Source organism: Lates calcarifer, linkage group LG9 (genome assembly GCF_001640805.2).
Source record: "Lates calcarifer isolate ASB-BC8 linkage group LG9, TLL_Latcal_v3, whole genome shotgun sequence".
NCBI classification, from domain to species: domain Eukaryota; kingdom Metazoa; phylum Chordata; class Actinopteri; family Centropomidae; genus Lates; species Lates calcarifer.
In genome coordinates this window covers 5,277,939-5,422,117 of record NC_066841.1, presented here as the reverse complement: position 1 = coordinate 5,422,117, position 144,179 = coordinate 5,277,939, and the positions used below count along the sequence as shown (strand labels likewise).

At 39.9% G+C, this 144,179-nt stretch overlaps 1 protein-coding gene across 1 annotated transcript; it reads right to left on the bottom strand.

Annotated features, from left to right (window-relative positions):
• Positions 1 to 29,781: 29,781 nt before the first annotated feature.
• Positions 29,782 to 127,259, bottom strand: LOC108880307 (leucine-rich repeat transmembrane neuronal protein 4). The gene is made up of 3 exons (XM_018671764.2): positions 126,480 to 127,259; positions 118,421 to 119,982; positions 29,782 to 38,766 (listed from the first exon to the last, which is right to left on the bottom strand). Exons 1-3 carry the CDS (start codon positions 126,481 to 126,483, stop codon positions 38,443 to 38,445), a joined length of 1,890 nt encoding a protein of 629 aa, XP_018527280.1. The 5' UTR covers positions 126,484 to 127,259; the 3' UTR covers positions 29,782 to 38,442.
• Positions 127,260 to 144,179: the final 16,920 nt, after the last annotated feature.

Here is a 144,179-nt window from a genome sequence, read left to right as displayed (position 1 = left end):
TATCCATTTCTTACTTTTATAGGCAATGACAGACACAAACCCTCTCCTCCCACCACTTTGAGCACCAGTATGGAATGCAATCATTCAGATCTCAAAGCGTGTTACACTGTATGGCTGTATTAGAGTTCAGCAGCCTGACCCAAACCTGATGAACCTCGATGAGTTGTGTGTTGGGTAAGGTTTGGGCCATTATATCATGTAAACCTAAGAAAATATTCTTTCGCTCTCTGGCTGCCAATCATCTACACTGATTTATGTTGGTGAATGATACATAGGGGCCATTGGGAAGTGGGAAGAGAGATAAGCCACTGCCAGTGCAGCTGACCAGAGTAGAATAGTACTAAAACCATCACGTTCTCTTCTTTCACAACTCTACTCTTTAAGGCCATTGTGATCATGTGCCTTTACAGAAACAGTCATTAATTTTAGACAATGGTGTTTGGGGAAGGCTCTTTCCTGTTTTCACATGACAAAGCCCCAATCCACAATGCCAGGCCCATAAATAAATGCTTTTATCAGTTTAGTGTGGAAGAACTTGATTGGCCTGCACAGAGTACCAACATCAGCCCCATCCAGCACTTTGGAATGAACTGGAACGCCGACTGCAGCCAGACCTCATCGCCAACAAAACTAGCCAACCCTACTAATGCTCCTGTAGCTAAATGGGAGCAAATCTCTGCAGCCAGTTTTCCCAGTCTCACAGAAAGCCTTCCCAGGACAGTGGAGGCAGTGGAGTTTCCAGAAAATCAAATTGAAAAAGCAAAGGGATGTAACAGCAGTAAAAACTTAGATAACACTGTCAAATCAATGAAATCAGTGTTTTCTGCAAAATTCAAGGCTAAGACCTTTTCTCTCTACCAAACAAGCTCAAAACTTTTATTCACTCCCCCATCACATCGCGACTGGACTCCTGCGCTGGAATCTGTTAATAAAAAAAATCTATACCTTTTACAGCTCATTCAAAATTTGGCTACCAGCTAAGACAAACAGGATCACATTGTTCTGATCCTTGCAGCCCTGCACTAGCTGCCTGTTGACTTTCAAACTGATAAAATTTTACTCATCACCATCAAAGCCCATAGGTGCCCTGCCCCATATTATGCATACCTAACCTTTTATTACACATCATGTTCTCCCTCAGTCCCTGAGATATTCCTCATATATTTCCCCTGTCATTGTTCCAAGATCTGGACTCAAGGGTTATAGTGTAGAGCAGATAGGGCTGTGGAATGACTTGTCTAAGATCAGAGCAGAAAACTCTCACTTTGTATCCCATTTCAAATGTGTTTCATAAGCTTAATGTGTTTTGTAAGTTTATTTGTAAGTCTAATTCATGTTTCCATTGTTTGAATCTCTTGTGACGTACTTTATTTAACTTATCATGATGACAGAGGTCTGGTACGCCTGCCGCTGGCATGCCCTTATGTGCTATATCTGAGAGCAGTTACTTGTTGAACAGATGGTATTCTAAGAATGTCAGCTGCAATAGAGTTGTGTCAAGCTCATTGTGTAATGTACATCATGTGTCACAATAGGAATGCATGTGCACGTTAAGAAGACATGATAGAATAATGACATGTCAGTTCCATCAGCCTCAGTCATTGTCAAGAAAACTTTGACATTATGTGTTGATATGATAATGGTAGATGTATGGTGGTTCTTTCAGGGGTAAATCATATGAAGTCACGTGTTTTATATAAATGAGCTGTCATCATCATCATCATCGTGGTACATGTAAAGAAACGTTTGGCACATATAGAAATGATAAAATTGCAGAAAAGCCAAGGAACAGACATCAGAAAGCTGAAAAATAAATAAATAAATAAAACTATTGAACTATTACCCTGTGCTTTGGTGTGCTTATTTTATTTTTTAGAAGAACCTCAAGGTCACTAAAAGTCCAGAATCTATGGATTAGTTATACAAAATTTTAGAACATTTATTTGGACAGGCCAGGTGTGAAGGCCCCTCTGCTTGGTTCACACTGCTGCTGCTTTGTTTTCCTCTCTGTCTCCAGGGCTTCTGACCAGTTGGAAGAGTAATCAGTGTCATGGGAAACACCTGGGCCCAGTGTGCCCCATAAGCCAGAGCAGCAGTTAGTCCTAGGGCAGATCTCAAGCCACACAACTCTGCAATGTGGTTCTTTGTTTCCACACCACAGCATCCACACTGCACATTTTCACTCAGCCACTCCCTGCACTATTGGCTTTACAGATTCCTCCCATTTACTTGTTTGCCTTTGGTTTTGATGATTTTGTTATACCAAAAGTCATTTATACCTGTGTGTCTCCTGTTTTTGTTGCAGTTTAAGAGCCAGGCTGGTTACAGAACAATCAGACTGGGGTTGTGGTCTCAGAATTTTGTACATTCTTGTACATTCTGTATGTCTTGACGAAAAATGACATTAACATTAGTGTTATTAGACTGCAAGTGCTACAATTAAACAACCAGAGACAGAAAAAACATCTTGTACAGTGATATTGTGGAGGTTTAATACCATGGTATTGCTTTGTAAGTTTTTAATGGACTAAATGAACTGGCAAAGTACATGGAGCAGGATACAAGCAGAACACACCATAGTTTTAACTTCTTTTCATTTCAAATTACTGTGCTAACATCCTGAGGCACATGCCTGTTTCCACAGTTACCAAATGATTTGCATTAATGTTGCTTAAAAGTTTACAGGTATTTGGTCACAAGCCAAAAATAGAATATTATAATTTATCCATATCTTTACCAAATTTCATGGCAGTCCACCAATATTTGAGATATTTTAGTCAAAATCTAAAATGTCAGCCTCGTGCTGGCACTAGGAAACTCAGGGCCACAAAACTCAAGATTAAATGCCTTGGAACTGTGAATGCCTGGAGATGTTGAGATATTACACTGGTTAAGTGAAAACTTTAACCAGCTGGTGGCACTAGATAAAAGGTCTGGGGATCACCAGAGTCCGCACTGTATGTTCATATTGACCCTCCAGACACAGTGGATTTCTGAGCCAAATTCCATGGCAATCCATGCAGTAGTTGTCGAGACATTTCACTACACCATAGACTGACATTGCTATCTTTAGGGCCTAATTAGTTGCATGGCTAAAAAGTAAAAATACATGTGACAAACACAATGTTGTAAAAGCACCTCTTGCAGACTTCATTAATTTTGATTGTTTCAGAAGCTTGTTCCCAAGTGTTGTTGGCTAAAAGTGGGGAAGATTTCATTAAACCTGTCATGCCACACTACATTTAAATAACATTTTGCTTGGGGCTGAAATTGTTATGTGCCAGACAGTGTATGTTAGTAATAACACTGACCGAAGCAAGTCTTAAAGCCTCTAATTAGTCACTCTTTTGATTCATGAGTTTCATTTTAAAATACTAAAATGTACTTTGATCTTGCGCTGAGCCTACATGTGTTTGTGTACTTGTGTGTGAAGATGGTAGGCAGTAGGAGGTTATTTAATTGCGTCAAATTATATTGAAAAACATGCAACCTTTTGCTGAGACAGTTTGTCATCATGTTGTCCACATCACAGAGCCAGATTCACCCACCAGCTCAAGCAGTCGACATGCCGGATCAGGCATGTGCAATCTGTTCATTCACTGACAAAACTGCTTGTCCTTGCAGTCGCGTCACCTTGGAATCTGACATTAAATCTGTGAAATCTGGCATTTTGTTTATGGTTATACAAGGGCCTACAGGGCATTTTTAATTGCAGCTCAGTTGGTCCCAATTAAATGACAGGATTGAAAACATTTTGTGTTGCAAATTCAGTGAAGCCTCTTTTTTTTCCCCTTTTTAATTTCAGATATTACTCTTTTATTCAGCAAGACAGAACCACATTCAACATGAATCAAGTGCTGCCAAACTCTCAAAACTTAATTATTAGTTCAACATCTTTTAAATGAAATTAAAGAGATTATTTCCCATAAGAGAAGAAGGAAACTGAACTGTCAATAGAACAGACTGTACAGACTGAAGACAGAGGAGTGAGTCAAGGTGCAGCCCACACGAAGAACTAGAAACACCGAATAGGCACCAGTATAATAAACGTATTTGCACCATACAGCTCACATCATATATATATATATATATATATATATATATATATATATATATATATATATATATGAACTTAATTAATTACTTATTAAAAACAACCAATTTGCAGAGCTTTGAAACATGTTTGCAAAGTTTGTCAAGGTTAAATGATGCTTTGATGGTGACAGTCACAGACAGAACTGTGACACTGGGGACTAGGAAATATGTCCTGCATCTGGTTAGGTTAAGGCTGTAAACGCACTGTGATGAAAGATTTGGGATGCCAAAATACATGTGTTCTGTATGAATATTTTGCACATGTTAAATCAGAGCACTTATAAAACACATTCAAATTATTAGCATATTAAAAAAAAAAAAAAAAAAAAAACTCAACCAGTCATAGACTATAACAAACTCTGGGCAGTCCAACCTCAGTATCAGATGTAATCTGAAAATAATATATTTGTAGTTAGAGAGAAGATGTGAACTGTTACTGCACCATGACTTTTCACAGCACAAACTCCCCAAAGCAGAAACAACCTAAGGCCAAAAACACGAGGTTCAGGTGTTTCAGGTGATGCCTGTAGCTAGCTGACTGACTTCCTGTTTGTGTCACCCAGTGTGACAGCATTGCAGTGGCAAAACTATAAACATAAACCTCACAAATAGAAGTGAGAAAGACCATGAAAAGTAGGTTTTTCCATTTTACTCCATCAATAGCTGACAGGGTATTGTATAATGTCATAACAATTCTTATGTCCCCTGGAGCATTAACATTTCTCTGTGATTTCATATGCAGATATTTGCTGTGCATTGCACACCTGGCAAACATACAGGCAAAAAACACAAGGCAATTTTTTTTTAAATAAAAAGTGCACTGGGACATGTACAGTGTTAGAAAACCTGTGCTTAAGCTTTTTCCACTACAAGAAAAATGCACTGAGTTTCATCTCATGTTTGCAAGAATATGATGTATACATCGGCCCGTGAGTCTATGTATTTATAAATGTATTCGTGTTTAGTTTGTGTACAATTGTTAAAAAAATAAAAATAAAACTACTGTAACATGGGTTATTGTTATTGAGACTGTTCAGAGGGGCGTAAATTCACCTCTAGTAAGAAGAGGAATTGCTCTAGATTGCATTAAATGATACAGGTGTTGTTGTTATTATGTCCAGCCCTTGTTTGTGTACCCAAATGTGCAGCGTGCATATGTATTTGTGAAAATGTGTTCATGTGTTCGCGTGAATGCAAAAGCTGTTTTGGCCTGTCAACCTACACCTTTCCCTCTCCCTGTCATCTCTTCAGGCGTGCAGGCGCTGGAGCGTGAAGGCGAGCACTGCTTCCCTCCTCATTGAGGATGCCAGTCGTCTCCTCTGGTGTCCTGCAGGCACAGCGGCAGCCGACAGATGCCAAAGAGAGGGGGACAGAGGAAGACATCGAACTTATAACAACAACAGCGGCAACAAATTTGAGAAGTGGGAGAACACATTGGCCCATCGGAATCACTCCATCACTTTAACAATGTTAAGGAGGGGGACTGTGCTTATCTGTCTGCATGGAAGGGAAAGAAAGACAGAGAAAAAACATCTGAGACAAAGAGGAAAAAAGGTGGTGGTGGGGTTCCAGTATATCCTCCCCTCCCCATCATACTACTTCCCCCTTCGAGAGTTGGAATAACTAATAAAATTAGCCATGAATCTCAGGCTGATCTATTTGGTGTGCTGAACCAGAAAAGAGAATCACAGCCGCAGTATGCACTTTGATGAGGAATCCAAAAGGAATAATGAAGTGCCAAAAATCTCCCCGCTGCATGTAGGATACTTAGCGTGTGCTGGAGACTGGGCCGGCTTTATGTAACATGACAATATACAGTAACATTTTGATCATTATGATCATGTAATTCATAGTTGATATTACTATGAAAAATACATTATTTAAAACACACATAGTAGTGCAAAACTCTGCAGGGGAAAGGCTGCAAAGTAGAGAGCAATTTATTCCCATGTTCTTCCAGCATGTACATAAAGATCTTCTGTAAGCTGAATCAGGATGTAATTTGACCCAAAAGAATCTTTGGTTCAGGTGAACTGAAAGATTTGGATAATGGCATTCTAGTACGTAAGAGTCAAACTTAGGGGAGGCATACAGGATGTGCAGAGGGAGAAGTGCCTTTTAAAACAGCATAAAGAAGAAGAGTCAAATATTATGCTTCACTCTTTCCCATTTCTACCCTCCTCTCTTCTACCCTCTTTTTTTGCCATCTGCCATAGAAGTTAGAGATAAAAGGCACTTCCCTGTCCACCAACAACAGCCAAAGGCTAATCAGATGCATGCATTATTTGGAAAGAATATGCTTTTACTCTACTCCTCCTAGCCAACATTATCTCAAGTACACACAAGCCCAGACGAAATAGCAAGGAGGGATTACATTTATTTCCCTACTGCTAGATATCCAAGAGATATTTCCCAGTAGTTCTACTCCACATCCCACTTCTCCTCTCTGAGCTCTTGGAGGGATCAGTGTAACACGCCAAAACAGTGTTTCTGCAGCGTCTTTGTTTTCTCACTCCATGCTCTCACGTCTCATTCCAAGAACTGAGAGCTTAGCACTGTGGAGGAGCTCGGGAGTGTACCTGGCACAGGACTTTAATCACTACAAAACAGATTCAGCTGAGTCCATTTGTTTGAGTCTGATTCAATCAGTCTAGCAAGTCACACCTGAAATGGTAAGAGTTGTGCCATCACTTCATGGTTTTGGCAAATTAAATGGGGTAGAAAATGCAAGCTAATGGCTAGGTGAATAGATCAATCTAGGTAAAGGCTAGGTAAATCTTAAATGAATGAAATTTTAAATTAGATTTTTATCATGGTATGAATTTATATTTAGATAGTTTATATAGACTAGATTAACAAAGCTTAAGTAAGGACATTAATCTTCAACTGTTTAGAGCTCCAAAAGGTTAATTCCAAAAATATGATTGACTCAGATGACTGAAGCTCTACCACGAAAATAAGCTTCTACAATGGTATTGCCACTGTTAGCATTATGGTAACATTGGTTTTCACCAGTAGTGGAAAGTAGGCTCAAGTGTGAATTTTGCTTTTCCACCAAAATCCAGACTTTATTGTAACCTTAAATCATCTAAAAGTCCTTTCTGTCATCATTGACTTAACATGTAATCTTAGGTGTCCAACAACTACAATCCTGAATAATCCTAAAATACATTATCATTAAAACTTTGATTAATATATGCCTTGGTGGAAAAAGCCTGTAAAGTATAATTAAAATGGCAATCCATGATGTGCCCCCCTGCGGTTTGTGCTCATTATGCTACATGAGGTGTGGCTATTTGGTTTCAAATCATCTTGTGGTTTTAGTTTTTGGTGAAATTTTAAAACACATGCTTTATCTTTAAAACACTTCAATCCCATGCCTAAGCATTTTCATATTTAGATTTCAGTATATTCCATCCCTCACCGTCTGTTTAGATATCTACAGTATTTACAGCATACATTAGATGCATGGAAGCAATCCAGCAATAACCACCAAACCATCTTGAATGTAATCCCTCATTTTATTCGAGGGGGCTTCAAAGAGTTCGTGGAAAAGAGTACATAGCTAAAAATCATATGCAGGGCATTTTGATCTCAATGCACCTGTAACTTCTGGTACTAACGTGTCATAACATGAACCCTTAAATGCATGTCGCAATGCAAAAATATAACTTACAACCGTTTTTTCCAACTGTCCTTTTTCCACGAAATTTTTGAAGCCCCCTCGTAGATAAGATGCAATCATAGTTCTACAGTAATGAGGCTGTAGGCAGGTGGATGTGCAATTGCCTTCAAAAAAGGTTAATTTCATTTATAGCATTTGTGTGTTGAAGATATTATCACCAACAGCTATATTTTGACATACAGTATCTAAATCATGAAGTACAACTCAACATAAAAGATCCATAGTTTGTGCTGTGTTGTCAGTGTTGTGGCTGACCCTTTTAGTAATTATATTTCCATTCTTTCATATTCAAAGTGCATGAGTAGAGTTACTCCAAACAATTACAAAGGCACATTTGCCATTTTAAGCTTTCTGCTCTACTCTCAATGATACTACGGAGCAATCAGCTCAGACGCTTGTTATATATTAGCGGTTTCCCAAAACCTCCACCTCCTTTTTACAATTGTTTTAAAGTTCAAACCAAAAGCTTGAAAGAGCAAAGGACTACTGCTTTTTAAAAGACATATCAAAAACAAGGGTTTAAAAAAAAATAAAAAAATAAAAATCTCAAATCATTGTTTGAAGTTACATTGGACATAATATCACGGGTTAGTTTGCATGCAGCCTTTGCAGGTTAGTCCTTCGTGACCTTCATTTTTTTTTCCACTGAGTGTTGGCCAGAGCATGTATCTCTGTGTGTGTACCTTTGTGTGTTTGTCCATGAATGTATGTTTAACATTTTTTGCCTGAGTTTCGCTCACAGAATTGCTCCCTGGGTGATTAATATTAATATTGACATTGGTGATAAAAGGATTGTTTTTCCAAGTAATTTCCATCTGCCCTTCAGCAGGCGAGACAGCAAGCAGCCAACACGCTGGCTAATCCCCCCCCCATCTCTCTGCTGAGTCCTGCTTGTTCAGGTGATGGCATTATTTAGGCCAGCTGACATGGCTTAAACAGTGTGCTTCCAGATAGTACATAATAACCAGGTCATTCCAAGGTGAGCAGTGTGATTGTGGGTGGTGTGAGAGGGCTCAGAGGGGAGGATACCACTGACCTCTGTGGCCCCATGCTGTCTCTGATTGCTACAGAGCAGCAGGGGCGTGCTCTTGCCTATTCAAACAGCGCTTCATCAAGAATGACTTCAAAGACAATGTCTGCTACTCAGATCAATAATCAATCTTAAAATTATGAACCCCAGCAAGATACACTGTTCGAGAGATAAGTCTCCCCATATGAGCAACATAAAAGGGGAAACTTAAATTGGAAGAAACCTTGGTTTGTCTAAGGTAATCTCTTATCCTGTCAAGTTGGTGTGCAGTGAGTCACAGTATTGACCTGGTTAACAGGTATAAGGGGACATTTCCTTCATGGCGGTCTAGTTGATCTGGTTTCATATTCTTGGGTTTTATGACTAAGTTTTCAATGACAAAGCTCTGAATAAAACCTACTGCACACTGCCTGCTCAGCACTAAGCAGCAGACAGACTGTTAGCAGCTAGCTGGAGAACATGGTGGAGCATTTAGCAGCAGAGCCACATAGTTCCTTCAGGACTTTGTAGACTTAGTAGGGGGTCTGGTTGGACTATTGTCAGTGAGCAGGTCAGTAATATACTGGGGGAGCCAAACCATTCAGCGCTTTATAGACCACAAGCAGAACTTTGATTAACTGTCAAAGTTAGGATCAGCATCAAGAATGACTTCATGGTTCTTGACTTGCTCACTGTATTTTAGAGCTATGGTTGTTACAACCCCCAAAAATATTCCCCACAAAAGAGATCAAACAAAAGGCTGATGGGCTGGCCAAAATTAACAAAAAGAAGAGAAGCCACTCAGACCAACCCACAAAGGGCCGTAGGATCTGGTGTCTTCCCTCTAACCCTATCACCACCATCAAAACTAACCTAACAGAAATAAAACCGCGAAAACAGGACTACCGGACCCATCAGAAAACCAGAAGAAACAACAAAAGAAAACCTGGACACAAACTGCTGCTGCAGTGGCCAGCAGGTGAAACAGAAACAGTCTAACAAGCTGCGCCCTCTTTATAGACTTCCTCTCAATCAAACCAGATCAGATACACCTGAGGGAAGACATTGTGGCACCTGAGGTAGAGATCATTTACATATCACAACCAGCAGGGAGAGAGGAGTTGTAACACCAGGGTAAAAGACAACAAATGTTTGCCTTAGATTCATAAGGTGGTCAGAGACACAACTCCAAATGAATGATGCTGATTGAATTAATGAATTCTTGTTATATCTGCAAATAAGCAACTGTTTGCAAACAAGTTTACCATATCGACTTAAAAGGTGATGATATATCAATACTGTGTTTGCAACTTGTTTCCACTGCCCCCAAGTGGCCGAAACAATTAGAAGTTGAGGGTTTATGGTGAATTATGTTTAAAGCTAATTGATTTTCACCCACCAAGAGTAGAAAAACTAAAAAAGCTGACAAACACATGGCCCCTGAGTCATTATCGCTGCTGTGTCTGTGTCTGCTGAAAGTGCCTATCCAGTACTAAATCTGACACATTGACTAAATCTATCCCTGTAGAGTGGAATTTAGTTTGAGGTCAGAGCTTGATTTACTTCAAATGTTAAAAACTACTGTTAATTTTATAGAGTTTAAAAATGTTTTGTACTTATTGCTAAGACAAATGGTATTTATTTCTGTGCAAATAATAATGAATGTCATATTAGATCAGGTTCAGTAGATGCTGGGAAACAGCATTGTGCACAAAAGCCTGGACAGTGACAATGAAATAAGAAAACAGATGAGACACAAAGCAGTGAGATGGGACTTCCAGGCCAACACTGCACCTGCATCCACCGCCAGGTACAAACATTGCATTGGACCAGCATCTGAGAGGAAGGAAAGACAAATACTCAGCCACACACACGCACACACACACAGACAGGCATGCCGACCCACACACAGAGCTGCATAAAGTAAATGTGCAGAAGCAGCGAGTAGGATCCTCCCTTTCACTGGGTCCCCAACTGCTGGGTGTTTTTCTCACTTTGTTTTTCCTAGTCCACAATCTAACCCTACACTAATTCTAGGTATTTCTGAGAGAGGAGTTATTTTTATTATTCATTTTGGTCCGCTCCCCATTTATTTTCTCTCTCTGAACATTTCAACATGGTCATGTGGGCGTTGGGGCTTTTGATGCGCTCTGCTGACCGCTCAGATTATTGCTATCCATCATTTGTTTATATTCTCATTTAGAAAAGGAGGGCACTTCCATTATTGCATTATAATTTCCTGAAAAGGTTACACAAGGCCAGTGCCAACTTTAGTGTTGCTCTTCCTCCCTACTCCCTCACACCCTGCACTGCGAGCCTCTTCTTGGAACCATAATGTTAATGCTCACATGACTCCGGTTAAAAGTCCTCCACACAATGTGAAGCGGCTCCCTCTGAGCGCTACTCACATTTCTTCTTTTCATTGCTCTGTAATGTCAGTACCACAAAAAGCCTCGCCACAGAGGCTGACAATGCAGCAGAGGCTGATGCTGCACACATGGAGACTGCTGTTAAGATTTTTGCATGTTTCTACAAAAAGCATAGCCTCTCTGAAAACCAACTGTCTTGAGTCTTTGTCCTAAGGCAGTCAGAAAAATACAAATGTAAATACTTCCTTTGAAATACCAGCGTACATAAATAGATTAATCCCAATCCATTTTGTCAGTTAGTGACATTCTTACAATTATTTCTGAAAAAAAGCGACAAAACTGCAACCTCAGAGGAGACAAAAATAAATGCAAGGCACAACATTCTGTTTATATTAGACAGTGTTTTAATATCCAACTTCAAAAGCAAAATAAAACAGAGTAATCCTAGAGTAATGTTTTGATGAGTGTTGGTTTTCCAGGTCATTTTGTTATTGACTTTATACTCTATAGTCTATTTTATTTGTTTAGCAGCTCTGCTCTCTCTTGGCACTGCTGTTTTCTCAATGTATTTATGCCAGACAGTCCATAATGATACAAAAGACACAAGAAGACATTGGTTTTCAACTGTTCTGTCCCATGCCCGGTGAGTAAAATGTGTTTTATAGTCCTTTACAAAGACCCACAAATAATATTTTATGTATAACATATTGCTTAAAGCACATATGGTTACTCAAAACTTGTCTGTTTTTTTCTAATCTCCACACACACTTTTCTATTTTGTCTGTTCAAGTGCGGCTTATCTGCTCTCTCTCCCATCATTGCTGTCACTTTCTGCTGAATGCCAAGGTTTGAAACTAATCTCTAAGAATTAAACTTTAAGGCTTTCAGTCTCACCAAATTATTTGAGTGGATTTACTTCAAGTAGTTGGTCATTATATAACAGTCCTTAATGCCCACTACATGAGTAATTCCTCTCTGACATACCATGATATGGAGATATGGATTGTCCTCAGCTAGCCACTGAATGAATTATATGTTAAGGCAAAGATATTTAAAGATTGCTTTACAGAGTCTCTCAAGCTGGAGTATATCTGTCCTCATTATTCTGATATGATATTGCCCTAAGACAGATCAGACAGCAGATGCTAACTACTCCACTAAGCTTGAGTAACCCCTAAAATCTTTGCCCAGCCTTATTTTTCATTGCTGCACTGATAATGTTTTTGCAGATATGCTTATGATGGTCTTTCTAAGTATAGAAAGTTCTCTTGGTTTGGCTAAAAGCCTAGAGGATCAACATTATCATTGTGGGCCAGAGAAGAGCTGCCCAAAGGCTCGTCCCCAGAGGGCTGCTTAATGAGAGGACGGAGAAAAGGGAAGAGGAATTGAGGCACCTGGAAGCCTGATGTTTTTAGAGTACAGCAGAAACGCCTGCAGTGAAGTGTTGACATGGCCACGGGGCCTCTCCAGACAATGTCACGACCCCGCTCTGCCTCCCGGCAAGCCGGCAACATCGTTTATCCAACACGTTAGCCCCGTAGCCGTGGTTAGGGTGACTTAACACAAGATGACTCCACAGCTAAGGCAGAATTCCCGAGGATACATGGTTCATCTGAGAGGATACTGGCCTCTTAGCATCCCATTTATTGTGTTGTTAACATGACAAGACACATAGCCACCTCCGGAATACAGCATGACAGGTGTATGATGTTATTGCTCAGTATCCAGGCTATGCACAGCATCATAATTGTGCAGCAGTAATCCTCAGGGTTGTGAGTTGGTGAGATACTCTCCTCTCTGAAAGGCCAGGAGCTAGTCTGACTAAAGTGTTTGTCTCTGGATTACTTCAAGGTACATATGTGGTGTTTAACCTAAATTTTAGTGTACAGCAGTTGCATGTCAAGCAACACACTGGTGGAATGACAAGTAATTGAAAATAAAAGTAAAAAAATTGAGGCAGACTCTGAAAAAAAAATGCATGAAAATTGTCAAATGCAGTATAACTAGGTGGAATAAACAGATATTTATTATAAAATATGCAAATGTTGTGTATGGCTATTGTCACTGCCACAGTATGCCATCTGTATATCTGACATGATCACCTCCCTCATAATTCAAGCTTTTTAAGCATATTCAAATGTGAACAATCACAGCCATCCTACAAGGTTTCATTAGGAGGTAAATGTTAACAGCCTCAGAAGACATGCAGGTAGGCAGGTACTATAGGGACTGAGATTCAGTAACTACCGAGAGGCCCTTCAGGCAAATCCTCAGCTGCACCAGCGTCCAGCATTAAAGACTGTATCAGTGCAGGGCAGCTCCCAGTGAATGTGTGTAACTGTATGAATGTTAAGCAAGGCATTGTTGAAAGCGAGCCTGCATGCTCAGCAAACCCTCCCTGTATAAATAAAGCTTAAAATAGAGAGAGGAAGACATGTGACGAAGGTCATGAGACAGATTCCATGATCTTGCAAGTTCACATTATGCACCTACGTCTGCTGAGACACCAAGGCAGCCCATTAAATAGAATTTAATATAAAGAAAGAAACAGTATTTCAGGGGCATAAGCCAAGGCTTTGGCAGGACGGAACCGCATTTCACAGAGTGCTGTGCAACTTTGTCAGGTAAACGTGACTGTTAGGGACAAGCAAAGATTGATGGAATCTTTTTTCCCCTTGGCTCAGCAGTCTTTGATTTCCACAGCACAAGGGAGGAAGAAGGGGAGAGGGAACGGAGGAGGAATGATAGATAGGAATTCATGTCATTTATATCCCTAGGTCAGTCTATCACACAAGTGACTGAGAGAGAAAGAGAGCCAGAGAGGAAGAAAGATGATGGGACGTGGATACAGTCTTGAAGTATAGAAAATGTCTGTGTTTATAGCTTCGTCCTGTGAGAATTTTCCAGTAGGGGTTCAGACGTTTCTGTGAGCATGAGTGCAGTGATTCATGCTTTCTCAATTAGCATCTGGGCACTTTTGTCTGATTGAATGAAACAACTCTTTTCCAGTCCTTGAAGCATAGCTGCATAGTGCTTTTCAATTTCCACCTTTTGCTGCCTTGCCTATCTAACATTTACTTGGAGGCAATGCATGAAGATGATTGGGATTTACAGCAGGAGTGCTTCTCCTTGTAATTGCCTCTGCGGAGACATTGATTGATATAAGCCTTCAGGGTCTCCAGGTCAGGATGAATGACGGGCTTTACAAAAAACAGGGACATGGTGGCCAGTGGAAAACATCAGTGCTTATTGCATTAGAATACATGTTTTCTTAGTTTCCACAATGAGCATTTTACTGGTAGCACTACCATTAGTCCCAGTATATAATGTGTATACACATTTAATAAACTGATCAATTAGAGCTTTTGTAGTCTTATGCTGTGCTCTCTGTGGGGTCACAACCACCCACTCCTGTCATCCTTTCTTTTGTGGCATGTATATAGTCTGTATGTCAACAGCAGCATCCTATAGTCTCACATCTAGCATGAAAAGCACTGATCAGTCTTCAATCATAAAGTATTCCATGAAGATTCATCTTTTATCAGTCAAACAAGCATTGATAATTTGGCTTTTGAAATGCAACTGCTGTTACATACATTGTAACTTGTCTTATCAAGAGCAGAATTGGTATATCATTTATCGTGATTGTAATTTTAGATGATACTTGGTAAAAGATAGAGAGTTTGCTACTACATCTTTAGTAATACATCCTTTTTCTACAAGGATGCTATTATATTTTCAGGTGTTTTTTTTAATAAACTCTGTTCAGAAGCAAACTATATTTTGCAGAATTTTTATTCCTAAAACCTGTGCATAGATCTTGAATGCGCCACCATTTTTTATTCAGAATGTTTTTGTGTTTTCTTTTAAAAACTACTGGTTATTTTAAGTCTTTAAATGGTGCAGCTATAAAGTATTTTCATTTCATTGTTACATTTTTTTTATGCTGCTGATGCTGTGCTGTAGTCTTGGTCATCCCCCTGACCCCTTCACCCACAGACTCCCCCCTTCCCCTCCATTTCTTTCTGTTCTCAGTTTTCAACCCTCTAAATTTTAACATTTTCCTTCAAAATGATTTTCCCCATTCTGCCCTTGAAGCTCCCTTACTCCAAAATCAAGTTGAGAGGAGTATCACTCAATTTTTTTCCCTCTCCCCTCTAGCCTTATTCTCACACTCTCACTTATTCTCTCTAGCTTGCTCTTCCCCTTTGTGCCCCCTCTCCTTCTCTGTGTATAAACCTGCCTGATTTTCTGTGTTGAGTGACATGCCTTTCAATCTCTGATGGATTTTCTTTGCCTTCTGTCCCTTTTATTCACTTCTTCCCTCCTCCCACACACACAGATTTTGTGTCCTAAAAGCTGCAATTGTACGTCTTACGGTAGGCAGAAATTCCATCCATCCACACTGTTACCTCTCCATCCCATTCACTGTGCAAACACAGGATATGTGCGCCACACATCCAATTAATCGTCTATTTCCTCTGTGGTTTGTTCACACAGATTTGCAGTTCAGAATGAGAACACTCAGGTTCATATTTACACAGCCAAACAATTACCACATTATGCCACAACATTACAACAGCATGTTAAATGACCTGTCATTTGTGTCTGTACAGCAAAATCCTATAGTGCCAAAGCCAGGCTAATTCTATGTAAGCTCATCAATTGGATCCTACTGAGGAGAAAAACCTGTGAGCTATTTCTGCACATGCCCATCCACAAGACACATTTCTCATTGGAGTGTTCATCCATACACTGTAGGCATCAAGCTTTCCCCATAAGTGAACAGTTTGTTCATATGCAAATGGCCCTCTTCTAATCTGCTATTATTCTGTATTTGCATGCTGTTCTGAAAATTCCTCACCCCCACCCCACCCCTACCCCCCCACCTGCCTTTCATCATACAAAACAAAGGTGTTTACACGATTCAGTGCAGCAACTGCTGCAAGATATTTGAGGCACTGCAGAGATGCAAATTAGACACCAGTAAAATTCTGTAGCCACTAATCCATTTTCTATGCATATTCACACTGTGCCATCGCTTTCATAAATCAGAATAAAATGTCAAGACATGATAGGGCCTTGACAAACTCCTATGATTGCCTTAAGCAGGACAAATGTCCATGAAAAAAACATCAAGCCATTAAATTAGCGAGTGGCGCATTATTGATAGGACATGACATGACCAAACACACACATAATTTATATTTAGACTCACATTACATTAGCTTTCACTCATCAATATAGTTACACTTATGGGAGTTGCAGTCATAGACTAATTGCAAAACGCTTACAGATAGTTCTTTCATATATGTTTATGTTCATCAAAACATCTGGAAACCTTATGCATATTAAAGGCACCCTGTTGAGTTTTTAGCCATTATCGCAATATGGAGCAATGTTTCGGTGTGGATCTACAGTGCTGAATATAAACATGCATGTGTCTATGTGAAAACTCCACAGAATACCTATTCACCTAAGTTATGAATATTTTAGGCTAAAACCACTATGTGTAAATATTTTATGTGATTACAATATATTCTAATGGCTTACTTTGAAAAGAGGGGGAAAAAAACTAAATAATCTCTAAAAATGAGAACTGACGACATGCACTGCTTTTTACCACAGTGTCTTCATTGCCACAACCAAACGAGGTAGCGCCAAAGTCAGAAATGCTCTTTCCTACATAAATTCTACACATACGGCTTTAATTTTGCATGATAGAATAACCTAGCAAAAATGAAAAGGGGAAACAATATCACATAATATTTCCAGGCATGAAAGACATGCACATGTCCCTTATCTGACTGTTTCAGTGGCTGTTTGAGGCCTTAGAAAAAATTAATCATAATGGAGAAAATTCATTGCAGCCCTGCCGGTAAGAGAATTATTTCCGTACCTGGAAAGCTACAGCCAATTTTTCCATTTTTGTCAGTATCTGAAGTACTGAGGTACTATGTCACCTGCACTGCAAGTCCCACACACAGTTGGCTGTACACTCTGTATTTCATCTGTGGAGGTATTTGCACACACATGTAAGCCTCTGCCAACAAACACACTCTTAATTAGCATAATATGGTGATTGACTGGCTTAAATTACCTTTCAATTCTACTGGTTTAGATTTGATGATGCATTTAATGGCCCTGAACAACTTGTGTAGTTATTGTGTAAGGAGAGCATTCAGCCTGTGAGTGTTGCCAGTTTAAAAGCTCTGGGACAACTTCCGACTGAATTGTATTCTCTCTTATCAGTGGCATAATGAGTGTGATGGCAGAAATTATTTCATCCAATTTTATCCAAACTGACTGAAAACTGTTGCTATGTTTATATTCTCCCCATGTCCTCCTCAGCAGGTGTTGCTCTGCGTTCGGAGCTGCAGCTTCCTGTCAGACAGCTGAAAGGAGAACACTTGACAGAAAGAAAATATTCACTCCGCCGATTTGTCATCCTTCTTGTTCCACTCATCTGGCTGGGATGAGGAAGGGACGGGGTAACAAGGAGGATATCTTTGGAATATCTGTTAAACATTCTAATTGGAAATGACAAGCGCAGTGGCGCGTTCAGCCCTGCAGGGGAGATCAAAGAGTTGGAGCTCCGTGAGATACAGCATTATGGATCGGAACCAAACCGATCCCCTCTCGCCTCGGCTAATTAACACCTGGCTCCTACTAATTAGCTAAATCCACCAGCATTCCAGAAACAGTGTTAAAAAAAGGAAGAAGAAGAAGAAGAAAACACTTTATAAGATTTACAACCCAGTGTTAGACCTCAGTTATGTCCCCAGAGTCCCTACCTGTCTGTAGGAGCAAATGTAGGAACAGGTGTTCTCCTTCCTCTGCTGTACCACACAGAGCGGAAAAGAAAATTGAAGTTAGGTGTTCGGGATCTTCAGCCAAGTGTTTTGTATTTCTAATGCGGCCTGTTAAGTGGTCCCATTGGTGTTTTACACCGCACATGATGTGTATGACAGTTCTAGTCAAAAATAATTGCTCCAGTCTCTCCTCACTTGAACACTTAACTTCATCAAAACATGTTTACATTTTCCACTTTCAGCCTTGACAAGTGAGTTCAACAAACGTGAAATTGTCAAAGGTTTCACATAAAAAAACTATTAAGTCTCAACAACAGTTTTGAGGTTATTGTTACCTTAGTAAATGAAAGCTGAGGGTTCCTTTTCACAGATTGCATTCAAAATGAGTTTACCTGCTATTGAATTTCCGTTGATAATCGAACACGGCCCGACAAAAAGCTTCAACAACATACAGTCGACAGAATGAAGACTGCTGCATTGGAAAATCATCTCAGTTTTGGCAACTAGAAAACAGTAATTATGTTAGATGATATATCCTAGCGGGGTGCTCTCTGCTGGTGCTGATAAATTTTAAGGTCGATCACCTCTCAGAAATTATTATTCCTCCATCAAGTGCTTGAATACAAGAATAAACCAGTTATTATCCAACATAGAGAGAGAAATTGCATTGAAAACTACTGCAGCTAATCTAATGACCTGTATTTTACCCCACATAAACTGGAGAAAAAAGTGGTTGCCTTCAAAGTAGAAACAGACATCACCCTGCCACAAAAGCTTCATATTAAACCCAGCAACCGCAGATTCATTTCTTAACTGGGTGAGGTACTTACTGGGTAAGTTCCTTTCACCACTCCCTGTTTAAAGTTAGAGCCAATGTTTACCCAAGTGATGGAAATTGACTTAGCTTTCATTTGGCATGTCTATAGAGGAAGACGCTGTGAAAAGTCTATTGTAACACTGATGCTTCAGGTAATGAGCGAAAGGACAGTCATTCTGTTGGCTGATTACAGACAGTAATTAAGACACTGATCCTGTAATTAAGCGGCGGCAGGTATCTTGTGCTCGGAATACATCATCTTTTTCTTCCCAGTGGTCTGTTTTTTTCCCCCTTTTTTGTCTTTGTCTTTATGTCTCATGAGGGAGATTATACCAACACTGGAATGAAGCACTTACCACAGGTTATCAACTTTGAAAACAACTCTCTTTCCCCTGTGTCAAGGCAAGATTATGAATTTTTGGCTGAGTCACTCTTTCAGTCAGTAAGCTTTCATCTGTCCCTCCATCCCTGGTCAATCTGTTGAGCTGTTGTTGTTTGTCTGTCTCAGGCTTGTCAGCCTCATTCTCCCGCTAATCCTTCTCTTTCTCCTTGTCTCTTTTCTTCTTCCTCCTCCTTGCTTTTTCTCCTCTCTGCAGTGTCCAAGACAACCTGGCATGGGCTCAGGGGGCTACGTGCAGAGGCCCTTCCTCAAGCGCAGCTCTGTATTTTAGTGCAGAGCTAATTTTTTACCCTGTCAAATATTTCAAATCATTTTCCCTGCCACCACTGCGGGGCCAGGACTTCATGCATCATGTCTCAGCTTAGTTGGAGCATATAATATGATGTGGTTAGACAAAATGTCAGTCTCAACACACTTCTCTGACAGTAGCTTTCTGAGCACTAGAAAGAAAAAAACCTTATAGATAGTTAATAGAATAGTGCAAACGCTATGATTAATAGTTTGTTTTTGAAATTATATTGTTAATTATTGTTAATTATTATATGATTTATTTCATCTAATAATGCTGTAGTCACTACAAATGGATATTGTATTGCAAGATCACATATTGTGGCAGAAAGCAAAGTGTCTGTGAACATTTTACTGACATTTTTAGTATCAACATATGTATGATAAACACATAAAATGACAACAGACCCTAATAGAAAACATCATCTGGACACATGTTTCTTATAGAATGTATTTGCTATGCAATTTAGTTGTATATAAACATATTTTCTAAGAGGCAGTAATAAAGTATGTCTACAATGAAAGAGATGCAACTAGGGTGTGAGTAGGGGTAGATTTAAAAAGGCAGCAGAGCCTGAGATATTCCAATTTTTCTGGCTCATGGCCCTAAAATACTGGATCATGTATTTTCCATTGTGCAACTCAATAACATCCTTCATTAGACCCTCCCCGCTTGATAGAGTCCCACATCTTCTTTCAAACTCGATGTCCAAAGCTATTAACAATGAGTCCAGCTAAGTACCCACATTTGCAAATAATTATATGTCATGTTTTGGGTATATGCCAACACTGCCCACTATAATGGAAAGCATGTTTACCTTTACCAGAGTGCACTGAGACACACCTGTTAAATGGTCTTTCCCCTCAAACAATAGATAGCCTCACTTAAATCAGGTGGAACTCACACAGTCAGCAGCTGAATTGAGGATAATGATAATGGAATCATTAAAGCAATCACAAATTATTCTCCATTGAAGATATAATTTGTTCTGTCTAAACTACTTAAAACACATGACCATACTATACTATAACTGCTTAGTGTGTGGATGTGAATAATGATATTCATGTTGAATCTACTATGTTGATTATTGTAGGTCCCAAAACAAGCTTAACGGAGAATTATCACCAGCAGCTGCACTAGAGTTGAACAGCAGATTGTTGTGAATTTTAGGATAGCCCTGAATACTGCTGCCCGAATACTGCACTGTGTGGCAAGTAAACTGAACTTGCTGTGTCACTTACCTTAGTGTCTGAGACTGTCAAAGCAATCTGCTTATTAATTTGTTATTGTTGTAAGCTGATTTTGTTGTTCTTATCTAAAGCAAGAGCTTGATATGTTGCCAGCATGTTGAAGTAATTCCATTGTAGTATTAATGAGTGGATAACTTCAAACAGACTAATAAATCAGAGACAGCAGGGGACTGTGTAATAATAAAAATCAACAGAATTACAGAACAGCGGGTTACACCACCAGCAGAGCATTGAATATAGACTCTTTTTATTTTGTTGTTGAGGCCTTCCATGAGAGGGTATTATGGATATGGATCTATTGTTTTGCTGGGTTCAAGTGTTGCTCAGTGAGTGGCATTACAGCTTCAGTAAATGTAACAATACACAAATGGTTCAGAAACTCCATCTACAGAGAACAAGGTTTAGTGTCTGCTTTTTCTGTGAGCTCTGTACACCATGCAGTTACAGTAATTGGAAATTCTTATACATTTGCAATGTGTGCAGTTCACAACAACCACAACAAAAACTTATTAATCAATTTAGCCTCTCTTGGGAGTGTGATATATTAAGATATTATTTGCCTTGACTTCTGAAAACTTGCGTGCAAAACTTCCATGGATTTTTAAATACATCAGAGATCCGCAGCTCGTTGCAAGTTGAGCTGTCCAAAAAAGGGCCGCTCTCTGTTTGATAACGGTGTTCAGTCTGAGCTTTGCAACAGTTTAAATGGTGAAGTGATGAGAGCTGAATTCTACTTGTTACTCTCCGGAGGCATGCTTCAGTTCTTTAGAAGTTAGCAGCCTTGATGCAAACAAGAGCTTTACCAAAAATAACATGCCACAAACTTTCAAAGGCAAAGTTTTTCTGTGTGTTTTTCAATTGAAGTTAAGATCTATTTCCTGCATTGAGCTCATACATTTTTAGAGAACCGAGTTGTTTGATGGCTAGAAAGAAGAGAGAAGAGCACTCCAGAGCTTTGTTGGCATAGACAGATTTAGGACGATAGGGGATTTGAATTCTTTTGTGCCCTTGAAGATGACCACAAATGAGTTAGAGACTGCTGTCTGGAGCCTGAAAGGAGAGATCAGATGCAGTCTATTGCTTTAGCTTTGACTTCTCTTATTTGATTTTCAACTACATGTCGATGGAACATTTCCCCACTATGAATCCTGAGCATGTAGAATTTACACATCAATGACATGTGATCTATTTCACTTGCTAAATGCTTCAAAAGACCCAGTGACACAATTTCAATCATCTATTTAAGGGAAGATTAAACATATCTAAATGCTTCACTTCCTTCCCTTCTAGAGACATACACGAAATACACTCATAGTACAAAGCAGTAAAAGTCGAAGGTATTTGTGAATATGACATCTCTCCAAGAGTCAAGAGGTAAGCAGCTGTACCTCCATCCCGCATGGTATTCCATGACATTATCCTCCCATCCGGCCATAAGACCCCCACCAGCAGAGTCACTGCCCTGCGGAGGCCAATATGCCTTGATAAATTTAGCCTATTATGTAGATAAATTAGCGGCCTGTTACAGCTCTGCATTGCAGTATTTGGCTGGTGGCTGAGAGCAAGATGCCTGTCATTACCCTGCCTAAATACAATTTTATAAGCCTATCTTCTCTTAACACAGGGAAAAAAAAAAAAATAGATGAAAATGAAAAAGCTACAGCTAAATTAGACTGACCCTCAGGATTGCATGCAGGAGAATAAGACTTTGGGTTTGACTACCTGTATAGAGGCAAATGAGTGAGAAAAGATTTGCACTTGTACGTGTTCATTACCAGACTTGGTCACAGTTTTAGAGCTCAGTGTTTCAGCTTGATTATTATTCAAGACTGCTGTGCTGTTTGTGAGATTCATTCATTCATCCTCATACTTGGCTTTTATCCAACACGTCTATCTTTATTGCCCCTTTGAGAAAAATAAGATTGTGCGATAGTGTGTGTGATAGAAATAAAACACACAGTAAATAGAGCATAAATAAGGATTTCCTGTTTTTAGTGGGGTGTTTTGCTGCTATTCAATATTCAGTATTTATCACATTATGCTTCTGAATTGCTCACATAGGGCTAGAGTGCATATTATTCCAACAGATATTATTCCTTCAGGAATGAGAAAGCTATCAACAAATAAACATTCTGGGCTCGAGGTGAAGCAAAAATTCATCTAGAATACCATTTTTGTCAGTCACAACACCATTATTTTGTACTAGTTAATTTTGTGATAAATCTGCTTGTGTGTAGGAAGGCAGAGTGGCACGGCTCAATTTGTGTTTACACAGATCAATGAAATCATTCTGGCACAAAAGTACATGAAACACAAGAGAATGGGGCAGATTTTAGATTCCCTAAACCTGTTTGTGTGCCTACAACTGACCAGACCTTAACTATAAGGTTAGCACATCATTAAACAAATTAATTTTCCACACAGTGACTTGACTTGTAACAGTTTTGGAAGACACTGACAAATCTGGCACATCAGGTGCTGTTGTAGAGGGCATGGACAAACAAAGTATTCTATTGTTTAATTTAGAGGTCTTGTCATTTGTCATGTGACTTCGAAATCCATTACAAATCCCTGTTCAGTTTTTTTGACTTATATATATAAGCACAAAAATGACTTAGTTAGATCTGAGGAAAGATAATTATGTTAAAATAACTTGGCTAAGACTGGATGAACTTTGTTGTCATGGTTACAATGATAATAAAAACAAGAAGAATAAACACATGGTTATGGTTAATGAATGATCATGGTCATGGTCAAAAGAAAGGGAACGGATGGCGATCAGTAAACATATGTTGTTTTGGGGCACTTTTTTTGGGAGAGATGATTTTTGGGAGGAACATGTTACCTCTAAAGCAAGCCAAGATGATTTGAAGTACTAAGTAGAAGGCATGATGTGTTGCCAAGCTTTTAGCCTATTAATTGCCAGAATAGGAAAGGATAGGATTAATTGCCAAGAAAGGATAAAACTGAAATCTGAATACAAACACTAAACAGGTCTGTAATTGAATTCCCACTGTGAGGACTGCAAATGAACTCTGTATTGTAGCTTTAAAATATTCACCCCTCTCTTGGGGCCTCAGAGAATTTAGTGTGATGCCAAGGTCATACATTTATCAAAAAGCCACATCTAAGTCTATCAAGTTGGGATTATGTCGGCTCTTCTTCTCTCCTCCACTCTCCTCATCTGTGACTTCAACCTTTATCATTTTATTATCTGTAATGCAAGTCAAGTACCCTAAAGACAACGTGTAACAAACAGATTGATTTCAAAGTGCTTTATAGAAGACAAGAGATAAACAGTAATACACACACACACACACACACACACACAGTATGCTCATGTTCTGGGCACTCAACCAATTCAAATGATTCTGACCGCTCTTGCCATTTGTACTTTCATAAGTTCCTTCCTTTTCTCAACTATGCTGCTTGTCCTCAACCTCTAACCAGCACAGTCTGTCTGAAAACACTGAACTGTGAAAGATTAAATAGTGGACACATAGTTAGAAACTTAACTTTATTTCTCCAAGAATTCAATTATATGCCAATACTACCAATTGGACACACCATTTCTCTCACATCAGATGGTTAAGTCTCAGCAAGTTGAAAATATATTGCTGAAAACTGAGGCTAGACAGATTATTGTGTTGAACAGCATGGTTCCAAGTGGCCCAAATGAAGAGTTAATCCTTTCAGTTTTGGGCTGTGGACTGAGTTTGGGCACTTTTATGTTGGAATTTATACTGGAAGATGTTACTGGTATTTGTATGTACAATGGGGATACTGTTATTGATTGTGTCAATGCGTTTTGTTGCAATTTTATTTTTTCATGTCATCCAAAGGCCAAACTCTGACTGGCTGGGGAACAAAGGGATTAAAGTTACTAAATTCATAATAATTTAATGAAACATTATTTACAAGAGATCAGTATGCTCTACATCAGAAAATAAGCACAGTCTGATGGTATATACCATGTTTTCACAGGGAACATGTACTGTGAAGATTTAGGTTTTCCTTATAAATGTAAAATTACCTGCTGTTTTAGAGCATCTGTAAAATCACTTATTACTATGTTCTTGTTGTAGATGTAGAGGCATTATTCTCTGACTTGCTATGCTTTGCTTTGTTTTTAAAAAAAGTCTTTTTAGTCTTGGCAGCGGTAAAGATCACTGACCAAGTGAAGTTGATTCTTGGGAGCATTACACATCCCACCTGCTGGTCATGATATGTAAATGATCTTGACTCATTTCATCTTCTCCTCTCAGGTGTATTTGATCTGATCTGATTGAGAGGAAGTCTATAAAGAGGGGGCAGGGAGTTGACCTCTGTTTCGGTTTCACCTGCTGGCCACTGCAGCAGCAGTTTGTGTCCAGGTTTTCTTTTGTTGTTTCTTCTGGTTTTCTGATGGGTCCAGTAGTCCTGTTTTCACATTTTTATTTCTGTTAGGTTAGTTTTGATGGTGGTGATAGGGTTAGAGGGAAGACACCAGATCCTATGGCCCTTTGTGGGTTGGTCTGAGTGGCATCCCGTCTTTTTGTTAATTTTGGCCAGCCCATCAGCCTTTTGTTTGATCTCTTTTGTGGGGAATATTTTTGGGGGTTGTAACAACCATAGCTCTAAAATACAGTGAGCAAGTCAAGAACTATGGAGTCATTCTTGATGCTGATCCTAACTTTGACAGTTAATCAAAGTTCTGCTTGTGATCTATAAAGCGCTGAATGGTTTGGCTCCCCCAGTATATTACTGACCTGTTTACTGACAATAGTCCAACCAGACCCCCTACTAAGTCTACAAAGTCCTGAAGAAACTATGTGGCTCTGCTGCTAAATGCTCCACCATGTCCTCCAGCTAGCTGCTAACGGTCTGTCTGCTGCTTAGTGCTGAGCAGGCAGTGTGCAGTAGGTTTTTGGAGCTTTGTCACTAAAACCCTAAAATCCCAAAAACCCAAGAACATGAAACCAGATCAACTAGACAGCCATGAAGGAAATGTCCCCTTATGTATGTGAACTAGGACAATACATACCTTTTTTTCTCAATAGAGCAGGTTTACCTTAACTTTATATCCTAGGATCTGACTAAAATTATCAGATATATTTAGAAGGTGGGGAAGAGACAAGGGCATCCCAAAAAAAAGAGCAATGTATCCTCAGTATATAAAGAAACAAAGTGCTTGGTGTTATGCATGATTGTTGGACAGCTTGGGCCAAAGGTTCAAGAGACAGAGAGCAAACAACGAATGAGAAAGAAAGTACAGATCTGGTGAACAGAACTGTTTTGAAATGGGTTTTGAGTACAGAACGTGAATCATAACAGTGAGATGATTACCAAAACCCATGTGGTGTTGTACTACCCATAGAAAATGCCACTCAAGGTGACCTCTCTGCTTCGAGAGAACAGCTATTGAAGAGTCAGTGTTATTAGAACTCAGTGTAATGAGGAAGACAGTGCACATTGTCTGAGGCAAGGTGGTTCTTGATAAAACCTGTTTTTTTTTTTAAAAATAGAGAATAATGGCTATGGTTTTTCAAAGAATAAACCTTTTGAAACTGCTGAGAGAATCATCCAGAAAGAGAAGTCCTACCTGGGGGCAGAAGGCTAAATAAAATTCTGGTAAACCATCTAAGCCTGATGACTTGCCTTTATTCATTGACAGAAGAGCTTTATGGAGTTCAGATAGATAAAAGAGCATTGACATCAATGCGATCTGCCTGCAAAGCAGCGGAAGCTGCAATGGGTTTAAAAGGCTAGGATGTCATACCTCATCTGTAATGTGTAGAGAGAGGACTAGAATGCACCAAAGTTAATAATTTCTGTTGGGTTTCTACATAATTTACAGGTAATGGATTTAATAGAAGTTATATTTGTTTTGCTGGTTTTTAGTTTCAGCGCTACGTGACTTGGTTGTGCACTGTTTAGATAATAATTTTTACTTGCTTTGTGCATGACGCAGCCTGATTTATGTGTGAGGAAATGACTGACGTCTTTGAGTAACTCTCTGAAGCACTAGCTCAGGTGTAACCTTCAAGGGAATAATGTTTCCTACTTCAGAGATGCCCTTATCTAATTTCTGAATATGCTGCAGTCTGGATTTATTTAGACTGGAAGCAAACCCAATTGTTTTATCCCTAATGCATCTCTTCTGTGCCTCCCACAGAATATTGGGATCACTCACTAATGGTTTATTAATTACAACAAATTCATCCTAATCATTTCTTTTAGGGAGGTTTCATTGCACAGTGGTGTGGAGTTAACATGCCAATGTGCTGCACATTTTGGAGTAGAGAGAATGGTTATTTTTCCTATCCCTGCTCTGTGATCTGAGGGAGACATGGGGAGTAATTCAAGATCTGAAATCTTATCATACAGCTGTGTGGAAAAGAAAATGTAGTTAATACCAGAAAAAGATTGATAAGAGAAACAAGCAAACTTTGCTTCATTATGGTGTAATGAAATCCATTCTTCCCTTGTAATACTAAAGAGCCCTACCCAGTGGAAGGTTTTAGTGCCACTCTCCCTCAAATAATGCAGAGTTTTGTGTGTACATGTTCTGCCTTGGGAGGCTGTGCATCAGGAAGAAGCACCAATTTAGATAAAAGTGGTTTAAGTCCAGGAAGAGAGGTCCAGTTCTGTGGTGATTGTACCCCATGGGAGAGACTAAAACCTCCACACGAGGGAGTTAAAAATGTCTTATAAAGGAAAAATCAAGACAGATTGGATCCCTTTGAAAGACATTGAAACCTAAGGCAAAATGTCCAACTTGAAATGAAGCAGTTACACTTTGCAACTACCTTGCAAACATAGAGGATATACATCTTTGTAGTAAATCTTTGTTAGGTATCGACTTTACATTCACTTCACTTTATCTTCCTGATGTTTTGCCCTTATGTTTCTTGCTTGTCCCCAATTTGTCTTTGTCTGTGTTTGTCTGTGTGTTGCTGGGTGTGGCCTTCTCCCACCAAACCACCTGCACACCTGCTTCAGCTCATCTCATTTACTCAACAAGCTCCTGCTGTATTTAATCCCCAGCTCCTCACACCACTCTTTGCCAGACTGTCTGTTGACTTAAACTCCAAACTTTCAGTGAAAGTTTGTGTTGCTCTGGCCTAACTTTTGTTTTGCCTGTGCTCCAGCTTCACCCAGCCTTAAGCCAATTTTCCTGAGTTCTACAATAAGCAACTTTTTTATACCGTTCAATGGTTTATGTCTGAGTCCTGGACCTTTGGGTCCAACAGAGAGCTTTGCTTAAACATAACATTCTTAAGCTAATGTTTTTGTGTAAATCAATAGATTCCTGGCAGTGTTTTTAGTGTATAACATAAAGATGAGTGGAAATTATTTATGCAGCAATGACACAACCAAAAGGGGGTTTTGATTCTAGAACTAATAAACAGTGATTCATTTAAGGATTTTATTGTGAGGCACTTCACTTCAAGTGTTGGAGCACCATGTGCACATCAGTAAGTCACACTCATTTCATGCCATTTCTTGAAGCTGAACTATCAAGCTCACTGTTGACCTGGCGATCATGCACCCTCACCTGCATGCCCTTTACATGCTTTATTCATGTGCAAACTGTGTACAGTGCCAACACTAGCTCTGCCAGACCTTTTGCATCCCCAGCCGTCTTCCCTCTCATTATGTGACACTGTAGTGTAGTGGGGAAGGCTGCTGATTAAGCTTAAGCTCATTGCCCTCCCTTCAGGGAGCCATGTGGAGTCCCAGCTTTTCCTCTATTATACACTGTTGCTCCAGCTCTCTGGTAGAAATAAACATCTGTTAAGTTAAAGCTTTAAGATTTTGTTAAGGAAACCTCAGTGACCTTGAATGTGCATCTTCAAATCTGTCTGTCTGAGGCCCAGCAGCCAGGCTTTACTCTGCTGTCACAGGGGGGTGGACTGTCCTTCTGAATCCTTTAACAGTGGGTTGTTGTGGTGGAAAACCCCCGCTTAAAGCCTCCCTGCTGGCATCTAGCTGTCAGCTGTATTCCTCTTCTGTGTCTTTCCCTGAAAAGAAAACAAAGTTTCAACAACAGCCTTTGAAATACACAAACTTTTATTTTTATCGCAGTTGTTGGAGCTATTGATAATATTTAATACATATCTTCATTGTATGTAATACTTTTCTATATTCTGTATTCTATATTGTACTTATCTCAACATCTGTTTTACACAAGTTATTTTTCAACAATCTTCAAAATTATGGATTTCTTAATATTTAAAAGTAAAGACATTTATGTTGGAAAACACTGAAAAGAAGACTGCATGAAAGCATGAAACCAAAAGAGAGCAAATACAGCAAAATGTAAACTCCTATTTTTAAATGTTGGCTGTTCATTTCAGGTCAAGGAGAAGACACGGTACAGTGTGTAAAAGGAAAGTGCCACAGGGAACAGGAAAAGGGCTCTCTTTGGCCTTCTAAAGAGGGCAACAATTGTGGATGAAATTACTTAAGCTGGATCCAGACTGCGGCAGGATACAGCTGAAAGCCAGTGTAGGTTGCGTGAGGACAAGGCATTTACATCTCAGAGGAGCTCCATTACTTGCAGTGGATGTAGGGCCATAGAAATCTTTGCCCTAGCTTAAAAAAAGAGCTTAAGAGAGTTGATGTTGCAAAACAGTGAGAAACGACCTCAGAGTGTATCCAACCCATGAATTTTCCACTCCCTTCCAGTAGAGTTTTCAACCCCACACCACCATCACACTGCTTTAAAGGTCACTGAGAATCAGACACTGCATACTTACCAAGCCACCTGACCCGGCCAATCAAACACCAGCCACGGGCTTTTTCACACAGACTAAGATGAGGTGGACTGTGTGCAATCAGCTGAAAGAGGCTGACCCCTCAGCCATGTCAGACCTTTTTTTTTCCTTTTTTTTCTTAACCTTTCAGATAAGGTGTGCCTTTGCAGAGGGAAAGCTGGTACCCTTCCAAAGCAGAGCAATTTGGTGTATTTTGGTATGATGCTGCTCACAGTAAGCAAATCTTATAAAGTATAATTCCTTTAATAAATACACACACTTTGTTTTTTTTTTTGTTTTGTTTTTTTAGTGTGGAAAAAGGGTAAATGTCAATAGTTCAGCTTACGATAAGCAATGTTGAATCATAAATGAAACAATACAATTCCTGTATGTCCCAGATCTAAAATTTGCAAGTTACTGTATGTCATTAACAGTATCCATTGTGAGAGCAGTGTCACCTAGGTGATGGTTACCTAGCTACAGGTTTAAATGTTTAAATAATACTGTATAATTTCTTGACAACTGTGTTGACGTTATACCAGAGGGTGTGTGATCATCGGAGAAGAAAAGTAAAAGATAGCAAGACCCCATGTCCCTGAAAACTGCTGTGAGCCGGACTGTGAGCAGGCCTGTCATGTTACTCCAAGGCGGTGATGGCATGATGTGTGCATCTGAAGTGACAGCAGGCTGAAGCAAACAGATCTCCTGTCTCTGTGACACTGACGGTACTCCTTAGCTGAGGGTATCTGGTTCACTCAGAACAAGTCAGCTGTGTTCGTCAAGCTTACTTTTTGAGCGTTTGTATGCCGCCACTGTCTCCCAAAAGTTTTAAATAAACGTCAAATCTGAAATGTAGGTTATCTGGCCACTGTTAATGCATTTTCTTAAGGTTTTTTTTTCTCCCCTTGCCTGTGCCTGTTCAGAATTTTGGTGATTCACTGTGCATCAGTTGGAAGGAAGGTACAGTGGCAGGAATCTCACTGGCCTTATACTATAAATTTAATGTCAATATTGAATCTTTTGTGCCATCAAACAAGCTCTCTATTTGGATCAGGGCCCCATTTTCCCAAATACAAAGAGTAGCTTAATAATAGGCTGAAAAGCATTGTTACATTGCCCTCTATGGTTACCTATAACCACACTAAGTAGTTTTGTCAAGCTGTATTGGCGTATCCTATTACACACATTGTTGCAAGGTGAAAACTTAAATTTCTAGTAGTCATCTGCATGATATTCAGCAAGTATTAAGTTGCATTGGTGGGTTGCTTTAATTCATGTTCTTTTTCGTGTTTTATTTCTGAGTCTTTGAAGCAACATTTTGTTCATATTTATAGCATTAAAGTGTTCTGAATTCACTGCTGCTATGATTTGTCTCTGGTTTTGTCTATGGCATGGCCTTGACAGAGTCACGAGAAAATTGTGTAGAATTTGGAGCTGTGCCAAACTGTCTGTGTGTGACCCAGGTGAGGCATGCATCTGCAACCACAAAAAGATGGTTTCTTTTCCAAAGACATAAAACAAAATCCACAGGACTTATTATGGAGCTGATGTTTTGTTCAACAAAGTTCAGCTACATCATGGTGAGGAATAAACTCCCTCTGCTGGAGTGCTGTTCCTGTTTGACATATAGGCCATCTTAACACTGTGTGAAACAATTTTTCTCTGACTGAAAAGCTTTGTTTGTTGCTCTTATGTATGCTCCTCGCTGCACTTAACAGCACAGGCACAACAGTTCAGCTGATGTTTTGGTATGTAGACTATTGATGAGCCTGAAGCACTGTCTTAGCATCTTGGCAGGTCTCAAAACACCAATATGTTGAGTGGAGCTCCACAGAAACCCCAGCAACAGGGAATGACAATCTCCTCACACATTGTAGGGGGATTGCCAGTGTGATCACGGATCACGATGTGTCTGACATCGTGGACTGTGTTCCTCGTTCTTATGGTGTTTTTTGTGTGGATCATGTTGCTATTTTGAGAAATCCCTAGTCAGACTAACCACAGGCTGTCGAAGACTGCTGGGCTTGATTTCGTTCCCTCTCTTTGGACCCTGTGATTGCAGTCCTGCAGTTGTTGAAAGGTCCAGATTACACTCATTACTGTGAATTTGTTTAGATGCTCGAATGAGTGTTAAAATGTTTTTTAACTTGTCAGTTACAGTGCAACCCAGCTGAATTTAGGCTTATATATTTTTGGACATCTTACTATGACTGAAATGAATCTTCTCAGATATAATTGTGGCATAATTTGCAGAGAAAATCCTTAAATTACAGCAGAGAATTGAGAAGACAGTGAGGGAGCTTGCGGGTTAAAGAAATCGCATCTGCTTCAGCTATAAGACATCTAAAACTGAGCTCCATCCCAAACAGACAGAGCTGGATTCTCTGTAAAAACCACAGAGCTTGTAAAATCCTGAACAGGGTGCAGAAACAACTGGGGAATGAACCAATGAGACAAGTTTATTTACCATTAATGTTTTCAGGGTAAATCACCAAAGGCTGGCATTGTAAAGCACCTGTACTGAGGCTACAAATTTAATTAAGCAAGATCAGGCTTGTTTGGGAGACTTTTGTTTTAATTTGATTGGACTTTCTTTGTTCCTGTAACCTACTCAGTGACTTATTGTAGTTTTAAGAATCACTATCACTGACCCCCTCTTGGGTTCAAACTCAATCCATTATTAAGGGTCCTCATAAAATATGAAATATTGCTGAATGTGACAAGTCATCATTTTTGCTTGTGACTGGTCATCTCATCCATGTAATCCTTATGATGGAGAAACATATGTCACTTTTCCAGCATGATTCCATGAATTTTGGAGGGGTCAACAGATTTTCAAAGAACAGAGATGGAAGAGTTGTGGATTGTTGCATCAGTCAGTGTAAGCCTGCAAAAATGTCCCAGATGAAATGTGGTGCTCCTGGGTTTTTTTTATTGCTCTGTTTTATGCATGAGAGTGTTGTAAATTATTTTTTTCATATGACAAAAAATTGGAGAACTTCATCATTAATACAGTGCACGCTGGGAAATATAATCGAATAAGCCAACAATGCTTCTAAATCACTTAATTTTGAGTCAAACTATCCATTGTACATTTAGTCAAGTGAACTCATTATCACTTCTGAGTAATCTAACACTTATCTAATTACGCTAATACTAATGTTTATTCATCATGATTTTACAGTGCATGGGATAAAATAAACAGAAGTTTTTGAGGTTAAAGTGTAGCTCCAAAAACACTGTAGCATACACTTCCAATACTGCAACTTGAAAACACTGCTGTAATAGACCACATGTCTTTCAGTACATTTATAATCCATTCCATTAACAGACATCATCTGAGTTACTTTCTCAGGCTCCTGCTCCGAAGATCAGAACCAAAGAAAACAATGTACTGTTACCTGACTAACTGTTCAGAGGCTGAGTAGTGCTGCCCATAACTAGATAACTAATGTTGATGAGTATAGTAAAGTTCCCCTTAAAGCAGGTAAGAGTGCAGTATATTCAGGTAAACATGACATCACGACTCCCATCTTTAGATGTTTATTTCTGATATCATCATCAAAATTTTTACAAAACATTTTCTGACAATAATATACTCAAAGAAGAGCCATATTTTTGCGCTTGGACCAGGTCTCCACAAAAATGCTTAAGGTCTGAATACAGTAAAAAGAACAAAAATCCAAATAAAAAAAGAAAAAAATCAACAACAAACCAACTACCAAAGAAAACAATGCAGCGCATATTTACACCCTACAGAAATCAATGCTCTCTGCAGGAAATGGATGAGAAGGAGACAGCAGGGATCCTGTGGTTTATATGGAAAGCGTTTAAGAGGCAGCAAAAAAAATTGGGAAATTGCTTTGAGGCTGCAAGGGAAAAAAGACTAATTCTGGTATTGCTGTCTGTCAGTTTCTCTCCACTTTCTCTCACTGCACTCTCGAGCCAACTGCAGGAGTGGAATGCAGCCCATTTAAATAAAAACCTTCCTTTCTGCGGTGCTCACATTAAATCTAATTAACGGTGTAAACGGGCTTTGTCAGACAAACGAAAAACTGTTTTTCACCGACCGAGGTTAATGATCATGCCTTCCCTTTCCCCTCTGACATGAGCAATGACAGAAAAACAGAGTCAGGACAATGTGGGTCAGAGGTTAAAGACTTCCTGCTAATGTGAAACAGCATGGAAAAATAACAATCAATGGGGACCGGGTTGGCCTGAACATTAGTAATGGTGAGGTTGGTTCAGAGGAGGTAGAGGAGTAGGTGCTGCAATAGATACATGTGTGTGCATGTGTGCGTGCACGCACACGCACACACACACACACACACACATACACACACAGGCTTTCTGGGTACATGCGGGGTAGCTAACTCACTAGCAAGGCTTCCTGTCTCTCTCTATGCCTTTTAGCAATGACAAGGTTATTAATTCTTACCACTTTGCATTTTGCACACACACTAATGACACACTAACAAAAATAGAAAGTGGAAATCTTGATGTGGCAGATGGGGCACATCAGGGTTTTTATTTATTTTATTTTTTTTCCTGCTTGGCCTGCCTATTCATATGTATATGTGCTGACTCTTTAGAGTCAAGACTGTGTGTGCTGTATGGGTATGCCCCAGCGCTACCTGCAAGTAAGACACAGATGTATGGCAGGGGAAGAAAAGCTGCAAATCCATGTCTGGCTTGGAATTAATTTTTCAAATCTATTTATCAGGTAATGGATTAGAACCTACTGAACCGTTGCAGATGGCCTTGGGTGAACTGGAATGAATGAGGGCGCCAAAACCTGCAGTGCTTTATTATCATTTATCAAGGATGTGTGTGCCTGTTTTTTTTTTTTTTTCCCTTTTGTGTGTATGAATTTATGCATGATTGTTTCTACAGTTAAAGACTGACAAGGTAAAGTAGATTCTGGGTAATATAGTTTAAATTATGAATTCAAGTAAGTGTTGGATGTATCTGTATTTGTTTGTATGTGAGCATGCATAATACATACAGCTTAGAAGATTCAAGTATGCCTTTTGTTTAGTCTGTGTGTACCATATGTCACTATAGAATAGTTATGTGTATGACTTGTGGGTGTTTGACCTTGGCTAAAGCTGTTTGTGTCATTTCTTACAGTGGAAATAAAGCTGCCTGGGACATTTAGAGACATCACAAAGCCTTCAGTGTAACAGAATAAAATGTCCTTGCACTTACCCATTTGTCCCTCTATAGCCTCCCCATTGTACAGCATCTCTGGCTCCCCCTCTCGCCTCCTCTGCTTTCCCTCTCCCCTTCGAGATTTGCATTTAGCTTTTCCTCTGAGCATAAACACTGAAATATGAAAGTTTTCACTGCAATTCTTCAGACCTTTATTCACCCCACCCCAAGCAAATAAGAAAAGAGGGAAAAAAAAGATGGAAAAGAAAAATAAAAAATGCTCCAATGTGGACTTGAGCCCAAACTCAAAGAGTGAAGGGGGGATGGGGAGCTCAGAGTCTACAAAACCATAAACAAACAAAGCAGAAGAGAAAATAAAGCCTGTTGGCATTGCGGGGCTAGCGCAGACGGTCCTGGAGTTCAGCTCAAACATGCATCATTAGCATGCAGTGCCTGTGCTTCCAGCTCTCTGATGGCAAAAGAAATGGACAAAAGACTAAATAATTACTGGCAGCAGGATTCGAACATTCCACTGAACATATCCAATTTTATCAGGGAGCTAGTCATGATTAATCAATTGCTTATTAGTAGTTGATTTAATTGTGAACATACACAAATTTTATTAGCATTTTCTAATTACACATGAAGGGCAAAGTAGCTTTGATCATTGTATTTAGAGTGAATTGAACCAGTACCACTGTTCTGAAAGCTGAAGTAATTACTACATATGGGGTACTGGGGTTTAGCAGGAGACTATTAAAGGGAAAGTCTGTCCCTGGAGTGATTGCCCAACACAAGCCTCTTTCTCAGCTCAACAGCCTATATAGTGCCAGGGAATTCTACTTTAGGCGAGACAGGGGCAGGAATGGGTCAGCAAACAAGTTGCTTTAAAAACTAGTGAAGGTGTCCATTACACGTGCTCCTGGTTTTAGGCCACACCAGATGTGGCTATATCTCCTGTACTTGTGTTTGTCTCTGGTTCAGTGCTCCTCCCTAACTGGGTGTAGTTTCCCAAAATATCAGCATGCGGACAGAAATAGAACATCATTAAAAAGGTTCACCCGAAGTCACCAAGAGGCAGACATGAAATTCAGGCCAAGGAGTTAGCAGGGGTGATATAGAGCAAGGCAAGACAATACATGGAGAGAATTGAGAGAGCTCCCATTATAAAGACATTGGCACAGCTGCTATTACAAAGTAAACTCCACCAGCACTATTAAGCAACCGTACTTAGCGAATCAACTGCTTTTTATGCAATGTCCTGTACATGAAGGGGACTGAACCCTTCTTAGTCATGGAACCATGAAGACTTTTGGGTTGCTTGTTGTCTTGGGGCTGGTTTTTGGTTAAACATTTAACAAAATAATGGCACATCAAAAAGAACATCCTTCACAAGTTAAACTCTTGGTACAAAGAATAGCACACTTCTTCTCCCCGAGTAGACCTTAAAATGGCAATTGAAATTCTTAAACAAGAGGAGTGGGCTGGGATGCAATTAACAACATGTGTGGCCACCTCCTGCATGATGAGCTCTCTTCTGAAGTCAGAACAGAAAATATGGATCTCAATGAGGTTTGAAGTACATCACAATAACAGGCCTCCCAATCTTCCCTTTTTTTATGTGATTTGGTTACGTGATTAGATTTGAGAAATAACCTCAGTAACATAACTCTTGTTTTAATGGTGGAATGGTAGAATAGTGACGGGAGCAGATAGAAAAATATTTATCATTGAAACAACAGGAGCGTTGCAGTAGGAACCTCTTCACCGAGTCATCTTGGTAACAGATTCCCACTGGAAAGTGAATAAGGCTCCTCTTCTGGTCACAAGCAGTTTGTGTTTCAGAAGAAGTGAAGTTCATACTTTTTTTTTCATCATTAAAGATTCACTATTTACACGATAAATAAGTTCTATTCAATTTTGTCCTTTGATTAGTCTTATAGAATTTCTTGACATCATCTGTGAACACCTCAAAACTGTCTCTTTTTGTTCTGAGCCAAAAAGACAAAATAACAAAACAAAACAAAAAAGACTTATATCTTTTCTCTTATCTTGAGGATAGACCCACTTTTGTGGGGAATTTTGGCCCCTCTCAGTTTCATCTGTGGATCAATCAGTTGCACTGTGGGAGGACCAAGCACAGTTTCCACGAGAGTTTCCCGGGAGTATGACCACTGACATGTAGAAAACGACCCCGGTGTACTGCTTAGGTTAAACTGGAGATGATATTTGACAGGCCATCGCAGCCGTATCTGAAGTCTTCATCAGCTCCATAAGTCAATAAATAGCAGTGCTCCACACGGTGGCCAAAGGATTACCGAGTGCAGTAAAGTCCAGCACCGCAGGCACGCTCTCTGGCAAAAAAGATGTCAGGCAATATTCCCAGTACAGTCCATGGGTTCATATGCAGGTCAAAGAGAAGTCAACGTGCTGGTTCAACATGCTCCCACTAGGCACTGTTGTTCTCTGTGGTGGAGGGGGAGACGGGAGCACATGGCCAGAGCTTTGCCAACCCAGCAAGATGGTGCTCTCCAAACTGTCCAGTGTGATGAAAGTCAAACATTGACTCAACAATGTTTCAAATAGCTGTTTGGGGCAGTGAGAGTGGTTTGACCTTCAGTAAAGTGGACCTTTTTTAAGAATATGTACAATATGTTGCATTCAAATGTACTTAATTTACCACACAATTTTCCCCATGATTACCTCTTTAAAGCATAGTGAATCATTCAGCTGGGATATAATCATATACAAAGACCTGCCATTCTGACATGGAAAGGGCCAGTGTACTTTATCTTTAAGAAATTTATGGAACATGCCATAATATCTCATTTTAAAATGTTTGTGTGGTTGATGTTGATCATAGCATCACCAAGATCATGGATAACAATTAAACTGATGTTGGGAGAACCAGGGAAGATACATTATTATGATAAATAACTCTTAAAATTTCTGTTTCACCACCTCACTTGAATGTAATGCTTGATGACTTTGTTAATCTGTAAAGACAAGCTCAGTCCATCTGAGACTACCAGGAGATTTGGCTGTAATTGTGAATGTGGGTTGGCAGAGGCTAGTTTAGTAGAACTGGCATTTTAAGAATGCCCTCAGCTAAAGTAGCATATGTGCATTAAAAGAAAAATAGAAGTAAACTCTTTGGTTTGACATGCACATTAATGGAATTCAGCATGAAATCCAACATCCAAAGACACAAAAGAGCTAAATAAAAGAAATAGAAACTGTGTCATTACTTGTCTTGAGAAAATGACTCATCTTTATGAAATAATGGAATTGATTTACCTTTCTTAACAACTACTGAATGAAAATTTAATAATTATCACAGTAAGAAGCCTCCTGCATTTCACATGATACCTAGCTCCATCGCTTTTTAATGTTACTGCTTTCACTTTTTGTGATTGAGAACTCAGGTTTATTGCACTTTCCCTTTCACTCCTGTCTCAGCATAAGTGGACTGCCATTATTGTGAGCAGGAGCCCCATGATGTTGACATGGGATATGGCAAAGACCAGATTTGGAAACAAAGTAATGCTTTTTGTCATATGCTGGATTACCTCCTATGAGTCAGTGGTGATATGTTTTCATTAAGGTGCTTTGGAAAAAGAAATCAGAATGATCAGCAATGATGTCTCAACCTCTACTGTGTATTTCAGATGGCAAATCCCTCCAGGCAGAATCTGAAAATTTTTGTCCTAGTTCACATAGTCATGTTCTGAAAACAAGGCCCCACTGAATAACCAGCTCGCCTGCCCCTTCATTTCAAAGTCACGGCAAATCAAAGGCCCTAGCTTCTAACAACCTGGCTTGGCTCGCTAGCGTCCAAATTTGAGTGTGCCGGTGCGCTCGGTGGGGGGAAAAGGACCGCTGCTGGGGCCTTCAGTCGGTGGTCTGAGGGGTGGTGGAGGAGAGCGAGGCCCTGGCATAGGGGCACCTATGCTGGCAGCGGAGGGCACGGCGGGCAGTGCCACTGTCTGTATAGTGCCCCTATCACACGGTCCCAGGTCCTCCAGGCCCTCCAGGCCCTGTGGGGGTCCTTCGTAGCCCATGTTGAGCCGCAGGGGTTGATGGGCCTGGCAGTAGTCTACGATGGGCTGTTCATAGCGGTAGAAGGTCAGAGCACCCATCTGGTGGGGGACCTGTTAAGATGGACAGAGAGGAAAAGGAAAAACAGGAAGGAGACGAGGGAACAAAAGGAGATACAGAGGGAAAAAAAAACATTAGCCATGCTGGTTCTCAGCAAACTATACCAATACAAACTGATTATGTACAAGAGTTTAGTCAGTTAAGAGTTTAGCTACAGAATTTCTAATGATTGTGTTGAAGAGGGTGTTTTTGAAATCACACTTTTCATCTAATTTTAACACTGAAAAGATTTGTTCAAGCTGTTCACAAAAAGCCCTCTGTTATCTGGCCATGCAGACAGTTTTGGTTTTATGAGCCCAGCTGAGGTTTGCTTCCTTTCACCCTAAATGATTGGATGTGAGAGAAATTTCATTTGTGTCATAGTGTAGTGTGAGTTTAGATCCAGTTGTTGTGCAGTTTTGTGATCTTGGGGAACCAGCTTTTTAAAATAAACAATTACTGAATATTTTTAATACAAAACTAACAAGCCCTACATACTGCAACAACAGCAGCCTCAGCTGTTTTCTTTTCAAATAGATATTACATACTTTCAAATGATGTTTCGTTTTTCCAATGCAGTTAATTTGTTACACAACAATTCACTGTGCCTGTGTTTCTACAAGCCTACAGCACAGTTAGTTTGGCAGCTCACTGCTGGCGCTCTGTAATCATCCTCACATGGTGACCACCTGAGCCTCCAGCTACCCAAAACCCATTTGCTGCAATCCTCCAAAATGTGTGCTACAAAGCATCTGCGACAACTTTTTTTTTTTAACAGATGTGTGAAAAACATTTTATGTAGAACCAGAGTATCCGTCCTGCCCGTTGACTTGTACAATAATTCTCACTGTGAGTGTCAGTAGAATAAGAAGATGGCCATATGCATGTGAATGACAAAACCATAGAGTGTTGTTTTTTTTTGGTTGTTTGTTGTTGTTTTTTTGGGGGGGGGGGGGGGTTAAACCTTATGGTACAAGAGCTGGAGCAAATAGGTCTGTGATTTGTTCAGTGACATGTCACAGCCAGGAGCACTCGTCACATCTGGCTATGTGTCTGGTCCTGTTCTCCCTCCCCAAATGGTAACACGGTGCCAAACAAACAGATGAGACTCTTGTGACACTCCATCTATCCCTAACTTTAAATCACACTGATATTTCCCTTAGAAAAAGAGGCCAATTAAGAGATTTCTAACAGGCCGTGAAAACAGCAGGGTAAGATGGCAGCTGACCTGGATTAAACACCACAGCCTGGCAGAGCGTCAGATCATCAGGTCTGTATACACAGGCAACAAGAAGCACACAACAACAGCAGGAGCTACAGATATGACACCAGCGCGGAAGACATGAATAATACAACCCCTGACTTTTGAGGAGGTGTTGGAAGCAGAGCAAGTGTCACAACTGCACAGTCTTTCATGCACACCATTGACATTTTATTTTCAGCTGTAACTAGTGTCTGTAACCAGATGTTGAGAGCGAGATCTTAACCAGTGCTTGACAAAGCTGGTACTTACAAAGAGGTATATAGTTCTTTAAAAATCAGTTCATCCAATTTACAAAGAGGCATGTTTTTCTACTTTCCCCCCTCTTGGTATCATGCAGAATGTTTTGGATTTAATGCCAAGATTTTGAGATATCACTCTCCAAGGTTGGTGCCACCACTCTCATGCTGCGAAGCTGAATTGAATTCAATTTGGGCTTCTTCAAAGCACTGAGAGGACATCTGAAAAGCTCAAAAGCAACACATCCTACCAGAAACTGTGACCTTGTTACCCTGGACAACAGACAAATAGTCCCTAAGAAAACAGTTGGCACATAAAAGCAAAACTACATGGTTAGACACCACAAGTAGGAAAATGTTCTTTTTGATTTGGCTGACTGACCCTTTAACTGGAAGTGTACGGTAAAACAAACTGGTGCAAACAGGAAAATATATAATACTTATCCAAAATAAACTCTAAATTATGTCCCAGAGAAGCAAAGCAGGAGAAGAAAGTGGATTTAAATATAAGGGTGCCATCCATACAGGCAATGTTTCTATCATATATATATATATATATATATATATATATATAATCATATGAAGTAATTCTGATAAGAGAAATTATATTTGGGAACATAAGAGTATTTAGGACCGGATTTCTTAAAGGAGGACTGACTGTGTCAATGCAATGCAGATATATGCTGGCTGAGAAGGGAGAATAGTGCGTGTTATGGAGCGTGTGTGTGTGCATGTGTGTACGTGAGCAAGCACAAATTTCAAAGTCAAATGGAAATAGTCTGCACTAACGCAGCTTGGCAGTTCAGGAATTACCCAGAACCACAGGGCTAATATAAAACCACTCTGCAAGTATTAACACCAGCTCTGTTTTAGATAAAAAGAGTATTATTTGTAACCTCAAGCTTTACAGTAACAAGCTTCCATGATGCAGTGCGGCATTGCAATTCACCAGTTGTACAAATAAAACAGCTGTTGAGAGCATGCTCATCTAGTGGCGGGACTTATATTTTCACAATCACCTGAATTCTGTCCACCAACCCAGCCTTTCTTTCACACACACCTCTACCATCCTTCTTTGCATACCTTCCTTCCTCCACAAATGGACTCCATTAAGCGAGACTGACTCATTACATTATAGGCACTCAGTGGATTACTCCCCTCATTTAGATACTAAACCCTTCACCAACCCTGCCGCAGCCACCGCCACACCACCGCCGCTGCCACCACCACCACCCCCTCTGCCACCACCTCATCTCCTGTCAAACACCCCCAGTCCACCTCAGCTCTGCTCACAGCTCTCTGCCCAGGTCCAACGAATTAATTAACAGATATTAACTCCTTACTGTTTCAGTGGATTCTATCAAATTGTCAGGGCATAAATCTGGCCTTGTACAGTGTGTGTGTGTGTGTGTGAGAGAGAGAGAGAGAGAGAGTATATGTGCACATATTTGTGCATGGATGCCTATCTGTGAATGTATTTGATATAAAAAGGTGGTATAAGGGACAGAAGGAGACAAAAGGAGAGAGAAAAACCGCTACAGGTATATAAAGGGAGATGAGTTTTTATAGCAGTTTGAAATTCCACCAATTTTTTTTAATATTCAATGCAGGCCTAAGGAGAACATGAGATGTTGAAAGATGCATACCTATAAGTTGGCCTGACTTGGCTTTTTGAACAGTTAGAGACCCAAAATGCTCTCTGAATAAAAGGTGTTATTGATATTCACTGGCCATCCATGTAGTTGCAAGGTAGAGCTAGTTCATTAAGAATGCCATCAGCCTCTCTTTGTGCCTCTCAGCATTAGGGAATTATTAATTCCTCACTCTGAATAGTCTGTTGACAGTGGAGACAGCCAAATATGTAAATGGATAACATCTGGTCAGACTAACAAAAATACAATATAGACACTTCAATTTACTTTCCAAATGTTCTAAAAATACGTGGTTTGTGTGAGAATGAATGATATGCTGAGAGCTTATATGTAACAGGCCAAACCCTCTAGAAAAGTTGCTTCTCTTTTTCACAAAATGAGAGCATCACAGGGTGCATTCTGTTTCACATTGTGTTACTAATCACTCAGATAGTAATCTGGGCTCTTTTGACACTACATCCACCAAAAGAATCCTCTTTCTGCCTGCTGGTTTAGTGCGTAGCATAAACCTTTAGAAATCTTTAGATCCCTAGATGAAAAAATGGCATATCTAAATTTCAATGTTTAGGAAATCATAATTTATTGATTGATCATTTCATTACTGGTCTTTGGAGGCTGTATTTAAAATGTTAGAGGAGAGAAATCAATAGTTTTGATAGGATGCACACCACACTGAACTAACGGCCAATCATCTCAACAGAGCTACATATTCATACTGTGTCGTCCTGACTTCAGCATCTTTACAAATAAGCTCCTGTTAGTGCAGCCTGAGAAACATAAAGCAAGAACCTCCTGGCAGTATCAAGGTTTAGTCTGAAGACTCTCCCTCCAGTCAGACATTAGGATACAAAGAAGCAGACTGTCTCACTCACTAAATCTGTAGCTTTCGGGGCTTGTTGAGCACTGAGCACGTCATTTACATAACCAGCTGAATGGGAGCCCACTGACGTTATGAGGCAAAATGAGTAGTAACGTAGTACTTACTGGTGCTTGTCAAATTGGTTAATTTTCCAATGGTTGTCGTGTTTTGTAGGGAACACGCTTTGTTTTACAGTGTATTTTATTTTGCATAATCTAACATTACTGAAGCACTCCCATATCTATGCTGGACACAGAGCTGGGCCTGGTCCCGGTTTGCAGCTCTCTACACTTCATCAGTGGTATGAACTGTGCCAACCGCAAGGTGGAGCACAGAGTACAGTGGAGAGGCAAAGTGTAGCAAGGGGTCACGTCACTATGCGTCAGGTAGCAGCAAAGCGCCAGGACATTTGAAAGGCAAAACAATGAGCCTGGCAGTTATGAATTATATATTTCAGTTTAAGATAGAAGAAGGCACCTGCAATTATCCTCCTCCTTAGAAGAAGACATGCAAAAACCTGGCAATCAAGAAAGGTGCAGGGTGCGTGAAAGATTTTTAATTCTTTTGATCCATTGCTGCAAACATTTAGGCTACGTGAAGGCACACCCGAGGTCACAGACAAACACAGTCAAAGTTGAAACCGAGCTTTGAACATGATCGCTACTGCAACTTTTGGGTATCTTCACAGGAAAACCTTGTCTTGCCCACACAGGGTATCTGTTGCTGTTCATGTGTATTGTGTATGAGAGCCTAAGATGGTGCATCGTGTTATATTGTATACTACAGCTCCTGTATGTCAGAATACATTTAGATTAAGAAAAAAACACTAACTAAACTCCTCACACTGCACCGCTGGATGGGTTTTTGCTTCTCTGGATCTCTGCCATCACTACCAACATGCCTCAACTGACAATGACTGGCATCCTGCCTCTTCCTGGATGTTTATCTCTCTATGCCTGAACACACTGTAGGGTGACCTTAGGACCCAAAGCTTTGACACAACTTGCCCATGGAGATGAAGCCAGCCAGACCAGTGTCACCTTTTAAATCTTTTTTTTTAACCTGGCTTTTCTGGGACTCCTTTTTTTGTTTATTCGCATGTACAATTATCACCCATGTCCCATTCTGTTTTGTAAATGATGCTCAAATGAATTTATTATACTGCATCTACAGTGACACGTGTATGTGTATCATTGTTCACAGATAGTCTGCCTAATTAGCAGAGACTGTAAAAATCTAATCAGAGAACTGAAAAACATGTCCTCCTTCTATCTGTGTATACATTACTTTCAACAGCCCTAATTTGTTCGAGGATTATGAGTAACTCTTTAAAAAAAGCCCCAAATCCCATAAATTCAGTTTTACAGTATTCCAGTGCCCCTTAGAAGTTGTGTTTCTTTTTGCATTATTGCTTTTATGAGCAGCTAAGGAGGCAGTAACAGTGCCACAGGCAGACAATGCTAATGCCTCCCTGGGCTTTAGGAGCATTACAGTTCAAAAGTCTGCCGCGTTCCCAGCCAAACACTTTGATCCTCTCAAGTCACCATATTGTGGCACACAGAAGCATAACAAAGTGAAGAGGAGGTGCAACAGACCACTAAAATGTTGCTTAGGCTGTGCTTTTCTTCTTTCATTAATGCTCCGTTTTTTGTTTTTTTTTTTTTTTGTTTTTTTGTTTTTTTTCTAAATGTCATGAATTATGTTGGGAGTTATTAGTTATTGTAACATTTTGAGTGGGAAGTTCTTTCTCATCTCCCTCTGTGCACATCACATAATAGTCCCAAAAACATAATGGATTTTTTTCCCTTTTTCATACATTTTTAATATTATTGCTATTATTGGCTGTTATTCTCCTGTAACATTATTTTAGCATGCCTGTCTATATTGCATTATTAAATATGAAAAAATTCGTAGGCTCACTATTCATTTTGGGGAATTACTGAAACGCACCATGACCGAGTTACTAGAAATAACTGTTTAATTACTCTTTTCTTTGTCTAGTCCTTATCCCTCTAGTCCTCTTTGTAGAAGTCTGGAGATATATTACCATAATTCATTTTGGTCCATCTATATTTAAAGCAGACTGTAATGCATATTTGATGTAAAGGTTCAGTGTTTATGTTGCTGAAATTGTTTCAGTATAACCACATCCAACCAGCGCTGTGTTGTTGTACAAAGCACTAACTGCCACAGAGAATAAATCTCAGCTTCCAGAGAGCTCCGGGTTTTGTGCTTTTTCATACTTCTGCCACCCACTCCATCATTTCCTATGCCATCATTATCTCATCTTCACTCATGCTTGTATATTGCTTAATGAGAGATCAAGTAAGTTTTATTTACAAAAGTAATGACATTTGGTGATACATTTCCCTTATAATAACTGAAGATTGAATATTGTTTATATAATTGTGATTGGAATAATGTTGTCAGTGTTGTTGTTGATTTACAACATAAGTCATCACCTTTTTTTAATGGTTTTGGTGTTAAGGGCGGCAGTCAGTCCTTTTGCAAATAGGACATTTAATAAGAATTAAAACAAACAAACAAAAAAAACGCTGGCTAGTTAGCAGGATTTCTTCAGGAAAACAAATGAAAGTACTGTCAAACAATGCAAACGACCACAGCTTACAAAATACCACAGTGTTAACAGCATATAAAAATGTGAGGCATGTAAATATGTACATATATATTAAAAGGTCGACAGGGGGTCATGTACATACACACGTCTAGTGCTTGTGAGTCGTTTATGTTTTGAACCACATGAAAGTGTGAAATCATAAACCTACAAATTAACACTAAAAACCCCCCATTAATTAAACCAGCTCAACTATAATCACGTGTTCTCTGCAAACTGCGACTCTGTGCACATGCATGCACAGAATGTATATGTGTGGTTGTTCACACGTGTCCGTGACTGTGAGTCCCCATGTGGGTGAGTGTATGCTGCTAGTGTGTGTGGGTACAGTCAGCACAGATGTTGCTAGGCAGGCATCAATGACACAGAACCCACCAGTCAGGTTTTCAGCAGAGGAGTGTAGCATGGACATGTCTGAGGGGTTGTGAAGCTAAACACCATCAGTTTGTTTTCAGACAGCACATCCCGAGAGGAAGCCCTCCCAGCTGCACGAGTAAGTGTGTGAAACTTTTTGTGTGTCGGTGTTAAAGACATATGTGTAGTAGAGCACATCTGTCTATGTGTTAACATCTGTGGTAATTAACATAATCAACAAAGGAATATTGATGCATCCTCTTTGAAGCAAATATTGGTATATGTCAAATACAGTATAAACACCTTGCCACCACTGGCAAAAACTTTAACCCTTAACATTTCCAAATGTGAAGCAGTTGTGATCCAAGTGGCTGAAATTGATTCACTATTCACCACTCTATTCATCACAAACAGTCCTGTAGTACTGAATAGAGGAATCACTGTGGTTCTCTGGAGACACTGTGATCGCTAAATAACACCCACTTCAAGCAATCAAATCAAATCCCGGACCGAATCTCTGCTGAAATTATACCCTTCCCTCATATTCCATTTCACCTGGAAATTTGTCACATTATGAAGATGAAGATGCTGAAACTGCTAATTCACTGCCCCTTTAAGACCAGCGTCCATTGACTGGGATTAAAAAAGCCTCTCAGGACTGTACTAGTTGTAGAGTCATAAAGGGTCAGTTAACTTCGGAGGCAGAATGTACAACCTTGACATTCCCTCGTAGAGCTGTGTGTGAAAATGAGTCCACATGTCCACATTTTAGACTAATTGATTCTCTAAACAAGCCGTTAGCCTCCCACTAATTCCTTAATGACTGGAGGTCCCTTTATGTGCAGTGACTCTTGATTACAGGTCTCTGACACAACACACACACACACACCGACAGGCACGGCAACAAATACATACACAACTCCGCTCAGAGAGCTGTTTTTAAAGGAGGAGAAAAGTGAGAGAGAAAACTGGGGAAAGACTGAGAAGAAGAGAGCAGGATCGAGGCCCCCTTCACGCACCGATGAGTGCCCACCGTTGGCTCATCACAACCTCCTCCCACTCTACGGAACGTACAGTAAAGGAGCTTCTGCAGACCACAGCAAATGGGCCGTGAAATGTTACTCAATGCTCAACACGTTCCTCAGCCTGGTTTGCTTTCACACACACATCCAGCACAACACACAATCACCACAACTAATGAAGGCGGGGGCTAAGAATCTGTGGAACAATGGAAATGAGACAGAAAGCTTACAGTGTACAGTACGAGCTCACTGTTGTTACAGTTTGTACAGAGCGTATAATTACTGGTTATTTTTGTATTGTTATTTACTGTCCAGCTACTGTAATGATGATAGCTGATAAAAATGTTGATACAATCATCTTGAATTATTATTGCACGCTCACAGCAATCCACTTAATGAGCAGCAACAGTGATTTTTTTTTTTTTTTTTGCCCAGGGTTTTACCTGTCAGGCTACATACACGCTGCCCTACCTTTAGGTGGACATTGTTGGGGGTGTATGCAGACTGAGAAGGATACCTGCAGACATTCATTAGGGATAATGAGTCATCTTCCCATCAATAAGTCATCAATCAAAGGCAGCCATGTTTTTAATAATGTAATAATGCAACATTATCCATCATAAGGCATCAGGCTGCTATTGGAAGAAGAGATTAAACATCATAATGACTAAATTATCATTCAAGTGTTTTATGTATTAGTTGCCATCACCCAGCTATTACAGTACAGTAATGCTTTAATTCTAACTAAAATCAAACATATAACCCATATTCAAAATTAAATCAGGGTGGTGAAATTTATCTTAAAACCACCCATGGCCTTTTATTTTTATGTTATCTATAAACATGCAAATGATCAAAGTCAGGTCATGCTGATGTTATTTCATGGCTTAACAAACAAATTTCAATTGCCTCCAGCTTTGCTTATACAGTAAATCTCCTGTGCCCATTGCTGAGTGCCCAAATGCATATTAAGAAGCCAGAATGACGGGCTATGTCAAAGGAGAACAATTTGTAGTTTCATTTCTGCTGTCCTGTAATGAATTCAAAGTTCCCAAATCTCTTGGCTGGCGATGTCTTGCATTATGTGCTGCTTCCCATCGTGGCGGCACTGGCAGTGTGTCTGAGTAATGAGCATGACCCAACATAAACGCTGTGTGGCCAACTTGGCTCTACACTGGGAGCGTCAGTCGCACTTTAATCAGGGATATTGGGGAGGAGTGTGCCTGGGAAGGCAGGCCGAGGCTTTTAAAGACCTGACTAATAAGACATGTCAGAGGGAGCTGGGCAGCAGCCAGAACTGATATGCAGACTTTCTTTCCCTATCTGCTTCCCATCCTGCCTCACCACACACCGCCTCAACAGCATTTGGACACAGATGGCCTTTTAACAAAGCTGGATATTCACTGATGCAAACAAACAACGCAAGGCATCTCAAAGCAGCATGTGGTCTTCATGGTTAATCATTTTCTCCCTTCTCTCTTGGCTCTCCTCATATTTTTTCACCCTCATCTGACTGTTTTTAAAAGTCGTGATAAGGTTGGGAACTTTTTTTTCCCCCTAACTTTATGAAAAAAAGTTCACCGCAGTTTCAGCTCTTCAGATCAACACCTTCTGTTTCTGACTGAAATGTGTGAAGTTGGAGTTTGTTTTAATCATTTCTTGGCAAAATTCTGCTTCTCACTCACTTATCAGTCCCTCTGGACAGTTTTCATTTGTGGAAAGGCGTCTGGCAGTGAGGCAGCAACTTTACACCACTGTCCCCATTGCTGATGCTATATATTAGTGTAAGCTGTTTGTACTTGTAAGATGACTGACAGGCTTCTGATTAGACCATCAGATTCAGTGGATGCTATATGCTGATCGTACCAGTGAGAGACATTATTTGTAATTATAAATTAGAGAATGTAAATGTGGAGAAAACAGAAGTGTATCCAGTCCGAGTCCACTGGGGTAGTCTGTCACAGTTCCTGGCTGGTACAAAAATAGGTCAGTCAAGTTTATAAATCTAGAGCCATAAATCACTGAAAAGGTTGCACATTCAATATTATACATCTGATTTATAAAATTTCATCAGCTGGCTAAGATCTGGTGCACTTATTTTGAAAACACATTGAAAATGTGATGGTAATTAGTAAAAGTTTTACATGTAATTATTTCTTTAATGTGACTATGTGCAAAGACACGCATGAAAATCCTTTTGAGACAGAATCACAGCCTCTAATTTGAATTAAAGTGATAACAACAACTTATTTGGCAGTAATTATGATAGATTGTGGAGTGTTGAATTAATGAGGAGGCGTATGTTTTCATCTGAAAAGGTAATTAGCCATAGGGCTTAAGTAATCGCAGGAAAATCCAGGTCGTTACAGACAGTCCCTGAGGGGACAGTTTTGCATACGCTCTCGGCAGAGCAAATCCCTCAAGAGAGAACCTTTCTGCCGATAAACCTTGACCCGACAGTTCCTTTGAGGCAAGAACATCTCTAGTCTGAATTTCAATATGAGGCAGTGCAAATGGAAATAAACACTAAGAAATGTAGTCATCTTGAATTATAAGAATTTGTCGAAAATCACCGCTTTGATCACCTTACTGTTGTTTGACGGGAAGTGCAGCCTTATGACTGTTTTCCCTCTTCATTTACTTTAATATGAGAAATTTAATTCTCCAGCTAAGGCTATGGGTCAGTGTCTGTGTGTCTGTTTATCTTTAGGATTTATCAGCTGGTTTTCAATCTACTGCATTGCATCACCAAAATAATGTTAGTAGAAAAGAATCACATGGGCTGTCTCACCAATCATTTACCAGCAGGCATTACGTCTTCACTTTGTCATCCCCTTTAGTTTTGATGTTGTTTTGGTTGTATATTCTCTCATTCTGTTTTTCTTGGACCTTGTAGCATCTCTACCTTGAAGTTGTTGTTGTTTATTATGTATATTATACTTATGTGCCTCTACACTGTGATTCTGTTTCTGCTACTTCTGACCACTTACCTACATGTCTGGCCTGCTGCATGTCCTCATGTCTGTCCTGGAAGATGGATCCCTATAGTGCTGCTATTGTTGAACTTTTTTTTGTTGGGTTCTTCCCGTGGAGACAAACTCGTGTAAATTGAACTTTACTTGATTTACAAAATGCATGGACCTGTTGCACCACATTACAGGCTAGAATAGGTAAAGGAAAGACCGGTGGTTTACTAAGAACAAAAACCAATAAGTTTCCTTTTGTTGGCTTACTGTGTTGCTCTGCTCGTAATGCACACTGAAAACAGAGCAAAACATGTTGCTGTAAGCAGAGACAAGCAAACATTGAATGACAGGACCAATGGCACCATAGTAAACCTTGTGAGATGCCTGTTTAGCGAATGGTAATTAAAACCGCCTGAATCCTCAAATCCCTGATAAATATTTCATCAGGTGGCTCTTGATGATTGCTATTGTAATGGAGCAACAATATTCAAATTGCCTTTAGTGAAATTACCGCAACACCCCCCCTTACGATCCTCCCACTCACTCTCCCTTCCACATACACATTTACAAACACAGATGGTGCCATCCTTGAAAAAACATGCATACGCACAAAATGTAATTTACAGACATGTGCACGCACGCACACACACGCACACACACACACACACCCCTTTACAGAGACAATCACATTAGTGGTATTTGTGAAGCAATATCTAAATTTGAGCAAATTCATAATTAAATGCAATGCAATGAATGCTAAAATACATATGAATATTTTTTTGAATGACTGGAGTTAAAAGTGAAAAATAAAAGTCACTTTGCAGATTCACACTAAGTTAATGTAAAATCAGCACATCATTCAGTCTTTGCCTTTCACACAAGTGCATGCTGAGACAAGTGCCTGTTCCTAAGAACAGGCGGCTATGGAAAAAAGTGATAAATGTCATGCCAATCTACAATATGAAAGAAGGGTCAATGGAAATTAAAAAAACTCTTATATTGTCATTGCATGAAAGATCTACAATCAAAACTCACAGTTTGAGTGATCGCCCTCTTAAACCCGCATCACTCTTTAATATTACAGTTACACTTTCGGTTCCAAACCGTAAAATGACTCTTGTACCACCTGAGGAGTTTTAGGGCATGGGCACTGCAGGATTTCAGAGCACTTCTGTTAACAGATAAGGTTACATAACCAGAGAAGAGTGGTCCAGCGGGGGGCAGGGGGGGACCAAACCTGACAGAATTTTTAACCGCAAAATACCCCACTCTGGTGCACTTTGACCAGCAGTCTGCCTGCACCTACAGCGATATGTTTCCATGCACTGTCAGGTTCCCTGTCATGCCCTCGCGCCTCAAGTTTTTCTCTTTCTCTTTCCCTCATCTGTACCTGCCTCTGTCAACTTGTCCTTTGTCTCGTTCAGTTCAGGGTGTACAAATGAACTCAAATGACTTCCCGTGTCATACCCTTGTGCACATCCACATGCCACTTAATCCAATTTTTCTGTTTTATTTTCAGATTTCAATAAAATAATTGGAATGACTTACTTAAACAAATGCAACAACAAAATGCTTAAATGTAATGTATCACAGGGACACAGAGCTGCTGAAGCCCCTTTGCAGTTTTTGTGTTAATGGAAACTCAAACTCCTTGTTGCTGCTTTACAGTGCAAACCTTTCAGTGAAGCGAACTGACTTACTGTGAAGTAGCTGCACAAGTTACATGACAAGAAAAAAGGTTAATTTTTTCTCTTGGAGGTGTAGGTCACCTCAAACCTCCAACACCAATAATAAAAGCAACTCAGTTCCTCACACTTTAAGTTTCAAGTTGACAGTATTGCAGGTATGGAGGTAAATTGTTGTCATGATTTAATTTTCTCAGCTCAAAGAAAATGTTGGGACAAACCTGACAAGCCTGTCCTCTAGCTGACTAGCTGACTAATGAGCTGGCAGACTGCAGACACAACAGACATGCTGTAAAGAAACATCAGATATAACAATGACTCAAGCGAAGACTCTTTGGTAGATGTAGATGTGTCTGAAAATATCTTATTGTGTTTCGAAACAATGAATAGTTGAGTTGTGGCTTGCAGGCATTTTACCACGATGCTCCCAGCCAAGTCAGGTGTCAGTCCAAACTAGCACTCTCGAGTCCATCTGGCTGATAGTGGCAGTCTGCTTGCCAGTGCACAACTGACTGATTTTTGCTGCCTTTGCAAATTTGACCATCAATTGCTCATTCACTCAAACCAAACAGATAGCTGCATTTTGGCTTTTAGATTACATACACAGAATTATAGATTGCATATACATGTATTGTGCCTTGCATTTTCTGGCTTTCCATTTCCTCATTTGACCTAGACATATAAAATATAGCCTTACTCAGAATTACAGTCAATGTTTGGCAGAGCCCACAGCTAAGGACACAGACAAACCAAGCATATGCAGGCAAGCTCAATCTGTACCCTGACATGTACTTCAGCAGAATTTAAAGCTGATAGATGTAAAATAACTGGCCTGTTCTGCCCTGACTACTAAATCAAACATCTTCCACATTCTTGTACAGTGCAGATCTGTGGGGATAGCACTCATAATGGACCATGGGTGGTGAGAGGTGACAGAAATTTGGAACTATGTAATAAAGACCTTAGGGATCCTTCTTGTCCTTGGTAGAGTAACTTATCTCCTTGCAGTGGCATCACAAACAAATTCTTATTTTTATGGATATTAGAGAAATACAGAAATTCATTAATATATCCAGAAGTGTCTTACGGGCATGATCATGCTGTATTGGAATTCTAATACCTAGCTTCATACCCTATTGAGACCCTGTCAGACTTTTAATAGGGTGTGTTTGGATGTCCTTGTCAGAACTGTTCGTTATCTCTCACAATGGGAGAAAAAATTTTTTTCATGTTGTTGCAGCAGTATGGGGTGAGTTGAGGGTAATTTGGTTTTAGTTCCAATGCTGATTCTTGTTTTTGTCCTAGTTTCAATTCAACACAATAAAATTCTTTGTTTGACTAATTTCACAACAGCTTGTATCTTCAGCTTGTGTCTTCTTAATGCTTTATTTATATATTTAATATTGAATTCTCTGGAGTTTGGTATTCCAAACATAAAAGGACCTTACTAATGGTACATTCTGAGTGGTAGCACTATCAAAAATCAGTAAATGTTGTAAAAGCTAATGGATTTTGTTACTCCCTGTGGCATTCTTTTTCTTATTTTCATTTAAGATTAATCTGTTTTGAGTTTTTGGCACTACAGTTGCCAACATGCATCATGCTCCATTACCCACTAGAGGTTTCTGTTTGCACTGTAACCATGAGTGTACAGATGAAAAAATAAGCATGGTTACCTTTGATACTAAAGAAAATTTTACCATTATGAGGCAAGATCTGATATAACGAGGGATGTTTTTTGCATGATTTTTAAGCCGATTTAAGGGTGTTTTGACATGCAGCATAGGAAAGAGTAATTTCTCCCGATCCCATGTATGATCTTTCCATGTTTCAGTTTAACTGAACACTGAGAGGAACAGATGTGTGTTTTTTGACAAAAAAAGTGTCAACTTGGTGATAAGACTTAATGTTGCTATATGCTATATATATAGCAGGGGTATGTCACCCTGGATTAAACACTGATATAAATAAAATACAAATTGAAGTTAAACACAGATACACAGTAAGAAGTTATAAAGGTCCAGTCTGCGAAATGAAACAAGACAATGACAAATCTGCAACAGAAAATATCATCAGCTGGACAGAAAGTGTCAGGTTTATGCCTGTGGGAAGACATATCTCTGTATGTGAATCATCTCTTTATCAAATGCCAGATACTGGCTGTATTTGATGTGCAGCACACCGATGTACATGACATGCAGTCGAGTGATGATGCTACAAGACTCTTATCACATCTAAAAGCCTCAAAATGCAACACGTTGTGCTATAAGGAGAACACACACACACACACACACACACGCACACACACAAAAGGGAAACAAAAGACTGAGGACACTTTCTTCAGCTTCACTGATGTGTAACATTGAACCAGTCCTTCACTTCCTGTGTGTTAGTGTAGACATGAAAGCGTCCTGATGGATCGTGCCTTTTTTACTGCATTTCTCCCAGGGTAATTGCAGTTTCTTCCTTACTTTTAAAGTCCTGTCAGTCTGCCTGAGCTAAATGACAGCCTAGTGGTAACCGAATTACAGGGAGGAGAGGGAGCCAAGAATCACCTTCCTCTGACTTGCCTGCTAAGTGGTCTGATTGCGTGGTCATGTCCTGGGCATTAAAACAACCGTTTCCATGGTGATCTCTCCAGAAACATCAAAAAAGTTTTTCCAAGGGTCTGATGCAAAGTCAACTCAATTATTAATACTACGTGTTTTAGTTTCCTGCCATGACAGGAACAATGGATTATTTTCCAGCCTGATGAAATCACTACAGTGTCACACATTTCGCACATTCTTTTTTTTGTCATATTTACTTTAATGGCAGTGAGGCTGGGAGCAGCATGTTCTTGCAAAATAAATGACAAAAGCAATATGTTCATGAGTGTCTTAGAAAAATATGCAAAATTGTTAAGAGGGTTTTCACTGCCATCTTACCGGCATGATTTGTCTCATTTGTGGCTGTGAAATGCTGTTTGAAATCACAGAATGTGGCACCCTGGAGTAGCTGTCATCATTACACTGTTTATGCATAGCAAGTCATGTAAATGTTCAAATTTCTCTGTGGCGTGCTTCCTCAGTTAGGGTTTTCTGAATTTAATATGAGACAACAGGTCTTCATATTAGCAGAATGATTTGGCTTTGTGTGTTGCTAAGAGAGTTCAGATGAGAACCACTACTTTCAGCATTAGGCTGTTGAATGAAAGGGTCTTAAAACAAGCTTTGCAGCTGTCTGCTTATGGTGAGACAAAGTTCCTTATGGCTTGTTGCCAAATATGAAAGGCAGGGATAATGATAACACTTACTGAACAGCAGAGTTTAAGCAGTGCTGTCATTAAAATGCAGAAAGTATTCAGTTATTCGTTAGTTGCTGTGCACATTGTGCAGTGTATCACACTGTACTGAAAATTCAACATTGCCATGTGATAGAATATTAAGAATTCTATGTTTCCACCAAAACAAACATGCTTATGAAACATTGTTTAAATTCAATGAGTACTAATGCTAATGAAATGTGTAAGGGAGGATGACAAATTTCATCCACTTTATGATTAGTGGAACACAATTGAAGAATTATTGGTCAGCAAAGCAATTTCCAAAAATTAAATAAGTTAATTGAATGAGTAAATCCATCAAATGTTGCTGCAGATTTTTACTCATTGTTCTAGCTGTGGTCAGGGAAGTATCTCCATCTTATCAGCAGTGGGCCACGTGACTGCCTTGTAGCCAATATTCAATGAAAGAACAACATCAATCAAATATATTGGCAGCCCAACTAAAGTCTAACCCGCAGATGTTTGACTCTTGATAATTCCAGTATTGGTTCCAGCAGGTTTTGGCTGGCTCCATCCCCTTCTGCTCTGTACTCCATGGTACAGTTTTCAAAGTCCCCCTACAATCTGCAGCAACAACAAAGCTAACAGCACTGCTAGCAACAGAATACTAGCAAGTTTATGATGAAAAACTGCAACCAACCGTTTGATCGAGCACTCTTGGCCTACGTTGTTCAATCAACTGTTACTTAATTACAGGAGAAGGGAAGTTTGCAGGCTTGCATGCTACAACATTGCCTTCTGACACTGCTGCATTTGGAAGGAGTGATTGGTCAGACGTTTCTTATTTTTCTTAGTTAAAAAGTGGATTATTCCCTCCTGGTATAAATAAACCAAAGTGGTGATAATGGACTGGCTAAGCAAGACTAACTGTAATTATAATGAGCTTTATTTGAATGAAGTGCTTTTTAAAACCAAGTTATAAAGTGCTTTACAGAGACAGATAAAGATGAAAACATTTATAGACTAGGAGTGAATACAAAACATTCATAACTCATAAAATAGGAATGAATCACAATCACTACAAAGAGCAAAGCCAAGAATCTAAATAAAATGCTAATAAAAAGGAGCAATAAAAGGACAATTTCACAATGTCATCCTGCCAATCCTGCCATGTGAAAAGTCAGGGTACCACTAAAGTCATTAGGATCCATCTTCTGAGGACAATGAGTGTCTATACAAAATTTCATGGCAGTTTGCTCAGTAGCTGTTGAAATATTTCTGTCTGGACCCAGGCAGCACAACAACTGACAGACCATCGTTGCTATACCTAGAGACATGCTGCTTGCATGTTTAAAAATGACAGCACTGATTCAATTAGAAAGAAGGAAGAAGCATAGAACTAATTTGTGACCATGACAACACAATTCCTTACAGTTTGGGATCATCACACTGACCTACTGATGTGTCTCTTAATTTGTACGGACATCTAAAGCTCAGATAAGTGAGCTGTAAAGATGTCTCACTCAATTCTTCAATGCATCAATGCTACCTTAATGAACAGTGAATATACCAGTTGGCTCATACTGTGGGTGGTATTTTTCAAAATCATGTTGAGGGTTTACTAATGACAGGGATCTGTCATTTAATTGGAGCGCTACATTTCTAGCCATGCAATAACCCACATCAAAATTCAGGTTTGAAGTGGGATCAAAGCTTTCTGCAGTTGATTGGCGCACATGGGAAGATCTGACTGTTGTCATGTTCACATTTCAGCATGTCAAAGTTCATTTTTAATAATAGGGCCTTAAGCTGTAAGGTTATGCAGAAATCATTCCTGCCGAGAAAGATTGAAGCTGAAATTGTAACAGCCATGGTCACATGTTGTTGATGGTAACCTTTTTTTCATTTGCTAGACATCTACTAATAAATTACTAAATATATGATGCTATTTTACCAGGCTTCCTTGCTCAATAAAATATATCAAACTGCACAATGAAGGTGTACATCACAGAACATCTCAGTGTAACTATTTCCAGGTGGTTATATAAGTTACCTGCATTAAAAATAAAAAAGAAAAAGAAAAAAACACTGGAGTCACTGCACTCTAATATTCTGCTGCATGTTGTTGCTACTTTGAAAGACAGCTACCATGACATATCACTGAGCTTTGATGTGTCTTCGTGAAATCCTGAACTGCATTTAAGTGTCACGCTGTCATGCCACCCATTGGTCCTCGATGCTCTAACATGTCAGCAGTCACATTCACCCGCCCTCCAGATTTTACTTCCCCCATCATTTCCATAGCCTATATTTACACAACACAAACACTTTGAGAGCAGAAGTCTGGTTTACTGTTATACAGCACCTTAAAAAGGGTGTGGGGTTTTATTGGTATTTTATTATGCAGCACATATTTTACAAGACTGAAGAAAAATTATATTAGGAAACCAAGAAAATTGCAGATAAGAAAAACATGCCAAAAGCAACAAAATTCAAATTCAAACAAAAGTGGATCATTTTCTTAATGGCCTCCAAGTATCCTTAGTAAATTTCTCCATTTTGTTTGTGTTCCATTTAAATGATGGCAAGAGTAGCTCCTTCTAGCTACATATAAATGGTAACATCATCAGCGGATTAATGGGAGCCTCACTGTACTCTATATGGCCTGAAATATCACAATATTTACTACAAAAGATCCCCAAGCATTCCTGAAAACCCAGTCTAATATCAGAACTCTACCCATGTTCTGAGGTACAGTAAACCTCACACGCTTTTATGCTTCAATTAGCATGTAAAGGCATCTGGAAATATGAATAAAATGAGGACAAACAGATATGTATAGGAGGCAGAGATTGATATGCATACAAATGAGAATGCAGATGGTGGGGGGAAAAAAGAGTGGCGAAGACAGAATAAAGATAAATTGGGAAAGGTAAAAAGATCGAGACACAGAGGGGGAGATACAGAGAGAGAAGGAGAAAGGAGAGAGAATGAGAGGACACATGAGAATACAGTCATGCGCCTACTGAGCCGTAGCGCTCATGGCTGGGCTGTGGCACTCATTATTGATGTAGTAGAAAATTTGTGCCGACAGGAAACGAAGCTGCCAGCTGTCCCCCCCCATTATGACATTATCTCAGAAGGATGGCAGACAGCGGCAGTGTATCCTATCACCCGGGCCGCCCCCTGGCATGTCCAGAGGAGCGCTTGGTCCCACAACGGACACGCACACTTACACATGTATACACACACGCAGACGCTACGAAATGAAAAATCACTCATTCACAGATAGACAGACACACACACAACTGCATGAGAAAAAAATTCAGCGCCTTCCAACCGTATTAACAATGTCCCAACTTGGGCTACATGTCACCTCCAAACAAACAATACACTTTGAATTAGAACAAATTGCTCAGTAATGCACGATGTGACATTGAGCCAAGTGTAATACTGTTATTAAAATCATGAGCTGAAGAAAGCAGAACTGGACATGTGGCACAGAGCAAATTTGCTACATCTAATGTGCTTAGTCTATAATGTTCCTCCAGTGTTCAATGGATATTGACTGTGAATCCCATGGTTGTAGCATTGTGCAAACACAGGAGACAAAAAGACCAAGTGAGAGAGAATAAGCCTGGCAACAGAACCCATAATACAGGGTTGGTTTAAGCTAGGCCCCTAATGTGGAAGCAGACAGTGCAAGAATATTTTAGACAATGGTCTGCTTCCAACCTCATGGCAACAGTTTCGGAAAGGCCCAAAGTGAGTTTGATGAGAAAGAACTTGACTGGTCTAAATAGAACCCTGACCTCAACCATATGAATCACCTTTAGGATCAATCAGAACACAGACTGCAAGGATAATTGCCTTCACATTGTGTCTGACTTTGACACTGACGACTACTTTTCCCATCCCATCTCCTATGGATCTTTTCTTAACCTTAACCAAATATTTTTAGTTATCTGGACAACCAAATCTTAACCACAGAGATGTCAGATTGGTCACACACACCAAGACACAAGCTATTTTGTTGTTTAGGTGTGAGGACTGGTTGAAAAATTCAGAGCACAACATGCAGCAGGCAGCACATTTTCTACACTACATCTAATGTTCTTTGTTGATAATGTTCCTTCAGAGTTCAATAGATAATGACAGTGAATTCCATGGTTGCAGCATTGGGGGAGTATAGAAGAGAAAAGAGCAAAGTGAGAGAGAATAAGCCTGTTGTCCTGGCATACAGTACAGGCCCTATTAAGGCATCCAAACAACCTTCGGCTCACTGTAGATATGCTGCCATGATGTTCAACAGATAAAGCAAAAACAGTTTCTCAGAAGGTGAAAGGGAGTGACAAAATGTATCCTCACATAGATTTGAATACTATACATTAAATATACTGGCTGAGACAGGAATGATATGCACATAATAACACCACCTTGGATGGAGGGACAGCATATCATTTGTACCATCTCCTTACCACCTTATGTTTTATGCACATACTAATGAGCCTCCTCGTACCGAGATAGTGCAGGTGATGTGTCTGTTTATGGGCTGGTCTCATTAAAACAGAGTGAGGGTGGACTTTTCTGATAGTGCCTTGGCAGCTTCTGTTAAATTCCTGTACACCCTTTTAGGTATATCTGACATCCTGCTAAGACGCAGCCATCCCCAAAATGTGCCACAACAGACAGAAATAGATTTGAACCCTGCCCGGCAACCAGCCGGCACTGCAGATCCCTGTACCAAGCGTGTGCCACGCTAGCGGGCAGACTCCCCTCAGGGGCCGGGACACTCCACCAAGCAGGACAGACGGAACAGGGTGGATGTGAATAAGACCTCCTCCGCACCAGCTTTCCACTTGAACTCTGTGAGTGTCACAAAGATTAATGATTTTTCTGGATTATTCTTGACTGTCTCCTGTGCAGTAAGGCCAAGAAAGCTCACTTTTAGTTTAATTGTAATCATGACAGAATAAAGAATTGGGTACAATTTCCCTTCCACCACATTCTTTTTGTAGCTTAGACTGTCACTGAGTCATCACCAAGGGAGATGAGGAAGCATTTTTTTTCTCATTAAAATTTCTCACTACATCTACATAGTCATGTAGTGACTTGTCAAAATATCTTCACTGCACTGCCCTGTGAGACCTGAGAGTTATACTCTTAAGTGCAAAATCTCGTCATCATCAAACAAGTGAAAGTAGTTGCTGACCTCCGTAGTGTGAAGCCCTCCGGTACAGTACAAGGCTGTCAGCCTGGCTTATACCACAAGGAAACACAGAGACACACAAAGCCCCAACACACACACACACACACACACACACACACACACACACACACACACACACACACACACATCGGTTCCCAGTTCCTCCAAAAAAAATGTGGAGGAAGTTATAGAAAAGTTTACATAAATTTGGGATTTCTTAAAACTTTCACTACTTTCACTTTGTTCTTACTTCTGAACAAAATACTGGAGTATCTCCAAAGTCCATCTTTTACATCATCTTTCACTTTGAATGATGGACCTTGGCATTAAATACAGAGCTTACATTAATTAATTGCACTTACTGCCTAAGTTAATAACTGATGTTCTTTTATTCTGCAGTAGAAACAAAAGCCTCAAATCTGGAATTAAAGACACTCGAGAAAGTGAGGGACGTGTAGCCACAGTCTGACAAGATCTATTGTTGTCTTCTTTTTTCAATTGCTGTCATCATGAGGTACAATAAAGACACCAGCAGTCTCAGCCCTGGCACTGATATACTTGGTAGAGCACCCATCTGTGTGTTTAAACAAAAAACTCTCATTGCATGTTGCTCATTGCATCGATTTTGTAACCACTAAATCCCTACTTCTTAGTTATGCTTGCAGCATGTCTCCATGGATGGCATTGACATTCTAATCAGCCTCAGTTGTACTTTGTGTTAAGTGGTAATGAGCAAATGTTAGCATGCTCTCATGCTAAATTAAGATGTTGAACAAAGCACACATTATACCTGCTAAACATCAGCATGTTAGCATTCTAATGTTAGCATTTACTTCAAAGCACAACTGTGCTTAAGTAAAGCTACACAGAGCTGCTAGTATGTCTACACATGGAGACTCACACACTGACTAACAATTAGTGTGTCCAGTGCAACGTGTGCAAAGCCAATTGGGAGTAATGAGGAAAGTTTTCTCTGACAGCTGTTGTTGATATACGCAACACAGCAGGTCCTGAGGAGATTCCACACAGAGACAAGGCATTATGTTATGGTTAGGCTGTTCCACACTCACACATTTCCCTATCATTTATGCGTGTTTTGTTTGTCCCTGTTCATTGTCTGTGTTTGTGTGTGTATGTGTTTGATAGTCCTGCTGGGTGTGGCTACCTGACTCCTGCTCCTGCCAGTTCACCTGCACACCTGCTACTCATCACCTCATCAACACTGCAGTCCTGCTGCAGTATTTAAGCCTAGTTGCTTCCTAAACTTTATGCCAGATCACTCAGCCTACTTCGGTGGTAGAACACTACAGCCAAGTGCTGAATCTATCTTGCTCTAGCCAGTTTTTCATCCAGGGTTTTTTTTTTTTTGCCCCTACTAACTCCTCAAACCCTGTGCCTCAGTTCCAGTTCAACTGCTGTCTGTGTTGTTTGCCATGTCCAGCTTTGTGCTTGTCTTTTGGGATTGGCTCTGCCACCACCATCAAACCACCCAGACAGCTCTGCTCTGCCAAACCCATCCCTGTTTTCAACCTGCTCTGCTATTTGCACCGCAATGGTTGTCCTCTCTTTGACAATTCAAACCTTCAACTGCAATAAAACCTTTTAAACTGCTTTTGGGGTCTAGTTTAGAACTAAACCTACCACATTATTAAAGTTGTTTTTGCATGTAACTGTAATCCTATTGTTTTGTTGGCAAATATAATGTAAGCACTGGTTTAGCAAAATCACAATAACAAATATGAATCTTGAGGTCTATAATGCAACAGGTGGAGAGGAAGTTTTCTCTGGAATTTTCCACTATGTGGCATTTCTGAGATGGCACTGATATGTAAATTAACACTACCTTCATGCAACCTTTTCTCCTGTTTTATCCTTGAAATTACATGTGCAGGATTCTTGGTTCTCTCTTCACTACTTAAGTGCTTTGTTTGCCATGAAATGACTCATCAATACGTTGCATGTGCATCAAATCCTAAGCACTTTCCCTTGAGTTACAGTGTGACACGAAGAAGGCAGTTAGTCCTGCATCAACCAAACATGTATTTTGCCGCAGAATCCAATTGGTCTCATGTTAATATTTCCTAGATTTTCAGGAATACCTTGGGTAAGGTGATGGCTCTATTCTAGGAAAAAACAAAGAGCAACAAAAATAGACCATTACAGCTAATTTTATGTGCTGTGGTTTGCCATTGGATTTTCTTGTTGCTGTGCTTGCTCGAGGTAAATGCCACATTACATGTACCACAGATGTGTATAATGGAGGGAAAAAAGCTGTGTGGAGGTCACGTTTGTTCAGCAAAAAGGTAATGCAATGTACTCTTTCAGCCACTTGCATGAGTATTTACAGCTCGCCTCTAATGGGATGTTGCCTCAAAAAAGAAAAGGGAGCAAACTGATCAGCAGGGCTTCGAGCACTCTAGGAAAAAGAAACATTTCTCACTTTTTACCATTCTGCTGTCGGGGGAGTTTCACATGGACTGTTTTTGACTCTCTTTCACCCCCACGTTGCACAAGAGTGCATTCTGGAGGTCCAATGAATAAAAATGCCATGTCAACTAGGAAAGAAGAAAGAAAATCTCCACTCAGAACTGTCAGTGATTTTCCCTTCTTGCCTTTACCATGGAACGCTAGTAAAAAGTTCACCTTCCTCACATAAATTGGCTGGGAGATTTATTTCTCCCCTGACATTCTCTCTGGAGATGCCACCGGGAACCTGGGCATCTGCTCTTTGGAGGGAGATGACAGGGCTATTGTTAGGGGCGGCAGTAGTGGAAAGCTATTCTCTTGCCTCATCCCCTCTGTCCCTTTTTCTATTTCTCTCTCACTCCCTCGTTCTTTCTTTCTCTTTATGAAGCCTGTCATGAAGCGATGACAGCCACTTAAAAGGCAAAGGCCAAGGCTCACATCTGTCTATTTCACCTTATTAATTTCAGTATCATTCCACTTTATCATATTCAAAATCCTGTGAGACAGTCCATCCAAATCATTGGTGTCAGGTACGAATGTGTATTATGACAGATGGTAAGTGTGACACTCCCTTGGGTTTAAAAATATTCTGAATAGTAATTCTCTCACTCTATTTATCACCACCCCCCTTTTTCCTCAACTCTAAGAAAAGTGATATATAGATCAAATATGAGAGGAAAAAATGAGAATATTTAACAATCACTCTATTATGGCTATAGTTTAGGAATGCAGAGAGATAAACGGCAGGCATTCTCTTTGTGTAAGCTGCTCATATGATGCTATTGTATTCAGGAATCTGGCTGACTGGGTCAAATTGTGGCTGCTGCTCCTCCAGGGCAGTAAGGGCCTCTGGGAAGGCGGCATGGGTGTCAAGGCAACTGGGACTCACACACAGACGTCACTGGGGCAAGATTAGAGGAGTATGACAGGGCAGACCCCTAATCCATCATCTGGGAGATTACTGGAACATGACACAGTGCACCACCAAATCCGTTTAATCATCCAAATGTTCCATTCTCCGCCAATGGTGCTGCTGGAAGAACAATAAGGGCTCAGGGGAGAGGAGCTGTCGCAGAATATTTTCTCCCCGGGCCTTGCTGGCTTGCCTCATGACACTCACAAGCAGCTTAGGTTTCAGTAATATGGAAGAGCTACTCTGGATGGGGCCAAGTCAATTAAGCCAGACCAGTGTTTTTATAAGAAGGGATGTTAAAGAGACAGGGGATATAAGGATGAGCAGACGATGCTTGTCTTTGATGTCCCGTGGGTTCTTACAAATCCCTCTGTGGCATAGTTGCAAGAAAGGGTAATTAGTCTGATGGAGCGAGTGTGTCATCTGAGTCAATCTTATTACACCCTGAGAAAAAACACTGTCTCAATCATTTTCCTTCAAAAAAAAAAAAAGATAAGGTTTATGTGTTCCTTTAAAGTAGAGGATTATGTTCTACATGATGTAAAAAGAAACACTGATGACAGAAGTTTAAAGCAAGTAAACACAGATGATAAAACACAGCAGATAGTTTGTCAGTGCCTTCCAAAATGACCGGCATGACTCACATTTACGTTTTGTAATCCACCACTCCTAAAGTTAAGCTATGGTTGAGTTACTACAACCTTTAAAGAAACTGACTGTTGGTAGGAGACAAGACCTAAACCTATTGTGTTCTAGTAATACACTTTACACTGACTTCAATGATATTGCAGCACTGAGAAGGGGGCAGTGTTTACGTGATCAAAAGAAGCCAGGGAACATTTTTTAGTATTCAACAAATAACCAGCCGTGCAAATTTATGAAATCCTACTGCACCACAGAGTGGTGACATTAGAGCTGAGAGTATCGGAGCAGGCAAACAAAAACAAGTGGCACTCCCTGATGACATATTAGAAACTGTTTGTGCCAAATCATTTGGACAGAGTGACAGTCAATGGGGAAAAGTCCAACAGCCAACCAATGGTGTAACTTCATCACCTGGCAACTGATTCACTGACTCAGTCAGTCACGGTCATTTTCTGAGGCTGACACTGCTATTGTAGTTTGAAACTTGCAAAATATTTTGATTAACAAAACTTTATCATTCATATTGATACAAAATGAGTGGTGGTATTACATTACCTTCAAACACTGCTGTCTTAGTGCAGCTTAGTTCTAGCTAAATGTAGTTTCAAGGAGACTGGGTCAACTGGGCAAACCCTGTATACCTCCTCCAACTCTCTGGCTTTGGGAGATATTTGTACTAACTTTATTATTTTTTTCTTTTTCTTTTCATATCTGCCAAGCAAAAATCTAAATTAACTTGGTCCCAGTACCCTTGCTGGAGGGAATGTGGATCAGCGCTGAACCATGACCGTACACCCAATGGCCTTGTCCATATATCCAAGCCTGTATGGGAGGATGTTTAATTGCAAAGATATTGGGTTGGAACTGGTTTAATGTCACTTTCCTTTTTCTACATTTTGCATTTTATATGTAAAAGTGACCTGTATCTTTTAAGATATCTTTAGAGATCTTTATGGCTGCAAGCTAAATGGTGGCTCCAGAGAAGCCCTCCAACATTGGGCTTTTTCATGGACACTATGCTGAATGGAAAATATGGCTTATACCCTCCAGCTACAGAAAGAAAATGGTAATAAATACTGGATGAGATAGGATCCTTATTACTTTCATGGAAACATTACAGACTGAATAATGTGTAACATTGTTTCATTTTATCTTTTATGCTGTTATAATCACGTATTATACTATGAACTGAACCTAAAATCTTGAGAGATGAACTGAATCTGTATGTATGAATGCCAAGGGAACAGGAGTAGTGTCTGTGTGGCACCCTGTTTTCAGACTGCTGTCACTTCTGTAAGATCCTCCGCAAGGTATAATTTATGACTCCACATGCATTGCACTTTTTTTTCTTCTTTAGGTCATGTCAGGTGAATGTAGTTTTATAAGTGATTCTTTCAATTGCACTGAACTTCTGAATGTTATTTTCTCCTTATTCTGAATATGGGATAACATGTAGATATCTATAGTTTTTTCAAACCTATCACAAAGTGCCTTAGTTTTATTGATCTTTTAGTACTATTTCGGAATGTGTAACTTGCCCAATAAGGAACTCTGTGCATAGTCTTTCTTATTTCGAGCTAATCTCTAATTCTACACCCACAATCCACTCAACTCTGCTACAAATGATATGAATCATGCATTTGCGAAGCTGAGAGTTACTGAACATGTCATAAGGTTAGCCAAATTAACAGCTAATGTTTGAATATCATTACTTGTATAAATGTGGTGATAGGAATTTGGGCTCTTTTCAGTCAGTTAATTCACTTAGAGTACCTTTTGCCTGACAAAGAAATCAATAATGCTGCAATGTTTTCATATTAAAAGTAATACAACAGTAATGATTACGGATGCTAGATTCAAAACATGGCATTACAACTAAAACAGCATCAAAGATTCATACATTGTCTAATATGTATAAGAAGGTTTTTGTCTATATGTTGCTTTAGTACCAGGCACCCATACCTCCCCTTCTCATCATGAACTGGGTTGTCACTCTTTACACTTTGTCATTTAGCTTCCTCCTCTGCTTCACTTGCTACAAGTTACCTTACAATAAAACATAACTGTTGGTCTCTTTGAAATGACCTTGGTCTGATAGGCCTTGTGTAACAGTAACCACAGCAAGTACAATTCTCAGAACTATATCCACTGATTTGAACATATTCAACTACCTGGCTGAGTCACAGCTCGAGATTTCATTTGCTGCTTGGAAAATCATCTTGACGGTGAAAAGTACTTCAAAAACATGCTAAAAAAATCATTCAATTCAAGCAGATCACAGAAATGAGAGAGAAATTGTTCCTGAAAAATATGTTACAGAAGACCTTTTGCTCCTTCTATATTGGCATCATGCAGACATCTGAGATATCACAGTATTGTCTCGTGGTGCTTATAAGATAAGATAATCCTTTATTAGTCCCACAGTGGGGAAATTTACAATATTTACTTATGTTAGTATAAACTCATTAGTTCATTGTGAGTTATAATTAAACCATTTTATTGTGGTTGAAACATCTCTACTTAGAAACAACTCTTCATAACCCACTCATAATCTGTAAGAGATTATCATGCTCTGCCAAACAAAGTCAGTTATGATTAGTTTAATCCATGACAGTGTGACAATCTTTTTGATCACCTCCAACATAGTCTCATTTTACATTTCTACACTAGCTCATCTGTAGGGGGATATTTTTATGTTATGAAGCCAGAAGCACACTGTAAGAGTCAGGTTTTTTTTTTTTTTTTTTGCTTTGGTGTCCAACAGCCAAACTGAGACAAACTGCCTTGACATGTTTTTTCAGAACTGTCAGCTGAGACCAACATACTGTAGCTGTTTCCAGGAGTTGCAGTGCAAATTGAGGATTGTAAACAATATATAGTACTGTATTTATTTGTTTCCCAGGAGGATGATACTAGAAGCTGTATAATTCACCAAATGAGACATGCACATTATGACATTACTGTCACTGCTCATCTGCAATTTTTGAGTCATACGTTATTGGGTATAATTGGCTTATACTCTGCGGCAGCTAGTCAGATCAGCTCTCTGAATTTTTGTTTTAACTTCTATGATGGGCTATGGACTTTTGACAATGCAAAAAACAAACTGAGACTGCAGTGAAGAAGTGTATGCCTTGATGTTGTAGCCTTCTTTGATACACAGCAGCATGCATGTGGGGATATGTGGGTACTAGATTTTTTTCTTTTTTTTTTTCTTTAAGCAGCTATTCCTTGCTTCCATTTGGAGCTAATCACAAAAAATGTAACTAAATTTTGTTGACTTTGGTTTCAGGCTGACTAGATCAGAACAGAGCAGAACTGAAATGAGATTAAATTTAGCTCAGTCTTAAAGCAGAAAAGCTGCTCCAGCTTGTGAGGAAGAACAAAGTGCAGGCACTGAAGCACCCTGACCTGTTGACAGAACCGTACATGCGTGGCCACGATATAGCAGCTGGGTCTGTCTGCCTCATTCGGGGTAGCTGGGGTGGCTTCGGATGAGATTCAAGCCAAAGCACATTCCCATCACTAGTCATCACCATTCCCCTCTCTCCTCTTCCCTACTGTGTTTGTGCAAGACAATGTGGTTATGTAGGCACATGTAAGAGCGTGGGTGTGTGAGAGGGAGTGAGACAGAGAGGAGAGAGAAAGAGACAGAAGGAGGGAGACTGAAAGCAAGCAAGAGGAAAAAGATAAAGAAAGCTATAGCCTTCTCCTGATGGTAGAATTTTGAGACATGTTTCCACGCCTCAGAATCAACCAAAAACAGCCAGGAGGAGCTACTGCAGGGAGAGGAATGAAGACCAAGCAAACACATAAAAACAATATATATAGATATACGTTAATGTCAGTGTGTATGTTAATGGCCTGATGGTGGGTTAACTAATGGAGAATGGCGTGTGTGGGCCCTGCAGTGCCATGTGACAAGGGACAATCTGCACACCTGTGCTCTCATCTGCTCTGCCGTGGGAGGACTGATATTAAGTCATTACTGCAGACGCTGCCAGCACAGTCCGATAGCACACATGGCTGCCAGGGCGAGTGGATCACGCAGACTGCCTTTTTCATCAGCACGGCCTCATGAGCAAACAATAAAGAAAACAAAAGTGCTGTCTTGGGCACTTACGAAACACACAGGCCATTTGGTAGTGGTACAGTCCAAAGTATAGGATGCTGTATTATCCCTTTATTCTACGGCACCTTTTTCTTGCATGCTGGAGAAACTAGAGATATATGAAATGGGAGGCAGATGAAAAAAGTTAGACCCTGCAGAAGTAAGAGATTTTTGAAAATAGACCCAAATGCCTCGAAAAATGGGCAGACAGCGGCTTATTACAATCGCTTGATTTGGCTGACTGACTCACCTTACAACCGGATGCAATCAGGATCTAATACGATTTTAAGGTTGAGAAGAGTACTCACAAAAGAGGAATCACTATTTGGTGAGCTATGAGAGCAGCACGTGTCATCCAACATAGCAGTAAACTCAATACCACCCACTTACTGCCAGAAAAAAAATACAAATCCTGCTCTCAAGCAACGTGACGTATGTTAACTGCACAATACACTGCACTGGAAGGCACACTTGCCCTCTGCAAAAACACTGCAACACAGCAGGTATCATGTGCTGCCCTAAGGCTAAAGATTTTAAGGATCATGATGACACCATGATGCCATACCGCTCTTCTCACAGATAAAATATTATACCATGAGCCATGGAAAAAGCAAACAGTTTTCACTAAAGCGGAATTTAAAGAGATAACTAAAATACTTTGGGGATTTTGTGAAAAAATTCTTCACACAAGGAGAGGATTTTGGAATATTTAAATGCTTTGAAAGGAGCGAGTGAGCCAGTTTTGTGAGCAATGACAGACAAATGAAATTTTATAATGGTGGTTTTGTGTGCAGACAGGCATCTGCACACACACCAATAGTGATGAAATGCATCCGTTATTGCCCCCATCCTCCCTTTAGAGAGGTGTACCTAGAGTTTACAATAATTGTGTTTCCCCGTTTCCAAGAATCAACCTTCGGCCATTCGTTTGGTTTATTCATGAGGTGGCTGAGGGGGAGGGTTGGGGGAGGGATGAAAGAGAGAACATGAGACATGAGACGTAGGAAGAATTCCTAACTAGATAGGATGAAAAAGTAAACACAATCTCCTGCAATTTGACTATCAATCAGGCCAGCATGTCTCTGGGAGAGGGGGCCTAATTACAGCCCAAATGAACATTGACTGTTTTCTAATGGAATTATTCAGACAGCGTGTGTTTGTATATGCCAGTCCCTCATTTGCTATTCCCATTCATTAAGGCTGCATATTACACTTTGGTGGTATTTGGCAAGTGATATTTTTTCGCTAAGTTCAGAAGCCAAATCATCCTCAAAGAGAATTTACCCCCTGCCAAACCCCCCCATCACCGCTCTTGTTTTCTCCCCATTGCCCATTGTAGTTGAGTGGATTTTCGTGATGCTGCACGTAACAGGGCTGGGGTAACTAAGGGTAATTTTAGACCGTAGGACTTCCTGGTCCTATAGAGAAGGATTTGGGTGTCGGAAATGGGGTTGAAAATAAGCACTGAGCAAGAGTCAGGGACACGTTGGTGGCAAGTGAAGCTGGAACAGGAACTACACTGTCTGAACGTTAACGAGCTGAGGGATGTGAGTAGGAGTTGCAATCTGTGGACTCCTGCCACCATCGCTGTAAATTGTTTCAAGAACTAAACCTGGAAGAGAATGGAGAGAGAGCAAGCATGTTGTGCATGTGTGCACAAATGACTGAGAAAGGAGGAAGAGGGAGAGATTGAAATATAATATCTCAGGCCTCATTTATGCTCTCGGACTCCTCGGGCCATTGCTGCAGACTGAGTACATCCATTGTGCTTACAGTAACTTCGTTCTGTGAAATGACCTCCATTTGAGTTATTTGAGGAGCACTGGTATAGTTCAAGGTGGCTCCAGGCCATGCTCCAGTAAGTCTTTTGGGAGCGATGCTCTTCTAGTTGTGGCTCACAGACTTTGTGTTTGGGCTGGAGAGACATTGCACCGCAAGCAACACGGCATCCTCGTTTGGAGTCGACAAGGCCTTGTGAAGCTTGATGCAAGTCATCATTAAAGTTGCATAATGCCTCTTGACTGCCAACGACAATAACTTATGACATCTGTCTCAGTGTTTCATGTTGGCTGTCACAAGCAGTTAAGAGCCAGTTCTTGTGGTAATCACTAAGAAGATGGATTACTGGGGATTTTGGAAGCCACTCCTACATTGTTTGCTGTCATATGGCAGGAAGATTTAAATGTTATGAATAGAAAGGTAACACTGTCAGCTTAGTGAGACACTAATAATGCCAGTGTGTGCTAAAACATTTTTAAACAGGCTATTTTCATAATTTGTCATTTTATGCGTACACGTTTGGTATCTTAACATATTTTTGGTTTGTTTATGTTGCCCTTTAATGAAATACACAATTGACCATACACAGATGAAACAATATGGTGGGCTTCACTGCATAATGGCATAAAAATATAAATGGAACCAAACTTAATGGCAGCATTGAGATGCTGGGGGGGTTATTAACGTGATACCTTGAATCAATCTGTCCCCTCAGTTTACTCTCAAGTTCAGAAGAAAGAGTCAAATAGTCTGGGATGAAAGGCCTGATCAGGGAGGGAAAACATATGCAGAAAGGACTTTGCTATGGGGAAAGGTAAATCTATTTACAGCAGTAACGTCTTGGGAAATAGGAGGGGAAGAGAGTGGGGGAAAAAAAGGGCTTCAGGAAAGATTTCACCAATGTACAAGGCAAACAAAACAAAACAAAGAACACAAAATGGAGCGAGAAGCAGGGCTTCAAAGCCTGCAGGTTGATTTTCAAAAAGAGTGTAATTTGCATATTGTCAACTGAAGGACATCTCTTAATAATAATAATAATAATAATAATAATAATAATAAAAAAAAAAATTGGACCATGTGATGAATCCAGTTATGGCAACAGCATTGGTAGCAATAAAATTACCTTATACTCTAATGATAATGATAATTAAACAGAGCCAGAGAATCATACAGCTATCAGTGAGAATATGCTTGGCTTAAAATCATGGTTAACAGAATTCATATGCAGATAAAGCACATGAGAGGCACTTAGTTAAATCATTAACACTAGATGAAGAAAAGGCCCATAGCTCATTGACTGAAATACAAATCATTCAGCTTCCCCTGGAAATAATTAAGGACTGTCACATCCATGAAGACAAATGGTACATAGTGATGCTTTTGGGGTTGTGGCCTCAGCAGCATCTCTGTCTTTTCTCTCAGACTCTGCAGCTCCTCAGCTCCCTTGCTCTCCATGTCTGGGTTTTACAGGCCCTTATGTCTCATTTTAGCACCTGTCAGATGTGTCGGTGCAAGTGTTGTGGATATAGTAGACTTGTCCTCTTCTGTTGGTTACACATCCTCTTAACCCACATGGCTTGGTAAATTGGGGGGGATGACTATGGCTGTATGCAATTTCACTATGTCACACCGATAAGAACCGGAACAATTGCAACTTCTAGCATTTCCAATCTTGGAATCAAATAGTGTCTGCACTCCTGTGAAGCACCTATGCGAGAAGTGACTCTCAGAGCATTTTGGCAGATGTCTTATTCAGAATCTATCAGCGAATAATATCCCAGAGCAACTACTGTATATCTGATAACTGACGGTGCACAACCCCTCACTTCCTCCTCCATTTCCTGAGAGGAAGCCTTCAGAGGCAGCATTGCAGTGCTGATAAAACTCACACAGCCCTTTATTTGCCGGGTAAAAGATTGCTCGAGCAAAGAAGCATTGTATAAGCTGATGGCTTTGCTGGTACTGCAGTGGATGTGCTCACCTGAGAGCAGACTGGACAGTGTTTTTACAAGCCTGGGTGGAAATAATGGGATCAGATCCATCCCACTGCCACATTTTCATGGGCAGCAACCCGCTCTTTACACACCTGAGAGTGCCACAGCCAAGTGTAAAATGCAGAAATGCACACTGCAAAAACACTGTCAACTAGATATGGGAACATCTTTTGTGTGCCATGCTTTTAAGTTCACAGGGCGGCATGAACATTAACAGATTTAATATGCATCCACTTGAATTGTCATTGCTGCCTGCTGCTGTTAACCATTCTTTGAGAGAGAAGAGAAAGGTCTCTTGCAGAATGGATGGCAGCTGTCCGAGTGCACAGTGCACAGGAACCAATTTTAGATGAAAACCCACACAGGGCAAGGATTTTCTTTTTCTGTGTGCTACATTTCCCTTTGACATCTTAAAAGCCATTAGTTCAGCAATGCACACCAATGCTTTACACAATAGGACTTGGAATGCTGCCTTTTAGACATTATATGGGGACAAACGACAGAGCACTTGCATAGAGGGATGCACAGAAAAGACTATAAAACAGAAATACAGTATTTCAGAGTGGAGCGATTCAGGCAGGGTGGTGGAAGCAAGAAAAGAGCAGAGAGTTTAAAAAGAGAATCTTTAGAAATACAAAAGCCTTGGAGATTTGTCCTGACCAGCAAAATCCTTTAAGTTTTAATAACAAGACCATTGCAGGGGCAATAAACTTCACGGAATCTGTCAACCTTTACATGACTTTGTTTTTTTATGGCTTTACAAAGTATGTTCAACTACCCTCTAGATAATCTTTAGATTCAAACTTTTAAATACAAGATGAAGATAAAAATGTAATGTGTACAAATCTGGGCTCTCTCACAGTACAGAACTCACCTCTTGAAGAATACATAACCAGTCTAGAAATTTGCCTTGTGTCACATTGCATAAACAAGGATAGGTGCTGATGTTTTTAATTAGAATTGGATATCTGAGACTACACTTCTTCCATATTTATTAAAATCAAGTTGTGTGCCTTAGAAGTCAGATTTTCAGTGACATTACCTTACCATATCCACCATTAATGTCAGTGAGATGTCATGAGCTCCTTTGTCTGACCTAGTTACGAGGCACATTATCAATCTCTCTGAAGTATCCTGCACCATACTTAAAATTCACTTCCCTTTTGAGGTTCTTTTCTTCCTTGCTCTCAGACTTTCAAATGAATAATTTTTGGTTATCTTTCCACATATTCTCTCTTTTTCTCTCTTTCCTTTTCTCTCTCTGTCTCTTTTTTGTCTGTATGTAAATGGATGACCCAGATAGGGAAGCATTTGTTGTTCCATTTACTGATATCGGGTAAGTCAACACAACACAGTGGGAACAAGGCAAGAAGCTTGGTTTTTAAGGTTTAATCTGGTAAGCAGTTATAAAACCCCAATTTTTTGCTGTAAAAACAGATCAGGGCAGATTCAAAAAGTTTCAGGTTTACAGTTACTTTTATTTAAAATTCTCAAGGCAATTGCAAAACCGACCATGGGTTCAGAATAATATCATGGATCATCATATTCAATATGACACATTCTTTGATTGACTGACTGATTTTTTTTTTTTTTGGTCTGAGTCAATGCATTTGCCTAGAAGGCCTCTATTTGTCCCTGAACAGATGTTAACAGACAGCCTGATAATAAATAAATAAATAAAATGGAATAGTTACAAATTGAACCTATTTAAAGAGGCAGCGCAAACAGCATGCAAAAGACAACACAGAATAAAAGACATACGGCAGTAATAAAACAAAAAAGAAGAAGATACACTGCAATTCTTGGATATGGAGTGTATTTGAATGCAGGGCATGCACAACTCAGCATTCAGCAACGTTTACCACCATTGACCGGGCAGCATCGTTTGATCAGCACTTAATGACACTTAACGCAATCGCTTCAAGACAGCCCTGCTTATTAAGAGTGGAACAGATGTTTTACCAAAGCGATCTTACAGTTTTAATTAGCCATTGATACTAAATGCATTAGCACCAGCAAACAGTGCTGTTTGAAATATAGCCACATGCCACAGGAGCTCAACCCTGTAAAAAAAAGTGAGGAAGAGCTGTGGAATTGAGGGGTGGGGATGGGTAAAGGAAAACCATCAATGGCAGTTGTTAGGAGAGCAAAAAATTGTGGGGTGCTGTCACAAATAGTGATTTGACCATATACTCGTTCTGTCATCCGGGGGCTGAGCTGCAGTTAAGAAGATTCATAGCCAAATCTATGGCGCTGAAACATCTGGCGGTTTATCTATGGAGTGGGCCCCATGCTGTGACTGCGGTGAACATCTCTAGGAAGGAAACAATCACCATTTCTTTCTCCGTGTGACGCTCCTTAACTGCACAATATTGCGCCAGCCATTATTCATTCAAACAGGTGTGCTCATGAGCCTGGTTCGAAACTCAAGAGTACAGATGGCTGCAGTTGAACGAATAAAATACAAGTATCATTAACTGCAGGATTGGAAACCTATAGCTCAACAAAAAACAATTTCAGAAGCCCATGACACCATGAGGTGCAATACACTCAAAACTATCAATTTACAGTGGAGAATCATTGAACAGTCTTATGCTTGACACTGAGACTTTATTCTAACCACAATGAATTCTGAGGGGATTTTCCAATAGATGTCTGCTGAGGCTATAATACCAGTCCATCTACAGCAGCACACTCCAGCTCCCCTGAAAGCAATTCTCAATGCCATACACAATTCCATTCTCTGACTGATCCCCTTCTCGCTTGTACAGGAGTGTGTGCATCATACACACACATACAAGCATACACACACAAACAAAGGGGGCACAGGGCTGATTGCCTTTTGTCCACCCCTGAAAGGCTGGCCACCTGGCTCCTGCTCACCTTCAATAGGGTTCATTATGGTGGCTGTGCACCCATCCAGCTGCTGCTTAACACTAAAGACATGTGTATGTGTGTGTGTGTGTGTCTGTCTTTCTGCCTCCACCGCTGGCTCCTCTTGTGCTCTTACAGGCCTGAACCTTTCACCTTCTGTCGGCCTGTCACGACACAAAAGGCCTCTGTGTTGTTTCCCATTACTAACCAGGCTTCCTCTTGTCTCTATTTCTACCCTTAAGGCCACATCTTCAAGTAACATCGCAACAGTAGCCATTCTTCCTCCTCTAAAGATCTTGAGCTTGGTGTCTGTAAATTATATACGGCTGATGCGAACCGTTTTCCCCTTTAACGGTGACGGAAATGAATCCCCTGTTAGAGATTACTGTGGCATGTAACAGCCCTTGAGCGGCCTGGTTTAGAGGGTTTAACAAGGTTAAATGAGTGTGCTGGGATGGTTAGGAAGCAGGGGGATGGGGGCTGACAGTAGGGAGCAAGAGGTAAGGGCATGCGGGCCGAGTTTTCATGTCTGAATTTATAAAAGCATGATGATGCGTCATGAGCCTTTATAAACTCATAAACACCCCTGCTCGCACCACAGGCAGTAAAGACAGAGCGACAGGGGAACGACCGTAAATGCAGCACAAACAGACTCCGGGCCGGTGGCTGTGTCCATGTAAAAGCAGACACAATAGAAAGCTTTTAATCAGAAACGTCCCCACTTAGAGTTTAATCTACCAAAGCATCATATTAACCAGACCTGGTAATGTCTCAGAGGCATTAATGCACATGGTGAAATCACAGCATGAAGTGATGAAGTGGACCAAGGCGGCAAAGCTTCTCCCATGGGTTCACTCTCTGGTTGATGCCTCAGTCCCACCCCCTACTCCCGGTGCTTACAACGATTATATTACTCAGACGTGACTGACAGAGGAGGAATCTGCAGATTTGAATTTGCATTTTCTCATGTGGCATAAATAGACAACATACCTCAGCTCTCCTGCACAGTTTCACTCTATCTTTTTTACTCTCATTTTTATGCATGCGTACGTACACACACACACACACACACACACACACAGTGAGAGAGGGATAGAGACTTTCTGTCTTTTTCACAGTTTCTTTAAACAAATCCCTGGGATACCCTAAAATATTAAGGGTGTTTTCACAGTCCTTTCTAAGAAAATCACACTCCTTACTCAAATTTCCCTACAGGAAGGCATGGATGAAATTAGCTTCTCTTTGTATTCACATTGTCACTTCCTCTTAAGTAAAACTATTTAAGCTGAGGTCCCACAGGTCTAAAGCCAGAAAAAATATCTGTGCTACAGACCTCCGTTTTTCCAGTTTTATTGAAATTTAAGCAGTTCATGTCACACGAGTAAATGTTATAAAAGTTATTGGTAAAATACCCAAGGTTAAGTCTTTAGACTTTAACCCAATCGATCTGCCTTGGGATAAACTGGACAGAGGGCGAAAGCAAAGCAATATATTTTAGGGATGAATTTTCCAGTCAATGTTTCATTTCCATTGTAGAAAGAATGCCACAGGTATGCTACTAAATTTAAGACTTAACATTCCATATTCTTCTGTGTTTTAATTTCAGAGTACATAAAGCCATTATATTTTGTAAATTTCAGTAACAACTGAAATAGCACTTGTGTATAGTATATAAGGATAATGGACTGAATTTGGTCAAGTTTGTTTGTTCAACTGAGTTTTAAGTTTTTCCTGGAACGGCCAATAGGAATAAAGCCTACATGATCCAAAGATTATTGGTCTGCATACATGCAGCTTTCCTTATTTCACTGCCTAAACAGCTTGGGTGGATGTCATGTTAAGCCCAAGTACAAGCTAGCATAATAGCAGGCAAAAACATTACTGGAGACTAGTTGTGTGAGTGCGTGTATATGTGTGTTTTTCTCCACCAGAGTGGAGCTAAATGGAGACTGCGACTTTGTGTATCTGTGTGTGTGTGTGTGTGTGTGTTTGATGGAGACTGTGATTGTATTTTCTTTTCTCCTGTCCCCTGAGGAGGTGACATGGTTGGTATTGTAATTCCACTCTCATTTCCTACGTTGCAGCGGCGACTGCAGACTTGTCACTCAGGAGGAGCAGAGAATAGGCCTGTCAATCAGTCAAGGACCCATTACTGTGGCAGTGCCTGAAAAAGGCTGCATTTGCCCTGCTCCTTGTTAGCATAACTAAATTTTAACACTTTGTCCATCTGCGCATACTATGATTAGTGGGATGGGCAACTGCAAGGAAAAAATTGGGAGCAAAAAGATGGTAGAACAGAGAACCTAATGGAAAAAAAGTGAAAATGGGTACCACACTGTCTTTTTTGAACAACAGTAGTGCAGAATGTTAAACTGCAGAGGCATTTTAGGCCTAAAGATGAAATGTAAAAACCCTGTGACAAAACACCAGGCAGCTAACGGGTTTACTGTAGAAGACAGCATTATTATGGGATATTACCTTATGCTAAAATAATGCAAAATGCAAATGTGGAAAGAATCACAGTGCAAAGTCTCAGACAATGATGGACTGTCTGCAGCAGACAGATACACAGCGGAAAGACAAATAGTGCCAGACAAGAGTGAAAAGCCAACAAATGGAGGGAGAGCCGGAGCAAGGTTGCTTTGAAAAGGAGAAGTGGTAAGAGAAAATCTAAGTAATACAGGGTGACGTGAGCAGGGTGCGGTGCGTGACAGGTAGAGTGGGAGTTGGCTGGGTGCTTCTGCCCTGCTGTGTGCCTTAAACAGAGCAGAGCTCTAACCAGAATACCATCCATCACGCAGTCAGTCACAAGTGTGACAAGACAGGCGAACCCGTTCCCTGTCAAGGCAGAAAAATATGAAAAGAGAGCACGGGGTGGGGGTAAGCTAAAACAAAAATAATAGAATGTGAGAAAAGAGAAACTGTGATTGAAAGGAGTGGCAGTGCAAAGAACAGACAAGATAGAGGGATCATTTCAGGATGGAAATGTGTTTGCTGATACAAGTTTGGTATAGTTGGAAAGTAATCTATAGTCTACACTTTACATGCAACTATCTCCAGTCCTTTAAATTTCTGGTTGTTATGTTTAAAAGAATACTTTTTTTTTTTTTTTAAGAATGTGTATGGTTAAAGCTCTATTAATTAGTATTTTTTCCAATCCAATTCTGCTGCTTGTTTCTAACCACTTGAGCTCATTGTTTTGGTTTTGTGGAACATTAACTTCATGGTGTAATGCCATCAACAGATATTTTCAGCAAAATAGCTGTATGCAGCTTGCCCTAGACCACACAGCAGAAATGCAAAGTTAGCTGCCAGGTAATACACAGTCAAACAAAAGGTACAAAAAGGAAAGTACATAATGAAAAAATTAAATGAGCCTAAATGAGTGCTTATGTTGCTTCATGTCTACTGGAAGTGTAGGCAAGGTTTGCTAACATGTAAGCCATGATATGTTTATAAGAAAACAATATCTCAGGCACTTGCACTTGTGCTGCATCTAAAATTTGCATTGTTTCTGAACACCCCTTGGTAGTTCCACACTATGTCTTCATTCAGTATTGAACCAAAACATAGCATTCAAGTGGTGTGAGCCACTTGGATACTGGGCAACGTCTATTCCTGCATACACCAGTGGAAAAACTCATAAAACAGGCAAAATCCATTTAATAGTAGATGTTTGGAATCCCTGACATAAGCCAGTTTGGACCCTAGAGAGACAGAGAGAGATCATTCAGCCTTGCAAAATGGTTATACTTTGCATTTTATCTTATGTAATTCTTTTCAAGGCCAACTGTTTTCTTTAATCTCTTTCTTATGCAAAGCAAAACAAAACTCACTTTTTCTTACTGTCAGACTGCATGTTGGAACAAGGCACACCAGTGGAAAGTGTTTATTGCTCAAAAGGCCACAACAATTATGATTTCAGCACCAAGATGAGGAGCAAGACAAATGTTGCTTCTATGAGCACTGGACTGAATTAGGCCACATGTGTTATAAAGTCCCAGTTTGTTTGTGCTGTAAAGTACAAACAAGCCACTGTTGGGATGCAACAAAAAAAAGAAAAAAAAGAAAGAAAGGAAAAAAGAAAAAAAAACAGGAATGAAGTGTAAGTGTGTATCTCCCAGGATCTTGTGGGGATGTCGCACAAACTAGCACTCTTCAGGAGAAGCCTCAGGAGCCATTAGGGTGAGGAACAGCAAAACACTTAACCCTTTCATCAGCCAGACCTCATTCATCGCCTCCATCCATTTTCGTATTCAGCTCCATCCCTGGCTCTCTCTCTCTTCACATCATCTCTCTCTTGAGGGTTAGTCCCTCCTCTTTTTCTCCTTTGTATGCTCTTTTCTGCTCTCTGTTTCATTTTTCTCTCTTGCTCTCTTTGTCACTCTATCTCTGTCTTTCTATCTCCCCTTCTCTGCTGTTTCTGGTGCACAGAGCAGAGGGCTCCACAGGGGACCAGTTATCGATTGAACTGAGTCAGCTATGTCCACTTTAATTCATTAAACCCCTGCTGTCAATGCCCATTGGGCAATTCCAATAATGTAAAGGGACGATCCAGAGCCTATACATGTTGGGGTTATGCATAGGTGTATTTATAAGGACCATATGGATGCAATAATTGCTGCCCAGCTGCAGCTACATAGCTGCCTTCGTGGCTCTTGGTAAGAAAATGAAAATGAATAAATCAAGACATAGAAAGGAAATCCAATAATATTTTCTTCTAACTTAAGGGGATACCAATAATTGAACTGAAGTAATACATATGGTAATTCACAATGTCTCATGCATGCATGACAATTCACCTAGTCACAGACTGTAGATTAAAACAAATTATTTGTTAGTTGCAGCCAAGCACGCCAAAACACAGACAACTAAAAATCAGCTTTAGTCAAAATGAGAGTGAACAGTTATGTAAAGACTGACATAAAACGCTGACATGCTTGCATTTCAGTAAGAACAGCAACTAAAAGAAGTAAGGGGAAGAAAAGTGGAGGCAGAAACAACAACATAAAGAGCACAGCAAAGCTAATCAGGGTGGATTTATCTTCAATCAGGACGTTGCTCTGTTTCATCTCTTCCTTGTTTAAAAAGGGCGAGTGGTATCACAACCACTCTGATCCCCCTCACAAGCTGCTCTTCCCACTGTGTGAAAAGGAATCTCAAGACAATAAGAACGGAGCTGTGTGCGTGCAATCACATTACACACTTGTCAGCTTAAAAGGTCAACATATTAGTTTGGTCCCAACTGCATTTGCAAGTCGGTCCAGTCAAGTCATCATATAAACTCAGCACGCATGTTTTCACACTTGCTAAAAAACAAATTATGTGGAAATGTTCTGCATTTTCTATATGCAGATGATGTCGTGATAGATTTTCTCTTTTTGATCAAAGCAGTCTCTAAGGAAATAAAGAAACAGTTGTACCAGAACTGGGCTTCCATGCAGGGATGCATTACATAAATTCTGACACAGGATGTTGTTGAGAGTAAAGAGTGTGACAGCAGCAATCCAGTGAGTGCATCACAGCAAGCCAGCATCTCCACCATTTCCACACTTCAGATCGATAGCAGAAGCAGGCACAGTATGTGTGAACATTATGTATGACTCTGCTTTCATCTGCATCGGTCAATATAAGCCAGCATTCATCCATCTGCATTACTCTCCACAGATGAGCCCCCTTTCGCCTGATGTACCACCTCTGGATGTGACACATCATGCTACACTCGGTGGCTGATAGGCAGCAAATACTAATATAAGCCCTGTGCGGCATTTCACCGACGCTGCAATCTTGCTGTTCACTCCCACTCCTCGTTGTCAGTGGGCTCTGTGCTTGACATGTGAGAATGTGAAAGCTCTCTTGTGTTCACACGGGCCACCCTTGCTGCTCTTGTATGGACAGTAATGACATTACAATGTGGGCAAGGGTTTCCCCAGTGGCTATCTCTGCCAGACACTTAATTTACCATTTGCAGATTTACTTTTGAGGTAATTTAATATCTATAACACATTCACCAGTGTGCCTTTATGTCTTTATAATATGTAGACATGGCAGTTTTTTATATACCCAGCCTCATTCTGGGTACACTAACGCACACACACACCTTCATATGATTTGTGCCTCTACCTCCCTCTGTATACTTCTTGTGCATGAGGCCGAAGATGTGTGAATGTGTGTGTGTGTTTGGCTTCCCCTGGGGGATGAAGCAGTGGTATTCACCAGCCCTTATTAAAATGCCAGTCTGGCCTAACAGAGTTAGGGAAGGCACAGGCGGCTGTCCTTGATTTTTCTCATCACCCTCCAAACCCAACACACACACATTCACATGCGCTCAACCTTCACACTTACACACACAAACACACACACACACACACACACACACACACACACTGCTTGTTCCACGTTCACTTCACAGTAGGCCAAGACCTGATGAACTCTGTTGTTTTCTCTGTCTGTCCTTCTCTATCTCACTCTTGCTCACTGTCATTGTCTCTCCCTCAGCACAAAACAAGAAGGTGAAAAGTTTGCAGAGGGGAATTAATGGCATTGCTTATATGTGTAATAGTCTACTGGGATTCCAACATACTTCATTCAAAAGTATTACCTTTAATATAAATCCATCAGGGTGTCATTATCTATGAATACTTACACTACTTTTTTTTCTACTCAGAAGAGTGACTTAATTTTGATTTACACTGATGTATTTAAATGATCTCAAGTACTACTTGTATTAAATGTACTAAAGTACATACTGTAATGGCATACAGAAAACATTTATATTCATGTATGGGTATTCAGAACCAGTCAAAGCTTTACCAAGTCTGTTGAAACAAAATAATTAATTAATTAGTTTTTTACCACCACACAGATTTGGTTATAAAGCTTTTTTGAAGTAATAACAATACTTGAACATGAACTTACTGCTGCTGCAATAACTCAAAATACATTATTGCTCTCGTCCGATCATAGTGTCACTATCTCCTAGACAACATGTACAGGTCTAACTGTGAACATAGAAAACAAGTGAAATAAGGTATCCTAGCAGTGGCAAACCCAGGAAGAAACACCTCTATATAAAACCTAATTAAGGTACATTAAGGAATGGCTCTTAGCCCTAATTTGTTCTGCAAATCCCGATTCCTGTTTGGTACAAGGCTAAAAAGAAAACCAAAGGACAAATACATAGAAACAATAGCTAGTTATGGTGCATGGGTGAGCATTACACGCAGTTACAACTGATACAGGTGTATCGGTGGAGTGATCAGTGCTAGTATGAGAGAAAAGAATATGTAATTATAATCTTATGATACCCTATTTGTTAGTTAGATGGTGTTTTACCAAAGAGACTTAGAGTTTGAAGAATTAAGATGATTGTTTTTATTATTTTTGTGAGCATCGGGATGTTATTACCTATGAGTATTTACACTTCTTTTCTTTCTACTCAAAAGAGTGGCTTATTTTACATTTATAAGCAGTAGTGGGATGGTAGAATTATTGCACACCATACCCACACTGTTTCATGATTTCATGACGTCTTCTTATGGAAAAAGGTTTTCACAGTCTGGTATTTAGTTTTCCCTGTGGACTCTGTGACTATTTGCTTGCAGGCTGTCTCTGTGAGGAAGTCAGGGTTACTGACACCACTGTTTTCTCTGCACATGAATCCTCAACAGCTGCCAACACCATTTTTTATCATCATGCTCACAAATGAAACTCACAACCAAATGGTCTGTTGTCATCTTAAATAGGTAAATATCCACTCTTGCATCTCATAATGTGTCTATGTGCTTGTGGCAAGTACCAGTATAATGGATATGCATGACAGTAACTGCCTGTTCATTGGGTTTCTGCAATTCATATAAGCATACACAATATAAACAATATTACTCATACAGAATACTGTACATTAAGTGAAAATCCTTCAGCAAATGGGAAGCCTGCCACCAGCACTTTCACACTGACACTTCTGACACTCTGTCTCTATTTGTCATTTATTTATATAGAGGAAGACAAGTACTTCTGAAGCACTACATCCTCTCACAGAGAGCTCACCTTCAGAGCCTAATGAACATGTTGAAATTCAATGAATTTTAATTTGCCGTTATATTAGGACAAGGGATGAAAGCAGGAGAATTTATTAGGAGGGAAATTGAAAAGAAAGGGCCACACTTCTTGATTTCCTGCACATTCTCTAGGAAAAGAATAAGAAAGAAAGAAAAAAAAACAATTAGCTTTGAAGCTATAATCTCAATCTTAATAGATGGAGAGGTACTTAAAGGGGAGTCTTAGCTTATCTTCCTTACTCAGTTCTTCTCATGCCCCTCTAATAAGTCTCAGTTTGCCAGAGAGTATGGGCTGCACAAAACAAAGGAAAAAGAGTAAAACAATGAAAAAATAGACAACAAGGTGTTGACGTTTTGTTTTCTCCCCTGCAGGTTTCTCTCCTTGAAAGGATGTTTTCAGAGAAAAAAATAAGGTCATGGAATGAATCTACAAAAAGGAAGAATTGAAGGAAGCTGTTTGTCTTCTTTCTTATATTTCACATACGCAAAATATCTTTAATTTGAGTGTCTATTAATTTCTGAAACTGTTCCTGTATCTGTTCTCCATGTCATTTTGCAAGCACTATCTTACATTTTGGTACTAATCCTGTAGTTCCTGGGAAGCCTAATGGAGTAATTTGTTGTGCACCAAGATGATATTTACACACAGACATGAGGTGCACATGCAAACATGCACAAAATGTGTCTATGTATATGCAAACACACACACACGCATGCATGCTTCGAGCACAAAGGTGCCCGAATATGCGCTTGTGCAATGCAGCATAGTTATAATTAACAACTGGCCTAGTAATTCTTCCCTGCAAGTCTCCCCACCAGGCACACTACTCCTCCAACATAGATGGAATCAAACCACAGGACGGCTCAGGCTGGGTAGAAGACATTTTTAGAAACCACCCCACTGTACGTCTACATGGTGCTTGTCAATAGCATCACTGCATGGAACTGCTGGCATGTGGCACAAGCAATTTTTACTCTGCAGAGGATATCAAGCCTCATCCACAGAGAGGCTGGGCTGCTGGTAGTAGTCTGTCTGCCGCTATAACACATGGCTTTGTCATTGGGGGTGTCAGCATGAACTGTCACCTGTGAGCCACATCCATCATGTGGATCTATCAGCTAGAGTCAGTATCTCATCTTCCACTGTAGCCAGCTTCTGTGCTGCCTTACTGCTTTTCTGAGGATAAAGCAGAAACCTAAGTACAGGTAAAATGTACCAGTCTTGGGCATGTGTTCTCATACTTAATGCTCTACATTAAAAAGTCAACTGAGGATGTATAAAGTGAAAAGGGGTTGCTTGCAGCGAAACTTACAGGGTATTATCACCAAACTCTACAGGTCTGTGGAGCTTTTTAGCTCATTGTTTTGGATTTATGGCACATCTATCTCATGGTTCACTGACAGCTCTCCCAACAACCATGTCTTCAGTGGCTGCTATTTTTAGCAGAACAGCTCTATTGTACTCACTCCCTCTCTGGCACCAGACAGCAGACAGGCAAAGTTAGAGAATAGATGGCAAAGAAGATTGAGCATACTCTATATTAGCGATCAGTTGGGGGAGACCAAAATAGAGCTAAAACAAGAATGAGAGTGAGCACTGGACATACATTCACCAGGTGGAAAGACATGACTCTAGATAAATACTGTTTCATGTCTGGGGGAAGTGGTGCTTGCAACCATGTTAGCAATAACAACTTTATATGGTGACCAAATGTCATAGTTGTGTTTCTGTAAGATTGTCATCAAACGCATCTGCCCCTAGTGGCAAAAAATCCATTTTAATATAGTGCACATCCCACTTCTCGAACAACTATCTACCCTTTCTATATACCTTGTTCCAATGTGATATTTTTTTTCTTTATACTTTTAAAATAGTGCTGTAGCAGTTAAGTTATATGTAACCACTATATTGAAAGTTGAAATTTCTGGAGTAGCTAAAACCATGGTTACTTTGGGACTTCAGCAGGTGCACTTATTTTGCAGCAAGAGCAATAAATTAAAATATAATTGGAAGGTGCACCCACAGCTGCACCTGCACACTCTTCTTACTTTGTCACTTTAAAGGTGAATGGGTTATTTTACTAAAAGTGTGAAGTAATTCTGGGCACTATGATAGTCTGCCCCATATATTAAGATTTTTTCTACTGGGGGAAAAAAAACAACAAAAAAACAAATAGTATTCCAACCTTCCAACAATCACATAGGTTGCTTGCCCTATATCCTCAGATACAGCTAATAAGTGCATACAAGCTGCAGGTGTACCAAAAATTCTTTATCATGGTGACAATAATAAAGACAAAGTTAAGGTTGTGGAACAGACACAGTTCTATTTGGCCAAGGCACAAAAATACTTGGTTAGGTTTAGTAAAGGTTTGTGGTTTGGGTTAAAATAAGTACTTTGTTAACATTAGCAGACCTTCATCATCACGATTACAATAACAAACGTGGTTATGGTTCTGGAATGATCTTGAGTGAAGAAATTTCTTAATTATCAGTTTCACGTGGGCAGCAGTCTCCTGACAGTCCTGTCTTAGCCACCTTCATGGACTGTTGCTCCATGAACTATGTCACATGACTTCCCCCCTTAATTATGCTCCCCATGATTACTACTACTAACTATATGTAAGTAGTAATAAGCTACTTGCACAGACCTATGGGCTTGTGAACAAGATTTTATTTTTCTCTGGACTAGGAGTAATACCTGTATTTACAACAGCAACCAGTATGTGAAATAACTCTCTGGGTGTATGGGTTATTTCATAATATTCTCAATGCTGTCATTTTATTGCAACAGATACTGTATATTGTCACTTAATACTTTGCACACCAGGGGATTGCAGCAGCAAGTTAAAAAGAAGAGAAAAAAAAAGACAAATTAAGTCTTTAATCTCTCAGCATAGCAACTCCACCAATGTATCAAATTGAACTATTAAAAGCTTCTGTACCAGAGTAAAGGAAGGAGATGAAACAAAAAACTAAAAATATATAGTGCATCAGGAGCTCTTGTACAAGTTAATCCAACAAGTTTGTTTTCTAAATGTCAAGAAAGATGTAAAAATAAGAGATCAGTAACGAAATGTTGATAATTGAGGGATAATTGAGAAATTCTGTAAAAAAAAAAAGATTTATTGGAAGAGGCATGTCTCTTATCATCATGGACTAATTAAAAAATAAATTACATATTTTCAAGTAAAAGAGTATAAATCACATGGAATTATTTTATCACGTGTATTCAAGGCTGACATGTTACATCCCAATGAGGAAATTAATTGCAAATAAGTGATAACTACTCATAATAGTCTACTGAGAAATTAATCATAATACTTAGAACAATTAATGGCCCCTCATGCTTTTAAAAACAATTATTTCTTGAAGCTGTCTTTTTTTATTTATTTTTTTCCCTCCAGCAGTAAAAACCCAGCACTGTTTCTCTGGCAACTCGATTTCAAAGCATCACCGCTGAATGCCAGACATCACTGGGTAAATGAAGGTTATGCAAGTCTGATGCCCGGAAATTATTGCAAATTGAAGACTGGTGGGCAAAAAACAGGAACGTTTAAACCAGGAAAAATAGCAAAATAGTTCAATGACACAGAAAGAGGATGCGTACCTCTATAGAAGTGTAGATGACACACACACATAAATAAAAACACACTGTTCTAACTAACTTTGCATCCATATTTGATTTATCTCAGTGGGAGTTGCGCTTAGGTGACATCAAACTCCACCTATATCTCATCCTCTTCCTCCTCCTTGTCCTCCCTCCCCATCTCTCCTGTGGTAGGACTGAGCCAGTCCTCCCACACATCAAAACCCCCACCCCCTCCCTCCCTTGCCCTGTTTGCTCCTCACCCACTGGTAAACATTTCATCACTCCTCAAGGAGAGCCATAAAACACAGTCACAGCTCAGTGGATGATGCACCAGGAATCCACTGGCACATAGTTATGCACTTAAAGGGAATGGATTGGTACAAATTTTAGGACAAAAATGTTCTTCAAGCCTTTAATTTTAAAAGTAAGACTGGGTGTTCCCTGAAGCGAAAAAGAGTCAGGCAGAGAAGGAAAGAGAGGAAGGCAAATGTGATGTGGTTTTCTTGTTGCCTAGATACAGGAAAAGGGTGGTCATCTCATCTTATTGTTAGGTATTTAATGCTTAAATTGAAATGTGCATGCATTTTAAAGCACAATATCCTCACAAAACATGATAATTAGCTGCTTTAGATAGAGTATGTTATTATCTTTTTTTATGTTTTCAGGCTGATATAACCTATTAAAGATCATATGACACTGTATTACTCATAAATGACACAGTTGAGTAAATAAAATGTACAACAGCTCAACTGTTCCGCTATAAAAATCTATATTCTTTTACCATTTCCTCAAGATGTTGATAGTTCATCAAAATAGAGTAAGATGCGCTTATGGATTAACACAACTTCCCCAAACAAACAATCCAATCTCCCCCCAAGTCTCTCATTGGTACACATTTAGAATGGGAATCTGCTTGCACGCTGCTCTCACTCGTGTGTGAAGTGCTGATTTCTTGCCGCTGAGCCCAGAGGAGAAAGGAGCTCATTACGAACTCTGAAAGATTTACGAGCTATTACAGAATGACTCCAACTGTTCATTTACTTAGATGTGCTTTTATTTGTTTACTTCTGTATTAAAGCACGGATTAAGTGATTAAAACTAAACATAATGAAGGTTGTTGTTCCTCTTGGTGGGGGAAGAAGACTGCTGTGTACCTCTGTACCTTGGCTTGTAAGGAAGTGGGATGTGAAGCCAGCACGACAGCTTTATGGCGGGAGTAAAGCTTTACTGAGAAAGGGAAATCATGTGCTAAGCCGTTAAATTAGCATCGAAAGTGGCCGGTCTTAATTTCTCACTGTCAGATGGAAATGTCAACAGTGAAGAGTCACATGGAACCTCTTTGGAATTGACGTCTTACCTTGCCTTCTTTGAATACTATAGCATTTGTTTGAATCCGAACTTGTTAAGCTGATCACAGACATCTGTTTTGTAAGCAAGGACAAATTTACATTATAATTTGCTGGTAGAAAATTAGAGTTTTGATAAACTGCCTTTTGAGTGTCCGGGGAGATGTCCGTTTTCATTTACTATAATTGTTTCTCAGTCATGTGTAAAGGAACTGACTTCTAACCGGTCTTGTGGGACACCTGATCAAGGACTCAGGCTGATTGGTTACATATGCTTTTATAAAGACCATTCAAACCACTGAGGATAGATTTAGAAAAGAAAATGGGAAAAGCTCATACAGTTACTAGCCTCTGCAGTATCCTTTGCAACGGGAAGAACAGATAACATTTCATTCCAATCAACTTGTCAAAATTAACAACAGTGCCATCTGTCTAATATTATGTCAAGAGGATGCAAGACCATTAAAGAAAATTCTATCAAAATTTTATTAAATCTGAATTTTAAAAAAGACACCCCCTGAGGTCAAAAATAAAACAGAAATATTCTTTTTTCGTCAAAGGCAGAGATTTCTTTTGGTCTTGGTTGTTTTGTTTTGGTGAATGGCACCCAAATCGCCACTGATGGGGCCAAAGGAGCCCAGATCACAACCAATGAAAGTAATAATAGAGGTCATGGTGACTTTTGTAAACAGTCCAAATGGGATGGTGGGACTAAGTTAGGTAATTCAATGGGTGAAAAGATGCTGAAAAGAGGAATGGGTGTACTTTGGAAGAGGGAATATAGTTTTCACCATCACTTATAATAGTTTTTAGAACATTGTATTCACCAGAGTAATTGCTGACCACACATGTGACACTGCTACAATGGAATCCGATCAGGCAAGAAATAAGTAGTGAGGTGGTCAAACAGACTGACACTAAGCAAACATTCTTGCCAGATTATCCAATGAATGAATTCTGATTGGAGATAAAAGTGAAGGGGAATACACCCAAAATGTTGGAAATGATCTCTAATTGCTCAGGTAAACTTCCTGACCCAGAAAGTCAGTTTGCAAAGTGTTCCTGGTGTCTACCAGCACACGTGCCGGTGTATATCTCCATGTATGATCTCCCTGTGCAGTGGGATGCAACCTGCAACTTGCTGAGTACAGCATTATTATTATCATCAGTAGGGATGATGGCCATAACTATGGAACTGAGACCTTACAACAGAGAGAAGTTGTAATAAACCAAAATGGTATCTTGAGGGGGCAAACAAAATCATATTGGAAAAAAGAAAGATGGAGAGGGTGGAAGATGGGTGGAGGGAAGAGGAAGGAGTAAGAGTGGAGGAAGAGTGGGTAGAGAGAAATGTTATAACTCAGACCTGCTCTCTGGGGTAAGGTCTCTAAATTACAGTGAGATGTGGACAGCTTGTCAATGCCAAGGCCTGAGCCAGAGCTGTGGAGAAACACCACACACACACCACACTTTTTTTATACGCCCACTGCTTTCATACTAGAAGTCTATAGATCTATCTATCTATCTATCTATCTATCTATCTATCTTTTTTCTTGTTTTTTCTTTCTTTTTTTTTTTTTTGTTTTTTTTGCTGACTGCAGTCTGAAGCGTCCATGTGTTATCACCAAAGCATGGCCCTCCATGCATACAGCGAACACCCACAGACATGTACTGAAGCAGAAAATTGGATGGCCCATCCAAATTCCATGCTGGCCACTTTCCCTTTTTGCTAAGAAGCATTGTCGGTGCATTAGCAAAGGTCCTTCCGCCTCTCAACTTGATACTTACAATGACAAGTGGCTTGCATAAGAGTTGACTCAGACATTTTTATGGTTCGTCAAGCGTTCACCTTAATGATTAATCTACCACAGCTGTAGTTAAATCAAATGTATTCGTTTGTCTTGAAGATTTCATAGTTGGAGTGAGCAGAAACATTTTGATGACTGTGTCTTCTTACGAAATCAATTTCAAATACAACCCTCTGTGTACGGGTTCAATGAATGCCATTTTTCCCATTGAGTTGCCTTACGTTAAATCAATAGGATGACCCCAGTGTAGACATTGTGTATATACTGCAAATTAAAATGGATATTAGCTTTAGATCAGATATTGTTTATCAGCATTACTCAAGAGGATATTTAGAATTTATTGAAACTGTGTTGTTCCTATTATCCTCTTGCTCGGAAAGTTTGTTTTAGAGTTCTGCATAAGAACAGAAAGGAGATAATCCCAAAGTAAGACCAGAAAATAAATTACTTCTTGAACTGTTGATACTGTTACTGCACAGCTTGAATTGAATTAGTAGAACAAGCTGGCTTGCTTTAACTGGGACCTGAGTGGAGAAGACAGCAAAAGAAAAATATGAAATATGTTATTCAGTTCTTGTGGTGCTTTCTTTATCATTTGAGGTCATATGCCAAAGCAAAATTTTATATTTGGTGGATAACATGGTGATCATATACAATAAATCATACCTTACGATGCTTGCACCACGGTAGCCAACTATGGCAGACTTTGCAGTAACAGTCTTTTCTGCCTTGTTGGTTCTCCAAAGATTCTGTCTTCACTTCCAGTGTATGTGTGTGTACTATATGCAATATCCATTACTTACTAATCATGGGATTGTTGGAAAAAAATCTCATAGTCCAATGTAGTAGGCTGGAGCAAATAATTGGAACACATAATTTAATACATGACTGATTTTGCTGCTGTATTCAAAAAGACCATCAGGCCTTGCTGTTTTGCTGCAGGTATACATCTCTATATGTTCAATAATTCAACCACTGAAATACTTTATTTAGTAGAGCCCCACAGCCCCATCTAATTCTAATTTTTGCCTTTGGAGCATGGAGACAGTATTTGTAAGAGCAAAAGAAAACTCCCCACATCCAGGGTGGTGGTTGTGGTGACTCACAATATCCACACCCTCATGCTTATGGAAAAGACAAAGTGAATATTGGATAGCCGAGTCCATGCATCTCTGCCAAAACATTCAAGCAGGATTCATCATTTTCAGGCTATCTAAGGAGAAAAATGGCTGTGGGCTGCAGGCCTGCCGTTTCTTCCAAAGCCAACCATCAACCAGCTGGAAGACAGTCAATTAGCCTGGCGCCACCCTCCTCTCAGCAGGGTGCTAGTTCCCTAAGTGTCAATCAATGCAGATAGCTGTCAATCATAGAGACAGTCAATGAGGAAAAAAGAATCCTATAATACCCCCCCTGTGGCTCAAAGCAGTGTGAATGATTGGAGATGTTGAATCGGCGTGTCTGGTCTGAGGCCTGTTGGCTCCTTGCCTCACCCAGCCGCTGCCATTCTGTGCCCTCCCCCCTCAACTCCCCGCTGTCTGTTCCCATGCTCATTTACAGTCAGCTTGTGTTGTTTTTATGTGATCCATTTTCTCCATCCCTGCCACAGGCTTCTGCACTTCTGTCTGCCTAGTGTCCAGCTCCTTCTGAGAGGAGGAGTTGAAGACGGATACCTGCTGAGTTGAGCAAAGCTGCTCCATCACTGGCCTGATGCACCATGGAGGGCCACAAAGGACGCCCAGAACCTATAGCGGTCTCTGTGGGATCAGACTCTGTTGTTTTGACTAACAAGAAAAGACAGGATAGAAAAATTCAAAGTAGGAAGAGTTGGAAACAGTATTGCTTGGCAATGCTTTTCTTTGAAGAAGTTTTGAGCTTTAGGAAAAAGGATACAGCAGATGAAAAGTGTTTGATCCTTCACAAGGTGCAAACTAGGTTTAGTCATGTTAGACACTAATGGAGAAAGTTATGAAACTGTCTTTTAACTGTACCGAAAAATGAGAAATATTGCCTGTGTATGCACATTGACAAAAGCTAACAGGAATTAGGCAAATAAATTTGAATGGACATGCTTGTTCTTTGCCTTCAGAACTGCCTCAGAATGATAAGTACATTGTTGAACCTTCCTACCTCAGTGCTGCCCAGTTTAACCATTGTCTTCTATTTCTGGCAACTGAATAGCTCTGAAAGCAGCAATACTCTTGAGTGAGTGACTTGTTCAGGAATATAATCAGTAACAAAAGCAGTGTGCTGAATTGTATTATGTGAGTGTGAGTAAAACAGATCAACTAAAACATGGCATCTGAATCATGTCAAATATTATGGTAGTGTGTGTATTGTACAGAAATTGCATACAAACCTTAACATTATGTTTGTCTTCCTTTATGTAGCTCATTTCTTGCTGTGCATTCATACCTCTCTATATTTAGTCCCCTGCAGTGTGATAATTATTTAAAATATGACTGACTACACATACATCACATTTATATTTACCTGATCTACATATTCACTCAGATTTGATTTTTCAAGTCAAATATAGTGAAGCACAAGCACAATCCATGATTTATTCTGTTAAAAAAAGAACAGAATAAGGTAAATTGAAAGTAGATAGCAACAAAGTAAAACTGGAAAATGTGTCAAACAAAATCTGACAAAACTTAAAAGGGGAGCACACCAGCGTGTGGGACAGTAGTGTCCACGCTCTTGCTTGGACATATAGCATTTCACTTCCTGGCTGTCCCAGACTTTATCCTATTAATAATATATGACTTCACCCAGTATGTGGCAGGGTAGAGCACAGACGTTCACAGTAAAAAGGTGCTTCCCAATCTGTGTGAGTTATTCTCTCATTGAGGCCACATGACCAAGGTGTACAATAAGTGTTAGCAGTAGACACCAACAGGTAGATAGATACTAAGACACAAAACCTCCTTTACGTTGGAGTGTATACATAAAAACACATATTATTATGCCAATGCTCCTGTAGATCCAACTATAAATCTGCTCCCCTCTACTCCCTCAACAACTCTTTTAAAAAGAAATAAAATCCAAATTTCCCAGCCGTACTTCCATCAGGCAATTTTTGGGAAAATATGCAGGGATTTGTTCAGCTTAGCCACAATGGAACGTGGCAGGGAATCTAAACAAGCTTAGAGAGAAAGATGGGAGACGGATGGAGAGGGGAGGGGAGGGACAAACCACAGACGATAGAGGGAGCAGGAGACTCAACCCAAACTCCTTTAAACATCTGAGCACCCACTCCCCTAGAGAGGGGCTTAGCACCTCCCATACTGTTAAAGAGAATACACCTGGGGAATAAGAGCGCCGCTGAGACCACGAGTGAGCCGAGCGGCACGTCAAGACTCTCCTGTGAGGGAGGAGGGAATGATGCAAGTAGAATAAGGTTTGAGAAGACAGGCCTTTGAAACTATGCAAAGCTGCTGTTGTTCTAAAAGCCCCCCCCCCCTCAAAAAAAAGAAAGAAAAAAAAAGATGTCCCTGCAGAATACAGAATTTATTTAAACAACCATATTATTCTGGAATTTCTGTCTCCTTCACCATCCATTCCACCAATCTCCTAGTCAGGAGAGGTCAACTACTGTATTTGAAACTTACAGCATGGTTACCATTTTTGCATGCCAACCACAACACACAAAAAGAGTCTAAATTGATTGAAAAATGCATTTGACTTAGATAGGATTACTGTGTACCCTGTAGAGGTGTTTATCCCAAACCAAAACTTTGATTGAGACGCTAGGGTATAGTGACAAATTCAATTTGTAATTGGTTAGAAGCCAGAGGATCAGTTTAGGAAAAAAGTAGATGTTTTGGGTTACCAGAAATGTGGAATCAGCCCGCAGCGGCTGTGTTGTTAGAATTTTCTCTGGCAGGTGAGGAGGGGAGACGCTCTCTACACAAGCACAATTTACCAGGGGGCTCGTTAGATGCACATCAAGTCTGAGCCTGTCATAACCGAGCAGTGTACACCTCTATGGCACTAGGGGCCTGGGGCCTACGCTGTTCACCTCACACCTTGCTAATGGCCATCTGCGGTCATTATAGCCCACCAATGAGTCATACCCACGCTTCCGAATGCAGCCTCTGCTCCTCCAGGGCCACCGCTGTGGGTATCTCTGCAACACTATACTGCCACCACCGCCGCCGCTGCTTGTTGTTGTTGCTTACTGTGGCTGTTGTTATTGATGTTTATTCTCTCATTCTACCCCCTCAAACACACCATACTGACCCACCAGTACGCCTGCAGTCATGCAAGGCGTTGTTTATCTGCCAGCAAGATGGGTGAGATACACATACACACACACACATGCCAAATATGGACTCTCTAATGGAGGATCCTCTCATGCTGTTTCTCCTCACAGAGTATATCCTTTTCATTCTGGTTCAATCCCCCGCTCTTACTCCACATCTCTTCTATTCAGCTCCCTCAATCTCTCTCTGTCTCTCTGCCCTCTCCCTAGTATATCAGCCAGTGTCTGAACCCAGCTGTGGATTAGATCACTGTGGGTAAACCCATAGTGGTGTTCCATCAGGCCTGAGAATGGTGGGCCGTTTCATCAAAAAACTCATTCCTCATGTAAGAACTAATGCACTGTAGGCGAAGTCCCGACTGTGCCAGGGCCAGGATATGTGGATTCAGCTACTGCTGCCCCCAGATAAAACCCCAGCAGCAAAATAAAAACTACAACCCATAAAGGGATGTGGGGAGAAATTCATCGGCCTACAGCCCAGGCCAATGGCAACTTTATCTGTTTGTGTGCAGGGGCGGACAGCTACATTTCCACAATGTGTGTCTACATGCCCTGCTGTGTGAGCATGCATTTATATGAGTGTTTTTCAGTGTGTGTCGTGTGCATTGGTGATAATGTCCAATCATGACACAGTATCAGTGCGTGTGCGTGCATTTTTTTTTTCATAAAAGTTTGGGTTTTATCGGCTATTACACACTGGTTGATGAGGTTGACGTGTATTTCTCTTCCTCTCCACTAGTGGGCAGCTCCCAGCAGGCTTTCCACAAACTATAAAATCCAGCTACCTCCCTGTGGCTTCAGTAATTACACTACCCATCAGGACAAAGAGTGAAGAGGAATACCAATGAGTGAAGAGTGAGGACAACAAAGCTGCCACAACAGCATGGACTCTGATTTATATGTATGTGGACAAAGCCTTGTCATGAGTGAGGAGCCAGTTCTGAAGGATGAAACCACTCATTGCCAATGGAATATAACAGCTATTCCATACAAATACAATTACATACTATTCACCTGTGGGAGGTGGGCAAGGCAAAAGATCCCCACAAGGAGAAAACTGGATGTCAAATTAAATTTGACAGGCAGGACTATTTTTTATCTCATTTATTCTGCACAGATTTCTCATTCCAGTTCCCAAACTGACAATTGTGGCATGTGGCCAATTTTTGGCAGTTGAAGATATGGACAGATGTTGCATGCAGGGTGACTATGAGGATATATACTTTCACTCATTTCGGTTCAGAGGGGAACTATTTTCTATTTCTTAGGGGAGGAGCAAAAGAAACCATGGGAGAACAATGAGGCAGCAATCAGACAGAACGTCCACCTGGCTCTGCCAAATTCAAGCGCCAAGGCCTTTTGGGAGAGTGAAAGACTCAGCTGAAGTCCTCTTATACAGGCCATTATCTGGACCAGATTCCCTAACCTTCAGGGCAGAGCAGTGATAGCTCCACCCCAAGGAGAGATACGGAGGATAGAAAGAAACAGAGACATATAAAACTCAGCGAGAAATAAGAAATCTGCATTTCTCCTTGGCAGAGGCTGTATGGAGAACAAGTCCTGTGTTTTCATTGATAAATGGCTGCGGAGAGAGTGAGTGGGCATTGTGCCTCACTCTATCATCCAAACAACAGTATCTCTCTCAGGGAGTCCTTCCGCTTCCAAGCCACCCCTACTGGCTTTGGCTATGGACAGATCTGCCAAGCCTTCTTGCCCATAGCCGCCAAACACAGAATTATCCATTGCTTGCTTGCTCTCTCCCTCATTTCCTTCCCTACTTCCCCTTCCCCATCTCTCTCCTTCAATGGAATGAAGCCACTGACAGGCAGATGGGCAGATGGGGATCGACAGTGTTCCCCAGGCCGAAAGCTAATTGGGAGAGACTGGAAAAGGATTTGGCGCTGCTGAATGGTCCTGACATGATGGGAAAATCAATGCACACTTCCAGTGTATTTGCATCATGCTGAACCGAGAGCCCACAGCCTAATGTTGTCTCTGCTGGGAGTCATTAAGAGTTTTGTTTCAACTCTGACCCCTCAGTCTGACAACTCTGCTCAAGACTGATTGAACTGAGCATGGCTGGGAGTGTAGGGATCGGAGAGGTGAATATACCCACTGTGTTCATGCATTTCTCATGACAGCCAACTGCCAGCACTTACTATACTTCCTGTCAGTTCAACTCCTGGACATCTCTATACCAGCTATGAAAAAGAATGTGATTAGAACTAAAGTTCATCATTTTTACCATATGTAAACGAAATAGGACTTCAGACACATGCAGGCTGCAGCTAACTAACCAGTAGTCCTTCAAGCCTTTTTTGTGTTTATCTAAAATTTAGAGAGGAAGTTAATTCATGTAATTGAGGTAAAAATATATATTTACAGTGTTTACCGAGACTGACTGAGCAGACAACACAGTATCCCATGAACTACATGTGTACATATCAGGGGACACTAGTCCAGTGATTGGCATTAGGCACCCACATACCCATGAAATTTACTTACTTTCAGTTAAAAATCAGTGCATGTAATAATGGTAGAAAAAGAAACAGATCAGCATGGACATTTGAATCAATGAAGTGACATTCTTTCAAAGAGAAATCCATGCATGTATTGATTAAAAGAGAAACTGATCAAGAAAGTGGTAACAGCAAAAATTAATTGATTGATTTTTAGAATGACTAATTTTTTGGCCTACTTTCAGCCTGGACTTGATTGCTGTAAAAAACTAAGTTCTAAAGTTTCTTGGCAGAAAATACCAAAGATTTCTGCTTTTGACTGAAAACGCAGTTTTACCAATTCTGCAATGTCAGGCAAACAGTCTCCTTCTCTTTGTGTGCTTTTACAGACTAGTATGCTGTTGTCTTGATATGAATGAGTCAGAGTTGTGGAACTAGAGTTTAGATACACTTATAAGAAGCACTTTGTAAGAATGTTAATGAAGCTCTGTGGTCAAAACTTGGATCACAGATGATTAATAATATGCAGCTCAGATGGGAATCAATATGTAGCACATAAGTGCTTTGCCTCACTTCTCCATTTGTTCCAGCCATCTTGTTTTCTGACTGCACTGCAAACTCAAGCATCTCTGTGGAGGCAGAACTATGAGACGTCATTCATCACTGGATTCATACCATTAAATCCACCATGATTTGATTGCCTCACTGACATTTAGAAACAATATTTACTATTGAAAATAAATATATATGTGATATTCAAGAAATGATTGTGAAACCAAAACACAATGTATTGATATATCACATAATAATGTGCTTCACTGAAGGTGAAATGGACCTCGATTATAACCATTTCCCAAAGTAAATATATCTTTAAAACATGCATGCTACCATTGGTCTGTCAGTTCCCTGGGAAGTGACTCAGTGCCAGGAAGGGATGGTCGAGTTAGAATCTGTACTCCAGAAAAAAAGCTCACCTGCAGCTCCCAAAATGAGAGATGGTGGAACATAACGTAAACGTACTGCCTTAAAATCAGTAAGCCTACAGGGGACTGTCTCTCCCTGCATGGAACAGATTGGCCTCATCATTTTCCAACCGCGTGACAATAGAAAAGTGGCCTCTGATTCTGCTAGAACTCCTTTCTTCTTTCTGCATCAGGTCTGATTGTGCACAAAGCCAACAATGCCTCTGCAATAAAAACCACAAAACACTTTGTATGTTGTATCTTATCTGAATCAGTGCCATCGCTTACAGCTTCCCCCTATAAGAAAGCCTCACACAAATGCTGACTTCTCTTTAAGTCTTGATTTACCCAAATTACAAAAGAAAACATGTTTCCATGCTACCACTCTCACCTGAATGAGCTAGACATTGCTGTGAGGAGATTTCACTGGAAGTCATCTGAGTCACCTTCTCTCTATTTGGGTGGCGGCATAAATCTCAGAGCTGGATATCTCAAAACTTGGGCAAATACAGGTAATGCTATCTGCATGGCCAGATACCATACAAAAGGTAACAGAGAACATATTTTTTGTGTGATATGGGTGAACCTGCTCTTTACACACATACTGTAATAATAGCTGTGAGCAGAGGTTTAGGTTGTTCCCTTTTTTCTGCAACACTTATTAAACCACTCAGATGAAGTGAATCACTGCTGTGTGTCAGTATGCAGCGGCGCCTTATCCTGGATCACAGTGCTGATACATTTCATCCTGGGGATTTCATGGATACCGCGGGAAACGTCCTAACCCCAATGGGTTGTTGTTATCTTTATAGACTGCCTTGGTATCTTAACCTGTGCTTTCTTTGTTCTTTTGGACAAAGTGGAATCTCCAGTGCCTCTTTTCCCAGCTTCTACCAAAACACACTTGGCAGCACTCGAAGTGTCTGATAATGTGAGAATGACAACTTGATTGTTTTGTCTTTAGCCAAGATGTTAAACACAGATGTAAGACATTAGTGGCACCACGGCACAACAGACTATAAATTTACTCTCACTGCCAGTGTTTGATGTAGAACAAGCAGAGTGACGATCAAAAGGCACAGCTTGATTTGAGCAGAATTAAACAGCAGCATGGAGGGGGAAAAAAAGATCTGAAGAGCAAAGGGACGATGAAAAGAGAGAAAGATACAACATCGCTTTCACAGCACGGACAGCAAAAGTGTTCTTGTCACTTAGGTTCTGTGGAGGAGTAGCACATCCTTGCTTAAAGACCTTATCCCATGCAACAGCTTAACACAAATCAGAAGGGGGGGTGAGGGGGTTCCCAGTTGTCATGGAAACACTGTCTGTCCTGGTGACATTGCCCTCATTCTGACAGGCTCTTCTTTTACAACGACAGGTGAAATGAAAAACAGCCAATTCTCATTCTCTACCAGTCAGCCATTATATATGAACCGTGCTCTTCCCTCTCTTTCACTCATCCATTTCCCATCTTTTATTTGCTGCTCCCATCTTAGGAAGACAAACCTCCATGTCTATCTCCTGTTCTCTCAAAGAAACCCCAACACAAACTCAGAGAAGTTTTTTATAGTGCACAGACAGCTTCCTCCTGGGGTTCTCGTGTCCCAGAAAGCCTCACAAATGCAGTGGGAGATTAGCTTTCTGAAACCCCACCCTCCCACCCCCAAATATGCACGTTAATGTATGAATGCTGCTGATCATTTGCTATGAAGTTACGCATCTGACACTTCCATATGGATCTATTTTCCTTTCCATCTGTCTGTAGGGAACATTTTCAGGTGAAATAATGGAATGCCCAGAGGTATATGGAGAACAGCACGTAGGCTGACAGGTGAAGTCTATATATTTGTTTTTGCATATACTGATATCTTATACTACCAACTATATACTTACACTATATCTATGCTGTTTTAGTTATACAGTATGTGCCTGTATGCTTGTGTAAAAGGACAAAGCTCGGGAACACTGAGTACACAAAAACAGAAATAAAAGGAATATGAAGTTAGTGAGTCTTTGTAACAGAGTAAAATTGCAAATCATCTCCACCCAAATATTCTGAATATGTTTTGAGGAATTTTAACTTCATAACAAGCACAGACAAAAACAAATCACGGATTTGCAAGCAGAGACACAGATTCCTCTCAAGAGAAAGAGGCACAGCTGTCTGTTCTCGACTAGATTCAGCTGTTGCACATCTGAAACTCAATTTGAAAGGGACCGTGACAGGTGGAAATAATCGCATCACACTTTACGGTAGTGACTGTTCTGAGACGTTCAGGAACGCAGACACACTCTGAATAATGTGCGCTCTCTGCTGAAAAAACTCTTGGGTAGGATCAATAACTTTAATTAGCAGCAGATGCCTTGGAGGTTTTTTTCTTTCCCTTTCCCCTGGAGAGTATTTTGATAAATCTTTGCTGTGTCAGTCATGTAGTACTCATGTGGTTCACTTCCTACTGCTCTGAAACAACCCCTACTGCTACAAAAGGCAGGTTTTCATTATTTGCTGATAAGGTAACTCAGATTTCACACAGGACTCAGTATTTTGACTTCTTACTTGTGGCGTAGGTGAAGCATTAAAATTAGTAGCACATAAGAGTAGGTGTGAGGTAATTGTAGAGAACAGATTCTATATCACTGCCAAGAAGAACTGAGTTGATATAATTATTGTATTAAGTGTCTCTCTTAAAGAAAGAAGTGAAGTCTTTTGACCCGGTGGAGGTGTGTGCTTATTTGGTCAAGATCCTGAAGTGGAAGTATGGTCCTGAATGGTTTAACAGGCATTATACAGATCAAGCCTTAAGAGGATCAGTTCATTCAGGAAAGTCCACTGGTAGTCACGGCAAGGGAAGTGTTTACTGCTCAAGTGTCTGCTTGTGGGTATTAACCAAACCCCATACAGAAAGTAGGCCATGCAAATGATGCCGAAGAGGCCCTGGGAAAGAGAGAGCTATAGAAATAAAGACACAGAGAGAACCAAAAGCCCACACAGAAGAAATGGGCCATACTGAACAGGCCAACAAATTTTTTTTTGCGCCAAAAAGTATTCTGATATTCTCAAAAAGGGGATTCAAAGCCAGTGAATCACAGCGTCAAAGAAACAAGAAATGTGGGAGAAAGAAACAGTAAACTGGAGCAGACTAAACAGATTTATGCTCGATGCTCAGGGACTGTGATGGGTAAGTCTGCAGACTGCAGTGTAGTGGTGAGTCACCATATACACCAGTTAGAGTGCAGCACCTTGAAAGCTCCCAGATCTCAGACTCACGTAGCCTTGGAGTAACCTGGGATTACAGGCAGGGGTAAGGAGTTAGAGACACACTCACCAAGCTGTTACACAGAGAGTGAACAACTCTAGAGGAAGCAATCTATCCAGGGGTTTCCTGGAGCTGAGCTGTATGATATGCTCTAACTTACATAAAGTATACTGCTGAAAATGTTCACGTCTCTATCGTAAACCTTAAAGTTTCCACCTGAAACCTAAAGAAATACCATGCCATCTGAAATAACCTGAAGGATTTTTATCTCATCTGGAACCAAGTTCACTGCAAAATGCCACCAAAGCCTCATATAATATGGCGAAGGCAATCACGACTAAAGCTTGACATTTGCAGCATTATTACAGAGGGAGCATGGAGGAAAAGGGATTTTTAGCTTCTGGAGTGTAAAAGACAACTTCACCTCAACCCTCGCCTGGTCTCTATTTCAGACTATGTCCTCCCCCATGGAAATAAGAGGTCAGATATGAAAAAAAAAAAAAAATAGAGAGAGAGGGTGACGATGAAAGACACAGAGAGTGAGAGAGACAGAAAGAAAGAACTGGCAAGTGTTCTGTGGAAATGCAGCAGGGATACAAGATGACCTTGTTACACAAATAGCCCATCTTTATGGGCAAAAAAGAAAAAGATAAAAAATCATCCCTTAAGATAGTTATCACCCATTGGGCCCATTGGCACTAAGGCAAATCTTTTTCAGGTAATTATCACCTTCTATTCTGTCATATTTTTCATCAGTTTTCTTATATACCTGATGGAGTGCAGGTGAGGGAAGGACCTGACTCCTAAGATAAATGTACACCATTAAAGCCCATCAAACCTTATTGTATTAACTTTTTCCTAATATGCTGTATTTGAGGTTATCTTAATTGGTAATTCTAGTGATGTTTTCAATAAAAAAAAAAAAAAAAAAAAAAAACTTACATTAAAACATGTAAATCAGTAAGATGAGCATTCAGCCAGTGGTGGTGTGTTAAGGTGCACTGCTTAAAGGAATAGTTCGAGATTTTGGGAAATAAGGTCATTCACTTACTCACCAAGAGTTAAATGAGGAAACTGACACCTCTCCTGCTCAGCCAGCAGCTACACTTTCTTGCTAACTTTTAGTAAATGATCTAAAGCACATTTATTTAAAATATTTTCTATCTTTAATTCTCATTCTGTCAGAAATTAGGTAGATTTAGCTTCATTACAATACTAATCCCTGCATTTGAAGTGGAGTATATTACCTTTTCCGCAAGAAAGACAAGCAAATCCTCATGAGTTAATCATGCAGCTCATTATCAAGCCAGCATGGTTCATAAGAATGTCAACAGTTAGTCTTGATCAGTATTCACAGTGCAGTCGTTTTGAATGGCTGTGGCCACTGGTGAATAACTGCCTCATTATTCTGGGCACAGAGTGAGAGGGCTGGGCCTCGGCGTTGCGCAGCGTCATTAAAGTCAGCATCTTTGAGCATAACAGGCTTGGCCCTGGTTACAGCTACTGCCATGGCCTGTTATTTCTCCATGCTGGAGGGATGCATCCAATGTTTTCCTGTGCCAGTGTTTGCAGATTACTGCCATGATCTGCACACAGGAGGTGCAGTGCTTGGGGCAGCGCGCCATCCAGCCACACAGTGACCACCTGCATTGTGAGACACACTGTATATCTCTAAAGACAATGTGGCACAGGTAATCTCTGCCGCCTACAGCTGGGCTTTTGTCTGGTCCTCTAGTGGCAACACAGGCAACCACACAGACAACCATAGATTTGCCTAAGCTGCCCTCTGCAGCAGCATGCGCTTGTTTATCACCTCGGAACATATTGCCACCATTTGGTCAAGCCTAGAAAGATGGCAAATCAGACAGAGCGGGAAAGATGAGGAGAAAGTCACAGAGAAATATAGATGGGGGGAAAGGAGAGGGAGCATTTGAGTAAGACAGGGAGAGCAGAGGAGGGAAAGAGAGCATCAGAAAATTGGCCAGTGCGTCATGGACGGGAGAGAGACTAATTAAGGAAGGCTGGATTAATTAGGCTTCCAGTCTGCCTGCCTCTCATACTCCCACTGAGCTTCATGCCAGTACAGGGCCCAAACCAACTCCCAAAAGCCAGCCCATCTATTGTTCCACAGATTTTCCATTCATTCATTGGAATGTGTGTTTCCACTATCAATACGTGCCACCATGGGGTTTAAAGCTATGCTGTAAATTTGGTAAATTACAGTAAACACCTAAGAAGGACAGACATAACCTTGCATTGATAGATTGTGCTTGCCTGTGTGCAGGAAATTTATTGTAAGCCACATTTGGTTAATGATGCATACATTTGCAATGAGGTGAAATATTCTCCAGTTGAGGGACCTGCCCTTTACTTTGTATGGCTACAGACTACAGGTTGTATTGTGCACTACAAAAATTGTTTTCAGGACATTTCTGACTCAAAAATGGAAAAGCTCTGACAATGCAGTTGAAAAACTATGTGTTTGATATTTAAATAATTTCATATTTTTCAAGAAGAGAGTCTGCATCTTGAATGAGTGACAAATGGGTCACTGCTCTAGAGATTTAATGATATTTGAGTAAAAAATACTGCAAATAAGTAAATATGGATTATTCTCTACTGAAAAAAGTAAGACTTATATGACTCAATTACATACAAAAATGACTGAGTTTAATGCAGTATGCGGATGAACTGCAAATTAGTTCATATTGGTTGTTTATTTCACATCTTTACACAATGTAAAAGGGAAAAGCTAGTGATCTTTGCACAGTCTTCCCAAGTTACATTGCCCTTTACATTACATTATCCTTTGTTCCTCCTCCCATTCACCCATTTGTCCTGAGTAAATGAATTCAGCACCAGTCCATCATGATGCAAGGGCTAAAGTAGGTTAGGAGGGCTTTTGTCTACAATGAAGCTTCACCACCATATTCAAGGCTATCCTATCAATGGCTCTTCCCTTCTTCTGTGAGAGCAAAATGGAGTGAAAAGGCTTAGCAGATGATGAGAGATCTGTATATTTATTTCAGCCTCAATGAAAAACAGCCAAAGAGACAAGTGCCTCCTTCACCCAGTGTTCAAATTAAGCCGGGAGCCCAGCTGCCACAAAAGAGACCAGAGACCCCCAGAAATCAATATAAGAATTATATGGGCATGGAGCAGTGGGATGGAATTGCAATGATAATCAATTAACTATTAATCACATCAATAGCAATAATTCTACTTGCACAATGGTTTGGTAGTATTTATATAGTTTGGATAGAGGTGGAACACAGGAACCGCCTCTGTCGTTGTTGGTTGTACTAATATATCCAAAGCAAATAGATCCTCTAAAGACTCCCCACCCTTGACATATACTACCACACCAAGCCACAATGTATTTCAAACCTGCCTATAGCTCTCCTTCATCTAATATCCTTGGCCCTATCTAGGGTGGAATATGATGGAATGAATATTTATTGTGGGTCCTGGCTTTGATGGGCCACATTGAAAGGTTGGAGAAAAACAAAGTGGGAAAAAGCTGGTATCGCCATTTCTGGCCTGACTGACGCTCCAGATTGCAGTAAGTAATTCATTCTGAGAGGGAGGCACAAGTGCCCCTGCTCCTTCTCCCAGCTCAAGTTTATGATAATCCTAATAAATTATGATGCGCTGCACAGACATTAAAAACTCTGATTGGCACTAAATCAAACAGGCTGTGCCTCTCAGGTCAGAGAGAGCTAAGAGAGTGACTGTGTGTGCTCTTCTCTGCACTCCCTTCCAACTATCAATTTCTCTCTGTCCTCAAATCCTACATCACTGCAGGTCCACCTACCCATTTCTCTCTCTCCTCTCTGCTTTTGTCTACTCCTATCTTTTGGCTCAACTTGTAATTTTCCATTCCTTTTCTGTGCCCTTTCTGTACCACACCTTCCTTTGCAGCTGACTTGATAAATTTAGGTGACAGCGTAAAATGTTCTCCCGAAAAAGTCTGAGATATGGAGTTAGGTCCTCAGTACCCAGGGAGTATGTGTCATTGCACCTTGATTCCCTGCATTTTTCTGTATGTATTTGTATCCCATTTGCAGATGATTTAATTCACAGTTGAATGGATAAACAGAATGACACCCACCACTTTAATCTTACCTAAGCTTTCATGCGCACTGTGCAGATTATTCTACACTCATCAACTCTAGTGGTCATAGGTCCAAAACATCAATTTGTTAACCCAAATCTGGTTAGCCTGTTGTTGATTACTGCCCAGCACTGGCCCTTATTATGAGGAAATTGAAAAAAAAAAAAAAAAAATCCATCTACCTTGATTAAAAAGAGTGGAGAAAAAAATCTGCTTAACTGTTTAAATTAGAGGATAGTTGATCTCTTTAGAGACAAAATGGGAATGCAGAATTTTATTATCATGTGTCAAGTACGTATCTACTTTATTAATGGTTCACTGTTCTGAAAATAGCACAATATTAAATGTTGGAGTCTTTCTTTGGTCACATAAGGGCTTGGTAATGTCACAGGAGAGACGTTGCATTGTCAAATCAGACATGCATTTGCCACAGAAGTGAACAGTTTAATCGATCAGAATAGAGGTGAAGGAGAATGGCTGGGATGATTACACTTTTCTATTTGCATTGATTGTGATGCACTTTGGAATACATCCCATTTTAAATGTCCACGTTACAAAGAGTACATTCTCCCACTTGGTGAGATCACCCAGTAAATCATATTCACTGATGAATGTTTTAATGTTGAGGGTAGTGACCCCATCCATTCACGGACAGACTGCTTGTTAATGGTTATAATCAGTGGCAAAATAGCACCGGGGATCATATCTCAAAGGCTGCACATCAGGCAAGATGAATGAATGAAATGACACACTGCAGGTGAAAGATGCAGTCTGTTGATGGTTTCACCTCCCGGATCCACCTCACACATTAGATGACGGCAAGACAGTTGAAGAAGAACAGTTGGGACATGAAACTGAATGCAACCAGGAATGCAACTAATCATTATTTTCATTATTGACTGTTCTAACACTTCTCAAACAACAGTCGAAAACCCAGAAATATTCACCTTACAGGGATATCAATGGAGAAATGCAGCAAATCCTCACACTTGAGAAGCTGCAACGGTTGCAGAGATGCTGGAATAGTTGTTTAACATTAGAAACCATGACAGATACTGATTGTAGAATAATTTTCTTTTGTTTCTCTTCAAATTCACAAACAAAAGCAGAGTTAGAACATCAGTGCAGCAGAGAGAATATTTCTATCTGCCCTTTAAGACCCCTGAGAACGCAGCCTCTCTTTCACTGTATGAGTCATTACAAGGGTAACAGGAGCAATGTGTAGTTTAATGTGTACCTATTTTGGATTTTTTTTTTTCTTTTGTAACAGCACTAAACTGAATAAACCTCCATGATGGTGCAAGTAGCCTAATTACAGCACAAAATACACAATACTCTCAAGAATCACAGGGCTGGATTATCAACCAGACAAACTGCTCCAGGTACACAACAGGCAAAGGGGATCAAGGGAGGATCAAAATCAAGGCAGCCCAACCAAAGATATCCTCTCGATTTCACTCCTTCTTCTTCCTTTACAAAACCCGGTGCCTACATTGCCCACAATGCAACTCCACTACCTACAGTAAGGTCAGAGATTCAGCTGTGTTGCGTGAGTATTAAGTGCAGCCTTGAACCACTAGCCTCAAGGAATACATAAGGGGCGGGCTAAAAAGCTAACCTGGTGAGTTCATCTCTTTCTAACTCCAAACTGTTTTTTCTTTTCAAACTTTTAGTCTTCAGCCCAAACTGACAATGCCTCAAGTTATGTTGCCTGAAGCAACTTATCAGGCTTCACACAGCTAACTGTTCAAGCCACAAGAGACTTAACGCAACTTTTTTCCACTAATGCAGTAGTACTACCTGACCTGTAAACAGACTATGATGCGCAAAGACGGCACATATCCAATTTATTAGCACATTTGATAAAGTAAAATATTGAAAGGTGCTATATGTAAATAATATATGTCGCTACTTAGCCAACGTTAGCATTAATAAGTTGTTTACTTACCAGTAGCTAGTAGCAAGTGCAGTATCAAACGTCATTCCCTTACTCGCCAAGAGCTGTCTCCAGCGTTGTAAAAGTACGCCGATGTTAACTCTTGTTTTGCTTCTATTTCGATCACTTTTCTTCTTTTTCTTCCACCGAAGTCAGTCCACTCTGCCCTCTGTCAAACATGACAGGCCGAATAGATAGCGCTGCTCACTTCTTGTCTTGTAAACGCAACGCTGGCTGAGGCTCTTGGTTATGTTAACAGCTGTGCTATTGCTACATAGTCTACGTTGGCATTAACGTTGACTGTGTAGCGATTGCACCTTTTAGTACAATATAGTCAATCGATTAATTTTTAATTAAATCTTGTGCCCGCTGCTTACCTGCTACACATACTCAAACGTTTTATATCAGATTACTACAAACTTATTTTCACACAGGTAATGGGACAGGTAGTAATCCCAATATATCAAATGTCTTTTTGAATTTTAAATAAATCTTTAGAAACTGTTGTGAGTCTACCAATATTACAGATGTTTGAATTAGGCAAATGTCGTTTAGAGGTTTAACACTATACTTTGACGCCCTGTCTGGTATAAACTGAACCACTGCTGAAAAGATGACATTCTCCTTAGCTTGAGCAAGCCAATCATGGGGTAGCCCTGTACATAACCATTCCTCCTGACACCCTAAATACCATTCTGAATGAGATTGGTGCGAGTTGAAAGTCGGTGAATAATTATTCTTTAAAAGACAACAAGATACACAATGTGAGAAAACGTGAAAAAAATTGTCAAATCCTGAGCTTGTTATATTGGAATTAATGTTATTATCTTTTTTTTTTTCCCTTAGGTTTTTTCTATGTAAAGTAAAACATGTCAATATTTATAACAGACAAAGCTCAGGTGGATTTGCAGTCCCTCTCATTTTATCATTTTATGATCATCATTATCTGCAATATTTTTTCTCATTTAGAGAGACAGGCGATGAATACAGAGGGGGTCCTGGTCCCTAAGTAGCCTCACAAGCTTCATGGCACAATCAATCCCCAACATATCCATTGTCAGTTTTGTCAATACAGCGCCTTTATTACCTTGCTAATCCAATCGATAAGAGGGACCATTATATTTTACTGTGAAAGATGGTCTCCAAATATATGATATTTGCTACATGGAGGGTGTTGCATTGTTGGGCATTGGGATATTGCTTGAGTATGTATTGGAGACCAATAATTGTGTAGCCACTTGTTCTCCATTTTTCTTTCCCAAATGTCTTGGGAGGCCCTTCTGTTTTTCTTGCTATACATGGAAAAAAGTGAACCATGGGTTGGGACTTTTTCTAAGAACATGTGTTTATATTATGTTTTTTGAAGATTGGACATGTGAGGCTGGAATACTAAAGTGAAGCTGTGGGACAATAGAAGTCATCAATCATGAGAGGTGTACAGTTTCCTACAGTGGAAGACAACCTGCATCGGGCTGATGCAGTCGGGCCACAGAGTGGGATGCTGGAGGTTGACAGAGACAGGTAATTAACTAAAAATAATATGTGCTTGACACAGCAGAGAAAAGGGCTTTAAAAGGAACAGGAGACACAGCGGAATGAAACCTCTGAGAATAGCCTAGCTGGGGAGATGAAGGTTACTTTGTATGCAGGCATGAGTGGATGTAGCACATGCAGTCAGCCCTGCTCCAACACCTACACGCTGTAGAGGGATCAAACTTGAAGGCATGGGAAATTTCATTAGATTTTCAACATCATTGTGAGTTCTTTATATATACAGCATAAAAGACTGGCAGCATATCACAGTAGCATCGGAAATTTGATGTCTGATTGCTTTTGCTGCTCTGCTTTGATTCTTGTTGACTGGTGTGACATGTAGAAGTGTAACCAGAGGTGTACGTACCCTTTGATTTAAATGATGTATGTAATATGATTTGTTTGAAACTGAGAAACTGAGAGAAGCTGAATCATATGTGCATAATTTGAATTTATGAAACCAATCAAAATCCTGCAAAAAGTTTAAAAAACAAAGCAAAGCAGATCTTTGAGTTGCTATCACTAACAGACCTTGTAACAATTAAAGAACACAACATTTGGCTAACCAAACTTTAGAGACTACAGCTGCACTCTCTGGCTATTTAACCCACAGAGCTGCAGCTGCAGAATATCCTGATAGGAAAAAAAAGCCAAACTTGACTGTTATATTGTTTTTGCAAATATTTATAACTGACTCCCTCGATCGCAGTTTCTCATCAAAAAATATGTGTTGTTGATTAATTGTTTTAGTACCACAACAACTTTAAATAGATCAAGATTTCTAATGTGCCCATTACTGAATGTGTTTATTTGTCCCGGCAGTGAAGATTCTATCATAACTAGAGCATCTTCAGTATAATTTCTATTGATTAACAGTTAGTCTAGCAGTAAATGCAGCTGTACTCTTGCATTGTCATCTCAGCTGTAATTTTTCAGACCAAGTTGCTTAATTAACAAGTCCATTTGGACACAGTTTTGATCAAGCATGCCCTTTAATTCTGAGGACACACTCCATCCTCGGTGCATAGCAGTTTTGATCTGACCACTGAGGAAAACATGCCAATCTGCTGGGCCTTGCCTCAGACTTATTATCTTAGTTCAAAAAAAGCTTTGAGCCATCACCGATCACAGGATGGACAGCTGTCCATGGACAAAGGCCTGTGTTTCTTTGTGGACGGACGCCTGCCAATCTAGCTGTCGAGTCTGGATGACTGCCTGATTTCTCTGGCTTTCTAACTGCTTCTCCTGTCCGCCTGTTCACCACTCCTGTTGAACGTGCCTCACTGCCAGGTTCACTTGCTTACCTGTCTCACTCCACTTCAGCCCCTGAGTGCCAGTCTATCTTTTCTGCCTGTTGAGTCTGCTGAGCAGGATGACTTAAATTCTGTCAGGACCAATAAAATCACAAACATCTCTGGGGAAGGCGGGTATTTGCTCGGACCTAAAACAATAATGGATTGAGAATTCATACAATGCATTTTTTTAAGTTTGATTGAGAAGCTGACATTTTCATCAGTTAGAAAATTTTCATATTTATTTACTGTCACGCCAATGGGCTCCTCCTTATTAATATATTTATATTTAAAGGTGAACTCTGAACTTGAATTTTTTACAGTCAGCAAATAGAAACACTGATGCACTTTGTTTGGAAATGAAGAGATAATTATTCTACCACCTTATTTTGTGTAATATAACACTACCAGAACACAAACTGCATTGTTGTTGCCATACGCTGTTTAAAGCTATGCGATCAATCTGCTCAATATGAATATATGAATCTATGAATAGAAATGCAAACAATGTATGTTTTCTGTGCTGAGGAGTGGGCTAGTCACGTAAGTAAAAACACCTAAGGGGATGTGCCAAGGGTATAAGACAAGGAGCCAAGATGATTTCTGGGGTAGGAAGAAAAAAATATCTGCCTAACACAGTAACGTTTCATTTTTCTTTTTTTTCTCTATTTGCTTATTTCTTTTTGAATCACTAACTAGTTCCACAGACACATATGAAAGCACTATTTTAAGAGATATTAATGTCAGTGGAAAAGGCACAGATTTTGTTCCTTAGTTAGGAGCAGCAAACAGGCCAGATAGCCACAGACATCTGAAGAAAGTGCATTTTTTTACTCTTAATACTCTGTCCACCCACAGGAAATGGCAAAGATGAGGGATCTGCCCTCTCTTTTTGTAGAATACTCCTCTTAATTACTGTAGTTAGTTAATTACGACAAGCTATAGAATCAGATAACAACTCTCCCCAGAAGTAATGAATAGAGTTTAGTTCCTTGAAAGACGCAGTCTTTAATTCTAAGAAAGTTTCTTGACACTAGGCCCCATGAAACCTATTAAATAGAAATATAAAATTGACTTTGGAAAGCTAAAATATTTTCATCTGACAGCAGTGTTATGCAAGGATGACAGGATAATTATACTTGACTCATTGTCAATTCATTAAATAGCACATCATTTTCTGGTAAGAGTGAACTAGTCTGCACAACTTCAGCAGAAGTGCTTCATTCAACAGTGAGTGTTCCTAGGAAAAAATGGTGATTAAAAATGCCTGTCATAGGGATGGCTTGGTCACCTTTTACTTCTTCATTTTATAGCACTTAAGGTATGAGCAGATGTACTGCTGCAGGTACTTAGTGGTGTACTTAGATGCAGGTGCATGAATGACTCATCTTCATCTCACTTTATACTTACTGATTTACAAGTATTTGAATTTTGTGACTAATGGGCAAGGTGACAGTAAGGCTGTACAACCTTACTGAAAATTATCATACAGTTAATGAGAAGAAATGAGTGCTTCATTGGGGTGCTAATGTTCTCTAACCTTCCTTCAAATCCACACAACTGCCATGCATTTAATATTACAAACAAGACACCAACAACCAACTATGGAAAAAGGGAGTAAATTGTTTTGAAATACCAGGAACTTGTTTTTCAAGTGTGTTAAAATCACAAAAGAGATGTGGCTATAGCTACACACAGTGTGCTTGCTTTAAGTATTATAAAAGATATAAAAGACTAAGAGGCACAAATGTGCAAAAAATCCTCAAATGGGAACAGGATTGTCCTCTTGTAAAAAAAATGAGCCTATAGGTCATCTGTGCAAGCAGCTTGTTAGCAAAGGAGGAAGTCAGGTGACATAGCATGAAGATCGACAAAGTCTGTGTCTGCTTCAAGAGGAAGTTTGGGAGGAGGAAGTTGATCTAACAGGGTTGTATATAAATGTAACTGTGGGATACATGCATAGTTTAGGAAAACTTTTTGCTTGCAAGCAAGTCATAGCGCTATGATATTACTCTGTGATATTACTCTCTCAGCATTTGTTTTGTCAGGAATCTGGGCTGTTTTTTATACCCAATTCATACAAACAGGCTCTATTTTGTTCCTTTGGCCAGTTACATGCAGTTACAATATGTCATTGTTGTTTTCTCATCCATGAGGGGGGCTGAATAGAACAAGCTACTTGGAGCAGCAATACTTGTATCAGTAGGTAGTAAAACAGACAAGAGACCTCTGTAAAACAAATGATGCACAGCTTTGAAAAATGGCTTTGAAAGTGAACAGACCAGTAGGGGAAAAATAATAATGATTGCAAGGCGAATAGGTACAAAGCAAGCACATCAGATGCAAGTTGTAAAAGATTTTAAGATGAGGATCACAGATGAGAAGAAAAGATAACAGAGGCAGTGCATCAGGAAGCTTAGCATTAATGATGCACTTGGGTTGCATTGTGAAAACCAGGAGAAGAAAGAAAAGACTCTTTTCCAGGTAATGTAATTGCTATATTGGTGATCTAACACCCTCATTAAACATGGATCAAATGGGGGTGCAGAAAGCAGCGGCATGGAACCAGAGTGTGAAACAGACAGGATTAGCGGATGAGAGAGCTGTTCTCTCATGCACAGTGCATGTTTGAAGTCTCCCACATGGCTAATTGTTGACTGTAGACACTAGTATTGAGAAGTTCAGCCTCCCCACTGAATTACAGATAGCTTACTTGCCCTTGGCTAGCCTCCCAGTGTTTGTGTTGATTTTTTTCTGAGCAATTAACAATCTGACACCATGACCTTGGACTGTAGAGCGAGGGAGAGAGAAACATGGAGAGAAGGAAACTACCTCATACCTTTAAAAAAGTAGCTACTGTACATTAGTGCAAGACAGATTAGTAACAATATATTTTTATTTTAAAATATTGACATTTTTATAAATATGTTTGTACTTTCTTGTTTCAGAGTCTTGTCTTGTGGGTTTTGAGTGACACGAATGCTTTCTTAAATAATAAGTCTATGACAAAACTGCAAAGATAGACATAGACTAGTATTCACATTGCAGATATAAATCCAGTAAGCAGATGCAGTTTCTAAACAGAGTTTCACCCCTCAATTTGACACTGTCCCAGGAAAATTACCAGTGGTTCTGTGTTCTGCTACTTAAAATCTATGTTTACATTTTCCTAATGAGCAACCTGTTGTGGCCATTACTGCCCTCTCCAAGTATGGAATGTGGAATTGATAAGTAGCTTGACTTTATCCTGCTTCTGAGGGAGATTGGTACAGTCATTTGGGTGTACAAATCATGTGACTTTGACACTAACCCTAATCCACAAATATGATGTTGTTTTGTTATAACCATGAGGGCAATCGTTCCCTTAACAAAGTACTTTTTTTGCCAATAGTGTAGTTATGGCCTGCTTTCATGTTGTTGCTTAATTTCTGAGTTCCAGGATGGAATTTAAAGGGAGAGCTGAGTGTCATCAGTATAAGACTGTTAAAGTATAAAACTCTGATTTTTAGTGCAAAGAGAGACCAGTACATTCAAGGATCAAGTGCTGATGATTAGGTTTAAAACTAACAATTCTTTTTATTTTTAATTAGTCAGTTAGTTAAGTTTTTTCTACTGGATATCCTCTATGTATGTCAGAAAACTGTCAAAATGTACAATCACAGAGCCTGAGGTGAAGTCTTCAAATCATTTGTTTTGTCTGACTAACAGTTAAAATCACAGAGGATTTAAATCTACTGTTAAATGAAAGTGAGGAGCAGCACATCCCCATATTTAAGAGGCTACAAGCTGTTTTTTGTGTAATTTGGCATTTCTGCTTGAAATGACTTAATCAACTGTCAAGATTATTGTCACTACTACTGTCAGACAACTAATTCACAACTAGATTAACTGTCAGCTTGTTTAAGCACAACAGATATGTGGTAAAGTCATAACATTTGAAGATTTACTGTACCAAAGCCAGCAGACAGGTGTAAAAAAAACCTGAACAATTTCTCTTTACACCACTGCAAGCGACAGAAATGAGAACAACCTCCGGATGCCGTCCTGTAATTCTAAAACTTGGGGTTTCTTAAAAATAGGAACAACATAATTAATTTAAAGACAGCCATATGCAGTGTGACATTATAGTAAGTAGTTTGGAAAAGGTCAGCATCAGTATCAGATAAAGGGTGAGTCCAAGTCAAAAGGGCATGTAGCAGCCCTGCTGGCAGAAATGAGTTTCAGGACTTCCTAAGAAAAGGAAGACATAGAGTATGCTGAAGGAGATGAGATGGTAGTAGATGAATTATGTGTAGCACTACTGGGAGATCAGGCCTGGCATCTCATCAAAATCCTTATCAAAGAAGAAGATTTGAGACACTTTGTGTCAGCAGCAAAGAACCATGTCTGCTTTGTTCACTCGGCTTCTGGCTGCCTAGGAGCAGGATACAACAAATGAGCAGATCTGTATGGGAGGTGGGAGAGGTTAAAAGGTGATAGAGGTGATGATAGAGTTCTTAGACATGTGGAAATTGTGTAAAGTGAAAGGGGATGAGCGGAGAAAAGGAAGGAATCTTTGAAAAAAACTAAACAAATGTTAACATATTGTGCAGCAAGGTTACAAAACAGGTTAAAAAAAAAATAGAAAAGGATGTTCTGATACATGAAAAAGTGAAAGAGGCCATGAGTCGTACCATGTAAAGATCAGGCCAGATCTATTGCCCACATCAGGAGTGTAGCTATAAAGGAGAAGATCAAAGGAAGATAGAAATAAAATGATCAAAATAATCCTCTCTGTGGGAAGGTTGAAGTGACATAGGAAAATGAGGATTGCACCGTCGTCAGGCAATTCACCAAAAAGGGTGCCAAACTCACATTCATATCAAGTGGACCAGGGAGCTGCTGGAGGACAATCATGTGAAGAGGTCCAGGGTGAGTTATAGTGATGGCACAGAATCCAAATGAAAGAAATGGTAAGAGTGACACAGGAGGAATAAGCAATTCCCACTCAGTAGAGATGAACAGACCTAAGCAGCGATGGCCTTGTGTCTGAGGAGAGACAGTGAGGCTGAGAGGTGGAGAGAGTGCAGCAGGTGCCGCCACGTACTGTCGAGTGATTTATGTCTACGCAAGAGCAACAAAATGTAGAAACAAGATCGGAGCACATTCCGCGATGAACTCAGGACTTTCTGGACTGCTGACTGATAGTTCCTGTCTCCCCTCTACAATGCTTTAAGATGCGACAGAGGGACAGATAAGGCTGGGGAGAATGCATTTTCAAGGATATTTCAAGAAACAAAATGGAGGGGAGTGCAAGGATTTTAGGAAGAAAAGAAAGCTTGTGGAAACAGAATGGCTAATGTGACAGGAATTAACAAAGAGTGCTGGATCTGCTGGAACTCAGTTTTCCTCCACACAAACAGTTTAAACAATTTCCATGCAATATGCCACATAATATGACTGTAGCTTTACAGGCTGTGCCTCTGAGGCCAAAATGTAATACTGTTGACAATAACAATCCCCTACAGGTGTATTGAGTTAATTAGCAAATTGCAGAAAGCTGTGGAGGCAGGGACAGAGTAAGCCTTAAATGAAAACAAGTCAGCCCTTTGACACTACCCACGAGGTTCACAACTAGGAGTCTATATTGCTACTCTACTTTTCATATATGCCCTTACTTGCATAAGAATTTCAACTCGCTGATACAATATGCAAGAGCAAATCAAATCAAAATTCTATATGATTCGCCTAAAGGTATTCTAGTTTAAAGCACTAACTTTAAGCTTTTCCAACTAATGCCACTGCACTGACATTGAATAGATCCCACCTTTTAGCCTGATGTACGTCACCTGTGTAAGGTAGGGGGTTGGGCTACCTCCCCTCCCTTGGACAGCTTATATAAAGGAAGTGGAGCTCAAATGGTAAAACCTTTTGAAGGCCACATGATGAAAATGCTGTTCATGAGACCTATATAGTTTCAGACTTTTTACCATGTAATGTTTGCCCCTGTTTAAGGGCTGTCTTCACTCTGTCCTTTATCACCCTCCTTTATTTATATTGCACCGGATCTATTCTAGTTTTTCCTTAAATTCTAAAAGAACAAAAACTCTTAACTTTCTTCAAGCTCATATGCTGGTTTGTTGATTAATCACAAATATTACAGTACCCCCAAGTCATTACACTGGCTCTGTAATGTTGATTTAGCCTTTGCCTCTCTTAGTATGGGTTAATTCCTGCTTTATTTGGCTCACAGGATAAAAGAGTCAGCTAAATTGCCAAGTTCAGACAAGTCAAGATAAAAAGGCTAATGATAGATGCAATGATTCCAAGCCTGCTTCTAGCTTACACTGATGGAGAGGCTGTGAGGTACTTTGTGTGTGGTCCCTTTAAGTGGAGGTGGAGGGCACCTTTCATAGATAACGTCTCTTATAGGGCCTCACTAGACCCTTCATTATGAGTCTGATTACAGTCCAATCCCACTAGCATGGGGCATCAGGAATAAAAATGAATGTTGAGAATGACAGTCAGCAATTTTATCCCCTGTAATGTGAAATACTGGAATGCAACCAATGCATTTTCTTGTTTGGCTTTACCTACTGTGACAGTATGCCCTCCTCCCCAGCTGCTGTTAATTCCTCAGTGATCCTCAGTGCAATAGCCTTTCATTGTTTGTTTAAATTATATTAGTTAAGTAGTTAGCAATTCTCTATCAAACAGTGTAGGGTGAGCTAAGTCTAAGCCCCCTGAAATGAAAACTGACTAGTTTTTACAAATAATCATACATTTTATTGACCAATCCAGAGGTCCACATTGAGGGCATGACTGCTATTTTCAAAGTTTATCATAGTGCAACAGTCATTATGCATTTTTCATATTGATAGGATTCCTGAGGGCAGCAGTTACCTGCTGTGTACTTTGCAAGTTAACTAGCTAATTATTTAAATTATAAGGGATGGCCACAAGAACATGAACACCTGCACAAGCTTGTAAAATCCAAAACACTCCTACATGAAATACAGCCACTAGAAAGTTCATTTTAAGTTTTGGGGGGACTACATAAATAAAAGGAATATTTGGAATGTTCTTGTAGCGGCAAATACTGTATTTTACAGTTCCTGTTTTCATTTTCAGCTTCTGTAAATGTTAAATGGACTGCATTTATGGAGCGAGATCATTCTGTGCTCATAATCACTAACTTGTGATCATTGCACATATTTTGTTGGCTAGACATCAAGATGGCATATTGTGTTGAAGCCACAAATGGTGTCAAGACAAGGTCATGTGAAAATCACATAATTATTGGAGTACTGTTTGGCATTGTAAGGAATTAAATACAGCTGCCAAAAATCATCAACTGCAGCAGTGGAGTACTACATTTAAAAATTCACAGTACACATAAAGCACCACTATAAGCCTATACTGGGGAAGGCAAGGCAAAGAAAGAGGCAGCTGTGATTTGTGTTCCCTCTTTGCTATCAAACCAGTGTGAGCAACCTGGAAGTATTACATGTTACCAGGTGACCTGCCTGCAGGAAAGCCAGACGGTCAGTAACAGAAATGGAAAAGAACGTGGTGGATTGAGCCCTCCTTCACCTTCTCCTCCTTGCTGTCTAAACCTCTGCATTTATAGTCATTCCTCCAGAGACAACCTGCCAGAAATTCATGGCATGGAAATGCCGAGAAAGTCTAGGAACTAGACTGAGTGTGAGTGGGCTGGTGGTGTGAAAATATATAGAGCTTAACCAAAATATCTCTTATGCCTGATGGATTACAGCTTTGGAGGGTAGGCTACCTGATCATCCAGGTGGGCTTAACCCATCCTCAGCCCCTCAAATTTTCCAGTTAATCGGTGGTAACGACTACATTTTTACAGAAACCTTGTTTCTTGTAGCTTGGAAAATCTGGGAAAACACTGCAGTAGAATTAAAGGTTTAACCAAGAATGGTACAGTGTGTCAGGTACACTAGAGTGTAGCAACTGAAAGCAAGAGGAGAAAAAAGTGGTATTCCCACATTGCTGTAGTCTGTAAATACTGTTTTGAAGAAATTCACTTGCCTGTGTACAAAACATTTCAAAGGATTCCCACTCCTTTCGGGACTATCAAACACTACTTCTTTGTGTGTGTGTGTGTGTGTGTGTGTGTGGGTGTTGTGTGGTTTTGTTTTACTATATTTGTGCAGTCCGGAAACCAGCATCCCAGTATAGTTGCAGGGTCCAGTGGGTTTGTGGGGACCAAAATACTGGACGTCACGTTTAAATGGCTGTTTGAGGGTGTTTTAGGGGAAGAATTAGGGTTGGGTTTAGGCATTCACCCACAAAGACATATATACTTTTTATCTCCCTCTGTGAGTTAAAGTGTGGATGGACAGTGAAAGTATGTATTTCAGTTTGTGTGACTAATCAATTAAGCTAGCAAGTAAACAAGTGAGTAAGTTCACTAAGTCAGTGTGCAAAGGAAATAAAGCAGAAAGTGAGTGCTGTGGGAGACTATGAGCATTAAGTATTTTCCAACAACTATTTTGAGTCATAGCCATGTCAAAAAAAACTGTGAAGTCATCAGCTCAGTGGAAGCTCTGTTCAGTGACAAGTCTCTATTTAGCATTCACATCCAGTGTCCAGAAGTGAATCTCCCTACCATTCAGCTATTCTCCCCACACAATACTGCTCATCAAAACTGAATAGCAGTAGAGCAAATACAAAGCACAAAGCCTGTGATAAGCAAACAAAAGAGCGAGTACCTAAACAAGGCCAAATGTTTTATCACAAACAGCATAGCTTAAGCTCAAGATTATGCAGAATAGGGAATGTAATCAGTCTCATTAATCTGTATTTCTGTACGATTCTGCTGCAAAACAAATGTTTGCATCTCAGCAGAGATTAGGGCTTAAGAGAATATAAAAACACCCATCTGAAAACAAGAGATATCTTGTTATACACAACGTGATCCTAAAACCACACCTCTGTGTCAATCAATATAAATCCATGGGTACACCATTTATTTACCAAACCTGCTGTGTAAGGGTAAGTAATCAAGTAGCAGACTTATCATCTATCAAAGCAGTGTAGATAATTACCTCTGGTCGCTTCGCTGTGGACAGAGTTTTGTTTAGGAGGAGTGGCGGTGGTGTGGGTCATACCTCGCATTCTCGGGAGCCTGAGATGGTATAGGTGCAGGGTCCGGTTCCATTGACAAGCACATCCATGGCCTCAGAGTTGGTGGGCTTGTAGTCCACATAGTACTCCTGCAGTGGAGAGCTCAGGGTGCGCTCCGTCTCTCTAGCTTTCTTGCGGCGTTTGCGGGCTGCTGCTGAATGCTCCTGCAGCTGCTTGACACTACTAGGATAGCGCTTCCAAGACACGTAGATTACCAACAGGATCATTGCAACAGATAGAAAAAGGGCAACACTTCCAGCCACAATCTTGTGGAAGGACACAGGCTCCAAGTCTTGCTCTGGGGGAAGTGCCACAGGTGGGGTAACAACTGATGATGTTGGGCCTCTTACAGATCCATCTCCTCTCTTGCCAGAACCAGTGGGTGAAGCCAGAATGGCTGGGCGATGCTCAGTCTGCACAGGGACATTGGATGGTGTTGGAGGTACACTCACAGTGAGCGTTGTCACCAGGCTCGATTGACACACACCAAAAGCCTCAACAGCATCCATCACTTTCTCACCCTGGGCTTTCTTGGGGGAGGCACAGATCATGGTGGTCTCCTTTGCCCCTCTGAAGTTTCTCAGCCATCCCACCAAAGGACAGATTGCAGGGCCACAGTCCCATACATTCCCAGCTAAGCTAATTGTGGTCAGAGAGATCCAGGCATCAACCACCTCCTGGGAGACATTGGTCAGCTTGTTGGAGTCCAGGTTTAGTGTCTGCAGGTTGGGTAGGCATTGGTAAACTATGGGATCTACTTCTGTCAGATCATTCCCAGACAGATCAAGTTTCTGGATGGAGACCCAGGTCCAGGTTAGGCCCTGGCTCATTGAGCGAATGCGATTCCACTGCAGATAAAGTGCCCGCAAATTGTAGAGGCGAGGAAAGTGAGAGAAATTGATCTTTGAGAACTGGTTATGCTCCAGATGCAGCTCAGTGAGCTTAATCAGACCTGAAAATGCATTCCGAGTGATACTGCGCAGGCGGTTGTAACCGAGATCCAGGAACTCAAGATTTCTGCAATCTTGGAACAGACGCACTGGGATGACTTTTAGAGAGTTTGAGCGTATGTGAAGGCTGAGAAGCTTCCGTAGGCCCTGGAACTGTCCAGGCTGCAAGGCTTGCAGTTTGTTGTATGACAGGTCCAGATTACGCAAATTGGGGACGGGGTGGAATGTGGTGTTGTGAAGTGATGTGATCTTGTTGGAGCTCAGGATTAGCTCTTTGAGCCTGCGCACCCCCTGAAAGGCCATTCCATCCACAGAGGCAATGTAATTGTGGTCCAAGTAGAGCCAGATGAGGTGGTTGAGTCCTACAAACTGACCAGCGCGAAGACTGGCGAGGCTGTTGTACCGTAAAGACAGGCCTTCACAGCCTCCTGAGAGGTTCTTGGGAACATCACGAAAGGCGCTTGACTCGCAGTAGACAATTTTTCCATCACAGCGACAGCTTTTGGGGCATGGGCGCTCACTCAAAGATGGATTTGCCGCCAGCCACACCTGCATCAGGAGTTGGACCACTAGCCAGCGATGCCGCAGAGCAGAGCCTATAGGGAGGGGGAGGGGAAAAGGAAAAAGAGAAAGGAAAAAATGTTAAGCAGATGAGCTTATTACAAACTCCAAAACCCCTAATTCATGACTTACAATTTTCTTTTAGTAGACAAAAGCATGCTACATAATGGGTGTACTTTTTCAGGTATTCAGTATTGGAAATTATGGTTTTCAACAACCTTGTTTTTCAGATTTGCTCAACTTCTGAGGATGTATCATGAGGCAAGCATTAAATATATGCACTTCTTCATTTTGATTGTTTTTCTTTTATTACCAAGTAACAATACTGCTGCAAAAAGTTAACTCTTTTGTGTTTTTAGCCTATATTTGGTGTAATGATTAATGGGTGTGCATCTGAAGGGGAACTATAGTAACCCCATCACCAAAAAACATAAAGGCTTGAAAACAAAGTCACTAGTCAATATAACATGGAGTTATGAAAGTCAGGAAAATTATAAGAAACACCTGGAGGGAAGACTTTAACACATCCTGAACTGATGTGGAAATGCCAGAAGATAAAAAGTGTTCATGTTCAATAGAGAGATGTCAGATATGGTTCCCATTTAAATAACTGTAAATAGTTAAATAATTACTCCTCCTACAGACATATATAGATAGATAAAGATCCTCAGGTTCATAGATGTAAAGAAAACTATCATTTCTGTGGGCCAAAGTATACTTCAAGGGTTTGTTTTTTTATTATTTTATTTAACTCTGAAAACCATCTAGAAAAAAGCTTGTGACTGTGAATGATATGACTCACTACTCCTCGAGGCAAACAATTTCATCTATAGATTAAGAGGTAAAAAAAATTCTGCAATTGCAGGGCTTGATTTTCACATAACTTATCATTGCAATTTGAGAAATGACTTAAAACTCAAATCAAATGCTAGCTTGTAAACTAAAACATGACCTGTTGCCACCACTGCTCATTGGTAATCATTGGAATATTTCTATTTATAAAGCCATTTTAGACAAACTTCCCTCTTGTCTTTGCAAAATTATTCCACCTTGTTCATCTTCCAATCTTAGGTTACAAGACACATAGCTGTTGTCTGTCCGTAGTGTATTGACAGAGATGGAAAAGAAAGCTTTTATATTTTTTGCTCCAGCCACTTAGAATTATTTGCCGAGGGAAATTAAAGAACTTGTCCTGTCTGAAACTTGTAATGCTGCTATTCTGGCCAGGTCTCCTATAAAAATGGAAAGCAAAGTTAACATTGTGTGGACTCAAATAGGTCTTAGCTGTTTGGATTGATGTCATTTGTACAGTATGTTTACAATGAATACACACTGACAATCAATGTTGAAGCAAAGCAACTTAAAATTTACTCAGTCATATTTTTATCTGTATTTGTATTCAGTCATCCCATAAGCCATCATCACACCATTGGCAGAGGCAGATAAGTCATAAAAAGCAGCCTATACAGAGCAAATTAACATTCAAGAGCTTGTGGTTGTGTATAAAATCCCTGAGGCGTTTCAATTTAGACTCCAACCATTTCATGTTTAACCAAACCAAAGCAGGACAGGTTCAGCATGAATCATCGCCTCTGCTTTCCACAGGTCCAAATAAAAAATCACTACAACCCCTATGGAATTACACAACTCATCTCTGTTACAGAAAAGAGCTACCTGAATGCCCAATGTGTCTGCGGAGAATGAATATATATTTATGATGTAAATGTTCTTAATTTTCTGGGAGTAGATGCTCTGTTTCAAATGGGATATTAAAAGTGAGGCAAAGTGGCTAGTGGCTTCCTGGTATCATTCCTTGTTCTGAGGTGAGACAGAGTTGTTTCCATTAAAATCGTTCCCCCTTACAGAGTCACTAATGATCTGTCATTAAGATGCATTGATTTCCCCTTGAGGAGGTGGTATGTGGGGGGGATTCACTACTTATGTGTGTTTCTCAAGGCAATATCATCAAGTTTGAACTTTATTACTATTATCACAGTAAGATAAGATTAATATGTCAGGATAGAAGTAGCCCATGCTTTAATTATCTTACAAAATCTATAATAAGTTGGCAGGTGCCATGCTCACCAAATTCATTAAGATGAATGTATTATATGTAGATGTGTTACACTACAATGAACTTGAACTAAAATAAAGATCAAAATATCTTGAATCTTGAATCTTTAGAGTACTTTTAAGGCAATAGACAGGATTTCAATTTTCTAGTATTTTCCGTAATCTTTGCAGGATTTGTCAGAAATAATTCCCTGACATCAAGTGCCTGAGAGGCATCATACAGCATATGCTAACTAACATAGCCATTTCTTTCCTTGCAAAGCATCTGCTGATCCCATATGGGTATTTTATGTGTGTGTGTGTGTGTGTGTGTCTGTGTGTGCGTGCATGTTTGTCTGTCAAAGAGTGTGATGGAGAGAGAGACACACTGACTTTCTGAGGAATGTTTCATCATTCCTTACAGATGGAGGGAACCATGGAACTGTACAGATAATTTGTGCTGGCTATTGATTATACCAACAGATACATCAATCATGTTTCTTCATCTTGGATCCCGCAGTTGCAAAACTCTCACTTTATTACTGCAGGGAGAAAATGGTGATCATAAGATACAGTATTTCTGGGGGCAGCCAATTTGTTTGTCTCAGGTTCTTGAATGTAACTTTAACTAATTTGCCAACAGCTCTGTGCCTCTAAGGCTTACAAAAAAAGGTAGAGACAGCAGAAGAATCCTGATATAGAACAGTGCCCATGTGTAATGTTCCATATGCATTTAAAGGAGTTTTAATAGATAACACTTTTGACTGGGGAACAGAATGTGTGGGCTGTTAAACATGAATGCATGTTTTCTAAATTTTGTGTTTGACTCGTATCCCAGGAGGATGTAGAAACAACCCCCTATTGCTTTTATTTCCCATGTGCATAATAGGCTTGCTTTATTAGAAGTGACTCCGCCATCTCTTTCAGATTGAGCCTGCCTCACAAGACACCTCTCTCCCCTCAGTGACACTGTATGTGGTTTAATGAGCGCTCTGTGCGCTAATGCTTCTGTAAGCCATCTCCTTCCCCACTACTCCTCTAATCTTATTCACAAAGGAGCACAAGTCACTCTCTGAGGTGTCACTCATGGGGTTTGTGTCTCTATTACCTCTTACCTGATGTACCTCTCACCATTACTGTTCTTCTGCTGTATCTGCTTAGATGAATGATTTCTCCTCCATTTTGTTCTCCATCCTACTGAAAATATGTTAGTTTTGCATGTCTTTGAACCCTGCAGCCATCAGGATTTTTTTATAATGTGAAGTCTATTTTTATGCATGTGGTCAAATCCATCTCCTCAGCCCTTTCACTTCCCTTGTTGATTTCCATTTTCACTACACAACCTTTATGCTTTTTTTCCCCAACTTTTGGATATTTTTTTCTTGCTTACTTTTTAGTTTTTGGTATGATAATACATAGAACTTTACTTCTCATTTTTCATTGTCACTCTCTGCAGTTATCTGTCTAAATCTAATATAGATGGATAAGTCAAAGCTAAAGTTTGTCTAAAGGCATGTGTGTAATGCTTAGTTATGTAGCAGACAGCCCTGCTGTCCTCAGCACAAGAAGATAGCTATTTCTGCCTCTCAACCCTAACACATAGAGAGAGTAAGTGCACTTTACTGCTGACCTAAAATAAAACCAAATGTAGCTTAATAACTTGGCAAATGGACTCGCTAACTGGTGCACTTTGAGTGCACACAAGTGGCTCATTGCTATTTGCTGCCTGTCATTGACAAAACTGTTACCGGCCTCAGCCTTGACTGCACATAGGGGCTGGACGGCAGCCTAACACATAGGGAAGGACGTCCCCAGATGGGCCTAAGCCATCCCATTAGTCTCCAATTATCTTTGAGATGATAGCAAGGCCTGCCAAGTAAGACCCATTTCAACATAGGTCAGAAAACATTGTGTCCTGCAGTGTCTTTCTTGTATTTAGAGCACTGATTAAGTAGAATACAGAAAATCACTGAAGGGAGTATTAATGAACACAAACACACATACATATATGTATATAGAGGTGTATGACAAATCAAAGGAAAAACTTGAATAAATGCGTTCAGTCATAACAAATGGACACAATTACACGGCTCCCTACAGGGAGTCAGGGCTCTGTGAATTTTTTTAAGGGGTATGAAAATTTGTGATATGTTAGCTTTGTGTTGAGATGAGGCCTTTCTTGACATTACCATTATAGAAATATTTCTGTTTGAAAATTTGTCCCAAGTGAACACTTTCTAACACAATTGGCTTCGAAAGCCTCAGTGCTTAACCAAGGCTTCATTAACCCATCGCTAATGGGTTATAATAGCAGTTAATACTTTAATTATCACTACTATCATTATTACTGCTGTATTACTGGCATCACCTTACATTTTATTGGAACCCATGTTCTTCTCTCGCCCTTCAATAGAGTCTAGAGACTTGGAGATCTATGATAAGGACACAGTGAAGCTGTTTTGGAGGCTCAAGGTGGAACAACACCTTACTAAGACATGTCCTAAGTAGTATGTGGAGTGATGGAGATTAACCAATCACCCTTCATCCTTTACTGTAGTAAGTCTCTGGCCACATCAAGCCCTGAGCTAATTACAGTACTTTTTATTATAGCTACTGTGACAACATATTGCTAAAAGTAACACATCTGTTTGCATCTACTTTATTTCCCATTATGCAGATAGGTGGTCATACTTTTTTTTCCACAGCAAGATCTTTTTTAGACATAGGGAAGGTGTGTGAAATGTCATTTGGGTCTCTAAATTTATCTAAAACATCTGCAACTGCATCTCTGGCTGTGGCTTTTTACTGTCCCTACTCTTCTCTTTCTGCAAAGCAGATCTCTAATGATATGGTCCATGAAACATAAGTGCATTGCATGCTGTTAATGAAGAGCATCACAGTCAGCTACACTGGTGGATAGCTGAAACTACAGCACCATGTAATCATCAAATAATTGTGGGCAACAGCATGAGGATGTGAGTTTTGGGCTGGTTTGTGCACCTGGACACAAATGTGTTCATAGGCACGTGTGTGCACCTGCACCTGAGTCTGTCAAAATCACTGCACCTCAAATATGAAGCCTTTTCTGATATGCTCTGATACTACATTAAGAAACACCCTGACCAGACTTCTATGATTAACAATATATGGTTGCTTTGCAGTACACATAAATTGCATCTGAGCTCATACAGCCCGTACTGTAGGTCTTTGTGTGCTGTTGTAGCTTATATTGATGTGGTGCAGTAACCCACTGTGGGTCGATATATCATGCGGCCTCACAATTAATGGCACAGCACCACGAGTGAACTTAGTCATCTGTATACCAGTTAAGAATGGCTAGAGAGATTAAGCTACCTCAGACAATAACATCAGACGGAGAGAATGCAAAACTGTGGAATAAACCCGGATTACTTACAATTTTGGGAAATAATATCAAATAAATATCAAAAAATAATACCAAAACAGCAAACAGTTAAATACCAAGAGAGGGACAGAACGAAAGAGGGGCCAAGAAGGTGTGTGTGGGGGGGGGTGTGGTGGTGGTGGGACATATGAGTGTGTAACTGTGCGCACGCATAGGGGGAAACAGAACGGGGCAAAATGGTAAATTGTAGTGATACAAAACTGAGAACAAGATAAGGAAGAAAACACATGAACGAGCGCAGATACAGAAATATGATCGCGCGTTGCCTAAAGAGAGGGTTATTGACGACACACGCAGAGCGAGAAGGAGCAGTGATACATAGATGCACAGTTTTTATGCTAGATTTGGAGAGTCCCTCTTGATGGCAGGTGCAGAAAACGACGGCTTTTCTTGAATGAGAATCAGCCTGCTGAGCAAAACCAGCAGCAAACCAGTGCCTTCAGCCCACAAGAGTTTTGGGGAGGCGGTAGCGCTAGGCTGAAGCTGAACAATAGGCATCGTGCGTACAGATTAAGGACAATTAATGATTATGCAGGACCACGCTTTATAAAGTTGACTGGCTTCCAACATCTGCCGTGATTAGCATTCCAGTCCATGTCAATGAGCCAGCCACTCTAACTAGTCAAGATAAATTGGATAGTCCTCACTTAGACAAACAGGCTTGTTTGATTTGCTCGTGATTATGGAACAAATCTTAAAGCGCACAGTCCTGCAAAATACAACACAAGTCTCCTCAGTGTCTTAATATTCCACACTGTCAAGAAATGGAGGAAAAAAATATATTGCAGCTCTGCGACTAACAAGCTACAGCACAGGCTTCAGCCACATTCATCAAGCTTGCCGAACCACTTAACAAAAGACACCAAAACCCCATTTGAAAAGACGACCATTTTTGATGCAAACGTCTGATCCAGACCAGATTCTCCTCGGAGGAGTCAAGGCATTTTGAGGGGGTGAGATTGGGGGACAACTGGAGTATATTTTCCAACAACCCACGCCATCAAAATAAATAAATAAATAAATAAAATAAAAAATGGTAAAATAAACAGAACTTACCCATATCCGCGTATCTGTCAGATCCAGCCTACAGGTTTTAATGGCTTCTGATGCGCGACATCCGAGTCCGCATGACGCGCTCTCCACAGACAGGTACCGTCCTAATCCACTAGCCCGGTCTCTCCGCGCAGCCGCCGACTCCAAAGCGCACCTGCCCTTTACTCTCCCGGACCTGGGTGTGCTATCCGGTTCAGTTCTGCATCTACAACCGTATAACTGAACCGGGGCGAATGTCATTTACTTCCAATTCCAGATTAAAAGGGTGGAAATCCGATTTCAGTACTCCCTCTCCATGTCTTCGCAGCAAAAAGAATCGTTCTTTTTTTTTCAAGTTACAGCCAAAAAGAGTACTGCAGTGGGGGCAGACGATAACGAAGCCACATCCAAGTAATTCATGTCAGTCTTACATGCGCACAGAGATTCCGCGAAAATCCCGTCACAAAACTTCAGAAATACACGGCATGATGCAAAAAAACCCAAGACGTAATTTTCCAAAGGAGTCGAGCAGCCCTTTAGATTCCTCTCCCACAAGTAAACCCCGGCGTCTCTATTCTACAGGATGCTCAGTGTGATCCGCGCATGGCGCACAGGGGAAAGTAACGGTGGGTTATCCACAAGTCTCTGTGAAACGCCTTCAGCCAGTCTTGCGGTATAGACGCATATCCAAACATCCACCTTTCTGTCCAACGTTCCTTTCATTCTCGTTGTAGCTCGGTTTGAAATGCAGCATGACGCTGTTGTTAATCACGTCTGCATGTCAAAGCAACTTTGTCAGGCAGAATCGGAATGCCCTCTTCTGGCGAGACTGCGACCCATGAGCTTGTCCAAGGGTGCATCGTGAGTTAAATGTCACAGTGGCAAGATTTTAAGGAAGGCTGCCAAACGCTATAAACGAGCCCTTCATTTTTAACAGCTTTAATATCTGCTTGTGGAAAAGGAAATCATGTTTATCAAAGAAAAATTATCTCAATTCAGAATGAAGTATTTATGAATGCAACACATTCATTCGTAGATGATAAGGAATTAAGAAGTTATATCGTTTCCTGACGCTGGAATTGTATTTTATGTGATGTGTTTGCGTGCGAGTGAGCTCTTCTGTCTTTGTGAGGACCATTTTGAGTGTTACACCTTCACTGTGAGAACATTTTTGGAGAGTGATGACATTTTATATCTTTAGAGTTGTTTGACATTTCAGAGTTAGCTTCAGGTTTAAGGTAAGAGTGAGATTTAGGTTAGAAGCAAGGGATGGCATATTATCATGAGGGTCCTCACAAGTTGCCTGTACACACATGCACAAACCTCTTTATGTGTGAGAATGAGGTCCATTGTGAAGGCAGCAGCACATGCTGTGAACCAATAGAAAGTGCTGCAGGACGCTGTCCATGGTGCTGAAATGGTACATTTACAAGCAGACCGTTTCCTGGAACTGTCCAGGGGCTGATTCCTTTCTGTGTAGATGGGTTATGAAAAACGACTGAAACAGAAGTCATAAACAGAATTCCACTTAACATTCTGCTCTAACCTGTATTGGAAATGCAATGGTACTTAATCGACAGCGGCCTCCCTATGCGTCACCCAAGCTGCTTTTTAAAGCTTGGGTGTATTTAAGGAAGAAATGGGCAGCTGAATTTTTAATGTGCATTGCATCTGCACTGGGTTACTAATCTATGTTGCCCCCTTCCTTTCGAACTTAAATTAGCTGGCCTCATACTGACATCCACATTCTCAATGAATAGCTTTTAAGTATAGGAAGTTATCGGGTAAAAACATGTTTAACAATTTATAAGGCATATTTAGTATTTGCTTGAGAAACGCCTTATTGGCAGAGCTACTAGTATTCTATTGAGTATTCCCATTTTGAGATTCCATTACCTTTCAGGGTGAAATATTATACTCATATCACCACAATATTTTCATATCGCTTTTCCATTCAAAACATATGTTCACCAAAAATATTATGCATATATATTTCCATACAGTAGTTTTAACTCCCAGACTGTTTAAAATGGTCAAGTTTAGCACCAGCTGGACCAATTACAACATTAAAATGCCACAAAATCTGAATCTATTTTTGCTTTTCACTGTGAAAAGTGGGACTATTTAAAGGGAAATCTCTCCCAGAGGCTTTTTAATCTAGCACAGGCATTTATTCCCTGCAGCACCTCTTGCACTTATGCTCAGCTAATCACTGGTATATGACAGCCACCAAATGCCCCTTCTCTTTATCTTACAGTATATCGTATTCACAAATACTAAGCAGTGTTGTAGATCAGTGTTGATAAGCTCGACTGTCACATAAATGTCAGTGATGGCTGCACCTTTGATGTCTCTGCCATGTCTTCTTTACAGTAATTCTGTCTTGATAAATAAGCTATTTATCATGATACCAACCCACTGAGTATTTAGTATTCCACCAATTCATCTGCTCAGTGTCAGTTACCTATTTCCAGAGCGCCCTTTTTAAAATGGAGCCAGACTTTCTCCAACACCATTTTAAAATTCAGCATCTTACACTGTAGCCCAGCCTCAGTATCTGCTCCCATGCAATTTGGCTGATGACTTTACTTCTGGATTCGGTTCAACAAGCAGAGGCCATTCTGCTGACGGCGCTGAAACAATTAATACCCTGTGAAGTTATGGAGATACAGACAGTGCCAGGCCACAAGCTACAACAGTGATTTCTCTTCTCGAGAAATATAACTGTATAGTTTACCCTCACCTATTTTACACCACCAATGAATTGCATCTGCTTGTTGGTTTAAGTGTGTATCAGATAGTTAATATTCATTATCTTTGAGGGTTAGGGGAAAAAAAAGTAAGCGGCCTTGAGCAGAAAGTCTCTTAAGAGCAAATTCTAGTTTTAAAGGTGATGTTTATCAAAACACTCTTCCCTGGTTGGAACTGTGTTTGTTGCCTGGCAGTGTTCACATGCTGAACGATCTTTCAGGTCACAAATGTTGAGGCCTTTCAGTGATTTCAATAGCACTGCTTTTTGAGCTCCCAGAGCCTGTTCATAGATCAAATGGAACCAACATCCTTCAAACACTTATTGTTGTATTGGGTTTTTTGTTTGTTTGTTTGCTTGCTTTTGAGATTGGCAGTATGCACATTAAAGTCTACACATATAGTGCAATATAGAGACTGTGACTATAACACAATGCATAATGAATTAGAAGTTATTGTAAAATAGCAATAGCATGCAGTATTTACAAATTAATGTGAATGTACACAGTATGCTTTATATTTTTGTGAGAATTGACACAGGAATAGCTTGCATTAGAAATCTAATAAATGAATGAATGCATGAGTCAGTGACTGAAAATGAAGGTAATCTCTGTTTCCTGAAAGTAATTCGTAAGCCTATGAGTAAAGCTGCTGGGAACCAAATAGAAAAGGTGTATGGATAAATCTGTTCTGCTTACTGTCCCTGACAAAGAATCATTCTGATGAATAAAAAACCTTTGATGAATGTCAAAAACAATATTGTTTACTTTGGTTTTTGAGAAAATAATTAAGATACTGTATAAAAGAATAATTTGGATACAACATACATACAAATACGAATGGACCTGCTGTGGTGGTTGAGCTAAACTGTATGGATAAATGTATGGCCTTGTCCAGCACATGTGTACTGTCTAAGTGATTTTGACAACAAAAGATATTTTCAGGTTATCTCTGGGGTGAGAGACAGCTCTGTTCTGTCCTTCTCATGTTCACATTAGCCTGGGACTTGTTCTCTCTTGTGTTCTTTTCTTTTTCCATTTCCTCTGATCTTAAGCCTGGCAGAATAATCTTAACCTGCCTCAAGGCAATTTTCAACCTGACACTGAGTTTCTGGAGTTCACCTATGAATGTGAATCATTGAGAAAATATCCAGGGACAGCTTATACAGTAAACACAGAGCTATGTGAAAATAAAACTTTCTCTTATTCCTCTTTGGTTTTTTTTTTTTTTTTTTGTTTTTGTTTTTTTTAAAGATGTTTTTGGTACAAAGAATGTTACGATGCCAAGGTTGCCTCAGCAGATGTGGTAGTTGTAAATCTGTGTTTTGCAGGTCGCCTCCATTAACCTTTACCCCAAGCTGGGTTGCAATCTGGAGGACTGTGTTCCACACACTGCAGCTCAGGTTGGGGCTGAGTTGTTTGGGCTTGGATTTACATGATAGCAGGCACACGTTAAGTCCCTGAATCATGTTAAACAAGCATGATAATGCACACCATTTGTACTGCTCATACAGGGTAAGAGTAGAATTACAATATGAAATTGTTGTTAAATATGGTGTCAAAGAGAGGCACCAATGGTTTTGTCTGTTTTGGCTCAGGTACTACAAAGATACAGTCTCCATACTTAACATCTTGTACATCATTTAGCAACCTATTCTGCTGTGTTTTAGGAATGTGAATGTATTTCTGCTTCCATTTCAAAAATCCATTCTTCTCCATTAAGTTCTGCACAAAAGGAAAATCTGGAAACACGCTTGGGTTATTTAATCCATCACAGTGAACATCAAGTCCAAGTTCATTTTTTGTCAAAGTCACATTATTAACAGTGTTGGACAGTAATGCATTACAGTTAGGTAGTTAATTTTAAAATACATTACAGTTAGTTAGTAGAACTGTAAGAGCTATTAAGGAGTAATGCTTTGTTACTTTGTAAACACAATGGTGTGCTTGTTTGCTGACTTACTGGGAGTCTGATTTAGGGTTGATAATCAGGTTTGTCTCCCTGCATTCAGAGGAGAAACTGGACACTGACGCGATTGTTTCATTCAGGTGCTACAGGGCAGCTACCCTCTACCAAAGGAGGAGAAATACAATGCCTGTTATTCACACTAACATTAGGAACTGGTAAGCCTAATGTCTTGTTTTCTGTTTCTACTTGTTAAATTTGACATGTGGGTTTTGGGGACGTTTAAAGGCACCATTGGCAAAGCTGGGCTCAGTAAAAAATTTTAAAAAATTAAATTAAATTTAAAAAAATTAAAAAAATTAATGGCTAATTACTGAAACAATTAAGTACCTTACTTTTTTTAATGAGTAATTTGTAACCATTAACTAATAACATTTTTTCAGTTAAGTTGCCTGGAACCAGTTGTTAGTCCAGAGCATACTTTTCAAATCAATTAGCACTCTCACAATGAAACAATATTCATTTAATTGTTATTTTTCATATCATAAAGAAAGTGAAATGTGAAAATGTGAGAAATGTGAGAAATATGGAAAAAAATATCAAAATTTTAATTTACTTATTTATTGGTTGGCAAAGTTACATGTTCATGTTAATTGGTATTTACCAGACTGGAGTGTGGAGCAGCAGAAAAAATAGGAGTAAATATATTCTCTCCGCTAAACTTCTTTTAAGTAATGATAAGTCTATATATTCCCCATGATGTGAAGATTTTCTACTGTAATTAATTTTGCTTCCTTTAGTGCTGATACTACTACCCTTTGTCCCTTATAATAGACACTAGATTCCAGTAGTAGAGAGATTCTCACTGATTACAGAGTCCAATTTGGTGAATACCCATTTTACTGTAGACAGGTAATGATAGTTTCCTCCTTCCAGTTCCTGCCCTGTATTCCAACAGCACCAAACTCCTGTTTTACCGATGTCCCAGTATTGTTGACTCAGTTTTTCCATATGATTTGTTTTACAATATATTGTGTGTATTGTATATTTCAGAAAGCAAGAGATGCACTAATATTGAACACCTTAAAGACTAAAATTACTCAAAAAAAAGGACACATAGCTTTCAGTTTAAATCCTTCATCAACAGCAGGGGTGACAAGGAAACAACAGCAGATAAATACCAGGTGTGCCAGTTATATCAGTTAGGCTGGTGATGTCACAGGCATACACAGTGCCTGAGATTAAACAGCAACAACAAAGAATGTGCACAACATAATACAAACAATTACAGCTTCTGCTGATGGAAAAAGTTTCTTCAAGCAGCACCAGTCCCAGTGTTTACACATAGGTGATCGTCCTCCACATGACTTGTCTCCAGTTGGCTCCTAGTCACAGGTCCAATCTATCAGTTACATTTTTAAATTCCTTGCACAATGTCTGATGATGATATATAACTACTGGGTCTTTTTAAATGTTTAATTTAATCTGGAAATCAGGTAGCAGTCAACTTTGCCTATTTAATCAGCATAACAACCAGAACACTTGAGGTGATATACAACAGAGCTTTTTAATACTTTAGATACAGGATCCTTGGTTGATGTAAAGTTAGTTAAAGGAGTTCTATATTGTTATGTATTTAATTCACTGGTTAGATTTTTCTTCATTTTTGAGATAGATCTTTTTTTAAGATTTGTTCTTAAGTTTTTCCCCTGAAGGGCAGATTGATTGGATCTTATCTATTATAAGGATAGTAACATTTTAAATTCTGATATACTATCAGAGGCAACTATTACATTGTCTCCACCCTCTGAAAAGCTGCTGCTAATAATTCAGCTGCAGTTTCTGATAACTGATCCGTTTCTCTCTTGCACTACTCCCTATGTGGGTATCAGGTCAAATTTCTCTTTCAATTTATGTAGCAGATTTACATTTATGGATAATATCATGAATGACCAGGGAGAAATAACCAGTAATGAACTCTAGAACTACACTGGGGGTTGCTCAATCCTATACTTTCTGCCTTCACTTCCCCTATCCAAACCTTCTGAAACAGCATGCCATGCATTGAAAAATGTTCTTTAAATAGGTAAAAAAAAATTACATTATTTGTAATCAAGTATCTATAAGACACTCACGTGGTGCTGTAATGTCTACATTTAATTAGACATGCATTAACACATACACAAGTTAGCTCTGTACTCCATTTTATCAGTTTGTAGTTTTCAATCTTTTGTAGTCATTTAATAATTTGCATAAAGAGGATAACACATTCTTGAACACAGAAAATAACTTTTTCCGTGCCAGACATGACAACAATGAAAATACCAAATTTTGCTGATTTGACACACTATATCTTTGTTGTATAAGAGAGTGCCTTTCTTCCCCTAGTGTTTCACCCCAGATTTTGTTCCCTACTGCTTGATTCCATGCCTGCTTCATGTGTTTTGTCTTGGCAACGATGTGAGAGATAAGAGGTGGGCATCTGTGTATGGTAGTGCCTTGCCATCTGTCAACTGCCCATGGGGTCTCTGTGGACATAAGCTCACATGGGTAGAACATGGGTAGGCAGTGAGTTTTCAATTCAGATCAGGGAATATTTGACACAAATTATTTTGATTTTATTCAGGAATGAAAGATAAAATTAAGAAACACAGTGACCATAAAGACAAAAAGGGGCAATGAAGAACTAAAACCACCCAAGTTTAGTTTTGTTTTCTTTCAGAAATACAAAGGGAAACATCCATAGCTGTGATGTGATCTCATCACAATACCCTCAATAAATACAATCTTACATTATGCATTTCATTGCCACTATGTCTTTTATACAGGAAACCTTTTACAACCATATGGGTCAAACGTAAAGTCACACGGGATGACTGCTAATGTTCTTGCGAGATGGAAGAATTTACATAATGTGAGATGATAAGGATCTATAAACCCAGCAGATCAATGAGGTCCAATTACAGGCCACTGGAGTTTCTTATCTGCCTCAGTTTAACTTTGTGCTGCCTGTGGTCCTCCACTTTCATTAAATCCCCAATGTGATTAGGCTGACTGATTGGCACAAGTTGAAGATTATCACAGAGCACAATCGCTGTTTGCTGCTTACTTTTGTGTTCAAAGACACAAGAAAAGCATCCTCAAGGACACATTTTATGTAGTTAGTGACAAATAGTATTTTGTGTTTCTGCAGAGGCAGTATCATTTAGCCATTATCATATTTTATCTCATTATTTTCTATAATTCGAGCAATGTTAATGAGTCTTTTACTTGCGACCTTTGCTTAATGAACACATGCTATAACCATTAAAAAAAAACACGGTCACTGTTACGTTTTTGGTTTCTCCACATCTTGCAGTTTTCGGGGGCCTTTGGGAGGGCTGTGAGCTGTGGGGCTGCACCTTTGTTAAAGAGCATTCACCTGTGAGAGAGTCAGAGCCATCCAAGGTTGTAGCCAGGAGGCATGGGAGAGAAAAAAAAAACCAAATGTTTTCGTAAACATACGCACACACACAAATGTGCACCCCCACATATTTCCTGAAAAGCCCCAAACACGTTTTTTTATACATCTCTTTCATCTACATTTGTTATTCTAAGGCTTATGTGTATACTATAAATTCATTTGTTTGTTTGATGTTTCCCATTTCTGACTGTCATGTGAGATGAATGAATAGCATTTGACAGTTGAAGGGAAATATGGCTTTTCATCCTCTCTGCCAACTTTATTGTTGACTTTTGGATCACAGACTCAGTGAGAGCATCTCTTTCTAGTGCTTTAAAGGAAGGGGAAAGAGATTCCTGCACATAGTGTTTATAGTGTCATGGTGACACACTGGAGGCGCGCAGATTAGCAAGGCACTGAAGAGCACTTCCATGTGACTCAGCATGTTTGGCCAATTACTCAGCATGCCACCCGCTCCCTTTCCCTCGACACACCCACTTTCAGCCACATTCCAACAGTAGCGGTAGCTCGTCTGACTCTGTCCCCTCATCCCGCTCACTCCCCTCATTCCTCTATTTTTGGCATCAGAAATTCTGGGCACGTAGGCCTCAGCACAATGTAAATTATTCAGCCTGGCTTGCCAGAGGCTGGGAGCGAATCATAAATCGCAGATGGTCTCAGGCTATTTCATACGGGTGACCGTGGTTAAACACCAATGCACAGAATCATTTTCAAACCCACACAAATATAAGGTTTCATTACTTGTAGCAGGGTGAGAGAGTATTTGATTTTGAAGTTGCGCAAGACGGCCTTTTGTTGTATTCAAATGGGCACAGTGTGCTTGTAGCATGTGACATGTACAGTGGCTCTGATTTCTGGCTCAGCTTCAAAGACAATTCCTGTGGAGGTTAATTAACCATCAATTAATACAGAATATCTCAGGTTTTTCTAAATGGCTTTGATATTGTCTTCCCTTCATGTGAAAAAAGCACTTGAACAAGGCTGCTTATAAAAATCTATCTATCTATCTATCTATCTATCTATCTATCTATCTATCTATCTATCTATCTAAAAAATAGTGTTGCTGTCAAACAGTAAACAAAAACACATAAGAAGTAATGGGAAATTTAAAGTAGATTCCCAGCACTTAGGCCCAAGTACATATAAAATGCTTTTTGCAAGCTGACAATAATGAGGTTGGCTCCAGCAGGTAAAATACAGCCAAACTAAAACCGTTACTCTGTGAAGTAACTAGGAAGTAATATTTACACTTAAAAACATATTTCTCTGTGTTTTTCCTCAGATGTGTAGGTAGCAAACATACGTTGGCATTTAGCTCAGATAATATAAGGTAAAGAAGGTAAGAGAACTGAGAGAATATCACTTCCTTTTAGCAGTGTTGTCTTTGACATTTTGTGACATTTTTTCCTAAAGAATACATAAACCTCATCTTCAAAGTGTGGTCTTTGCTGCTATCTAATAACTGGCACCTCTGTGTTCTGGGAGCTCCAGTATAATGAGGCACTTTGAGATTTGTTACTTCAGGAGAAACAAACTTTTCTTTGTGTTTTCCAGAGTTCCTGACTTATAACCTGTCACGCTGATGGCATGGCACAGCTCTTTTCCCCTCGTTTGCTTGTTGACTTCTTTGACAGTGAGAGGAGTGCCATGAAAAATGGGTGAAGGAAGCCAGTCTGGTGTCGGGCACAGATGCCAGAGCAAGGAGGCGCTCAGTAGGGCAGCATCCATGTTTAGTGAGGCAGTTTGCTGTTTAATTACACACTGTGGGAGTCACCTTCCTCAGACCTCTGAGTTCACATGCTTAGGCCAAGGGCACAGTATACTGGCTTCTATGCCCTGGATCTGGATAGTGTGGGAATACACAACACAGATGCGCACACAGACACAAACACACACCATTGAGCATTCTTTAGAGGACAATTTGCTGACTTGCATTCATTCCCTAGAATAAAGTTCAACCTTTACCCATGCCTAAACATTATGTTCACCATAAACCCCCAACCTTTTTCAAACAAGCTGTAAACTCAATACTGACAGTCAGAACCTTTTAAACTGTTATTTTGAACTTGTAGGAAACATTTGCTTATTTAAACACTCAGTAGACACAGAGCAACATTAGCATTCATTTGGAGCCACACAGTCAATTTAAGTCCAATATTCACTTTCCTTAAATGGTAAAATGGTAAATTGACTGCACTTATGTAGTTGTATCGACCACTCAGAGCGCTTTACACTATGGGTCATATTCACCCATTCACACACACATTCATACAGTGCTTGTTCTATACATTAGGTGCACTAACATTCACACCCATTCACACACTGATGATACATTGCTTCACTATCTTGGGGTTCAGTTTCTTGCCTCATGATACTTCTGCATACAGACTGTAGGAGCAGGGGATCAAACCACTGACCTTCTGACTCTCAAGAGCTCTCCGGAGCTGAGAGACACTGCAGATAGATATTACATAGAGTTGTGAATCATTGTTGATTTCATTACAATGTACAAATGGAAAATTGAATTTACGAGCAATATGCTCCAGTTCTCCAGTGGAGACATGTTAGTCTATGTTAGTTAATGTTAGTATGTTAAGAATCAAAATCACTTTTCCTAACCCAAAGTGCTCTTGTTGCCTAAACCTAACCACAGATGGAACTCTGGATGCAAACACAGTCTCTGGTGTAACAGTTGTGCACTTTGTATGCCTGCCATCCACCCCACCCACCTCCTGGTGACTCCACTGCTGTTAATAAATGTAGCGCTAGATTGATCACTGAAAAATGCACCTGGCATGCAAAACCTGTAAAGGTGCTGTAAAAAAAGCTGATTCCATTGAAAGCTTTATTCCCCAAATGTGGCAATGGACAGAATATACACATACACATACAAAGACAACAGAAAGATGTACAGTGCACGCATATAATGAAAATCATTTTCAAACTGCAGCTAATGAGTTTGTCTATTCAGTATTAATGAAATGTTTTCCCCCATACTCAATGGACTGTCTTGTCCTTGGCCTCTCCCGGTCATCCGTGGCTCATTTGTTATGACCACATACGTTCTAAGCACTGTTCACTTTTAGCAGTTTTTCTCCACACGGCATCCACACTCACTCCATCCCTGTCCACACTAATTTCCACTAATGATTAGTCAAGGATACAGAAACGATGGGGCTTTTCACACATAGCTAACAAGTCGAAGGCTCTCACCCCACAAAGATTAAAGGCAGGCTCTTTTATACACTGTGGAGTGAAGACCAATAAATCCTCATTGATGCTCTAGCAGCATAATTATCACAGGACCCAGAGGCAGAGATCAAATCGCTGCATGCTATTGACAGTGTAGCTTGATACAAACAGGTATGTCAGATTGGGCCACTGGAGGAAGCACTGTGGGGTATATCAGTTTGACTTATCAGTCCTTGATAGCTTTAAAATCTATCACCCCCTCTTCACCTATCTCCATAAGGTTTTAGCATATTTGCTGGGCCAATTGAAACATATGATTTATACATGTGGAGAGAAGATTTGATAAGTACACTAATCCACAGAGACAGGTCTAGCTGATAAAAGAATTGTGGCCTAAAATCAAGAGTGCCAGTGATATCAGCACAAAATGTGACAGAGCAGGTAATAATGTCATTAACAAAAAATGTGTCCATTAAATTGAAACATGTCATATAATAATGTGATAATAAAGTCATAATAAAGCTATTGGTGAACCCAAAAATGGACTGTTCCTGATAAAGTGCCTCACAGGCTTCCATTTTTCGTATAATACCATTAAAATTGTTTCCTCCAAAAATAGATTTTTTTTACTAGTACACTTCTCTAGTGCCAAGCAGTATGCACTGAATAATCTCAGCTATTTTTCTTTAATGCTATAGATTATTTGTAAAAGCACGGCTGAAGGGTTTTGAATGACAGATTTCCACACAAATCCCGGCTTGATGGGGTTTGCTGCCGTGGAAGAAGAGGAAAACAAGATAATCTCTGAATGGCATGAAGTATTGAGGGGTGGGAAAGGCAGGAAAGATAAACAGCCAGAGAAAAAGAGAGAGCGAGGCAGAGAGAAATAGAGAGAGGGAAAGAGAGAGAGGAGGAGAAGGAGAGATTCAATTCTTTCCTCCTCTCATTCTCAGGGTGTGTGGTGTGTCTGCTCTGGATGTGTTTCCGTGCCTCCAGAAGGACTGGTGTTTGTGTGCACACGCTGATGATTTTGACAGCCAGGCTGTATCAGCAGAAACAAGGCCTATAAATTGCAATGGTTTCAGATGCCTCGCACAAGTATTGACTGTTAATATCTTGGCTGGAATAGCACAAGAACAAACCAGACACCCAGAAATATATGTTGTCTCAGAAAGACACTGTAATTCTACAGGCAGACATATGCGTGAATACAGCCAAACACTATATACATACATACATTTTAATGCACACAGGCATGCTTACCTTTACATCTTACATATGCAACAATGCTCTATATGTACAGTATGTGTTCATGCATATAATGTATACTGTATTACCTCATGCTTGCATCTCTTGTATATCAATGAAAGTCTGTCTTGCTGAATGTGACACATTTTTCTCCTCTAGTTTTACTAAATATTCACTGATTCTGCACACTCACCAAGGCTCCACTGACACTGCAAAACAGGAAAACTTTGGGGAACACTTCTGATCTGCATGTTTGGTAGACTGTTGAACCGCTTATATGGTATTTTAAATGCACAACACAAAAATCAATCATAATTAAAAGAGCAACACAACAGCTGCTATAGTAAAAGTGCATATTAGCAATGACGAACTGGAGATCATGCGCTGTGAAGAATATTTTCAAAAAGAGGACCAAGTAACAATAAATATGATGTTTGCCCATGGGCCAATCTGTAACAAGTGTGTTTAGACCTCCCTGCTGGGAGTAAAGAGTGCTGTTTTAAACCTGGTGGAACATGGTGAATCATTCCCCCACAGGCCATCAGCATCTAATCAGGTGTGTACAAAGTGAAACATGGTCAAATCCATGCTGCACAAAATGTTCCATTAATGTAACTGTGCACACAGAGATCTTTGGCTGGCTAAAATCTGTTTCAGATAAGGCTACGCTGCTGTGGTTTTTAATCAGATAATATATTCATAATTTAGGTTTGTAACAAATATCAACAGGCCATCTTTCTTTGTAGGTCAGGAACAATTTGTGCTGAGCATCATGAATATTACAATGTAATCTGTTTTGGGGAAAAAAAAAAGAAAAGAACCAGTCATACAAAATAAGGATTTCACCTCACTAATCCAGGGGTGTCCAAGCAAAATGTCCCAGTTAATGATCTTTCTTAGTGAGCTGTTGTTCAGACATGCCCACAAGACTGTTCTAAAGTTGAATCTATGTCTGACATTTGGAGGTTCCCAACCCACATATCCACTAATGTAAGCTCACAAACTCCAAAATCAATCAAATGTCCTGTAAGTATGCCAGAAGCATAATCTTAAAAATGACATACATAAGATTTATACAGTTGTAAAATAAATAACACCAAAATAAAATGTAAATACTCTGGACAACAATATGAACAACAGGTAGACGATGATCATGATGCTAGGCAACTATCCAAATTCCAAAAAGGTAAATTTGAGATGAAACTGTGCAGAGACATTTTGTAAGAGCAAGATGAACTCTGCAGCATATTGTGCAATGATTCAATATTCTATTTTATTTTCCTCTATTTTTCTTTGGCTAACACATGTGATGTCAATAGTACTAATTAAAGTAATGATAAAGTTAGGGACTTGATCAGAGTCAGTAAGAGCAAGAGCAGTAAGAGCAGAAAGCCAAGACAGTAACTGACTTTGTCTAACTTGGAATCAGCTGTGTGCATGAGACCTGTGTGCAGTGGAGGCAAATGAAGTTAAGTCTCAAAGACAGTGAGTTAAATGGATCTACCTATAAATCCAGTAAGACCTAATCTTTGATACTGAGTCAGGTTAAGAGGCTGTAGATCCAATCCATGTTGTGGGGATCACGGCATTCCAAGACATCCATTAATACTCATTAATGGGATTCTCACAGGCTTAAGGCTGAGACTGATCTCTTCCAGTGGGTGTTGCTTTCTCTCTGCAGCCAGCTGGGCCGACCAATGAGTGGATGATGAAGCAAAAATACTGCCAAGGTAGTTCATCAGAGGCTTGGCCAAGATCTGAAATTTGTTATTATTAGACAGAAAAACATCCTGGAGTTCATTTCATCAAGTAAATTTGGGGTATTACTGCAGCGTGGCTTGATTTATTTTGCATTTATTCAGCATAGAGATACGCAGGCACAGACTACAAACACATTGATATGATTTTGTAAACTCCTTGTGCCCCCCCATCTGTCTGTATTTCTCTATGTAGCGGTCTGTATAAATTCATACTGTGCTTAGCTTCTGAATATGCGACCTTAAAGCAGGGAAAATACAGTTGCTGCCCTATTTGTGTGCAAGGTGTCCAAAAGCTGGTCATTAATTTTCATTAAGTGCCGTCAGTAAGGACCATTAACCAGGTTAGAGAATAATCACCTCCCCAGAGTGGTGACCCGTTTATGGCACAGGTAAGGGTTAACAGAAACAGCCCACCTTAGATGTACCAACACAACACACACAGCACATACCACAGTAAGCATTCTGCAATGAACCTTTTTTGTATCAGTAACAAGAAAGTGATAAAATACTGAAAAGGGAAAAGATTAAGTCTGTATTTTTTGGGGTCCCTTGACATATGGCAAGGTTTAAAAGTTCAAAGGACAATGCTTCTTCTCAAACAAATGACAGGATCATAGAGTCCCACTCATCAGTTATGATTTCTAGTAACAGTATTTGCATTAGATAAATGTGTCACTTTTAGAATACCCACTTTAGTATGTTTGCACATGTTAACGCCTATAGTTTGACCTTAATCTACTGGATAAGAGCATTATCGCCTGTATGTCATACTACAGCTGTGATCACTGGGATTACAGTGAGCATTATTTTTATCAAATACATCTGTCAAGATTAAATGTGTGTGTTCAGTGATGGTTTAAAGGGGGTGATGGTGTATTTTTGTGATCAGAATCATATTGTAAAGTTGGCTAAATCCTCTATAATACTAGAACAGCAGCAACTGTGTATTTCTGCATTGTTTTTCTTTCTAAAAAGTCATGAGAGGTTCTGTCATATAGAATGTAGCAGAACCATGGGCAACATCAGGATCAAAGGGACAGAAAGAGGCTATAATTAATTGCCTTTTACCGAATATTATAAAAACTAATATTTTGTTGGGGTTTTTTTTGGCAGATCGGTTGTATGTGCTCAGAAGGAGCAGGCAAGGATTCACTTATTGCTTGGCCAGGAAGTGATGGCAGGGAAGAGTTGGTAGAAGATATGTAATGTTCCTTCTTGTCTGACAAGATCTTTGTGGACTGGGAGCCAATGCTGGATTTTCCAAACAATGGCAGCTTTAATATGAGTCTGCATCATGTCAGCTATAGTGGTTCCTCGTGATAATACAAAACAACTTTTGGAAACAAACTTGCGATAAGAATTCAGCTGCTACCTCTCTGTATGGAGTGTCTGTGCTAACTGGGGAAATATTTATCTTGTGAGTTTGAGATCCAGGTAATCTCCCGCTGAGGTAATAGAAAACTCAGGGTAGAGAGTAGATGGGAGAGGAAAAGGTCAGGTCTCACTGAGAAAAGAGAGTGTCATTTCCTAGTCATAGTCTTAGAAAAACACTAAAAGTGAATTGAAAGCTCCAACCTTTTGACATCTCAAGAGTTTTCCCTGAAAATGATCAGTTGCCCCATTTACACTGGGAATTAACCTGTGACCTGTATCAGAAATCAGTATCTGGAGAATGACATCCGTCTGATTTGCATTTAAACCTGGCATTAAAATACATTCACGTTACCTTTATTGTGACACACACACTGTGATTGGATTTCACTATAAAAATAGATTAAGTGCGGTTGACTGACTTGTCTAGCTTATGTTACCACCACTACCTATAGCTTTTGGCAGGCTTGCTTGAGTTAGCAGAAAGAGTTGGAGTTAGATGACAAGTCGCTGTGCGGCTTTTGCTCTTAAGAATATAGTCACACTGGATAGACCTAACTGAGATCTGCTAAAAGTGCAATCCTAACTGCCGCTAAATTTGGTCTGGTTAATCCAGTCATACTGATCCTAATGCAGTCCACATGCATATACACCTGGCGCTAACATGCACTCTTCAGATACAGATGCTGTTATCTGGATATTTAATGCCAGGTGTTAATGGGTTAATAAAGATCTCTTCACAAGTGATATCATGATTTAAAAACGTAATTTCCACATTTGAATAAATAGAGAAAACACCACATATATATTTTTTTCCAATCATTGTTTGATATTGCAATCATAATGCCTGTTGAGGCTCTAACTGTTAGATGATATAAAAATAACTTTTGTAATTATATTGTAAATTTCAAGTGAAGACTTGTTGGAGTGATATGAATTATAAGATTTCCTGTTACATCCCTTTGTGCCATGCATACATGTACCATCAGTATAGATTATTGGACATTAAAGCCATCTACTATAGATGGGTAAATCCCCTCCTAAGACTGCACTCTGGTATAAGCACTGGTACTGCTTTTTAGTTGTAAGTGTGGCACTGCATTGAAACCCTGGGGTGTATCAGTAATTATAGGCTTTTTAAAATCACTCCAAATCCGACAGCCCCCAGAACAGCAAATTTGTGAGAGCAAGATTTCGTTTTTTTTTTTTAATTTTATTTTATTTTTTTTTTACAGCAGTTATTAAATGTTCATAAATACAACTTATATTTAAATGTTTCATAAAAGACTTTTCCGGATGGTGGAAATTTTCATTGAGTATAAAGTCTCTGTGGACCTCAGAGATAAGTTTTCAGCAACAACCCTAAGACTCCTAATAGACACACTAAGGAAATGCTGAATAGAAAAAACAGATTGCAGCACCAAATATACTGTGCTGTGGGGTGACTTAACAATAGACTGTAGCAGCGTCCCTTACTGATGAATACAGGAAATGAATACACTGAGCCCACTCAGTCTTAATGCACATTATGAGCAATCGACCATTTCCACACCGGGCCTGAACTGCGACAAGCTTCTTTATGAAGCATTTGAAAAAAAGCCAGCAAGAGAGAGAGAGCAGGGAAAGCTCAAGAAGCCAGTGGGAACTAGCAGCAGATGTTTCACACCCAAGAGGGTAAACAGCATTTGTAGGGCATGAAATTGATTCAAAGCTTTTTGATGGGGAAAGGAGTGGAAAGAAAGAGGAAGAAACATTTAGGTGAAACGGAATCAACTGTAAGTTCATTTCAGGCTAAATGAAAAGAAAATGGGAAAGATATATAAACTGTGTATGTCTTTATTTACATCAGAAAGGATTTTCCTCTAAAGATTTGGCTCGCTGAGATTATCGAGGGCAGAGATGTAAGGTGATCCCAGCAGGCAACTCACCTGTCAGTCTAAAGACCTGAGGCAAGCTGTGTGACACACATATTGTGCAATTTCTCGTATAACGCCTTTAGTTTGAGGGGAGGTGACATCTTCTTAAAGTACACTGAAC

Bases quoted from the DNA above. Each gene is read 5' to 3' on its own strand.
- LOC108880307 (XM_018671764.2), bottom strand. The intron at 38,767-118,420 runs GTATGACCCACA...CCATCTTAACAG, and splicing joins CAGGCTCCCGAGAATGCGAG to GTCCCCCACCAGATGGGTGC.